Source organism: Nelumbo nucifera, chromosome 2, assembly GCF_055504915.1.
Source record: "Nelumbo nucifera cultivar China Antique chromosome 2, China Antique-T2T, whole genome shotgun sequence".
NCBI lineage: Eukaryota > Viridiplantae > Streptophyta > Magnoliopsida > Proteales > Nelumbonaceae > Nelumbo > Nelumbo nucifera.
The window spans coordinates 19,435,340-19,568,730 of NC_142650.1; the positions used below are offsets into that span (position 1 = coordinate 19,435,340).

Consider the following 133,391-nt stretch of genomic DNA (forward strand, 5'->3'; position numbering starts at 1 on the left):
GGAAAAACCGGGAACCGGTCAGGTGACCAGTTTCGGTTTTCCCCAAAACCGTTGATTTTGGTCAGCAAACCACTAACCCGGGGTGGTTAATCGTTCGAATGATTTTGACCGTTTTTTATTTTTTTATTAAAATGGGCCGACCATTCGACCCATAACCGGACCCCTGACCGATTTGGTCTCCAGGTCGTTTTTAAAAACCATGCATCTACCCTTCGACTCGGCATTGGCAGGAGCCTCGGCCCAATACATAGATTGCAAAAAATTAACTAAAATAAATAAAAAAATCACCCCAATCAAACAACGTACTGCAAAGTTATGTTTAAAAAAAAAATCCAGAAAACTAGGAGACTTTGAAATTGGGATTGGTTCTTTTTTGCTTGAACTAACCGGTTGATGATTTTGGCTGATTTTTAACACATTCTGGTTTGAGGGATATTACTGAATCGGGCCATGGGCCTGAATCATGGCTCGATCAGTTTGACTAATTGCTCCCTCCAGTCCAGTTTTCTAAACATTGCTAGAAACAATTCAAAACTGGGTCTGTCAATGGGTCGGTTTTACCTGATCAACTGAATCGAACTGATTTCCTTAGTTCTGGTTCTAAGATTTTTTCCCAACTAATAATTATTATTTTAATGTCACTTTTATTAAGCTAATATTATGAAAAACAAAATTTTAATTTATCATTTATATAATAAATATATGCATCAATAGAATCAGGTCTATTGGGCCAGAGCCAATTATCCCAATTATTGAAGTGAATGGATTGTCCCAATTAATATTGGGCCGCTCAGGTTCTATCATGTTCTGAACTGATTCAGACCCGGACTAATTATTTTGTTAGTAATATATATAGAGGTTTTCCTAGTTTTTTATAATTTTTATTATATTTTGTCTAATAAAAAAATTTGATAGATGATATATAAATTAATATTTAGTTAAGAACACTTGATTTATTAACATATAAATAATTTACCATTTACTGTCATTTTACTAAAATTTATATTATGAAAAATCAAATTTTAATTTATTATCTATCGTTCAGACCCTATTTATTAATGGGAACGTTCTGGGTAACTGACTGAGAAACCCTACTCAAACAATTCCAATTTGAATTTCCACCTAAAAAACTTTTTTGTTTTTTGTAAAAAAACAGAAAAGGCCTTTTCCCTTAATTAACCACGGCGCATTGAATTATCAAATTGATGAAAAGAGTGTTATTAAATTAATTAAAACCAAAGAACCAAAAAAAAAAAAAAACCAAAACAAAACAAAAGAGAGGCACTGCTCCTTTAGTCCTTTCTACTTTTCCCTGTTTTACCTTACAATGTCAGTCTGTTGTATTGGCATGATCCCATTCATCCTTGCTCTCTCTCAACATGCCGCTCCTATCTCTCCAAGCCTTCTTTTATAGACGTTTCCTCTGACGTACCCATCTTCACTGGTGCCATCCGATCATCAGCTAACATATTAATGTTATTTGCATCAACCAAACATCAAACCCAATTGAGAATATAATTAAATGAGCAGAACATATTTGACCCCAGCAATTTCAAGGCGATCTTCCTCTATGAACCTAGTCATCCTCCAAAATTATGAATCATCTGACCTCCAAAATGTCTCTTTAGATGACGTTCCTCTTGCTGCTGCAGCTGCTGCTGTGCGCCATCAACACTGTGTCTCAGACCTAGGGTGAGAGAGACAGCTCCAAGGCCCCCCATGTCTAATAACCCGCTTTGATGGTATGGCACAAAACCTATCAACCCATTGTCCATGCCCGCCGGAAGCTGGCAATGCATTCTCGATTGCTTCCCTTGATTCCAGTTTTGAAGATTCCTGCCATCGTCGGTGTTCAGCACAGGACCTATTCCCAAGCAATCTGGTCGTTTTTCAGACATGAGCTCAACCATGAGCTTATTGTTGGGTTGATCCCCTGGAGGGGCGCTATCATCATTGCTGAAGGCAGCCCAGCTTTCGTTCTTGCTAGTATTCAGGTCCATTTCAGCAGAACCTTTGGTTTCAAGCATGTGGATCTCTTCAACCATAGGCTTCCACACTCTTACCCGAGCATTGATGAACCAGTTTGATACCTGAATACATAAATCAAATGGCGAGTGTCACTTAATGTCAGCCCTTGGGGAAAAAAACAAAAGCAAACAAAATGAACCAATTTGTATCACTCTTGGTGTCAGTTGAAATGCACGAATGCACATACTAACCAGCAGATGCAGCAAGGACCAAGACTAAGAGCAGCACCTAGGGATTGGAAAATACTAACAGCAACCATAATAGTACAAACTACAAAGGCCATCACAATTTATAGTTTTATAATATGTGATTTAATATTTTGCTGATGGTCCGACTACAGACTACACAATCACGATTGCACCACATCATACAGGCACACAGCAGGGAACCACAGAATCTCAGTACTAGACTGCTGGTAGCAAATGTGCACAGTTTGAAGAAACTAGGCCTGGAAAGAGAGGGCTTTAAGACCAGGCACAACAGGGAACCACAGCATCTCAGTATTAGTAGCAAATGAACAGTTTGCAGAAACTAGGCCTGGAAAGAAAGGACTACTTCAAGATCAGGTACAATAGGGAACTACAGCAACTCAGGAATAGTAGCAAATGCACAGTTGGAATAAACTAGTCCTGAGAAGAAAGGACTTCAGTGGAAATACGCAACCAGGACTACTAAGGATACACGGTCTGCAGATTCAGCCAGGACTACCAAGGATACTCGGAAGAAAGGAATTCTGAGTTACACCGAGTTCTATTTTTTTTTTTTTTTTCTAATGAAATGAAATGGGACATGTAGAACAAATGTGGGGCCAACCTGATTTCGAGTCAACCCAGTCTGAGTAGCCAACGTTTGTTTATCTGCATCAGTTGGATACCTGAGAAAGTGAAAACTCCCAAAATTATTTTTATTAGATGAATGTGTGCATGTGTATGTGTGTGTGTGTGAGAGAGAGAGAGGGGGAGAGAGAGAGAGAGCTTACGGGTGAAGGAAATGTTCAAATAACCATGCTCTGAGAATAGCAACTGAACGTTCTGGAAGGCCCCTTTGTGGTCTCCAGACATGCTGCTGGGGTTCAAGGAAGCCTAGACTATCCCCATTTAACTTCTGCTTCCGAAAGTATTGATCGACAAACTTCAGCCTTGGGGTCATTGTATCACCTTTACTACTACTTGTACCAGTTGTGGCAGATGACATATCTTCTCCTAGGATCTTTGTAATGTGTTTCAGCTGATCTGAGATGGCAATCTTCAGGCACCGGAAGTGTTTCGACATAGTCTTCAAAGCCAATGAGGTATAGGGTGTAGCAGCACTGAGACCAGCTACCGATTCAAACGATGATACCACCATTTGCATCTGCTGCTGGTATTGTTTGTACCTTCTGCTAACCTTTCAATACCATGGGAGAAGAAATCCATTACCAAATGGTGTTTAAGACATACAAATCTAACATAAATGTAGCTAAAAAATGTGAATTAACCCATTCATTAAAAAAAATGTGAATTAACCAGGGAAAGAATGATTTTTTTTTTCACCAGTGAACATTCTTTTAACACTAAAAATTCTTCCAACTATACTGATCCAGAGATCAAACCACCCCAACATTCACCAATTATAGACATAGCTCATAGTATATGGGTAGCAATGGTGACTGGAACAACATTCACTTGCAATGGTTCTGAAAATGAAGGATAGATAAAGTAAAATGATAAAGCAATCACTTGCCATAGTTTTGCAATTTATGAGGTAATATATACAGTAAAATGATCATCTAAATTGAGTCATACAAAGGAGAATAATAAGGAGGTGTTTGACAACATGGTTTTGTTTTTGAAAAAAAAAACTGCAACATTGTTTTTGTTTTCAAAAACAAAATTAACCATGTTGTTGAACACCCCCTAAGATGTTCTAGTCAAGAGTGACATGACAAGAAAAAGTGCAGTTGCCATCCACTGAATGATCACAAACTAAGCAAGACCATCGGTGGTATTTTTAATGGTTCTAGAGGACTACTAAATGAAATTTGACACTTGATTTGGAAAGGTGGGTAAAAGTCTGGTGAATGATGATAATAAATGTTAACTCAAACTGGGATGTCCACACGTTTGGACAGCCTCTTCAATGTCTTTCATATTTATTTACTATCAAATAATTCCTTTCCCTTGATTTTTTTTTTTTTTATTTTAAATAGCAGTTTGGAAATAAAGGAAGGCACCATGTGAAAATCCAGAAAGAAGATGAAGCCTTCTTTAAGGTAAAAACAATGAAGATAACTGGAAACATCTTGGCACCATCAAAAAATTATCTCCAAAACTTCCAACAACCCCAGGGATATATATGAGAATGATCTTCAACCTCTCAATTGGATGACCTTGAAATTTTCCTCCGAAAATAAAATAAAGAGACAACATCTTAATATGTAATGAAGGGGATTCAATTTATGTAATAGTTGTATTTTGGGTGTCAAAGAACTATGAAAGAAAGCAAAGTCATCCATCCCACTTGGCTTGCATTTTAATTGAATTGCTTTGGGATGCATCATTATTCTCATGCACTTCACTACCTCTTCATCTATTAAATTAGTGTCTGCTTCTGGGATATTTTTGTGAGATACTTCTTTATGTGATACATGAAGACAATGATACTATCTTTTGAACATTATAATGTCACAGAGGGATCAAATGAATGGAATTGCTTGCCAGAACAGCAAGAATATGACAGACAATTAACTTAGGTTGTTATTCATTCATCCCAATACAATCTTGTTCCACCTTTCAACCAAAATTTGTGCAATGCAAAAAGGGTACTGAATTCACCAAAAACCACAATGGCTATTTCACAAATTTCCTGAGAAACCACATAGATATTAACTATTTGTTTATTGGTAAACATAAATATTAACTATTAAAAGGGGAAAAGCTTCAACAAGAATTTGACCTGGTGCATTAATTAAACATCAGAAACAAGAATTTGCCCACAAAATTCTCCTTTTGTTCTTAACTCAAAAATCTTAATTTCCAAGGTAAAGCTTCAACAAGATAGTGGTTCTACGTCTTGCTCCTTTAAGTTCGGACTTCCTCATGCTAAAGTAAACTGAAAGAATACACAAGAATAATACCATGAAGTCCTAAAAGAGATCATTACTCTTCTACAGTTTCAAAGTGGTAGAACCAACTAGACATACTGAAGTCAATACCAACCAAACAACCACGAGTACTTCTATACCAAGGTAATGGTGCAAAAGATGCACCCTTACAAAAAATAGGAACCATATCAACGTTTAAATAATATCCTGTTGAAAGATGCACAGAATTTGTTTGGATAAGAACTAGAAAAAAATGATTCTTACTAATTAGAAAAATGTCACATGACGACCATTTGGCTACAGAAGATTTTGTAAACATATAAATGGAATTCCTCTTATAAATCCATATTGTAGTAGAGATTTATACAAGAACTAACCTAGTAAAAGGATCATGATGAATAATAAATTCATACTTAAAGATATAATGGTACCTATATTGTGGAATATGTACAATGAGCCCTACATCACAATATAATGAAATATTAAAATACATTTTTTTCAGCACGATCAAGGGCTTGAAGATAAGGGTGAACAAGAGATAATGGAAAATCGAGATGAAGACCTCCAGGCGGCACAAGAGAACAAATGATGCTTACAATGAGGATTCTCAATCTGAGGTGGAGAGAGTAGATCTCATGGAGTTAAAAAAAAATCAGTACCATGATTAAAAAGCATCTTGATGCTAAACGTACTACTACAGTGAAGCAACAAAAATGGGGGAACTTAGACGGTTATGGTGGTCATGGAGGCTCATAATGTAGAGGAGGATGCTTATTCCGGGGTCATACATCCAAAAAAGGATCAGGATCCTCCAGTTTGTAAACCTTCAAGATCAAATAAAAGCAATCATCCTTTATATGCTTCTTTAATTTACATTTCTTTGTTTATTTTAGAGAAGTTTTTTGTTCTTTGGTACTAGTTTTAAGGGGTAAGGTTCATGCCTCCCTCGGTTGTTTTTATTAATAAATTCTTTGCTCTTTTTTCTTAAAAGTATACATTTTTTCAGAACTCCGATAATGACACATTTAACAATAACATATGATGGTACACCAATGTATAGGCACTAACAAGAAGTCTTTGAATAAATTCAAGTTAATTATTTGAAATCCATCCCATAAATTTAAATTCCCAAATCAACAGCTACATGCTAGGTCATGGAAACAAAAAATATCATCTACAGCCTTAATCCTGAATTGGTTACTGGTATCCCTCTATCTATGTACCAAAAATCAAGGATTTTCCTCTATTGAAGCCTTACAATTAAAAGAAAACTCCCACCACTCCACAATGCACTGTAGATCTCTGTACATAAACTGAGTTGAGAAGCAGAACACCCCCACTCCAGAAAAGAAAGCCAAAGGAAATAATAAGATACCTTACTCATTCAATGCTAGTGGTGATAGAAGTTTCACCAAATAAATCCCCAATCGAATGAACTTGTACAACATGCAATCCAATAACCAAATCATGCAAAATGATAGTAAGGTTTCTAGTCTTTGAAAGAATAATAGGTTTCCTTTGTTCTAATCAATACTTCAGGTGGATCTTGTCAAGAATATAAAGGATTTTCCAATAGCAGCAAATTTTCCTAAAGGCTTGTGGATATACTTTTGTGCTTTTACATAGCAAGACGGCAAAAAGGTAAATACTTGGAAAAGCAACATCTTGCTTTGTAAAAGAATTGAAAAAACATCTTTATGTTATCTAAAAGTTCTTTTTATGTGACCGTGCAACTGATCATCTCTTACTTTTATCTTTTCCCTCCAATAAAAGCACTCTCAAAAAGTTTCTCCAAACATCATGCCCCATAAATAGAGTGACCTGAGGCAGCATCGAGCATGGGGCAAGGCAGTGAAGAACTAAATATGGAAAATATTTAAAAAAAAGGAGAAGAAATTAAAAAAAAAAGAAAGAAAACCAAAACCCATCATGGGTTGACGGTTTTCAACTTGAACCCAACCCCTATCCCAATTAAGGGCGTACCAAATCCATCCCAATAAGGATTGGACGGGTAACCCAATTAACCTGCTCCACCACATTATCAATTATCATCAGCTTCAATAATTGAATGTAAACGTTATGAAGAAAAAACATTTAAAAAATACAACTTTTAAGAGGCAAGTTAATGACCTGAACCTTGACATGCACATAAAGTTAATAAATTCGCATATTCATTGAGATCATTTTTTTTATTGAATTTGTTTGTTTAGAACCATAAAACAATACTTCACGGGACATGTAACTTATAAATTAGAAAGAAATGAACAGAGCTAGATAGCTAGCTATATCAAAAATATCAGTCTGAAAAGAACATCACTAACCTCCTCCTGCATGTATAAGAGCTTTGCTTTCCTTTGCTGGAACTCAGGGTGATGTGACTGGTCATAAGATCCATTTCCAACTCCACCTTCACCACTCGCCTCAGTAGAACCATAAAATGAGGTGGAGGCACCAGAATTACCACCCCTCACACTAACCTCGTTTCCAGCATTCCCAGTATCACATGAAGTGCTTACGTCTCCCAATCTCTTCTCAGACATCTCACAAATCTTGTTGAGCGTTGGACCAGTTACACTGCAAAATTCATCCAGTAACTGTTGGGCAGGCTTCAGGAACTTTGAATTCTTCAAAATTGTTGCATACCCAGTGAAGGGCCCAAGGGGACCCGTACTTCGGCGTTCATGGGTAGACAAGCTCACAACGCCTCCCATTGAATCTCTATAATAACCTTTATTACCAATTGATGACTTGAAACTTGAGCATAAATAACCAGGGTTGTTACTTTTGAAATCCTGAGAACCACTGGAAATGCCAGTCCTCGATTGTGAAATTCCAGACCCAAATCTTTCCCCAAACTGAGCTGCATGCAGCTCAGAATATCGGTGGGAGGACAGTGACAAGGATAGAGCCTGATGAGATGAAGAATCACTCGCAACAGTCCTCAAGTCTCCTCCAATTTTGTTTTCCGCAAAGCCCAAATTGGAATTCCACTGATTACTACCATCCAATGGCCTCTGTGCCGCCCAAGCACCAGCGCTGTTAAGTCTAGAAGGATTGGCCTGGTTTTCATAGACTGGCAAAAGAACCAGCTCATTTGCTCCATCCATCCATGAACTAGTTTCTCTATTAATGTTTTGCTGTACAAGAGAAGCCATTTCAGAACCTTGGCTCTGAACATTGGAGGAAGGTGCAACAACCTCATGAAGGGTATTTTGGTAAAATGAAGAACTGCACTGCATTGATTCATACTGTTTATGGCAATCTTTACTAGATAATTCACTGGATGGGTTGGTCAAAGATGATTGAACATCTTGGTACCCACTGAAACCGGGCTTCGGATAGTGGGCATAAGCAGAAGATTTGTTTTCATTCACCGTGCCAGATAAAACTCCCCCAGTTTGTGAAGGGCTCTGAGTACTGCATGCATTAATTGCCGGTCCATTCACATAATTCACTATCCAATCACAGATTTGCTGAGACCCAAAACCCTTCCAAATCATGGGGTTGTGGGTATCACCGGCTTTAACCAAAGGGTTAGAGTTGGATGGATTTGGATACGATGAATTAGCAAAAGAAGAAACCTCAGCTCCTACTGGCTTACCAGGCCGATCTGGCCCGGATTCTTCATGCAGCATTCCATGTTTGTGAGCTAAGGAGGAATGGGTGTTCGTCGTTGAGAAGTTGAGCATCTCTGAGGAGAAGATAGTAGGGTCATACAGAAGGTCGCCGCAGTTCCTAACATTCCGAACTTGAACCAGATCTGGGTTCAATCCGCCGGTATCTCTGGGTACTTGCACCAGATGCTGGGAGAAATCTTGCGTATGGTGGCGACCTTGACTTGAGCTTTGCTGAACTCTCAACTTGTCGCGACGGCTTTGCTGTGCAACATGAGAATCGGGCCTACAGTTGCTAATGCCCAAAAGCGAATTCTCCAAACTCGTCGTTGCGGAGTTGAAACATTCTGAATTAAATCGGTCAGACATGGATTCTTCTGATTACGATCACGCCCTCAAATTATCTGTCGCCTTCAAAGCTCCCCAAGCAACGTCTTGCTCAGAATTCAGATGAAAAGAACTGTGAACTGGTTCCAACCATTCCAAATCCATACCACCATACAATTGCCAGCATTCCTGCAGTCCAAACCAGTCTATAGAATAATAAAAATAATTAAGCAACAAAATCAAAATCAGCACAGAAATTAAGACTTTCCATACAATATTTAGCCATGTAAACATAAAAAACATCAAGGGGAAAAAAGTGATTGTTTTTTGTAGAATGGAAGAATATTAGCGAACAAGCAAACGCAAGAGAGAGATAGAGAGGGAAGAAAAGCAAGTTAATATCCATTAATGGAGTAGACAGCATTCAACCATGATAGTAACTGAAGCAGACGGGAAGATACTATACAGGCGGAAGAATTCGAGGATATCACATGGATTGCGAAAGACGAAAAATAAAACAACAAAAGCGTGAAAGCCATGTCTACTCAAGCAAACATCACATGACTTGGTGAAAAAGGACCAAGAGAAAGATCTCTCTCTCTCTCTCTCTCTCTCTCTCTCTCTCTCTCTCTCTCTCTGTTTCATTTCTCGATCGTCGCTTTCTTTCTTTAAGAATCTTTTGCGTTTTAAGCCAAACACCTTCTCCCCCTCTCTCTCTCTGTAGCAACCACAAACAGTGCAATTTTACTACTATGGGTAACCTCAACACGGAAAACTCAGAAACACGAAAAAACATCATAAGTTTCAGAGAACACGAAAAAGGAGGAACTATGTTACTGCAACCACAAACAGTAAGCTCTGGTGAAACCCTAACTTCGGAAGAGACACTAGCGTATCGTGCTCGCAAGAGCTCAAAAAAAAGCCACTCATCGAATTCCGCCTGCTTAGTGAAAAATCTCGAGAATCTCAACTCAACACTCACTGGATCCAGCTCAAAAATGTTAAAGAAACTGCCAAAGTCAATCGACCGTGAACTTTACAGTTTTCACTCACTACTCGTAACTGCTGTTCGTAGGATAATTACTGAAACTTAGAAACTCTCTCTCTCTCTCTCTCTCACTCTCTCTCTCTATCTTTTTCTCCTTCAAGTGAGAAAAACATGAAGAACAGTATCATTTCTCCTATAATCAACCGAACCTGATCATTAGTAATTATCGAGATGAACATTAGATCTACGCTCGTCGATGAAAAAAAGAAAGAAAGAAAGATACAGTTCGTTTAATGAAGGAAGACGGAATTTTTATTACCTCCCACTGAAACCTTCATCATCAGAACTAAGTTCAGAGAGAGTCTCCATTAAATCCAGACTTCAAGCTTTTCACCGACGAGGCTTCGCCGGAAATCCAACAGAAACCAGACCGGACTTCCAGGTTCAGTCGAGCTGGAGAACGAGAATGGCAAAGCGACAACCGCCGTTACCTTTAACGTCCATCACAGTCGGCTTTAACGTCATATCGCCGTCATCTTTAACGTCGAAAAACTCGCCCCCGTGACGGTGAACACTCAACACAGGAGGATCGCGGCAGCCCCTTCCCTCCACCAGAAAGATTTTTGCTCCTTCTTTCCTTCCTCGTTATAAAGGCAAAGAAATGAAAGAATGAGTCGCAATGACCAAACTAACCCTTCATTAATCCCAAATCACGAAAGCACTACTCCTCAAAAGGGTGGCGAGTGGCGAGTGAAGTACTGGGTATAGTAGCCGAACAAAAGAATTTTCCGACGTGGTAAAAAAAAAATACATGGAAGGCCATCAAAAGACTAGACTGTCCTCGTAAAGATACCATAATGACGAAACGACCAGCGTGCCAGAATATGACACGTGTCAATCAATTATTGGTATAGTAGGCTGGTAGCCCGTACTCCGCTGGCGACGGAAGACATGTTAATGACGTCAAGCGACGGCCGTACCTGGTCCGATCACTGCGGGGCCGCTTCGTATGTCGACGGCCAGATCTTTTGCTTGGCGAGGTCGGTTTTACCGATTTCCGAGAAAATACAAAAAAATTTAAAATAAAAAACAGAAAAATGCGTCAGTCACGTACGGCCAGGGTCTGTTGTTCCCTGCTGTCTTCCGCTCGGAAACTTTCACTCTCGGTTATGCTTATGGTATAAAGAATTACGAGAAAACCGATTTTTTTTTTTTTACATTTTCTTTTCTATTTTCTCATGGAGAGTGATTCAGTAGAACTCACTCACTGTAAGATTCAACGAAAACCGTCAGCAGGGATTAATAAATTAATAATACAAGTTCCACACTAAGGCTGTCAGATCGTGAGAACCAAACTTTTTAGGAACCCTAAGAATCCACGGAAACCGACGCTTGATATCCCCCAACCATCCATTTCATGGTCTTTGTTTCATGATATGCCACGTGTCAACTTTCTTTGTCTACAGCATACGATATGAAGGACAGTATGTGTGCCACGTGGCTAAGCTGGTACGCTGAGACTCTTAGTGGAATATTCTTGAGGCACGTGCGGCGAAGCTGGTACGCTGCTTTTTTGTCACGATGGTTTTTCTTTTTTCTCTTTCACAATTAATTGAAAAAGACTGGAGAATCAGTCGTTGGTGGTGGTAGGAAAGTGAAATTTATGAGAAAATTGTGGTAATTAATTAAGGAATAAGATGGGGAAAATCGGGAAGAAAATCTTCTCCGGAAGACGGTAGCAGAGAGTGGAGAAGATGGCCAATTAATCGGAAGGAACAACGATCAATCCCACCACTCGACGACAAGCCCAATCTTCTGACGTCACCTTTTCACATCACTGCAGGAAGCCTACACAAACCTATATAGTCCCTATATTTACTCTTTTTACTTTTTTAAGAAAAAAAAAAGATTTTAAGGGGTATATAGTTATAGGCGAAATAACTCTGAATGCCATTTTATCTTTCTTAGACGAAACTACCCTCCGGGTCAGGAAAAAAATGTCCCACAGGCCACATCCCACATCCACTCGTTCCTCTTTGTTGGGAATTTCACACGGTTCATGTTTGGTTGTCAATTTGCCTTTGTCCGGCTTGTTTGTATGCCGGGTTGGTGTACTTCATTCAGGCTCAGATGAAGCGAGACAAACAAGTTTCTAATTATAATCTTGGGTGATCTTAACTTCGTTGCCAAACGTCTACATAAATTATTTAGGCCACGTTTTTCAGCTGTGGAACAAAAACGCGCCAATCCAAGGACGACTGGACGAGAGTGCAAATGCAAAATCCGGCCTAGTTTTTATACAGGAGGTGTTTGGCATAGTGGCATTGAGCTGCATTTTGGGTTAATCAATACATACTTGTGAGATTGCTAGAGGTGTTAATTGTACTGAATTTGGATCAATGGTTTAATATGAATTCATTATAAATGGACCAAGTTCAGTTCACTCTGATGAATACTTTCTACTATTTTAGACCGGTCCAATATCTAATTATCTATTCAAAATTTTAAATTGGTTTAAATGTAAATTGATTCTAACCCAAACTTGGTTCATTGACACCTAATTTTTTTTTAATGGACAAAAATATTGATTCAATCAGACCCAATCCAATCAAAATTTATTATGAATGGAGCAGATCCAATCCAATCCAATCCAATAAATACTTTCAATTGTTCCAATTCAATGCATAGCATTACATTATTGACCGTACAAATGCCATTTCCATGCATAGCACTAGTACAAATAAAATCATATTGCAAGCAAATAAAGCCTTACATTCTTATTACAAGTACAGAACCACCAATCAAATAGGCAAGTGAATCCAATAACGATATGGACCCATTTGAAATTGTAACCTACCTTCTCATGGGTCCCTTTTGAACACAGAGTTACAGAAAGTATTTATTATGGGCCATTTGGAAAACCTATGACAATAACTAATGTATGCAATATAGGCTGATAATTGTATAGGATATATAGATAGGTATTAAATTGAATATGGGTTCCTTCTGTCTCCAATTATTATGTCCCCACTAGTACTATGGACCAATTAAGATGACACAAGTCTCCCATTTGGTGGACTTAATGCTCATTTACTAATATTGCATGCAAAGATCAACTACTCCTACTTAAAATATTAAATGTTGGACAAACTTGGTCTTTATAGGTTCTTGCATAATATAGAAAAAACTCTATTTAATAATAATAATAATAAAATCCTTTAATTAGAAAGAGAAAAGAAGGAAAGAATCTGTGAGATCTATATACCTTTAATACAAAATGAATGAATATAGTGCACTAATGGGGAGTAGATCCAAATCTGGGTCAACTTGTGTTCGGATTAAGTGGAAATGGGTATTGAGGGGCAGAATTAGAGGCAGCTGATTCTACAAGCTCCTAAATAGTTTGTGTTTTTTTACTTTTTTTTCTCATGGCATAGTGGAGTTAAGTAACAGATTTTAAACGTAGGTTCTTTATTTCTTATTTTTTTAGCTTATTATTTGAAACCCATAGAACTGAGTCCACAGTGGAATTCAGTTATATTAATTTTCACACAACATTAAGGCTATGCTTAGTTTGAAGGAAAATGTAGGGAAAGGTAGGGAAATCTATACAGGGTTTGTAAAGGTTTTTCTACCTTTCCCTTCCTATCCCTATTTTTTCCTCCAAACAAAACACAGTCTAAAGAAAAACAAAAAGAAAATGCTTTATTCCCACTGTTATGTTCTAATTTCATTCAATATTTTCACAAAATTGTATAATTGTCCAACTACATGGAATTACTATGACATCTATGCAAGGCTCAAAAGTATCGATACGTATTAGTCCGTATTAGTCAATACATATCGTATCGATAGCTTCCCAATACACCCCTATAGAGGTTGTATCGGGTCAGACCACGGTCTAAAAAATAACTGAGACTTAAACTGATCCTTCTGAACCAATTTAAAAAAAATAATAATAAAACATAAAAAAAAGTATCGATACTGGCCGATATGCCCTATACTTTGAACCGTACATCTATGGAAACAACTAACAAAAAATAATATCCTTTCATCATCATCATCAAGGAAGTCTAAACTAATATCCTCTCAAGTCTCAACAATGTCCATCATTAATTATATCTTTCACCTATTGCTTTCTTATTTAATGCCATCGTTAATTATATTTGTCAAATTAGATACAAATATAATTTTACAATAAAACACTAAAATAAAGTAAAATTTTGATAGTGAGTCACCATGAAAGATGAAAGTTGACAATTGTCAAGTGAATTGATTATCTTTACACTGTATCTGGAGTATAGAGTTTAAAAGAATTTCTAGAAGCCAGTTTGATGATTTTGAGTATTTGATTGACAACTCTTAAAGTTTACATCAAATCCACTAGCCAGTAGCCACTACTAAATTTAGGTTATAGAAATAAAGTTAATTCATAAGCAAAAAATAATAAATAATTAAGAATAAATATTTGGAAAATATTTACAAACAAAGAGTAATTCTAATAATGAATAAAAACGACAATTAATAATGGAGTTCGAATCAATGTAAATTATGTAAAACATGATCTGGGGGTGATGAATTCCTACTGAAAGACTGTAATAGGAAATAGGAGTGTCGATGGATTGGTTTTGGGTTGCATCCATCTAAATCAAAATCAATTTGAATGGATTAGACGGAACAACAAGATATATTGAGTTGGGCCAATTCAGTCCAAAGCATTTATTGGATTGGATCTGGTCCATCCGTAATGGATTTATATTAGATTAGGTTGGATCGAATCAATATTCGATTCATTGATAGAAGATAACAATACAGGCATTGTCAATGGACTAGGTTTGAGTTAAAACCAATTTGAACAAATTGGACGATTCAGACATTATATTGGACTGGTCCAAGATGGTCCACAGTATTCATTGGATTGGATTAGACCTGATCCATCTGTAATGGACTCCTATTGGACCGATTGGATTGGATCAAATCTGGTCTAATTCACACCCCTATTAAGAAATACAGTGTGAACAGTTTACATTTGAATAAAATGAAGCATACCACAACAAGGATTTCTTTATGGTTTACAGTGAATTCAAATCCTTGACAACATTTCTGACGACCATAAGAAAAAGTCTGAATTACAAACAAATAGTGCGCGAGGCAATAGTATCTAATATCTTTGGATGTATTGATCCTGAAACAATGTAAAAACCATATAAGTGATTTGCAATCTTAATAAGACACCCATATAAATACTACAAATTAAAAGTGTTTGATCAGGCAAGGCAATAGAGCTATATTGAAAACCTAGAGGCTACAAGAGGAAGCTCTTAGGGTCACCTCAACACTGAATGGGTTTCCTTATCTCTCCTCCATTAATTGTTGCTTGATATGTTATATAGGCACTTGGGTCGATTTTTTTCCATCTAATTAATCCACCCATGTGCTAGCTTTTTAACTTCTCATTCTTTTGTTTGTCTGTTTCTTCTTCTTTCGTGATGGAATTCTCTTAACCAAAAAAAAAAAATCAATGGTCTACATTGTTTTACTGTTAGACTACAAATTTTGGAGAATGCAAATGACTGATAGTACTTGGACTGCATATATAGATATGTATTTGACAAACTACAGAATAGTATGGCACGTGGGCATTCATTATATATGGAATTTGCCATGAGATTTAAACAAAAAGAACTGATAAACAAGGACTAAATTAAAAGAATTGTTAGTTGGTTCACGTGGGCTTTTTCATCCATGACTTTTTTTTTGCCACGTGGAAAGATGATGTACGTGCATGGCCACTCCAACTTGCCCATCATATATATAATTATATATGTCTAGTAATCCCTAATTCAGCAGGAGGGAATATTTACTTCTTATGGCTAGCATTGATCGATGGTGTAACTGTAGCCACATCTGGGTTCTATATAAAATATGTGAAGTACTGACGATTTACATCAAAACAATTGATTCTTTAGAGCCCTTACGTGGTTATTATCTGTGATAAGCCTTGAACAGTGTGGCCACTGGATCATTTTTGTTGGAGCTCTCTGTGACTGAAACTTGGGTGATGAAAAGAAAGAGAAGACAGGAACATATGGAGACCATACGTTCGGTCATTTGAAGAGACAGGCTCTCCCGAGTCCTGACCACTGGACTAGTCATGGTACGCTATTCACTTGAAATCTTGCAAGAAGCCAGCATAAAAGCCCAAGACAAGTGATACCCATTACTGTCCAGGAGGATTCTTGTTGTATGGCCCAAGTTTGAAACAGTGTAGTAAGAGAGAGAAACTTCTAGCTAGAGAGAGAGGTAACAGATGGAGTCGTAAAACCCATGAACTCAAAGCCAAGAGTATCAAATCAGAGGACCACTGAATTAGCCATACATGTAGTGTCTTTGTCCATTCTTATTTGGACACATCACTGAGAGTTGCACCCTTCAGCTTTAAGTGATAGTCCTTGAGCCTCCTCTCCTGTATGTTCACGAAAGGAGGAAAAGAAAAGGCTCTCTTCTCTGGCACATGCAAAGATATGAAAAGTGAACAACTCACTTGGTCATTACCTCCTTGTAACCATTATGGGGAGAAAAAAAGTGCAGGGAGAAATCTAAGCCTGTTTGGTCCAAACTGTATAATACTCCTCAACATTCGTGACCATATGTTTTCTATTTATAGACCATAAATTTTTCACATTTTTATGATATCAAAAGAGGAGCTTTTTTTTTTTTTTCATGCATTCTTAGGCTAGGCTAGGCTAGGCTGTGTTTGGTTTGACACAAGAAAGTTGAGGTAAAGTTCTTATTATTGAATTTGTTAGCAACTTAAATGGTGTTTAGTATCATGTAGCTTTTGGAAGAAATGGTGCCAGTTCAGCATTGGAGATGCGTTTAACAAAAACAACGCCTAAAAAGTTATTTGGATGAGCTGTTTATCTGATAAACGGCTTTCTCAAAAATCGTGTGAACCGATTATTAAAAAACACCAATTTTGGCGTTTTTCATTTTCAAGACCGATTTTTCACTGCTTGGCTTATATGACGCTGAGGTGTAAAAAAATCGTACATAACATTTCTCTTATTTTCTATCAAGCCAAGTATAGTCTAAAAGATTTTAGTTTACAAGGTCTTGATTAATTAGGGTGCCCCAAAACCATTCTCCTATATATCATGGTGGTTTTGTTGGTTAATTGGGTCATTTGGTTAGTAAGGTTTTGTTTAATTACTAGAATTCTGCTCTAAATAATCACTATTTCATGAATGTGTATTTCTGAGACAAAAATTGATTTAAGCTATTTTTTTTTTTTTTTTTGTGTGTTCAAAGAATCAATTCTTAGAATGATCAGCTTTGAACCCATGAAAAGAATTATTAATTCCAACAATTTTTAGAAATCTAAACTACTCTTAAAATTCAACAGAGTTGTTATTTCTCCAATCCAAGGTGGGCCACATATATAACAGAAAAAGAGTGTAGGACTGAAGGTGAGCTGTGACCAATAAGGTGGGTCCACTATATGATGGATTGCCACACTGCAGAAATATAGGGTAGGGTGGTCTAGTGTAGGGCTCCCTGCTTAACCGGATTAGGGAACCCTTTTCCCTTCTTTTATTCCACTATGTGATTCCCATGTTTCCCCCTCTAAAACCAAACCAAAAAAAGTGAAACCTCACGTGCCGGCACCCTGAAAGAATAACTGCCTTCCCTCTGATTCTGATCTTCTCAAATTGAAAACCATTATGCAGAATTATCTAGAGGGACTGTTTGGATCCTTTTATGACAATTCACATGCAAACAAAAAGATGTAATATCATTGATTTTGAAGCTTGTATCATATGACCCTTCATGTGCTTGATGAAATAAAAGCATCTTTGATGTGGGTCCCCTCAAAGTTTCCGTTTGGACGCCGCCGAGCTCCACTGATTGGATTGGTGACTGAGATAAGGTGATCCACCACTTCCATAAAGTGGGTTTTATTAATAATTTATATAATTTTTTCTATTAGGTTGATTCATAAAGTTTTTTTTTTTTGTATATATTAATTGTATGAAGTTTGAATGGTGGTTAAGTTTAATTTCCATTATATTTAGAGTGTGTTTGGCGATTCCCAGTGCTTCCATCACTTCTAGTTTGTTTGGAATTTTGGATAAGCAAGAGAATTGAAAATATAATCCAATCAACCTGAGGAAATTTCTTGTCGATCGATTATTTCACGTTGAAATTAATTGAAAGAAACACAGGCTTAGGCCTTAGCTATAATTTAACACGGCACCAATTTGTATAGGAGTCTAAGCTAAGAGCTGGATATATAGGGTTTGGTCCGGTGCTGTCAAGTCATCAACAAGGAACGACGGCCACGTGGTACAATCGTGAATTGAATAAGTATATATATATTGGTTGGTTTCAAAAAAGCCACGTGGCATCATTAAATCAGATGATGGTGATAATGGTGGTGATGGTAACGATGATAGCGATAGTAATAATGAAAACAAAGATGGAATATTTGATAATTGAGAATCAGAAACATGGCTTAGTTCAATTACTGCCTAACATGTCAATTTATGAAAGACCAACCTGACTCACTGGCTCCCTTATAGTAGTAATGGTGGTGGTGATATCACTGGCTCTCTCAATATACTTGATATGCTGACCATTCAGCTGAACCGCTAATCATTGATCAAATTTTCGGGTTGATCGATGGACGATCCAGGGTTTAGAACACCGGTTGATTTGGGAAGAATGATGAAGCCAGCTTAGGGCTATTAGTCTCGGACAGCTGTTCAATTTGAAGAATTTTGATTATATCATGCTCAAATTCAAGCCTGAACTATTCAATTTGTATATATAAAGCCTGAACTATTCAATTAGAGCTTGGTTTGTTTGCAGCCCTATATTTACAATATTGTTACCGTTGTTTTCATGAAATTATAGACTAGCATATATAATAGAAAATCTATGATACCAAAGAGGTTTGGTTGTGATCAATTTGACGAATACCACATGATTGATCACCTCTTTTATGACACCGGTTGTTTGGCCGTAAGTTTTTCCGGTATCATCAGGTGGAACCCTAGGCTTCATGTGTATGAAACACTGGTGTGTGTATACAGTATATATACTTCCTTCTTTTTCTCCATTTCTTGTTGAATAAGTATACGTCTGAACTCTGAACTCCTTTATTATGTAAACAAAACCGATCAATGGTTCTAAAATGCGCACATCATTACGTTAATTGCAAAAGACTATCCAATAATATTTGTATTGTTGAAACTCCCCTTCGTAATTAAGTGCAAGGCTTGATGAAGGATATATTTGCATTTGTACTCCTTTCGCCTTTTCAAACTGAATCGAATAGAATCAGTGGAGTTATGAAGGATTATTGTTAAGAGGCCTTTTTACTCAGCCTTTCTTTATTGGTTTTCAGTTTTTCGCCTAGACAACTCAATTGATATCCTACGATCATTAATCAAGTCCAAACCTTCAATATTTAAGCTCAGTTGGTTTAATTCGCTTTGTATTTGACTTTGTTTGATTTGTTTGTGAGAAGTAAAATAATATGGTTTCTCAACAATAGAGGTAGGAGGAGGGTTCTGTCTGAGAGGCTATTAACAAGCAAGATGACTGAGTCTCCACTTAATATGAGAGAGAATTGATGTAGGAGGAAAACTATTTGTTTGAGGAGAGTGAGATAAAAAGCGGCATGTGAGGGAGAATTGATGTAGGAGGAAAGTGGTGCAAATTTTGCACATTTTTTTGGGATGCAAAATTTGAACTTCCAGTGAGCGCAAATGAAATGAAAAATAAAATTAATTTTGTGAGGCGGGAGTGTAAATCATAATAATTTACAAATAGATGCAAAACTGAACTTGGAACAAAATTTGTATCTGGTTCAGATTTGCAGTACCATATATCCGGAATATGGTGTGAAAATGGAAAATAAATTTTCAATTCTGCTTCCTACAATAAGCTGTATTTGATTTGAGGTAAACAAGAGAGAAAGAGGAAGTTTAGTTTCTATCAAAACAAAACAGTGGGTTTAGTCTGATTACTCCTTTAGCCTATGTTTGGTTGCAGTGCAATTTTATTTGTTCTAGTATAAATGCATGGCAGCATGGGAGTGCAAATGAAAAGAATGCAAATTTTGGTTTAATTTTGTTTTGGGTTTTACTTTATTTTGCTTCAGGTCTCATTTTACTTCATTTGTACTGCAATTAAACAAAATAAGGTAAATTTTGAAATAAAAATAAAACATATTTTGCACCAAAATCATTTACACTATCATCGTTTTGCATCAATACAAATAAATTCACATTGGGTATGTATATATATATATATACAAAATTTTGTATTCTACATACATATTTATATTTGTACTCCTTCCAATATATATGCGCGCATCAAATGGACTATCCAATCTGTTCAAATTTGTTTTAATTTAGATTAGTTCTAAATCAAACCTGGTCTATTGCCACCTATATTCTTAGCTTCTATCAATAGACTAGATATTGGCTCAATCCAACCCAATCCAATCCAATAAATACTTTAGACCATTAAGTCGAGACTGGTCTAATTTAATATATCTTGTTGGTCTGTCCAATCCATCCAAATTGATTTTGATTTGGATGGGGTCCAATCCAAAATCGGTCCATTGGGACCCCTAATCAGGGCTTCGATCCTTTTGTGGATGAATATCTTTTAAAGTAATCCAATCAATTGAACACAAAAGTCCATTCTTTCGTAGACCTTCTGATGGATCCACATTCCACAGCTAATAGGAGGAAAATTTTCTACCAGTGATGGATGGTCTACAAACACTTTAATTACAAGGAAATTACTGATATGGGTGTCTCGGTTTTCATTTACAATAAAAGAATCTGGATCAAAATCTTTACAAAAAAAAGTTCCTATTAAAAATTAATTGTTCTCGATAATATTACATCCTCTAGCATGGTAGAAGCTTAACAAAGGGAGAGTGAAAATGAACTCTAACAAGCTAAGGAATATGTCAAAAAATTGAAAATTTTGGTTCACTAGTTCATTCTTATTAGGTCATGTTTGGGAATGTTTAAGTTAAAAATAAGTGCTTATTCAAATAAGTACTTATTTGCATTTGGCACCCAACTTTTTCAAGTGCTTATTTTTTAAAATAAGCACTTAATTTATATTGGGTGTTTGGTAGTCTTTTTCTCTAATAAGCATTTGTGACTATTTTGTCTTTCATTTTCTTTTAAAATTTCAAAATATACCCTTTAAAAACAATTTTAAGTACATATATGAAAGCATTTTTACAAAAGTGCTTTTGTAAAAGTATTTTCATAAAAGTGATGTCATAAAAGTACTTTCATAAAAGTGATTTCATAAAAGTACTTTTATAAAAGTACTTTCCTAAAAGTGCTTTCATAAAAGTGCATTCATAAAGGTGCTTTCGTAAAAGTGCTTTTGTAAAAAGTGCTCACAAAAATGTTTATAAAAGTACTTTTTGTAAAAGTGCTTTCATAAAAGTACTTTCTTAAAAGTGCTTTCATAAAAGTAATTTCTTAAAAGTGCTTTCATAAAAGTAATTTTATAAAAGTGCTTTCATAAAAGCACTTTTATAAAATTCAACTAGAGATAATTTTATAAGTGGTATTTTAAAATCAACTACGGATCATTTTAGAAGAAAAAATTGAATAAGTGTTTATTGTATAAACACTTAAAAAAAGCTAGAAATTTAGGCTTAAAAATAAGCTCTTATTTTTTTAAATAAGCACTTATTTTGAGCTTATTTATCAAAAACCATTAAGTGCTTAATGACCCAAATAAAAATTTATTTTAAATAAGCACTTATTTTTAAGCACTCCCCAACATACATGGACTTAGTCAATTTTAAGGACAATTAAATAAAGCAATCGAATTATTTAGACATTATTTAATTATTTCCCACCACTGAAGAGTCTGAAACAAGATAAAGGGGAGAGAACAGAGCTGACCATTAATAGTCTCATCTTAGACCAAAGACCAAGTTACATCCACCTCCCCAACATCTATGTCAAGTCCTAAAGCATTCCACACCGTATTCGAAGAGCCCTCTATGTAGTTATGGCACGAAGGCTGCTCGGCATGCTCCGAATCACACCCATACACTGAGTTAGACTCATCCACCACTTTGGTCGTCATACTCTCTTTCCGTTATTGGATGTTATGCGGATCATCCGCCCACACTGGTGGCAATCGGTGTACCATCCAGTGGATAGCGCCACCACACATTCGTTATCGGGATGGTATTCCACAACAAGTGCAATAGACAGAAGTACCCTACCTACACTTGCTCCCCGCCAGTAACCTCTGCCACTTCTTCCTTACTCACCAACAACAATTTCAGTGAAGGTGGAGACGGTGGAGCACCATTAGAGTGTGACGAGAAATAAATACCTGTCGGTCGCTCGACAAATGCTGCCTGGAGAGCAAATGCGCGTTCCACATCTAGGTTGTCATTGCACTTGCTGTTGATGTAGATTAGCTGACCTTCACAGTCATTCAAAGTTCAACATGAGCCTTCGCAGGAGGAGAGGGCGCTTATAAGAGCAGGAAGGAAGAGAAGAAGATAGAGAGAAGCCAACATTTTGGACGCCATGGCAACCAACAATGGAAAACAGCTTGGTTATTATTTTTTTTTTCAAAAGAACTCAGAAAGCTAGCATTGATCAAGGAACTTCATTAAAAGAGGGTCTTGGGCTGCTCTCATTTTCTACTACTATGTTATATTTACATGCATTATATGCTAGTTCATGAGCAGCCCTATTCATTCCTCAATTTACATGGTTTACACAAACTATATCAAAAAACGACAACAGATACAGAGTTTTCTGCTTTATAGGTTGGATGATCCAGTCATCTTCATCGTTCCTGTAGATGTTGTTGACTAAGCTTTCTGAGTAGAAAAGATGGATAGAGATTTTAAACTCAGATGTTGGGCATATTGTATGCCATATAGGAGGGCCCACCATTCAGCTTGGAGTGATTTGGATGCAGCAGCTCTTCTACTTCCTAAGAATATTGCAGCATCATCTGCTGAGAGAATTTCTGCTCCTGTTCCTGCCATTACAGATGTTGATTGATCGAACCATCAATGAATAGCCTGTATTTTGTTGATGAGTTTATATGAGAATGCATGAAACATGGGTGAGAGTTCTATATAATAACTGAGCACACTGGTAAGAAACGATGCATAGTTTCTATCAACTAGAGTGGATTCAAAATAGGTTTTTTATGCAAAGCTGCATTCCTCACATCCCAAATAAGTCTGAAGAGGACAAAGAACTTGGTAATGAAGGCAACTTGGATTCTATCCATTCAGAAATGAAGACATGTAGAGCTTTGTTCTGAATTTTATCTAGATTTATGCCCAGAGAAGTTGGTATTCAAACAACACGAGAATAAGCACATTCAAAGAAAACATGCTGCCATGTCTCTGTGGTTGTTTGACAACAAGGGACATTTCTTCCCTTCTTCATTTAGAAAGTGCAGTTTGTCATAAGTCTTGATGCCATTCCACCATGCCTTCCACATAAAAATTTAAAATCTCATAGGGACTTTGCACTTCCATATGAGACTCCAAAGGGCAAGATGCCTGTATTGCCATGAAAAAATCTGTCACCCATCTTTGCATCATACTCACCAGACTTGGAGTTTTTCCAGATGAGCTTGTCTGAAGAGAGATGATGCAAGATCAGAGTTTGCAAGATAAGCAATCTTCTATCTTCGGTGAATAAATATTCAATTTTCTGTTGCTCCCATGCACCAGAACTGGAAATGAGATCATTTACAATCAGGCCAATACATTGGGATTGGGCTTCTGGTCGAATTTTAGGAATCCCATTTGGAAATAGCGAAACTCACTGATCAAATATATAAATTGAGGATTCATCCTTGATTTGCCAAATGGTATTTTGCTTTAACTTTTCCCATAGTGCTAATGCTTGTTTCCACCAACTGGAATCAGACTGTCTTTTCTTTTATTGCTTCCCTTCATAAGCCATTTTCTCCAGAAAATAATCTTCAAATTTGTTTTGAAAATAGAGCTTGATTAAACTCTTTCATCTTTCTGAACCCTAAACCACCCATATTTTTTGGTTGACATAAGGTGTTCCAGGCTATGGTATGTACAGATCTGTTTTCCATCAATCCATCCCACCAGAAATTCCTATGGGTTTGTTCTAACCTTTTTAGAGTGGAGCATGAAAGGATAGATGAGCCCATGATGTAATTGGGCACAGCCTAAGGTGTGGATTTTATCATGGTGGTTCTTCCCGCTTGAGACAACAATTTTGCTTTCCATAAACCTAACCTTGTGTTTATTTTGTCCAATAATTCTGTTTGATTTCTTCTGTTTGCATTTCCTAGGGAAATCTGAACTCCCAAATATTTCTCCACTTGTTTTAGTTGTTTCATGTGAAGAATAGACAATAATTTTTATTTATTTATTTTTTGGTCTTCTATGAACCACAAGACTAAAGTGTACACCAGATTTCACTTTGTTTATTCTTTGGCCAAACATCTCCTCAAACTCCTTCAATACATTTAGTAGCTTTTGTACTTGGTTGATGTCCACTTTGCATATTAGAACACAATCATCAACAAAGAAAAGGTATGAAATTTGGGGTCCACCCCTACTAAGTTTTATCCCTTGAATTTTGTTATGTGATTCTTCTTTTGAAAGCAAAGACGAGAGGATCTGCATCCCTATAACGAATAGGTAAGGGGACAATGCGTCCCCTTGCCTTAGCCCATTCTTAAGAGAGAAAAACTCCTTTTGTGTCTCATTTATTTTGACTGAGAATCTTGGAGTTTCAATGCACCATTTGATCATCCCACACCACTTATCAGGAAACCCCATATCCTTTAGGAATTGGACAACAAAGTCTCTTCTCATTCTGTCATATGCATTTGACATATCAATTTTCAATAGGACCCATCCTTTTCATTTTTTCTGTTTTTTCATTTTATGAACAATTTCCTGAGCTAGAATCACATTGTCATCCTTTTATGAATGTCGCTTGGTTTGGAGCAATAAGTCTATCTAAATATTTTTGCATCCTTAGGACCAAACACTTGGACAAAATCTTGTAGATTACATTGCAGACAGTAGTTAGACTAAATTGACTTACTGCTTCTACAGATTTGTCGAATTTATCTCATGTGGGAATTGTGCCCACAATGACTTAACCACTTGTTCAACTTCCTTGTTTGTAAGGGGATACAAAATTTCTTGTGCTTCAACCTCAGTAAATTTTTCAAAGATTAAATTTTGGATTTTAGGGATCGGTGTAAACAGTATTACTAATATTCTTTGCCCGACTTTTAAAAGCTTATGTTGCTTCTTCTAATGACATCAAGTCCCCGTTTGAGGTTTTCATAAACTCTTAAGGCATTCCTTCTTCTATTAAAGTTGGTGACTTGATGGAAATATTTGGTGTTATGACCACCTTCTTTAAGCCGGGACTTCACTCTCCACAATTTTTCTTCTCTCATTAACCATTTTTCATATTCTCTCATCAACAATAATTTTCTCTGTTGGCAGTTTGGGTTCTCCTCCTCTTCTAATTTTGACAATTGAAGCTCTATTTCTCAAAGTTTGGAATCATTTTTTCCAAATATTAGAGAGTTCCAATCCTGTAGATCTTGGTGGTGGCCAACCGACGACTGGAGTCACTGGATGATCAAAAATTTCCACCAAGGAATTAAATGGCATTTAATATTTTCTGACTTTTTCATCAACTACGGCGACGTGATTCGCCAGCCGTTGACGTGAAAGACAAAGGGTAGCCAATAGCCACGTATGTATCCTCTTGCCAAGGCTGTTAATGGAATTTTTCAACCATGGGAACCTTGTGTGTCATCCATGCATTTTAGTTGTGTCCTCTGATTCTAGTGGTGGTCTGGTGGAGCTCATACGTCCCATATTGCTCTTATATAATAACTAGTAAAATAATAAGACCCTGTTTGTTTTGCAGGAATAGGGACTGTAATCGGAATCGGAATGAGTTAATTTCGGTTCCAACTGTTTGGTTGAGCGGAATTGGAATCCCATTCTTATTCCTGCTGGAATGGTATTCCCATATTTGAGAGTATGACCATTCTCTACCCCTCACTTAGTAATGAAATCTCATTTTTATTGATTCTAATTCTCAGTCTCATTCTTATTTAAATCAAATAGCTATGAAAATAAATCATTTCAAATTCCAATTCTAAAAGATTCCGATTCTGATTCTAACTACTAACCAAACAGACCCTAAATGTATTTAGATATAATTGACCATTGATGAAGATAACTAGATAAGATTAGATCTGACCATCACAATCGTTATCCAGAATTTGACATGGGCTTCCAACGAGGAGACAATGACAATTACAACGACCAGAAAACAAGAAAACAAGAGAAAGAAATTCCAAGGATTTTCACTTAATTAACAATTGTAATTAAGAGTATAAAGCCAAAGTATAGTAAAATACATATTTCAATTGGGGGTGTAGGGGTAGAGAGAGAAGGGGTGTTTGTGACTTTGCATTCAACGGCTGATGTTGCTGAACTGAACTGAAAGACTTGTTCCTTTATCTTTTAGTTGTTAAAATAATATTAAATAAATAAAATTTTTTAAGACTCAGTTTGGTAGAGTATAAATACAAATATATACTGTATAAATACATCCAAAATACAAAGTTTTGCATTCTACAAATTTGTATTTATACTCCTTTCAAACTGAGCCTAATAAGGTACAGTAATCTACCCACCTTCAACTTGAGACATTAAGTAACCCACAGACACTCCTTGAAAACTTATTCACTAAAAAAGATAAAGCAGTTAACCATTTTTCAGCTGTTACCAAATGGCCCCTAATTCAGATTAACTAAACGCAATGGTTGTATACCATTAAAATAAGGTTTAATTGACCCATGATTAATCTTCTTTAATAATATCTTGTTTGCATAAATAGATCTCCAAATTGCACTGTTAATGGCTTAAAAGCGAAACCCCCAAGAAGTCATTCTTGAGAAGGTTTGCTTCCAGTGTTGTCAAAACTGAAAAAAAAAAAAAAAAAGAAAGTCAAATTCTACAAATTAAATTCGTCCATTTTCAGATTTCAGAGCGGAAACTGTTTCAAAATCCTCTTAATTGTTGATTAATTTTGGACTTTCTTTTAAACCCAGAAGCTAAAAAACTTGATTAAATAATGCTCAGAGTACAGCTAAGATAACAACAAAAGGAACAGACCACCAGAAGACCAAGCAAGAACAATAAAGGGGACCCGTTTTTATTACTCGCTAGTCTTTTCTTTTGCATTACAAAAGTTTGTATAAGAACAGGAAATAGAAAAACAGATTATGAGATTTTAACATGCGAAGATGCACATGCAACAGCAATCTCAGCGAGTTATGAAACATTGTATCAGCATCCACTTATCTCTACCTTTAACATATTCTTGCTGTTAACCTTTTTAGTTCTACTACATATTTCTGTATTAAATCCATTCAAATAAAACTAGGTTAAGGATGCCTGATGCCTGAAAGTTGAACCCAAAAATTGGGTGGGTGTTTTTCCAACCTTTATCCAGACCATGAAACCAATTGCATAGCAATTTAACCTAAACCGCAATAACTATTAAGCATGGTTTTTAAAAACAATCCAGAGACTGAAACGGTCAGGGGTCCGGTTACTAGGTCGAACGGTCGGTCTGATCTAACAAAAAAATGAAAATTAAAAAAAATAAAAAATGGTTAAAACGATTCCAATGGTTAACCGTCCAGGTCAGTGGTTTGCTGGCCAAAATTAACAGTTTTGGGCAAATTTCCGGTTTTGGGAACCAAAACCGGTCACCTGATCGATTCCCAATTTTTTTGATCCACCATCCGGTCCGATCCGGTTTTGAAAACCATGGTATGAAGTAGTATGCAATAGCTGACAGGGCTAAGATGGGCTGAGCGAGTGGGAACAAGCAGACAAGTCTGATTTGAGAGCAGTCAAGGGCCTTGGTTTTCACCACAGCCCAACATATTATACCCAATTACCAGTTGTGGCAGTAACTCTGCATTTTGTTGAGGCCCAATTAGATTTTTACCATAGATTCCTTACTTAAATCGGCCCTGTTATCCCATTTAACAGTGTAATAGTCTTCCTCTCCTATATTTTTGCATCGTAGTTTGTTCCTGTAAAATTCAAATAAAGACCACATTAAGCTCTGCTATTGTTGAATTCACTTGGCTCCTTTTCAGAAGGAATAAAAGTTCTTTTCTTTGCTATTTAAATGATTCTCCTTGTAAATTTTGTAGTACAATTTTGCCAGTCAAATAAGTAGTATAGGATGTATTTGGTTGCAGTACAATTTTATTTCCACTGGTACAAATGCATGGGAGTGCAAATGAAAAAAAATGCAAATTTTCATTCAATTTTGTTTTGGGTTTTACTTTATTATGTTTTATATATTAATTTACTTCATTCGTAATGCAATCAAATAAAATAAGCTAAATTTTGAAATAAAATAGGTCAGAATTTACACTCAAACCATTTGCACTGTCACAGTTTCACATCAGTGCAAATTTATTTGCATTGCAACCAAATACAGCCATACTTTCAAATTTATTTGCATTGCAACCAAATACAGCCATACTTTCAAATTTATTTGCATTGCAACCAAACACAGCCATACTTTGATACATTCTTCTATTAGTTTATGGATTTGGGTCAATAGATAAATTATCATTAAAAAAAGAAAAACTCAGGAGCCCCTCTACATCTTGTCAATCTCCTTGAATATATCATTCCATCCTTAAATTCTTATTGAGTCCAAATCTCCCACACTTTAGGCTGGGTTAGATTTTAAAGAAAAGGTAGAAAAATCCATACAAGGTTTGTACAGGTTTCTCTAGCTTTTCTTTCAAACCAAACACAGCATTAAGAAACACAAAAACTCTTGATCATTTACGTCAAGGACTATTTTTGCATTAAGACAAAAATAGATATCTTCTAAGTTCTCTAAATAATAAAATATATAATTTTGCCTCTAAAATGTATATTCAACTAAGATACCGAGAAAACTGATAACCAACCAGGTGGTATTAATCAAAATTGAAGGGTAAGGGGGTCTGATTGGTCAAAGGTCTTCCGGTGTCATACCTTTTTTAGCACTATAGATTTTTCCATTTTAAAATTGAAAAAATACCCTCATTTATAAACATTAAATACAGTTTAATCGTCTTAATAATTTATTATTTTGTCAAACATGTGTTCAAAATTTTCAATTGTTTAATAATAAATTACAGATTTTTTAGCACTATAGATTTTTTCTATTTTAAAATTGAAAAAATACCTTCATTTATAAACATTAAATACAGTTTTATCATCTTAATAATTTATTATTTTGTCAAACATGTGTTCAAAATTTTCAATTGTTTAATAAATAAAGGGTAAATAACAAAGATCCCCCTTGTACTATGGGGTCTGTGACAAAACCCCCATATACTTTGTTTTACGACAAAGACCACCCTTTACTATGACCGTGAGACAAAGACCCTCTTCCATTGAAATCCGTTGTTGTAATATTTTTTAATTCCCATACTACCCTTCTAATACCTATTCAGACAAAAGGACTGTTCATCTTCCCGATCTCACAATACACGAATAACAGCGGCCACGGACTTCCAAAGTCCTCCCTCTCTCTCTCTCACCCAGCACAAGAAGGGTTTGTTTCTTTGCACACAAGCCTGAAGAGCTACGCCCTGTATATGCCTCAACTGGCTCAACTGTTCCAATCTCTCCACCCAGTCCAGTTGGACCTTGGCCACTGTTGCAGCCCTTGCTTCCTCATCTGGTGGTCGAACAGGGGAATACAGTCAGCTTGGTTATTATCATATTTTCACAGCAAACAAAGGTATAAAAGTGAAGCAATGGTCTTGTTCGGTGAGATTTTTTTTCTTTCTTCAGCTTCCCTTCCACTCGGTCATTCAATGAAATTTCAGGACACCTTGGAACATCAATTGTTGTGCAAACCCTAGATTATGTTAACAGGATTTTGTTTACATATCTAAGCATTTTTAAGAGCGGGTTCAGCTTTACTGGCTTTTAAATTCAGACTACTTAATCTCCTATTTGCTTTGATTTAAATATTCTCTGGTTCATTGAGGATAAGCTCTTAAATTGTAATGCGGTAGTGGTTTAACAGAGGAAGAGTAGGTTAGCTTTGAAACTCGTTTTCTCCTTGTAAATTTAAGACTCTTTGGTTTCCTACTGGATTAGTGATTCTGTGCCGTGACGCTTGATATGTATTTCTTCGTGTTTGTGGATTAGGAAACTCTAATGACTTAGGGGGTTTCGAATTCGTCGACACGAACTGCTATAGACGGTTTCTTGGAGATGTTAGTGATTCTGTGCCGTAAAGCTTGATATGTATTTCTTCGTTTTCTCCTTGCTTCCCGGGTAGAGATCTCCTTGCTTCCCGTGATTCTGTGCCGTCGACGCCGGTTGTTTGAACACCAAACACAGTACTTGTAATGGTGGTTGTCGGTGCTACCCTTCTAGTACTAGCCTAAGATCGGCTCCGACCGACGACGAACGATGGCGGAACCACCACGGCTGTAGTCGATGCTGCTACCTCGATCACTTCTCTATTATCTTCTTCAGATTTCTTCTTTTGTTACCGTTGGCGCTACCGTTGTTTAGTTCTTCGTCAACCAACAAAGTTTCTCGCATTTTCGATTTTCACAAGGTCCAACAATGTGAAGGAGGATACGCTTCCTCATCTGACTCAGATCATTCACCTGCAAGGAAAGGAAAACAGAGGAAATCGGAAAGAAGAAAGGGCAGAAGAGAAAGGGGAAGGAGAGGAAGAGAGATCGGGGGAGAGAGAGAGGACTTTGGAAATCCGTTGCCGCCGCTAGTCGTGTATCGTGAGGTCGGAGAAGATCAACAGTGTCTTTCTCCGAATAATCATTTAAGGGGAGTATGGGTGGATTTTAATGGAAAGCTAACCGAAGGGAGTCTTTGTCTCACAGTCTGTCTTTGTCACAAAATAAAGTATAGGGGTCTTTATCACTGACCCCATAATATAAGGGGAGTTTTTATAATTTACCCATAAATAAATTATAGATTTTCAATTGCACCCCCACCATTCCATCCCTTCAAGTATTTTTGTCCCACTATGATGCCTGAAAAACATGGTAACAAAAAAAATTTATAACCAATCAACCAATATCCTAAAAGTTATAACCAATCACATAAATTATCATTAAAATTTTCAGTATCATGTCTTTTCTAACATCATAAATTTTTCCATAAAGTCTGATTGATTACCACTTTTATCTGCTTTGATGCGGGTTGGTTGGTTAGTTATAAGTTTTTCCAATATTATGTTTTTGTTGTATCGTAATATCATAGCCTAATACATGGTTCAACCACTGACCTACAGTGAGAACTTTGTTATAAAGCTAAATTACAAAGACCCTCCTATATTATGGGGTTAGTGACAAATACCCCCCTCCCCACTTTGTGATAAATACCTCCTTCTATTAGAATTATATAAATTGATTTTAAAAAAGATTTTCATTCAGCTATTTACAATTTTTTAAATTCTCAAATTATCCTTTTCTTAGTTATTTTATTGATTTATAATTCAATTAGTTTTCTAATTTTTTTCGCCTTGTGCCCCAATAGGGGCTGTAAATCATTCTTTTTTTTATATAGTACAACACTTTTTCAGCAACTATTTAATTACTCTTCTCCAAATGGTGGCCGGGAATTGAAACCACATATATTCTATGACTACCCAGTTTACGTTGAGCCATCACTCAATTGATTTCTAATATAAAATTCTAGCCCTCTCGAATTGCTCTAATAAACCCTTGAAGATTTTTGGCTAGAAACGGTAGAGGTTTTTTTCAAATAGATACAAATGTATGGTTTTATTTGGTTTTTCTTGATTTATTGAAGAAATGAGTGGATATTTTTTTATATTTTAAAATGAATAGAGAAATTCATGTGAGTAAAATGAATAAAAAAATAAAAATATTTTTCTATATGCCAATAAAATGATTGTTGTTATTTTAGCTAAATTCGTTTTGAGAAAATGGAGGTATTTTGGTCAATTAAAGTTTAAAAGAAGGGTGGGAAAAGGAAGAAGTGGGTAATTTTTGGCCAATTAAGAGGTATTTATGGCAAAGTAAATGTTGGGGTCTTTGTCACAAATGAAAGTTAAAAAAGGATATTTGTGAGTGACTCCCTAGTAGAAGAGGGTCTGTGTAATTTATCCAAAATTAAAATGCTTTTCTTAGGGAAGAGGAAGATCTCTGCTTTACGCAACTGTCAGGTTGGGCCGATCTGGTCGAACATTGATAAGCCGGTATCGATGTTGATTTGTTTCAAGAAGGATCTGGGTTTGACCGTTCGAGAATTTCAGCATTTCTAAACAGCAATCGAGATCACACCGGTCCGTTCGTTGTGATCCCTTCCTACATTTCAGGCTATAAATTGCATCGTTAACTCTAGAACTTACTCCCATCAAAAGCAAAAGCCTCGTCGCCACTGAAACAATGGCCGCCGCCGCTCCTCCACCACCTCCCGCCCCAACTCCAGAACCTCCTATCTCCGCCGCATTGCCGGAAAGTCCACTTGGAAACCCAATTTTCGTCAGAATTCGACTAGCCAACAGGGACGACGTCCCATACATACACAAGCTCATCCACCAAATGGCGGTATTCGAACGCCTCACTCATCCCTTTTCCGCCACCGAAGCCTCCCTTTTTGCCACCCTCTTCAACTCCCCTCCCTTCCAATCCTTCACCGTGTTCATCCTCGACGTCCCATAATTGAGGTTGGTTTATTCTTTGTAGCTTCATTATTGATAAAAAAAAAAAAAAAAAAAAAAAATTGCTTTTTAGTTATATTGGTTTGTTTTAAACTTTTAATTGGAGCTATATAGTCCATTAAGAAGTTATTTGGATGAAGTAAGTTAGGGGTCAATTGATAATAGCTGAATATGCTGAATCGAAAAGACTTATTGTTTTGTCTTTTAGTAAATAAGTTCTTAAGGCTCAGTTTGGAAGGAGTACAAATGCAAATATGTACGGTACAAATACAAGCAAAATAATACAAAATTCAAGGTTTTGCACTCTACATATTTGCATTTATACTCTTTCCAAACTGAGCCTTATATGTATAGTACAAATACATTCAAAATACAAGGTTTTGTTTTCTACATATTTGTATTTGTACTCTTTCCAAATGGAGGTTAAGGAGGTTGTGGATTCCTTAATGGCACAAACTGAAGTTGGATAGATTATTATACCTTTGAAAATTTTATCATTTAATTATTTTAACAACTAAAATATTTCAAAAAAATTAATAGTAACTCCCATTAACAATATTTCCAAAAAAAATATCCTTATTTATGCCTTAAGCCTTGCACATGACAAGGCTAAAGGCTTAAAGGCATAGGCCTCTAACAGCTCAAGGCCTAAGCCTTGGCAATGGAGAGAAGGGCTATTGAGGCCAGGCTTTTTTTGGTCATCCTTGCCTTGAAGCTCAAGCCTTTGGCCTCGCCTCAATAGCCTGTTAAAATCAGTCTGGCATAGATCTATCAACCGAGTGGTGGTTCAATTGGTACGTTCACTTTTATTGGGTAGTCCCTTTGTGTTGCACTAAATATCAAAAGGAAAAGGTCTGGCCTAAACCTGGATTCAAATTTTACACTATTTTAGGTTCGTTCTTTGGACCATTTTGATAAAAACTCAGTCTGAACAGGCCACCAAGAAAATGGCGAATATGATAAATGTATACGTGCAAATAAAGAATAAAGATATATAAATTGACATTATATAATCAAAATGTTATGAATTTTGTCATTCCCCACGTCACAACTATAGTTGCTGAATTCAGTATTACTACAGCCACTGCACCACAACGAATACAACACAGTGGTGTCTTTGAAAATTTCAAGTTTTTCTTCTCCACGTTTATTAAGCAGATATGTCTCCAGTGTTAGCCGTGCCGCCCTACCACACCAACAGGAGCCAAATGGGAGATTAATTTTAGACGGAGATTGCCAACTGTCAACGAAAGCTGCCAATGACGTTTTATGTTTGTTGTGGTTGGACGCTTTATATATATAACGTGTAATTTAGCCCAAATACACACTCATAATAGCCCACCAACACAGAACATAAATAATTCAAATAAACTGTATTGACATAGAGTGATCGAGTCACTTGTTTCTCTTTCTCCCACGACACAAAAAAGAAAATAGGATAGACGAGATACACCTGATGATCACCATCGTTTCTTGACTTTTGATGGCTGCTTCTTGACGCTAGCTTTTAACGACAAATGAGAGAGAGAGGACCAATTTCCAGGTTTGGGGTCTCATCTGTTTAAAATTTCCACCTAAATGCATGGCTGGCTAGTTGTCGAATAGGTCTATCATTGGGTCGGATTCAGATCGAACCCAGTTACATTTTGAGATTCCGATTAAATCCGGATACATTTTATTCTATCTAAAAGAAAAAATAAATAAATAAATTTTTAAATTAATTATCTTTCTAAGTTAATTATATAATAAAATCACATGAATATAAAATGTTGAATTTATTAATTATAAATTTTATATTATTACATATAATATCTATATCTATATCCATTTCAGGCTTTTACAGCTTTTGGGCTTTGGCAGAAAGCTGTTGGATTGGTGAATGGAGATTTTAATATGATTTTCAAAATGGAAGATAAATGTGGAGACAAGCAGGTTAGTAGAGCCACAATTGCAAAGAATAGAAAGTTTTTGAGAAGTCTAGGTCTAAAGGTCCTTGTCAGTCATGGGCCCAAATATCAAATATACTTGGACTAATAAAAGAGAGTGTTCAGAGAAACTGGATATGTTTGTGGCAAATGAAGACTGGTTGGATGTTTTTGAGGAAGGTAGAGTTATGCCCCTAGGCCCTAACCACGAGAACGAGGGGCTTAAATCATATTCCTATTTTGCTTGAATCATCCCCAAACCTAGGTAATCATAGGAGACATTATTTAGATTTGAAAATATTTGGGAATCTCATTAAGACTATGTAAATGTGATAAAACCTTGTTGGTCTCAACACCTTAGAAACGGAGGGTCAAGACGTCAAGTTGGTGTGATAAAAAATTTGCAAGAAGTTAAAGTCTGGGCTCTTAAAGTGGGAATAGAAAAGGTTCTTGGCAAAGTTCAGGACAAGATCACAGCCCTACAAGCATATCTTAAGCCCCGTTTGGTTTGTAAGAATAGGGGTCTGGAATCAGAATCAAAATGAGCTATTCTAATTCCAACTATTTGGTTGGATGGAATCAGAAGGTATTCCCCCTATTTGAGGGAATGGTCATTCCCTGCCTCTACATCATTCCTACTAATTTCAATTCTCATTCCCATTCCTGTCTGAGCCAAACAGACTATGGGAATGGACCATTCTAATTTTGATTACAGAGGATCTTGATTCCGATTTCAATTTTGACTGTGAACCAAATGGACCCTTAATTTTGAAAGGAATTAGTCTGAAAGCTCCTACAACCACCAATCAAGGGTTCAGGAGCTTCAAAATTGATTAGATTTGGAACTGGAGGGAATAAGCTTTATGGGACAGTGATGTGGCACTAGATAATGGGTACCAGTGCTGAAAACATTTCTTGAAGCAATGGTACCAAATAGAAAAAATTGTTGTTGTTCCAGGAAACGTCCTACCTAGCAGCAACAATTCCAAACAAAAATAAAGTCATCGTTTTCTAAGAAAACAGTACTCCAAACCACACATCAGTCGATGCCAAACATATACATAGTTAAACAAATCAAAACCCCATATGAATCCTTTTATCCACAAATCAGATTTTCCGATTGTTTGGTGTAAAACAACAAAAGCTCATTGATAATCCTAATCATCTAACATATGGCCGACCAATACACAAGGATATCTTCAATTCCATTTTTCAAAAAAAAAAAACATTTTAGAACAATTGATCATATACTTTTGTAGTTTTAACCAAGAACACCTCATACTAGAACATGTATTGCAATTTCTTTCGGGGTCATTAGCTTTATTTTATTCTAATTTTCAAGAACAAGTAGGACTAATAATCCCCTTTTGACACTTCCGATTTGTTGCATCTCCAATAGGACTAATAACCACATACAGGTACGTACAGGAGATGTTCCTGTCGTGATGAAGGGAGGATAGGGTTCTTGTGGGTAAGAGATTTGAACGCATTTGAGTTGAGGGGGAAAATGTCCAATGTGAAAGGGAGACATCTACATCTCCTACTCCATTCATCCATTGCTACCTGTTTCTCTTTGTCCATCGTAGCTTATCCTTCCTTCACATGTCTTTAGCATTCATACATTAGACTCCATGTGAAAACTATGAAACAAGGGATCCCCATGACCTGACCTTGACCATGTGTCCAATCAAAGTAGACTCTCTGTCTTTCCAATTTGCAGGTCTTAAGTCTTAACGAAAGAGATTTTCTTTGTGCCCAATCCCACTCCCTCTCCATTCTTTCCAACAGAAAACAAAAAACAAAAAAAAAAAAAAAAAAACAGAAGAAGAACTAAGAGGATTTAGGGGAGAAAAAGAAGTCCAAAGGGTTTACACAAGCCACCAGAGTATGATTTTTCCTTTGGTTACTCTCTCTCTCGAGGCGCAGATTAGCAAAAGGCCAACAATTAGCGCATGTTAGCAAGTATATAAAACAAAAACAAGTAGACAACTTCGATATTTTATTAGAATCCCGACCGTCTTCAGGTAATGGCTGAATGACTTTTCAAAAATTCCAATAGCTTGCCCCACTGTGATTGTACTTGCCACGTGTCAATCTAAAATATATAAATTAATGAAAAGAGACTTGTCAATTTGTCATGGCTTTCGTTTTTTTTCTTTGCACTTTGTGCAGTAGGAGCGGTTTTCCCAGCAGCAGCAGAAGGAACAAGGAAGAGAGAATGCCTCCAGATCTCTATGATACGCCTCTTCACATGCGCATTTTAGCAAAAAGTTGAGTCACATTTCTGCTCCGCCATCTTCTTTCTCCTTCTCTGCTCTGACCCTAACCGGAGGAACAAAAAACCAATCTCTCTATCTGCTAAAACCCCATTGACGAATTCTTTGAACCCCTTCTCAATCTACAAATCTCTCTCTTCTCTCCTCTGGCAGTCTGGTCGTCCGCATGTGCAAATCCAAAACAGATATCGATGCAGCGGAACCGGCCAGAAACTCGCGAACCTCCCGGACCCCTCGAACGCCCAGAACCCCTCGGCGACCTTTCGACAGCCCTAGAACTGCGAGATCCTCATTCACGAATCCTTCAAGCAGCTATAACACTAGCGGCAATTACACGATCGGTTCCAGCTACAAAGCTTCATCGGCAACTTCGATTTCCAGCAGAACTTCCCTCTCAGGCCTCCGACATACCTTACCTGAGAAACCTCAGTTCTACGACTTGTCAGAAATCTGCTCCGCCACCAACAATTTTTCCAAGCGCCTCTCCAACGCCACCTGGAGATGCAACCTGCAAGGCAAAGACGCCATCATCTTCCAACGCAAGTTCCGCCGCCCAATCGAACCACTGCAGCTCCGCGAACGGCTTGCCTCCATATGCAGAGGCCATCATGTCACAATCATCAAGCTTCTCGGAATTTCCATCTCCGGCGACCACATCTACCTCGTCTACGAATACGTCGAAGGCGCTAGCCTCGCCGATTGCCTCCGGAACCCTAAAAACCCTAATTACACGGTACTCTCTACCTGGATCTCGCGAATGCAGATCGCAACGGATCTCGCTGACGGTCTCGAGTACATTCACAGCAGCACAGGCTTAAATGTGCGTTTCGTCCACAACCACATCAAGAGTAGTAATGTAATCGTCACGGAGCCTTCACTCAACGCCAGAATCTGCCACTTCGGTACCGCTGAACTGTGCGGAGAAATCCCCGAAGACGAGCCAAAAGAACAGAGCGGGGAGATTACGGAGGAGAAACCATCGTCAAAATACAAAAGATCAAACAGCCGGGTGATGAAAATCGAAGGTACGAGAGGGTACATGGCGCCGGAATTCCAAACGACGGGGATCCCGACGCAGAAATCCGACGTGTTCGCGTTCGGAGTGGTGTTGCTGGAGCTTCTATCGGGAGCAGAACCTCTCAAGTACATGGTGGATAGGGAGAGGGGTGATTACAAGAGAATCTCCGTGATCGAGACGGCAACGGAAGCGGTGGCGATGGAATCAGGCACCGACGGGGAGGGAAGAATACGGAGATGGATCGATAAAAAACTTAACGATTCGTTCCCGGTGGACGTGGCGGAGAAGATTACACGCATCGCCGTAGACTGCGTACAGGTGGAACCCGATAAACGACCCGACATGAATATAGTGGCCGGCAAGATCTCGAAGCTTTATTTAGATTCGAAGACTTGGTCGGAGAAGATGAAAATTCCGACCAACATCACGTTTTCGTTGGCTCCTCGATAACCATTCAAGACTTCTGGTCCATTAAAATTAAAAAATTGATTCGTTTTTTTTTATAATTCCGACTAGATTTTATTAATTTTTGGTTCTTTAAAACAAAATTGATTGAGATATATGATTAAATAAACAGTCTTGCTGTACATTCTGTAAATTTACACGAGATTCGAAATTCTTTTTTGGGTACTAAATGAATTCATTCATTAAACTCAGAAAATCTGTTGTTAACAACTGTTCCTCTTATTTCAATAAAATTGTTCTCAATTTATCTAGGTTAAATTAAAAAGACCCCCCGTACTATGGGGTCTGAGACAAAGACTCCCTTTACTTTGTTTTGCAACAAAACCCCCCCGTATTATCACCGTGAGAGAAAGACTCCCTTCCGTTCCGTTAGCTTTCTATCTAAAAAAAGCCGTTACAATATTTTTTAATCTCCATACTACCCTTATAACAATTAGATGAGAAAAACACTGTTCATCTTTCCTGACATTCCAATACTATCGTTCCATTCCTTCACATTTCTCTATCTCCCTCTCTCTCCTCTCTCCCCCGATCTTATAGGGTTCGAGTTGCAGATACAATCGAGTCTATGTCGATTGGTTATGGTGGGTTAGCTAGTGCAGAGCACATCAGGAGCGTTAATGGGGTTGATGGCCAGGGACGACTGTGGAGTGGTCAGAGCCTTGTAATTCTGTTGCCATGCACATGCTTCAATAACACTAGTAATGGCATTACGACAGTTTATTTTTCGTATTTAGTGCACATAGGGGAGAGCTTAAGCCGCACCGGAGCAACGTATGGTACGACTGTAGCAGAGTTGGTGGCCATTAATGGGTTAACACATCCATCCTTCAAACTTCAAATCTTCAACACACCCATTGTTGAATTTAAGACGGCAAACGAGCAGTAGCGCAGAACATCAACAGTTTGGTCGGATTAGAGGATGTGCAGGTGGTGGAGCATTACTTCCTATCGATAAATGCATCGTTTTGCAACCGGAGAGCGAATTCATTAAGATAAGTACCCTGCCACCATCATTTCCAATACGTAGACATGCTCTAGTGCTTTAGTTTGAGATAAATTTTTGTTGCTATTTGGTTCATGAAAAGGTAAAAAAAAAATCAACTCTTTGTATTCTTGCCTTTTTTTTTGAAATTATATTGTTTCTGCTATTCCAAATCCAAAACCCAAAATGAGTTTGTTGGAAATCTTGGTAACTCCTCTTACGGAAGTGGTAAAGTGAATACTAATGTCTGTCAGGAGCCCTAGAAGAACCAGGTAGGTCTCACTGCGCCATGGGTTGCTCCTCCTCCCTTCCAGAAAACATGTCTTCTAGACGGTTGGATGGTTTTACTTCTGAGAATGTTGAAGCAACTGACTCAAAAAATTTACGAGTGAAATTGGTGCTTTTAGGGGACTCTAGTGTTGGCAAAAGCTGTATTGTTCTTCGTTTTGTTCGTGGACAGTTTGATCCATCATCCAAAGTGACTGTTGGAGCTTCATTTTTATCACAGACAGTAGCATTACAAGATTCTACAACAGTCAAGTTTGAAATATGAGAGACTGTAGGGCAAGAAAGATATGCTGCACTGGCCCCGCTTTACTTCCGAGGAGCTGCAATTGCAGTAGTTGTGTATGACATAACAAATCCACAGTCATTCATCAATACTCAGTACTGGGTTTAAGGAGCTACAAAAACATGGGAGCCCCGATATTGTCTTGGCTTTGGTAGGGAACAAAGCTGATCTCCAAGAAAAACGAGAAGTATCCATTGACAATGGTATGAACCATGCGGAGAAGAATGGGATGTTTTTTATTGAGACATCTGCAAAGACAATAGATAATATTAATCAGCTGTTTGAGGAAATTGCTAAAAGGTTGCCTCATGCTCCCTCTTCATGATTGTAGAAAGGACATCGATTGCACTACAGATTACAGAATTCCAATACCTCTCTTTCTTTTGCACTATACTTCTGAATTTGTTTATATCGTGAATTACCCTATTATCTTTTATCTATTTATAATGGGTTTTCGGTATGATTCAAAAAAAAAATGTTTATCGGGAAGCAGATTGGTTATATTTTTCATTATAGAAAGAACATCAACAACCTTAATGAACTCACAGAAATCTTAATTTCGAGGAGAGATCATACACAACAACTATTGAGTGCAGCTCAAACGAGAGGAGAGGAAGCCAACCGGTCGATAATGCAAACCTGGGTAGAAAGAATAGATTCCATATTAACACAAGTTCATAGTTGGTTTGCTAACCCTAAAAATGCATAGAGCAATAACACTAAATGTTTTATTGGATATTGTCCTACTCGTTATGTTTTGAGTAAAAGAACAGAGTTGAAGATAGTAGAGATCAATTCTCTAATTGGCGAAGCAAAACTGTTTATGAATGAGAGTTGAAGATAGTGGAGATCAATTCCTCCGTCCTTTCATTTCGGAGAGTTGGGAGAGAGAAAGAATGAGAGAGGACCGTGAAGGAGGGGAGGGAGGGGAAAAGAAGATAAAAAAGGAAAAACCATAGGTTAAATAGGTTTTAAGAGAAAAGGGGCAAAAAAAGAAAATAGAAAAAGTTTAATAGGGTATTTTGATAATTTAACGCATTCCGTCATCTGACTTAACGGTCAAGGGGGTCTTTGTTGCAAAACAAAATACAGGGGGTCTTTGTCACAGACCCCATAGTACAGAGAGGGTCTTTATAATTTACCCTAAAAAATAATAAAATAAAATATTCCTAACCTTTGTTTAACTAATTAATTTACTCTTAATCCTTCTTTAATTAATTAAATTAGAAGTATTCTTTTATGTTCTACCACGCCATCAGTGATGAAATCCACCACCGGGCGGCGGGGACTAAAGGATTATGAACAACCGGGTCGGGTTAGATTCGGGTCAAGACATTCTTTGGTTCATTTTAGGTAGGGTCGATTTTCAGGTTGGATGAGCAAAGGCTGGATCCTAGCACTCCCTAAATATTCAGATTTGGATTGATCCAAGGTCAAATGGGTCGATCATTCAACTGCCCAGATCAATTGGTCTTTAATTAAATCAATGATTTTTTTATGAAAAATATGGATTTAACCATTCAATTGTTCAGATCAACACCGGTTTGAAAATGGTAGTTTGAAAATATGGATCTGATGGTGACTCAATCCAATCCGAACATATCAGGTCAGACTGCCTTTCTACTTGGGGTCACTAGATTGGGCCATTGGGGACCTTAACCCGTTTTTTTTGGTTGGATCGATTTTTTGCCAGTCATGGAATTGGAGTTGGAGGTGATGATTTTCATTTCTGCCGCGAAATTCCAATTCCATAAAACGAGAGTTTGGCGCTGAAAGTGAAAGCGGAATGAAGCTAAAGATTTGCATATTTGAACGGGAAGAAAACATCAATGAACACACAAGGTGGATAACGTCATATGATGACCTTTTCTTTATATGTATGATGTATGATAATTTGATTATTGAATAAGATAAATTTAAGAAGAAGAAGAAGAATTCATAGCTTCGACTCCATCTCATGGTGGGTTGGTATAATGGGCCTACCTGAAAAAAGTCCAAACAAAAGCTCAGATGGGGCCCAAAAACAGTTTTCATGTGTCCTGCAGTTCATTCCCACTACCCTCTAATCAATAGCTTAGTTTAAACTTTAGCGACCTAACAGTGTACAATGTAAAAAAGGATAGAAATAATAATTGAATTTTAAATAATTGATAGCCTAGAAAACTTTTTACGCCTATCAATCAGAGCCTAAGGCTCAGTTTCGAAGGAGTACAAATATAAATATAAATATGTACAGTATAAAACTTTGTATTTTGTATTATTTTGCATATATTTGTATTGTACATATTTCGATTTGTACTTTTTACAAACTGAGCGTAAAGGTTTTGGAACTATTTATACAAATTGTTGACCAACATGTGTTGTTGTAACCATGAGATTTTCCCAAAGGCCATGTTTGGTTTGAAGGAAAAGATAGGGAAAGGAAGGTGATGAGGGCAGATTTGGCCCTCCAGTGAAATTGCGACACGTGGCACCTTGTGACAACTAGTTAAACACCCAAGCAACAACTTACCAAGTTGGTGTCCCACTCGGGCACCGGTCTGGCCGGCTTGGCACGACCTGCGCGCGACCTGGCGCGGCCTGCGCGTGACTTGGCCGACCTGGATCGGCTTGGCACATGATCCGACCTAGCTGCCCATAAGACGCCCACCGATAAACTCGACATGCATACCCCCCGAGCTCAGTATCTCACCAAGGAGCTCGGTAGCTCACCAGAGCTCGCCAAAGAGCCAGGCAGCTCGGCAGAGCTCGCCACAAGCAGCTCGGCATATCTCCCCCGGGCAGCTCGCCACTTATAGGGTAGCTCGGTACAGGAGTAGTTTGGTGTATCGCAAGAAGATCTCCTGCCTAACAACCTAGCCTAGACTCCAACCTACCGACTGACACAGGCGCCGACCTGACAATCTGGCCTAGACACCGACCCGCCGACTGACACAGACGCCGACTTGACAACCTGGCCCAGACACCAACCTGCCGACTGACGCAGGCGCCGCCCTGACAACCTGGCCCAGGCGCCGACCTGGCCGCCTGACACAAGCATCAGCCTGACGACCTCGAGGAGTTCATCACCGTACCCCGGTTCTGACGAGATGTGACGAGTCTTACTGTTTGGAGGCTTTTCACCCACCTAACCCACGAGGACTCCGGTATATAAAGACCTCACCCCCCAAAGGGGAGGGGGAGGGGAAAAAAGGATGGTAACCCCTACTCTCTAGCTCTCTCATTTCTCTCCAAGCTCTCTGTAATCAGAATGCTAACTTAGGCATCAGAGAGTCCCCGCCGGGAAAATACCCCCGGGTCCTCTGATTCAGTTCTCGCAGGTCCCTTAGCTCCCGCCATCTACTAAGGAGAGGAAATCCCCTCATGCAGAGGGTAGTCGGGTTGCGCTGCACCAGGGAGCTCCACCATCCTCTGAGTTGCAGGCCGCCTAGGAGCAGGTCAAATGACGAGTCCACCAGGGAGCTCGCCACCAGGCAGCTCGCCATCGAGCAGTTCTCCACCAGGGAGTTTGCCACCAAGCAGTTCGTCACCAAGTAGCTCTCCACCAGGGAGCTCGCCACCAGGCAGTTTTCCACCAGGGAGTTCGCCACCAAGTAGCTCATCACCAAGGCACGTCACCACCGGGTCAAATAACGAGGTACTTAGCCAAAAAAATTTATACATCACAAAAAATGGTACATGACCAGAAATGGTTACATCAAAAGGGAAATATAGGAAAACCTTAACAAACCTTGTATAGCTTTCCTTACCTTTTCCTTCAAACCAAAAACAAGCCTAAATGAAACACTTTAAAAGCATGAAAACAGTGTCGTATATTAGAGAACATTTTTCTATGAATTTATCATAAAAGGTAGATGAGATATTCTCAATATATGGCTGGATATTATGTGAGCAGAATTTTTACTTGCAAGATGTCCGAACTCTCGTTGCCTTGTCACATGCATTAGTAAGGTATACCTATTTTGACTATAAATAGCTCTCAAATAACAGTTTGTGTGCCAATTTATAATCAACTTAAAACGTTTTAGGTGGAAAAGGCAATGGCACCACACATACAATTATCATCTAAGAGAAAAAGGAAAACAACCACACATACACTGTGAGGTTATCAACTTATCTTAAAAGTGGGAAAATCTATTATATTGGAAAGACATGACATAGAAAGAGCTTAAAATTTGAAAAATCAAAATAACTGATGAATAACACCTGATTGATCATCTCTTTTATGATATGGCTGTAAATTTTTCAGTCCAATCCAAAAAGTGAATACATGACCAAAGTAAAAGGGTGTTCCTGAAATGGACCACTCCCTCTATGTGGTAGATATGCACTCTTAGAGGGGTAAAGCGGGCTGTGTCACCTGATCCAACATGAATTTAGATTGGGTCGGCACAGCTCAGCACGATGGTCTGCGGATCGTGTCAAGCCTGATACAATTGTGCAGGTCGTGTTAGGTTTGGGGTTTTAGGTCTACGAGCATGACTGAGCGGGTCATGCCACCTGTGGCCCACGCACTGACATGGCCCAACCCACAGCCTAGCCTAGTCCGCGGCACGACCCATATATATTTTATATAAATTATAATTATATAATAATATATAGTATATAATATATTAATAAAATAAATATTTTTAATTTTATTATTCTAATTTATTTAATTATTGTATATATAAGCAATTATATACATCAAAATTCATATAAAATTAAAATTTTTAGTTTTTTTGTCAATTTTTTTAAATAAATAGCTTTGGCTCGATACACGGCCCAACCTGGCCCAATGCTTGGCCCACGGGCTAGCCCGACCCGTGGCATGGCACGGCCCGTTTTACACCCCCTATGCACTCCATTTGTTAAAGTTTAACTAAACGATGACAAGACCAGAAGCAACGACATCGGCTACACTGCAATGAATTCCACCTCTTTGCATTATCTTGTCTTGCGGGTGCTAATGGATTGGATGCGATCCTATTTTGTTGGATTTAGATATTCCTATTTTAGATATTTGGATTGGATCGGATAAAATTGGATATTCCTATTTATATTTTTATTAAAAACCTGTATATATATAATAAAAATAGGTGAAAATACTAGTATTTTTTGTTTCTCTTTATTTAAATTATTGTATTTTCTTTTTTTAATAATTTATAATTTTTTTAAATGAAATCGGATTGGGTCGTATTCGAATATCCGGCATCCTGATCGGATTCAAGTTCATATAAGTATTTATGAGATCCAACCGGACCTTCAGAGACTATTTTATTAAAAATTTAAATAATTCAATAAACAATTATTGCATTATTTAAAACTTTAATAAAAATAGTAGAACTTGTGCTAAAAAATTAAAAATGTATATCATCAAACTATAGCTTCGGGGGGTGTAATGGTAAAAAAATAATAAAATACTAAGGCACATGATGTATAATATCGCATGCCCCTTTTTTGTCCACTAATAGATAAGAACCATCCACGAAAAATAAGCATGGACGAGAAATTGATCTAGAATGGTCCTTGTCCACGAGTTATTGGAGATGGGGATCATCCCCAACAAATCGAACACCAATTATTATCATGAATGAGGCCAAACCATCCACGATACAAACATAATATCAAACACTACCTAAGCCCCAAAGTCCAATGAGTCTTACTAAAAAATAGGGGTGCTCATAGTTCGATTAACTAAACCATGGGCCTTTTTTATAAACCGACCCAATCCTTTTCTAAAAACTGAACTAAAAGCAATTGGCTAATCAGTTGAACGATTCAATTTTTGGCCACTTCAATTCTTTGAATTTATAATATATATATATATATATATTAAATATAGATATAATATATATTGAAAACATATATATTATACATGAAACTGAACCGGTTCATTTAATCGGATTTTTCCATTCAGCTTTTCAGTTTTTTATGAACAATCCTACTTAGAAGATAACCGGGCCTATTTTCCTATCTAGAATTTGGGTTTTTGAGCAAATATTATGGTCATAAATTCTGCATCTCTTTGAAAACTCTACAAATGATGCTTGATCAGGTAGTCCAAAAGGCATATAATTATATAGATTCTTCAGGGTCTGAACCGTGCAGACGTTGCACTCATGATATAAACAAACGGGACACTAGAGCGTACAGCCACACATCAGGAACATTTTTTGTATTTATATGTTATCATTCATAAAAGGTATTTGTATAATATTATCTATCATTCATGAGAAGATATTCCCGATATATGATTATAATATCTTGTTCATAGCATTTACACTATATCTTTTGTGCAGCAGATTCACACACAATTAGGAATGCAAACGGATAGGATTAGACTCGAATTAGGGTAGATCCGAATATTATTCAATAATACAAATCACTAATTCGATCAGATCTCACAAATTCCAATTCAAACTCCAATCCGTTAAAGATCCAATCCGGTTTAATTTCTAAAAAATTAATAATTATTAAAAATATAATAATTTATATAAATAAAAATAAAAAAATACAAGTAAAACTTCAACTATTTCCATTATATATAAATTATTATTTGCACGTCTTTTTATAAAAATATACAAAAATGCAATATATCCGAATCCAACAAATTAAAATAGGATAGGATCGGACCATGATCCATCCATTTGCACGCCTACATACAATTATCCATGTAAGGGGACCCACCCACTTATTTGAATTTTGAATAAAAGAACAAGAAAACACTAGTAATTCATGAGGGCTCAGACTACATCTTAGCCATATCCCCAAACCCAAAACCAATCTCAATTCTCTAAAGCCAAATATGCTTAAATTGGATAGAACAAAAGGAGACTAAGGAGGGAGTTCGAATCTGCCCCCACAGACTTGCGCCTCAAAAACGTCCCACGCCATTACAAGATGCCACGTGTCCTCTTATACGCTCTCTAACGGGATGGCTATTAGTTCGTCCTGTTAGCTCCCATTTCACCCAAAAAGTGAGTGAACTTCCCTCTTTACTCCGAGTTCGAATTTCAGTCTTTCACTCCTCTCTCTCGACCTACGCTCTCTAAAACTCAGACCGTCCCCATTTCCTCCTCTACCGGGTCTTGCCGAGTTCGAATTCCCTCTTTCAACACCGACGATCGTTCCGGCAGATACACCAGAGGTACGTACTCCCCGTCCCTCTCATCTCAGACACTCTCGAATCTGTTTTTCTCAGTTTTTCTAACTTTTTTTTTGGCAATAGAGAAAACACAAAACCAAGATTCTATCGGCTTCTGTAGTATAACTAGAAGCTAATGCACTCGTTGTATGCACCGTAATTCCAGTTCCAAGCCCTTAGATGCATTCCAGGTTTCAGGTATTAAAATTGTATTGTGATATAATGCAACAAGCAACTAAAATAGGGCTGAAAAAATTCAATGTGAACGGTAAAATCCTAATGTTGTATGCTTTGCAACATAGAACAGGGGAGTGGGAAAGTAAAGTACAAATAGAAGAAACATAAAGAGGAAGAAAACCGCACTTGTATCTGTCGGAACGGGGAGTACGCACCTTCTGCGTTTTTTCTATTGAATAAAAAAACAAGTTAAAAAAAACTGAAAAAAACATATTCGAGAATGTCTGAGATGAGAGGGACGGAGAGTACACATCTCTAGTGTATCTGTCGGAACGATCGTCGGCGTCGAACAAGGGAACTTGAACTCGGCAAGATCCGGCGGGGGAGGAGATGGGGCGGTCTGAGTTTCAGAGAGCGCAGGTCAAGAGAGAGGAGTGAGAGATTGAGATTTGAACTCGGAGTAAAGGAGGAGTGAGAAACTGAGATTCGAACTCGGAGTAAAGAGGGAAGCTCACTCACTTTTTGGGTGAAATGGGAGCTAACAGGACGATCTAACGGCCGTCCCATTAGCGACACACGAGGCTGAGGCGCTTGCGTGTGGGAGGACACGCGGCATCTTGTAAGGGCATGGGACGTTTTTGGGGTGCAAATCTGTGGGTAGACGTGTAAATCGGGCTAGGCCGCCCGTGGCCCGGCTCGACGGCTAACAGGCCGTGGCAGGCCCGGCACGGAAGTCTGTGTCGTGTTGGGCCGGGGGTTCAAGGCCCATGGGTTGGCACGGCACGACACGATAGCACGTGTTGTTTTGCCAGTAGCCCGCATGCTAGTACGGCTCAGCCCTCGGCACGACACGAAGCATGGCCCGTAACGGGCCGCGCTTGGCCTGCCAAGGAATATAGCCGTTGAGCCCCCTTCTCAAAGGGGCCCAACGGCTATTTTCAGCTTTGTGGGGGGATTATAGAAATACCCCCCGGGTATTTCTGTATTTTGCTTATGGGGGTTTGAAAAAATGACATAATTGCCCCCAACAGCTATATAACAACTAGTTTATGGGGCATTTTGGGTAAAGTTATAAGTAACTTTACAATAACCAAAATACCCCTCCCAACAACTAAATAATAGATAGTTTTATGGGTATTTTGGGCAATTGAATTATGTTCAATTCTTATAAATAGCCCCATCCTCCACCATTCTCGTCACACAAATTCAACAATTCTCTTAATTCTCTCTCTCTCTCTCATACTTATACATTCTCAATTATCTACAATCTAAGAAATTCTGATTAACTGATTGTTTGATTCTGCATTTTCCAATTCAAGTCTCGACTTTATCGAAGTTTCGACTTTCAATAAGAAGGCTTGCTCAACCAGCTCAAGTATATCAATTCATGAGGCTTAGATGTTGAAAGACTTCAACCGTTGAAATCAAGTTGGGATTTTGAACCGGCAATCTGGGTAAGTCGAATTAGATTAATTTTTATCTTTTTAGAATTAAAAAAAAATGGCAAGCCCTTCTCAAAACCAATTCCCCAACATATTCACCACAGATGACATTCAATCGCATCACGATAGTATTAGTGTTAGCACTGATGCCGATGTATTTGATGTCGATGGAAGTGGAACTTTAACCCCTGGTAGTAGTGATACTAGGGGAAAAAGGAAGACTTCTAAGCTGAGTAGCCCGATTTGGAAAGTTTTCACAGTAGAGGATATTGAGGGGAAGGGGAAAAGGGCCATTTGCCAAAAATATAGGAAAGACTTTAGTTATTGTAGCACGGGTGGTACGGGTCATTTAAGCAGACATCTGCTCACATATGAGCGAGAGGAAGATGAAGGGAGAGAAACAACCCAAACACAGATTGGGAGGGGGACTAGTTTTGGTACTTTTAGATATTCACAAGAAAAAATGAAATAAGAACTTGCTAAATATATTATACATGCAAAACAATCATTTATGTTAGTTGAAGATCCAAAGCTAGAAAAATGGTTGCATAGTTCTGTAAACCCACAATATGAAAAAGCTTCTAAGAATACTATAAGAACTTATGCTTTAAATTTTTTTTATTCATAAAATTTAATTTCTTTGTTAGCAAATCTTAAATCTAAAGTTGCAATTACTTCGGATGTTTGGACATCCAAATTTAATATTAGTTATATTTGTGTTATCGGCCATTTCATTGATGAAAATTGGCTTTTGAATAAAAGCAATTTAAGTTTTACTAGGCTTGAATGGCCACGATAAATATTTTAAAATCTCAATTAAAACCATGTTTAAATGGTAAATTATTTCATATTAGATGTGCATGTCACATTTTAAATTTATGTATTAAAGATGCCTTGAATATTATTTCAAATCATATTTCAAAAATTAGAAATTGTACTTATATATAATAAAGTTCAGGAGCAAAAAACAAGAATTTAAATATTTATGCCAAAATTATGGTTTAAAATATAAACATTTTATATTAAATGTAAAGCATAGGTGGAATTCTACTTATGCTATGCTAGAAAGTTGTATATCTCATAAACAAATTCTTTTTTATTTTTATAATTTAAAAATGCCTAATGATATGATATTTGAGGAAGACTAGGAAATGACAGTCTGTATAAGAGATTTTTTAAAACATTTTTATGATGCAACAAATGAATTATTTGGAATTTATTATCCAACTAGTTGTAATTTACCGTATCAATTAATGGTAATTAGTGATTGTTTTGCCAAATATAGAAATAATACACAATTTCAATGTATTGTTGAAATTATGGAAAATAAATTTAAAAATATTGGGAGAACATTTCTCCCCTTTATTGTTTAGCTACAAAATTAGATCCTGGGATTAGGAAAGATGGTTTAGATATTTTACTTGAAAATATGAATATTGATATAAGAAATAAAAAAGAAGAAATTAATAATTTGTTATTTGAAATGTACAGTTTGTATGAATCTGTATTCCTACAACTTGTTCATCTTTTTCTTCTTCTCCTTCTGACTTTGAGCCCAGTAGTAGAAGAGAAAAGTTTTTTTTATTTAATAAGTAGAAGGCAAAATTCTGCTAGTTCTACAACAAGTTCATTTACTGAACTTAATTTTTATTTACAAATAAATTTTTCTAATTTAGATGAAGTATCAAATAATTTTGATATTTTAGCCCGGTGGAGTGAACACTCAAAAAATTATCCGGTTCTTGCCGCCATGGCATGTGATCTACTAACCCCTCTGATGTCTATAGTTCCATCGGAGTCTTGTTTTAATGCATGTACGAGGGTGTTGGATGACAAAAGAAGTTGCATGAAGGATGAGAGCATAGAGATGCACATCTGCTTCAAGGATTGGCTAAATGCAGAAGATAGATTACAAGACAAGGGAGGGCATGATACAACACCGGACATTTCACCTAAAGCAGATGATGAAAGTCATGAATGATGATTCATGAATTTGACAATTGTAGAATTTTTCATTTTTTTAAATTATTGTAAAATTTTTAGATTTTATTTAATTTATTTGATATATTTTTTTTAACAATGTCATTTTGTATTTTCAATTTGTAACCATATTGTATTTTTTATATTTTATTAATTTATTCCATTTTTATATTTCATTCATCCAAGACTCCAAGTATACAATGATCCAATCAGTGTATTTGCAATTCACTAATTTGTACCATTCAAATTTAAATGAAATAAAATTCCTATTTTTCTTCCAATTTGTTATTCCATCATTCTTATTTCAATTTGGTTAAGTATTTTTTTTTCATTTATGTATTAAATAACTTAGATTTCTCATTTCTTAATTTTTTAAATAATTCTTAATTCCCAAAGTTCATAGGAAAGTTAATATTTTAGTTATACAATTTTACTTAGAAAATAAATCAAAATTTTCAAAAATAAATAAAAACAATACGTCCAGTTTGGCCTAGGCCCAAGGCCTGCCCTGTGGCCTAATCTGGCACGGTCCAAGCCCACGGCACGGCCTGTAGCCCGGCCCGACTCAGGCCCGCATGTCGGCATGGCACAACACAGGCCCGCATGGGCCTAGGCAGTTCACTGTGCCGGACCAACCCCCAAATTTTTCACCAAGGAGGATGGCACGATTCACTTTACACCTCTATCTGTGGGGGCAGATTCGAACTCCTAAGGAGGAGAATGATGAGTTCACATCAGCATCCCATAAGTGACCCACAAAACATCCCAAACATGTATTGAAAATATCTCCCGTACTTATTATTAGAAGATGTTTCAAATACACGGTTAAGATGTGTTGTGCGACACTTGTAGGACATTCTTATTGGGGCGTAGATGTGAGCTCCAGACTGATATGCCCTTAAATGTTTCGTGTATATTAAAAGTTTAAAATTAGAAGTAGCTGAAGGAATTCACATCTCAGCCCTACAGTACATTCCCATCATGTAATGAGAATATTTCCCGATGATAATACCAGTCTTGTTGAAGACATCGAGGCTCGAGCTCAGTATGGGGCCCAGTTACTCGCTAAATGTTAAATGGAACATCGGAGAAAAGTTACCCACTCCCACCCATGGTCACACATTCACACCATTTTAGGCCACTTACATTTAAACTACCTGGTCTTTTATAATATTGTCAATTATCGTTTGGCTAGAATTAATCAGCGGGGGTGTCAAATGTCAATTGGACTGGATTTGATTCAATCCGTACCAGTTTAATGTGAATTTATTACAAATGGATCAGGTTCAATTTAATTCAATAAATATATTTATTTGGACCATTTTGGATAAATCCAATTCAATGTCCAATCTGTTTAAATTTGTTTTAATTTAGATTAGTTCTAATTTAAATTTAGTTTATTGACATTTAAGTTCTTATCTTCTATCAATGGTTGGTTTACTTTAATCCAATCCAATATAGATTCATTATGGATGAATCAGGCCCAATCGGATAAATATCTTAGAACATAAAATCTGAATTAATCCAATTCAATATATCTTATTAAACTGTCCAATCTGACCAAATTAATTTTGATTTGGATAGAGCCCAATCCAAAACAGTCTATTGATACTCCTTTTGACCAGTGTCATTATAATTCATGATAGACTTCCATGGATGCCAAAGACGATTACTACCCATGTGGCCATGTTGCATCTAATACTGTCAATGGTTTGGGTCGAGTTTGGATTTCCTATCCACAAATCTCTACCCACAGGACACTAAGCACTGCCGTGTGTATCGGAAACATCTCTTTTGTCATTATTTAAGAAAGAAATGTTCCCGATAAACACGGTTATGTTTCACCGATAGAGACGTGAGAAGAATTTGTGGTTGGGCCTGGTCCCAATAGATAAATAAATATGAAGAACCAATCTGAACCCAGATTCTTTTTCTTTTTTTATTTGGGACTACTGGGTCTCACCTAATAAGACCAGATTATAATTGATAGCTTTGCTATTAAGTTATTCATTTGTTAAATTGACATATTTGGTACAAACATGCTATGAGAAAGATAAGTATCAGATTAGGGGTAGCTTTGTAATACAAATATTGGTCTGGATCTTAATTGGTGTGAAACAATAAAAATCAAGCCCAACGCAAAAATGTAATGCAGACGTAGAGCCAATATAATATTGTGGGTTCAGTGCAACTCCACCAAGTCTATCTAATCCTTTGACAACCCTGGTTTTCATGCATTTAGGGCTGCAAATGGATGATATCAAATTGGGAATTGAAAATGCTTAAATCCAAATTTCATTCATTGCTATTCAAATTCAGTTATTTATCTATTACTCACTTTGGTTGAATCTGAGCCCTTTTTTCCCTTTAATCAAATGAACCTTTATATTCAAAATTCAGTTACTAATTAGGATTAATAAAATAAATTAAAAATGACTGATATTTATTTCTCAAAAATAAAACCATAGTTTCTATGGTTTGGAAAGTAGTATAAATGTAAATATGTAGAATGCAAAATTTTATATTTTGTATGTATTTGTACTGTATATATTTGTATTTATATTCCTTCCAAATTGTGTTTATGGCTCCATTTAGAAGGAATATAAATACAAATATATAGAGTGCAAAACCTTGTTTTTTGTACTATTTTATATCTATTTGTATTGTACATATTTGTATTTGTACTCTTTCCAAACTGAACTTATGAGACTATTTTTTCGCTGCAATTCTATGAGACCTAGAATATATCTCTTTAAAAAGCATTCGACATTCAAACAGAATTTACCAACAGGAACGTATGAATTTTATGTGAACTAATATTATTATATGGGACCATTGCAGATTCTGTTGCGATGGATCCATATTCAATCCAATTATAAATGGGTTGAGTTTAGATTGGTTTAATTGGATCAGATTCGAAATTGAATTTGGACTAATGAATATTATTAGTATTCCAACATCACGTGAAAGTGTTAGAAAGACTTTACCAAACAGCCTGGGCTGTGAGATTGGCCTCAGTGCTCATAAGACGATGCTCATACCGTTTACATAGCTTTTTAAGGCCGTGCATTGAGAATATCTTTATACTTGTATGTTTTTTCGTGAAGAGATGATTTCTAATGCAAGACTGTAAGGGATTATGTGAATGGTATAAATACGGTCTTGTGAGGACTAAATCCGATTTTCTGGGCTATTTGTTTTTTGGTAAAAAAATAAACATTGATTGCAAAAACCCCTTTACCCCAAATACATATAATATGTCAGTGTTCAGAGCTCTTACCCACATTATCACTATAGCCGTATATTGAGAACATCTTATGTATTTACATGTTATCATTCATGGAGAGATGTTTTCAATGTACAGAAATAGTTTCCTGTGAAGAGATCTGGATTGAATATGCCATGCATATAAAACTCTCAAACAGCCAAAGTTTTAACCAAAATCTCTATGTGAAAATTCCAAATTTCCAATCCGGCACGTCTGAGATTTGAAAAGACATGAAACCCTGTGGGGTTTGTCTATTTTTAGTTGAATTTGAAAATATTATTCAACACTTCTTTATTATAAAATACAGGATGTGCCCTAAGATTCTATGACTTATAATTCCAATTTGGACAATATAAAAATCCATTGTCCAAGTCCAAGTGGTTGGATAGTGTGACTGATTGGGTTGCTCTTAATTGGAAAGTTGGACATAAAAATGAGCTTCCTTCAAACTTGACCAAAGGGATGGAAAATGTAGTAAATCAGAAACTTCTATTTAAAAAGACAAGGTCCCAAAGATGGTGCCCACTAACTTCGAGGCCGTTTGTTAAGTCTTTTTTAAAAGATCTTTTATAAGTTCTAACAGTTAAAAAATATAGTGAGTTTTTGCATTAAGATCTTAATAGTCTGAAGACCGTTTGGTTAAGGCATGTGAAGACGAGTTGAAAAAATCGGAAACCTTCAATTTGAAGCTTTTAGAAAATCGTTTAAAATGACTTTTTGCATTTTTTCGGTGCAACATTTTTGACGACTAGATCTTTTCTCGACTAAATGGGAAAAGGCAAAAACATGGACTTCTAAGCTTCTAAAAAGCCAACAGTTCATGCAAAAAGACATGCCAAACGGAGCCTTAGTTGGTAAGGTCTCCAACTAGTTGCAGTGAAGGCTTGGGAAATTCATGGGTAAACCTTTCTGACTCACATCATCATCCATGGAAAAAAATTAGGAGAGAGAGAGAGAGCAGACCCAGCCAAATATTCATTCCTTGTTTTTTTTCAAGAGAATCCACTCGTGTCTAGTGAAATTTAGGCTGCATTTGATTGCAGGGCAAATAAATTTGTACTGATGCAAAACTATAGTGGTGAAAATGATTTGGGTGTAATTTTTTATTTCAAATCTTTACCTTATTTTGTTCGATTTCAGTACAAATAAAGTAAAATAAGACCCTAAGAAGAATATGGTAAAACCCAAAACAAAATTAAATCAGAAGTTGCATTCTTTTCATTTGCACTCATGTACATTCATACTATTGCAAATGAAAATGCACTGCAACCAAAATGCAGCCTTTGGGGTATTTTTCTCTTTTTTTTTTCAAGGAAATACATTAAGCCAAAGGCCCAAAACAGAGAACAATCCAGTCCAAGAACAAACAAGCAAGCTGAACCAATAAAGCAGCAAAGACTAACAACAGAAACAAAGCAAACCGAAACGAAACAAACTTAAAAAAAAAAGGAAGAAGAAGAAACCAAACAAACTTATTACACCTAACGAACTAGCAAAGCAGAAACTACACTAATAAAGTCTCTAGCATCTAGAATTAGGGGTGTCAATGGACCGGTTTTGGGTTGGGCTCCGTCCAAATCAAAATCCATTTGGATGGATTGAACGGACCAATAAGACATATTGAATTTGGATGGACTGGACGGACCAATATGACATATTAGATTGGACCTGGTCCGTCCATAATGAATTTATATTGGATTGAGCCAATATCTCTGGTCCATTGATAGAAGATAAAAACATAGGTGTCAATAGACCAGATTTGAGTTGAAACCAATCTAAATTAACAGGAATTTGAACAGATTGGACAGTCCCTGGACCAGTCCAAAATATTCATTGAACTGGATTGGACCAGGCCCATTTGTAATGAACTCACATTGGACTGGACTGGATTGAACCAAATCCAGTCCAATTGACACCCCTATCCAGAATGATACTATGTGCCCACCCACCCACCCACATCTTCTCGCAAAGCCATGAGCAACTTTGTTACAGTCTCTGGCATATCCAGAATGATACTATGTGCCCACCCACCCAGCCACGTCTTCTAGCAAAGCCATGAGCAACTTTGTTAGTCTCTGGCTTGATTTTGAAAATCAGACCAGATCAAACAGTTGAATTGGTTGACCCAGGAGCCATCCAGGTAACTGGATCCATTTTATTTTAAAATCGCTCATGACCAAAAATCGTTGATTTGGTCAATGACTGGTTGACCCAGGTGCTTGAATCTATCAACCTGTTGACCCAAACAATAGCTTTTGACTGTTTTTTATTTTTAATTTTTTTTAATCTAAATGGTCCATCTATTTGAACCAGATGGTTGGACCATTCAACCCAAGAACTAGAGGTGTAAAATGGGTTGTGCTAGATCGGCATGGCACGGCCCGTGAGTCGTCCCAGGTTGTGCCCCCCTCTCGTGGGATATTTGGGGGGTTAGCCCGGCATGGCCCACGGCCCGAGCCCACATGGGCTGATCCATGGGCCGAGCCTTGGGCTAGGTCGAGCCATGGACCAGGCCAAAGTTATTTATTTAAAAAAAATGAAAAAAAAGCTTAAATTTTTAATGTATATGAATTTTGATGTATACAATTGCTTATATATACAATAATTAAATAAATTACTATAATAAAATTGAAAAAAAAATATTTTTTATTAATATATTATATACTATATATTATTATATAATTATAATTTATATAATATTATATAAATATATATAGTATGTATCGGTCAGGCCAATCCAGCCCGCTGACCTGAAACCCTAAGCCTGCCACAGCCCACTGACTCATACAATCGTGCTGGGCCGCAGTACGGCCCGTGAACCATAGGGTTGGGCTGCCTCAAAATCGTACTAAGCTGTAGGCAACACAACCCGAATTACACATCTACCAAGAACTAGTGCCAAAAGCAGTTTCGTATCTGGTCCAGTTTTTAAAATGTTGGTCTCTGAAAACTAGGGGTGTTCACAGGTCAAGTTAGGTTAGTTTGAGTCATTTTCTTCAACCGACCCAATCTAGTCAGTTTACTTATTGACTAAACCAAAACCAACTGGTCCTGAAGCAAAACCAACCCAAACATGAATGGTCGGTTTATCGGTTTAGTCAGTTTTTATATATATTTTAAACTAAAATATATATTTATATTTAAGTTTACTTCTTTTTAGTTTTTATGCAAAATCAAAATATATATTTAAATCGATTAGTTTTTTTATGCAAAACTGGTTTTTTTTGTCAATATATATTTAAATATATTACAAAACTGAATTAAATATTGTACTTTTACTTTTTAGTTTTTATCATAAATAACCAATTTTTTTTAAAGTTCAAACAAAGCAAAAATAAAATATATCAACATTTAACATATAGGGTAAGAACTAATTAATAATTACTTAAACATATAAGATCGGTTTAATTTGGTTCGATTTTAATATAAAAATCAAAATCAAACCGAATTATCGATTTATTTTTCATACAAACCAAAACCGACCGATGATTTTAAAAAACTCACCAACTCGAATTGAATTGGGCCGGTCTGATCAATTTGACATTTAATGCAAACGCCCCTACTGAAAACAATAGCAACTTTACAACCAGCGCCAAGCGTCTTTTATCAAAAAGAGGATTTCCGAAGGAACATACTCTTATCCTCTTATGGGTGTAGGGTGTCAATAAATAGGTTTCTGCGGTCACTACCAAAAGAACCTGAGATACATTTAACCTCTTGACCAACTTCATACCCTCCATCATATTCAACTTAACTTCTTTTGATGATTCATAAAAGGATTGGCAGCCTTCTACCCTGTTACTTAATCTCGGGGAAAGGAAGTTTTTTGGGGCTCCCAAACTAGGTATTTGGCATTGATGTTAGTAACACCGCGAGTTCAAATCAGCCCCCAATAAGATTGTCCCCACCGTGTATTGGGAATATCTATACAAGGCGGGGATGAGCGGTAATCTTGTGGGGGGCTGATTTGTTCTCTAACACCGCACCGTTTTTTTCATATGTGAGTTGTAAGAAAATGGTGCATATTTTTTATTTGGAAGTGGTTTTGTCATATAGGTTGTTTTATAGTAAACAGCACTGGTTTTATTTAGTATTATTACATCGTTGGCAGCAATAAGCTGTTTTCTGAGAAAACGTTAAATTTGATGTTGGTTCAAGTCACACTTTCCTGATTTTTAAGACATGGTCTGAAATAACGGTTTTTTATTAAAAAAAAAAAAAAACGATATCAAATAAGATGTTTTCTAAAACATCGATTTTTCTGATGTGACACCTACATGACACCGTTTTTCTGAGAAAACGGTATGAATACCAAATACCCACAAAAACAATGCTCTAAATATTAATCTGGATGACAGTTTTAGCAAAGCAGGTCCGGAATCATTTGGGTTCTGCAGTAGCTGCTTCTTTTGGGGCAGCCCAAGTTTCATCTCCATTTCAAGCTGAAGCCTTGGCATTCCTAAAAAGGTTTGGATCTTTTGAGTAGTTAAATCCAGCTGAAGCAATAGTTGAAAGTAACTGTGCCAACATCATTCACTCACTGAAAATTGGGGACAGCAACATGCACTATTTCGTTTCAAAGATATTTTGGATGGTAGTAAAAATTTAAATGTCTCTTTTAATTTTGTAAAAGGTCTTTAAACTGTTATGGTTCCACGCGTAGGATCCTGTCACGGGTCGGTTCACGGTGAGAAAGCCCTACTTTTCCTTGTGCTTTCCCTTGCGTGCAGACCCTATTGCGGAAACTGAATGGGTGATTTGTTCAAGAGACCACCCGAACTCTCCTCACTCTTTTCTTGACTGCGAAAAACTGAATGTTTTATTTCAATTCGTAGCTCCTTAAATAGGAGATTACAGAAGGAAATTCCTAATTAAACTCAAACTCCTAATTACCTACTCCTAATGGTAACTCACTCTTACTTAAGATAAGATAAGGATAAGATAAGATGAGGGATAAGGGATAAGGGATAAGATAAGGATAAGGTAAGTTGGCGGCGGGTTGGCTTGACGTGTCCAAATAAGGGTGGGCCCACCCCTATGAGCTGTCGTGTGGGCCCCGCTCTGCTGCTGCTTTCAGGTGCGTGCACACGGCTCATGGTATTGCTGCCGCACGGTGCGTGCGCGCCTCATGGTGCCGCTGCCGTGCGGTGCCAAGCGTGTGCGCGGTGCGTGCTGCCTTGCAGTGCGTGCGGTGCGCGCTGCTGCCTGGCAGTGCGTGCTGCGCGCCATGGTGTTGCTGCCGTGCGGTGCCAGCCGTGTGCGCGGTGCGTGCTGCCGTGCGGTGCGCGCTGCTGCCTGGCGGTGCATGTTGCGCGCTATCGGCGGTGCGTGCTGCTGTGCAGTGCTGCCAGCCGGTGCTTGCTGTTGTGCGTGCTGCTGCCTATGACTGCGCTGCAGTGCGCTGCCAGATGGTGTGACCACAACATTACACCCCTCTTGGACTACGAGCTTGTCCTCAAGCTTGTGTTCCGGATACATGGCTTGGGATTCTACGAATGGCTCAAATGGCTGCACACTATTTCTCAGTCCACCAACAATATGAACAACAGGGACTGCCCCGTCTCTCAGTGCATAACGCTGGACTATTTGATGTAGACCCCAACCACCTTCTTTAGTTTCCAGCACCCAGGCGTAACCATGGCTTACAGTGACTACATGCTCTGCTGCACTCAGGCCAGCCGCAAGGACATTAAAGTGTTCCCTACCTCCTGGGTCATATAGTTTGAAGTAGTTTTGTGGGAGATCCACATAACAGAAATCACGTACTGGACCCCGACCCCAGTGTGCTATGTTGTGGATCATAAGAATGCACCGGGTATGCTTACAGTAGAGGACCTCAAGAGCGGCCTTACCGAAGAGGAACATGCGTTTTGAAATATCCTCTCGACCTTCCCCATATATATTTTCCTCGATATTACGAAACATAGGGTTGTCCATGAACATAAAATCTATGCCATCAATATAAGCTTGGAATAAAGTTACCTTTATATCCTGCCCCTCCACCTTACATCTCTTGCGCACTCCTGTTTCTTGGATTTCTGTATAGTTACCATACGGTGGTGCCGCAACCATAACTTTATGTCCACACCAAGCCAAGGCCTTCCAGCAACATTGCCAAGCCCACCTGCCTTCGTCAAAGGAGCGCATTCTACAGGTTCTACTATAATGTTCGTGACATTGTCCCCGGCCAAAGGAGGAGACTTTACAGTTTCATCCTCCGTGCGTTGATCCTTGGAAATAACTGCGGCTGTAGGGGCAACGATCTGTTGTTCGCTGCATGCTTCTGCCCAGTCTGGACGGCGTCTGTTGGTGTTGGCGATTCCCTTCGAACTCATTTCTTTGTTGGAGAGGAATGCTTCCAGCAGGCGTCGCATCTCCCGGACGTCTTCCCTGACTTCACGAACCTCCATGCTGGTTTCTGCAAGTTGGTGTTCTAGTTCGTGGACCTTGGAAGACAGCTGCTCCATATCGCCCATGACGTTTGGCTCTGATACCAATTTGTTATGGTCCCGCGCGTAGGATTCCGTCACGGGTCGATCCACGGTGAGAAAGCCCTGCTTTCCCTTGTGCCTTCCCTTGCGTGCAGACCCTATTGCGGAAACTGAATGGGTGATTTGTCCAAGAGACCACCCGAACTCTCATCACTCTTTTCTTGACTGCGAAAAACAATGTTTTATTTCAATTCGTAGCTCCTTAAATAGGAGATTACAGAAGGAAATTCCTAATTAAACTCAAATTCCTAATTACCTACTCCTAATGGTAACTCACTCTTACTTAAGATAAGATAAAGATAAGGATAAGATAAGATGAGGGATAAGGGATAAGATAAGGATAAGGTAAGTTGGCGGCGAGTTGGCTTGACGTGTCCAGATAAGGGTGGGCCCACCCCTATGAGCTGTCGTGTGGACCCCGCTCTGCTGCTGCTGCCGGGTGCTTGCACGCGGCTCATGGTGCCGCTGTCGCGCGGTGCGTGCGCGCAGTGCTGCTACTGCGTAGTGCATGCGCGCCTCATGGTGCCGCTATCGTGCGGTGCCAGGCGTGTGCGCAGTGCGTGTTGCCGTGCAGTGCGCGCTGCTGCCTAGCGGTGCGTGCTGCGCGCCATGGTGCTGCTGTCGTGCGGTGTCGGCCGTGCTGCGCGGCATGGTGCTGCTGCCGTGCGGTGCCGACCGTGTGCGCGGTGCGTGCTGCCGTGCGGTGTCGGCCGTGTGCGCGGTGCGTGCTGCCATGCGGTGCGCGTTGCTGCCTGGCGGTGCATGCTGCGCGCTATCGGCGGTGCGTGCTGCTGTACAGCGCTGCCAGCCGGTGCCTGCTGCTGTGCGGCCTGCTGTGCATGCTACTGCCTATGACTGCGCCGCAGTGCGCTGCCAGATGGTGTGACCACAACATAAACTCTGTTGCCCATGAGTTGGCAAAGAAAGGGCTAGTGGAGTCGGGTTTATTTGTTAGGAATTGCCCTCATAGCCTCCTTGGATTATAGAGCTGGCTAAGGACTCCACTAGACCTACTAAAAGCAAATGAAATACAAACACAACCACTTTCTGTTAAAAATGCCAGAAGTTAAGGCCTCTATCCCTTTCAATTAGGGGTGCAACTTGGGCAAGCCCAACCCTAGCCTGAATCGGCTCAGCCCAAAGTTTTGTACAAGCTGGGCTTGGGTTCAAGAATTTGGCTTTTTTTATTTATTTATTTTTTTTTGTGGGTTGGATGCAAGCTTAGCCCTTAGGTAGTTCAAACTTAGGTCGAGCCTAACCTGACTATGTACATTCATGCATGCATATATAAATATGTATTTACATATATACATACATATATGTCTATATACTTGCATATATATTTATAATTATAGAATGGGTTCATTAACAAACCTGAACCTGCCCCAGGCCCAATCCCAACCAAAATACATCAAATTACAATGTGAGTTGAACTCAGATTGAGAAAATTAAACTTAACCTTGAGCTCGGTCCTGACTCGGGCTTTAAGCCCAAATCTTAGGGTTGGGCCTGGGTTGACTTTATACCCGGTGCACCCTTACTCTCAATATCCGTCTTCTTAATGAGTTTTAAGTATGAATGATTTGATTTACATGTGACCATCCATTTGGTCTTATCAAACACTGAGTGGCTCACCTAGATAGATCAATTATGGCTCAATAAGTATCCATAACTGAAGTAGCAAGGGATGGCGGATCTGGATCCTGGTTTTTGGACTCGTAAGAATTCAATTACATAAATCTTGAAATTTAGAGGAAATTTTGTAAACCCAATTTTTAAGTTTAAACAATGTTTTAAATAATATTTTGTCCATTTCCACAAACCCTAGTTCCGATTATTTCTCTTTTCAAAAAAGTTCCAATCATTTCATGGGCCCAGATCTGACAGACCGGCCCAGATCTGACAGACCGGAACCCAGTAATACCTTTTCTCAAAAGAAAAATAACAGTAATACCAGGAACCAATGCATAGGCCAGAATCTGAATGGGTATGGATTCGGATCTTTCCCGACCCGCATACAGCCTTACTGAGTACTGGCAAACGCATGAATCGGTGACCATCAAGCAACCGTTCGATCTACAACTTCCCTCTGGCCAAATGGCTAATGGTCTGGAAACTGCAATCAAAGACATTATTAAAAGTCCGACAATCAGAGGGTTAGGATTTCAAACCGGTATGACGGCATTGCATCAACGGCTATCATCGTACCAATCCTAATTTAACCAACTCGCTGTTGCTCTGAGACAGAGCCAGGGGCCCAGAGCTTCTTGCTCTTGTGCAAAAACCAAGCATTGATCGATCCTCATGGCGGCTCGGTTGTTGCAGAGGCGGCTGTCTTCCATCTTTCGCAACAAACAACCTCACGTCGCCCTCCTAAACGGTAATTGGCATTCCCCTTCTCTCTCTCTCATACATACATACAGAAATTTCCATTTTGATTGAAACCCTAACGGAATCAAAATAAAAACGGAGAAGGCTCCATCCAACTGATAAGTAGAAGCCTTTATTGTCATGTGTGCTTTATCGAATACCTAGAGTTCAGTTATTGTTAAAACACTGGATTCGGCATATGTATTATAATCTCTTATTCTCAGTGTTTCCTTGTTTTCGTGTCGTCTCCGAGGGCGTATGTTGGAGTGTGAGCTTCAGCCAAAGCATTGCAGCATTCTTAGAGCTCTAATTAAATCTCATAAGCTACCGAACTTTGCTTCGATTTTGTGTCCTTGGTTTCCCTTATTTCCTTTGCTAAAATGAACGCAGAGAAACAGTCCATTGGTAAAGAGGAATTACAGAAGCGTCAGACTGGACTGCAAAAGATTATTAAGTTTATGTCTAATATGCTTAATAATATGTGCTTTGTTGGGTACGATGACCTGTTATGTAATTACGTTCTTTAGTTCTTTGTTTAGTGTACGAAATCATTTCAAGGAATTCGTTTGTTTCATTTTCCAGACATGCAATATCTTTTTACTAGTTTGGTTTTCAGTTCAACTTTTCAGAGGTTATCACTTGCTTAACCCTTCTTTCTCCTCTTGCTATGTATCAGTTCTTATTATTAAGTATTAACTTTGTAACCTTGCAGTACTTTGGATTGACCCATTTTATTTTGATCAATGAAAAAAGTTAGAAAACTATAGACCTTAAAGAGATTATGAGAACAAATGTATAGAGACTAGAGAGGAATATTAACAATTTTGTGTTTTATACTTTTGTCAGCTTCCACATAGTTCCAACTTCTCATGTAATTGGTCCCTTTTATATCAAATTATCAATTAAGAATTTTATTTCAAATTCTACTTTCTTTGTTTTCTTTATGTCTTCTGTTATTTTGCATTTCATATTTTATCATTACTTCATTTGGTCATATGGACTCCAATTTATGAATTATTAATTCTGTTTTCATGTCTGGTTTATTTTTTATAATGTGATATTGGCTTGTAAATTATCTTCTTAAGTGTTTTTGAAATCATCGATCCATTTTTATTTACCCATTGTATCATTAGAATTCAACCATTTATCCCTTCTATAATTTATGCAAGTAATATGCACAATAAATATCTCATGCTCCATTAGAAACCCTGCATGACTTAAAAGTGTTGAAGTAATGTATTGAAGCAACTCAAGGGAATCTGTATATAAAATTTCTTATATTGTTGCCTATAGGTGAAATCATACTAATGACTGCTGCCAACTTGAAACTGTAAGAATCTTCTTGTTTTCTCAAAAAAGAGTCTTCTTGTTTTTTCCTTGGGACCCTTTAGTCATTTCAAATTGGGAAATTATGGATTCAGTCAATTGAGGGAAGCTGAGGCATTGTATTAGCCTTGACCGGTGAAAAGTGTTAAGAGCCATTGTCCCTTCACAAGACTGAAGAGGAACAAAGGTTTTAACTAGGCAAGTTGAGTCAATAGAGGGGACCTGTTGTGCATTATTCTAGAGAAAGATTATTGGTAAAGTCCCTAGAGAGATAATATGGCAGATCTTGAAAAAGAAAGGAGCTCCAAATACATATATGGACCTAATTAAGGATAGGTATGAAGGTACAACAACCAATGCTAGAATACCTGTGGGAGAGACATCAGATTTTACAATTAAAATGGGTCTTCACCCTTACACTTAGTCTTATTTATTTGCACTAATCATAAATGAATTGACTAAACATATATAGGAGATCCCAAGGTGCGTGTTATTTGCTGATGATATCACTTTAATTGATGAAACTACTGAAGGATTTAAATTAAGTTTATGGACAAATACCTTAGAAACAAAAGGCTTTAAAATTATTAGGGCTAAGTTAGAATATATGATATATGAGTTTAATAATAATAGGAGTGCAAATTTATTATATAAATTTAATAAGTCGCATTATATGGTGACGATGAAAATCTGTATGTATCGTACAATGCGGTCCAATACTTGAGATATTTTGAACATTGTACGAGTGGTATTCTTTCTAGAGACTCTGCATTTAATATTTATGTTTATGTTCATTTAGTTTTGTTTGATTCAAGTTGTTTTTAACTCATTATGAACATGAGAACTCATTGATAATCAGGACATCATACTGAATGGCATATAAATGGTAAGAATCAACTGAGAGAACGTGTGCATCTCAGACCAGCGACTTACCACCAAGAATGTGTCATATGGTGAGATTTGACAGCTCTAGATGGACAAGAGAAAGGCCAGTAGCAACATGGCTTATGATGGTTAGAAATCTCTAGACGAAAATGTAATGTAGTGATGATTGGTGAAGCAAGAGTCATGTGGCTGTTTTTCTGATAAATGGGCTAAACCTTAGGACAGTTCAATTGTATTCTAGGATAGGCAGTGGCATATTAATGCCCTACTCTTTCCCCAAAGCACCTATTTAAATTAGTAATCATAGTTTCTCTGGTTCTGTATCATTGTGAGTTGCCTTTCCTTTTTTTTTGAAAAATAAGTTTCGTTTATTGATTTCATTAGTTTTGTGGGCGTGTGGCTCCAGTATGGATTTTCCACATGAGACCTTAACATAGTCACCGTATTTCTCAACAGGACCACCATGGCAGTGTCTCCCCTCAACAGAGGCTTTATTTGCTACAAATGGACAAGCTGAGGTGGCTATTGATAAAAGAAGAATCCAAACACAGGCAGAACCAAATAAGGTGGATGAAGCAGCAGAGGAACATGAACCTTATTCCCAGTCCTCCCACAGTTTGAGCCCCACAACCAGCAGTGCTGTTAATTACACAGCATTGTCTAACCTGAAAACATCCAAGCGACATGACCTTGCAATGATATTCACATGCAAAGTCTGTGAGACGAGGTCCATCAAGACAGTGTGTCGCGAATCATATGAGAAGGGTGTGGTCGTGGTACGCTGTGGAGGCTGCAATAATCTACACCTAATTGCTGATCGGCTTGGGTGGTTTGGAGAACCAGGCAGTGTTGAGGACCTCTTGGCCGCCCGTGGGGAAGAAGTGAAAAAGGGTTGTATTGATACTCTAAATCTGACACTAGAAGACTTGGCTGGAACAAAATCTACAGGTTAAAAGTTAAACATCTATTTGTAATTTTAACATTTGTGTTCTAGAGATTGGCACTAAATGCTCTCCAAGAGTATTACGATCAATTGAATGGATAAATTAGCCAAGCGACCCAGGCCTATTTTTCTTGAATGAATCAACTGTTACATTTTAGCTTATGTCCATCACAGCCAGAGGTGCCCATATAGAACTTAAGAGTTAAGACATCCATATCAAAGAAACCTTTTGGTCAGCAGGGAAGGAGCTTATTCGTTTATGACAATGTCATGATTGTTTCAGAAAAGAAACGATTAGTTGGTGCCTTGGGTCAATGCTAGATTACCAGTTAATGACGTAGGCAATTGCTATTTGCCAATTTGAGCCGAATACTTCCGTCACATCCAATTGACGGTTCTCCTTTACTGGTATAGTAGCATTTACTCGCTTCCGTTTTTTCATTGGAAAATTCATAAAACGCTCTGCTGACCTTGGCCTTATTCCTTGTGCATTCTATATGCCATGGTCGTTGCCACCATCCCAACCCAAAGACCCTGGTCCCTGCCCCCTGGCCTTGTTGACTCGATAATAAGCAGTTAAGCATCCAATAGTTGAGATGACCGCAAATTGCTAAATTCAATAGATCGGGGGAACCGAATCCTTTTGGAATTGAGGGACAATGTATGACATCTAGCAAAGCACGGTAATTAGCTAGAGTGGAAATGCATAACAGATGACACTTCATGGAATTACGGATGAACTCAACCATGGACAGACGGACCAAATCCTGTATGGGGATAGACCTGGGTCAATATTAGTGAAGACTGAATTGAATTTTTAAAAAACGCCCTTTCACATCGACCAAGCATGCCAAATCAGAAGCAAATTCAGCTTTTCCCTGCTTTGGATTAAAAACTAGGTGCCATTTATTTGTACAACATTCACCTCATTCTGATTTCTGCAACCACTATTGTCGGCAAATTAGAGAAGTGAGCACATGTTAGAAATTAGAAATCTGTACATGAAAGAGAACAGAGTGGAAGCTTTCCAGATGGAACCCCGGCGTATTTGATTTGACCCTTTCATTGTGGCCAACACGAGGGTGTTCTGACTACTTCAAGATAAAACCTTTCCTGGGTACGATCTTCCCACTGATGACTTGGTTTTACGCTCCCTAGGGTATGGATAGATGATAGCAAGTTCACTAACACGCCGCAGAACAGATGGGGGTATGGAACGATAAGCATGCTTTCGCCCATGCTCAACCTGCATAATAATCATCTGGCTTAAGCATTCACATTTAAGTAAAACTACCAACAACAGGAGTTAAATAACATGACGACGTGCTGCCAAGTACATGACTGATACAAAAAAGATTTTAACAGGACCAATTAATTTCCCATAAATGAACCTTTATTTTCCACCAACAGAACCTTTACTAGATGTATTTTGACTATGCTGCCAACTATGCTCAATCAGACAATCACATTCATCACAGGTAAAGAAGAGATACGAAATCATTAAATGCAAGTTTTAATATGTACTCGTTTTTTTCAGAACATTAAGCCGCGATGGAAAAGATCCATACACCTTGTAATCACAAACTCATAGCATTCGTGTTAGATGTACCCACAACCTAAAATTCTATTTACTGAACATCGATTTGGGGTCTCTAAGGTAGCAGGCAAACAGAAAAATATAAGAGCTAATGTCCAGTTAAATTAATTAAAATACCAGTGTAGATACACAATTTCTCAAGGGGCAGCCTATATATGGTTTTCCTCCTTCCTCTTATTCAACATAAATGAATACCAAGCTCTCAGACATAAATGAATAACAAACGTACAAAGTTCTATCCATTCACAAAATGTTCATGGGTAACAGCGACTTCAATATTAAGTCATCTAGGCTCAGTTTGGAAAGAGTACAAATACAAATATGTACAGTGCAAACACATACAAAATAACACAAAATATAAGGTTTTGCACTCTACAAATTTGTATTTGTACTCTTTCCAAACTAAGCCCTATGGATAAAAGAATGTATGAAAGAATTCACAAATCAAAGAACTCTCTTTAAATATAATTACTAATTTTGGATGTGTCCCCAGTTCAATGCCCATCAAGAATATCAGCATAAATATTCGACACCTAGTTACTATGGGTTAACAGAACTTAACTAATATTTCTTTCAAGGTAACAACGATACCAATAAATTGATTCCAAGAATTTCCTACCAATATGGGGTCTGGAGAGGGATAGATGTGGCAGCCTTACCCCTGCACATACAGAGAAGCTGTTTCCAAGATTTGAACCCCCAGGTCACAATGGAGCAACCTAACCATTGTGTCAAGGCCCACTTTCAATTTCCCACTGAAAGTAACATTCTAACTATCCAATTAACCCCGCTGACAGAGGTCCCTAAGGTGTGAATCCAAACTGAACGGATGGCCAAAGAACCCTTTTAGCTGGGGTTTGTCAATTATATCGGTCAAAATCCAGAAGAGTTTGCCATAACTGCAAACTTTAGTAGAAGTAGCAATGGTACCCACAGATGCTATACATGCAGCCCATGGTGAGTGTGATACATCAAAGGATAAACTTAAGGTTTTTCTCAGACAACATACAGCATAGACAATTTAATACTTTAGCAAATGGAACAATCACAGCCAGAAAACTATGAAATTCTGGTTGCTCCAAAAAAATGAGAAATCATAATGTGTTTCCCATACATGAAGTTGAATCCTGATTCCTGAACATACAAAAAAGATAAAGAACAAAATTTTAAGGAACTTGTAGAAACCTACCATGTGGGTAGATAACTACTCAAAAGCTGAGATGATCACTCAGCGTTCCTCCTATGGGGGCACAGGATCAAAATCACATAACTGCAGACTCTACGTGATAAGGACAGTGGACCTCACAAGAACCTTGCTCTGTCCCCAACCCTTTAATCCCCCAGTAATGGGTATGTTGAGTTGTGCCTAGAATTCTTGTCATGGCCCACTCCATATGACCTAACTCGTATTTGTGGAGAAAAACCCAAAGGAAAAATTTCAGTGGTCTGTGGTGGAGGCAGAGTGCAGTATGGACCTGTTACATTTTTAGCTTATAGGTCTGACCAGAACATGTTATGCTATGTTCTTAGGGCTTTCTCTATTATGTAATCTTTGGCGTGTATGAGAACATAGATAGCAAGTTAAAGAATGATAGCTTGGGAGTAATAGAGTTTAGGGTCTTCTGAGAAGAGAAGAGCTGAAGAGGTTGCTCAACTATCATATCCTCCAATGCTGTTTTTCTATAGTGGATTTCTGCTCCATCACCAATGGACATAGGCTATAAGCCGAACCATGTAAATCTGGGTGTGCTCTGTTTTGCTTCTATTTATATCTGTTTTACTTCATTTTCTTTGCACCATTCAAATTTGTATTTCTGGGTTTTTTCACAATAGTGTAATATGTAATACCAAAAAAATAAGGTAAGAACATAGAATTAGAAAAGCTTTAAGTATGCAATTTCCATTGCCTTCTGTTGGGGAATCCCGTATCATGAAGATAAGGGGCTGCCACTTGGGCAAAAAGAGACAAGGTATGTGTATTGGCTTAGTTTCTGGGGCAAGCCAAACAAATTGTTAGATTCTTTATAGTCAGCCTCTTGACCAAGAGAAGAAAGAGAGGTTCTGGTAATGATGAGGTTGTTTTGCTCTCCAAAGTATTGAGAGGAGATAAGTTTGAAAGAGAAGGTTTTGTAGAAGAGGAAAAAAGTATCTTCTGAGTATGTTCTTCACACTCTTCTTGTTGGATGCACAAGGATTTCATTTCTTTCAGTCATCCAAGGGTATTTTAGAGGTTTTTTCACCCATTTGGCTAGAGTTTCTACCCTATCTCTTTATTGAAAATTGTAATCCACTATTTTTTTGGTGAGGGGTTGGTATTTTAATCTAAGAGGTTTTTTGCTCTTGATGTTGTAGTCTCTAGTTGAGACTAAAATATGTTAACTTCCATTGTCCTTACATGGTAGAGATTTTGGAGAATGTCCCATGTTTTTCCCTTTAATGTAAGGGGATTTTCTATGTAAACTTGCATGACTCTAGCCATCATTGTGCTTGAATTATTTCCACAAATAGTTCTATTAAAATGACCATTCTCAATATCATTCAGAAAAAAAGGAAAACTTTCAAATTTATAATTCTTTTGACAAATTCAGGTGATGGGTTTGCTTTGCAGTAATCTATACTAGAACATGCTTTATTTTTTTTTTTTGGATCAATTACTAGAACATGCTTTATCAATCATTCATTAGGCATTTAGTACAATCTAATAACCAAACTTTTGAAATATGGAGATCATTGATGAAACTCCAGTTAATAATAAATAATCAAAGGATCCTTTAGTGAGAGGTATGTTCAACTTAATCATGTAATGGATGAGAATGCATCATTATCATGGGACCACTGAACTCCAATTGACAGAAAACATGTTTCGTAGCTCAGTAAACTTTTTTCCTTCACAATAGTTTGACGTGCATCACCTTTTTGTTTAAGATTATTTTCAAGGTAAATAAGCTAAATCTCCAACTTTTGTTTTCTAAAACCTATAAATTTATTTATTGTATTTTATAGTAATTATTTTCCTTAAAGTAGGCCATCATTTTGCACAAAACACATAAACATCAAATACAACCATTTCATACAAACATCATTTCCTCACTCTTAATCATTTTATTCTTGGGCCATCTATCTTCCAAGCCAAGCCTTCCCTATTTAGAAACCACACCTTATTGCAAACAAAAATCCTGTTATTTTATTTAAACCTCAAACCCTTCTTCCACGCATATGTTTCCTGATGAACCAAACAGCATTTTGAGAAAACATATCCAATGAATTTTCTTTTCTCACTCATCATCCTAGGGACCAAATTCTTGAATAGTCTTTAAAATCTAACTTCCAACAGAATAAAACAAACCTTGTATAGAACTTTAGCATCAAACTTCCAACAAAATCGAATTGTGATTTTGTCCTCACAACACATGCAGTCGTGCATTGGGAACGTCTTCCCATGAATGAAGGGAAAACATACAAGTGTGGAGATGTTCCCAATGGATGGCTGCAAGTGTTGTGAGGACAGTAAGGACCAACTTTGTGATTACAAATTCCGATCTCAACAAAATCACAAAGACCTTAGAAGTCTTTAGCATTTCATTTTCAAGTTCTAATTCAGGATTGAATACACGCCAATAAGCCAGATAACACATCTTTGAAAACATCAAGGAGCACAAGATGCTAAAAAAAACATGGATCCAAATCACTAAATTCCAATCAAAATAAACAGGTAGACCTGTGTGTATATTTATAGAAAAAAGACACCTCTCAATGAAAAAAAAATAGCACTTAATAGCTATCCTAGATAACTTAAATAACTAATTCCAGTGCCAGTCAACCCTGCTTGCATTAAGCTCAGCACAAATTGTAGGTTGTAGGCCTCAGTAAAGGAGGGGGTTTGTGAAGGATAGTATCCAAAACAAAAATTTTTTATAAGCCCCCATGATCATGAATTAGGAATAGAATATAAAGGAGGATTTATATAGCTGATGTATAATTTGGTAAGGCATTCTTTAAGTATGCTAGAAGTCCGGATCTGCCTACGTACAAGACACTACATACTCACATCAGGAACATCTCAGTTGCCATTCATGGGAAGATGCTACCAATGCACGCCTGTAGTGTCTGGTGGGTATGTGTGGGTAGTGTCCTTGTGGTAGCAGATACAAGCTCATATGTTAGTCAACTTAGAAATGGAAACTTATGTTCACCATGTACTCAAATTCCTAGACCACCAACTGCATGTAACAAACATAAGATTATTTTCATTATTTCATGTTGTCTTATACATTTCCTTAACTCAATAATATAATGGTTTAAAAATTACGTAACAGTAAAGCCATCATGTTTAAGTAGTACTTACACACATATCACAACCTTCATCACCCAAAACCAAGGTTCAAACTTCAAAGTCAACCAATACTGAAAATACTCAGTATTTTTTGAACCTTGCTCAAAACCACCACAACGTCTCTTCTGAAGAAAGAGAATAAACCAAAAGAAAACCAACCAGAATACTAACCTCTCTCTTACTCTGCATCTGAGCACAGCTAGCCCGTAAAAGGTTTCGCCATTTGTCCTGTATAGTGCTCAAGTCATGAACACTTAATGAAGGAAATATAAATAAATAAATATATAGGACCCGTTTGTTTGCAGGATTAGAGGTCTGGAATCGGAATTGGAATGGGTCAATCTGATTCCTACTGTTTGGTTGGGAGGAATAGGAATCCCATTCCCATTCCTGGTGGAATGGCATTCCCCCATTTGAGGGAATGGTCATTCCCTCCCCCTTCCTTGGGAACGAAATCCCATTCCAGCTTACTCCAATTCCTGTCTGAACCAAACAGAATACGGGAACAGACAATTCCGAGGGATTTTGATTCCGATTCCAATTGTGAACCAAACGGACCCATAGTATTTAAACTACCTTGAGATCAACAGATGTGCGATAAGCAGATGAAGAGAACAAGAGCCTCTTTATTTCTGTCCATCTTCCAACTCCATACTGGGAAACTCCATCAATCAATTTCATCACCTCAGAAAGAGTCCATAGCCTATGATGTTTTCTCCGAACCCCAGCTTTTCCACTTCTATTTGTAGTGACATTATCATCTGACATATCATCTTGTGATTCAGAGGGAGAAGTTTCAATGTAAGAATTCCTGTTAGGAACTGAGGGCAGCCTGTCCTGCATCTCATTCTCAGATTCACATCCCTGAGAAATGTATTGATGATTAAAGATTTCTAAGTGGAACAACTGAAAAATCAATTTGACACAATATACATAAAAAAGTGATTATGGAAAAGGTGCATCTATAAGCAAAAAAGTATTAACAGTTAAACTTTCGGCAACATATAGATCTTTCTACTGATCAAATATTTAAGATTTTTTAGGATACTTGATTTACTGTTTGATAAGATTAAGCACTCAACTGCTTTGAAGTGCTGCATGGAACCTTTTCGAGGATGAAGTTTCAGACTTTTAGTGTCAGATACACATCAGATTCCAAAACCCAATGGATTTAAAGGACACCTTCATGTAACGTTTCCCTTTCTTTCCTTGCTTATATGACATAATTGAGCAGCTAATGTACATAATGAACGACACTTTTTTTATAAAATATTATTAACTAACAACAATTAACTTTAAACCTTTTAACTATAGGTAATATAATGTTAAAAAATGGCTATTTTAATAGTTATTTAGACATGTCTAAGACCTGTTGTCTTTTCATCTTGTTAAGTCAGATTCCAAGACACCTTGAAATCTGAATATCATATCCATATCCATGCAGTACTATTTGCTTGGCCCACCCACCAGTCCACCACCAATATTGTGAAAACTCCTATTTGGACTCATCAACCAACCAAACCCCATCCCAGCCTCAACCCAAAAGCTTAGCTCTGATTGTTGCTCACTGCAGAATCCTGGACCTTGGAAGGGCCAAAACATGAAATAAGAGACGGTGCTCTCAGACTCCTTGTCCTTAGATAACTTGTAGCTGTATTATAGAATATCCACTTCAGATTGGTTGAACCAGATTTATTGATACTATAAAATTTTGAGGATGAGATGCTGTTAGAAATGAGATGAACAAGGACCAAAAAATAGACCAATGTGCGTAAGGGAAATGGTGCAAAGCCAGATTAAACAACAAAATCAACACAGCTCAGCCTTAATCCCAATTATTTGAGGTCAGCAGGTCAAACAACAAATTCCAGAGAAAAATGGAGAATACCGGCCCAATATCAGAGACAAATATTTTCAGCACTAATGATGAAAATGTTTTTTTTTTTTGATAAATAATGATGCAAATGTTTGCTCTGCCTCCAAAGGCAGATCAACAAGTGCAAATAGAGACCAACATTTTTTTGTCCTAACGGATGAAATGAGATTAGAACATTGAGATGGTTGCAGTGGCAAAAGCTTAAAACAATCAGCACCAAGAAGCAAGAGGATGTCAAAGATGACGACAGATCCAAATCCGAATCACAGGACTACCCACCATAGGACCATTGAATGCAAAAAGGACAAACCTAATTTCATATAAGCCCTCTGTTAAGAAATAATAAAAAATAAAACTGTTCATGTTTTTTTTTCATTTTGTTATTTGAAGATTCTATGACAGTCTGAGACAAGGTTCATGATGCTATTGCCCTATACTGAAAGAATATGGACTTCCACCACTCATTCCTGCTTGAATCAGGGAAGAGAAAGGATGTGCATACTTGGTCTCACTTATTTAGATAGAAAGAAAAGGGTGTATGTGTATGCATTCCCCCTTGGCGGGGTTCCACCAGGATTCTAGAGCCATAGCTCTTCCATTTCCAGCACTCACCCAATTACTGGACTTGGAAGATTGAAGATATCAGTTTCAAAGGGTAAGGGGGTAAAAATTGAGCTCTACTAGTGAACATCTCTCCCAGACTTGTTTCAGCTTCATTTTACCATAATTGTTTGCTTTCCAACACCAGAGGCTTTTCCCCTGGTCTTTTTTTTCCTCTTGGGACAAGCCTACATTTTTTTACTCGCTACTTTTTTTTATTAATAAAATCATTTTGATTATGTTATTGATCCAAAAAGAATTCAGTTCACCATCTCCAATTGCCATGCTAATATATCAAAACCCTAGTCCCCTAACAATTATGCTTGGATCCAAAAGATTGAATCTAATCAATAAGAGGACTCAACACCCACTGCTTAATGACTGAGGATGCATTATGTTCACGGAGTAAGCATTCAACAAATGCACAAGCGTACACAATTTGAAATTTATTAAAGGTAAATGGTTAAATTTATCATTAACCTGTTTTTATGCCTTTTTAATTTAACTATCAGTTACCATGACCCTGATAATGATGCATATAATAGGGTGCAGCATATGTGAATATATCTGCCAATTCAGACCTCACATGTTGACATCTCTAACAAGTAACTCAGGCAAGAGACCCTCTCAGCATCAAAAGGCTGCTTGATTGGACTGATTGAATTATAAATAAACAGCATTTCCAGAAGCAATGCATGGAAGTTCCCTAAACTATTGCTACAAGAATGTAAAAAGGTTCACCAGCCATTTGAAAACAGTTGAATTGGCTGAACTGAACAACTAGTTACTTTGTCTTTTGGTGAATAAGTTGTTCAGGAGGTTACACACTCCTTAACGGCTGAAACTGAAGTTGGGTTGATTGTTATACCCTCAATTATTGTATTTTAATTATATTATCCACATAAAGCCAAAGCAACAAGTCATTCAGTTCACCCATTTCAGCTGTTACCAAATGGACCCTTATTACATCAGATTGACCAAAATGCTAAAGGACCAACCTAGTAGCATCTTCAATCTTCATAACAACAAGATGTAAGGTAGAGGAGATCTCCAACAAGCAAATAACATGAAAATTTTCCTTACCAAAAATGTATTCTTCTTTGGTCGTCCCTTCCGCACCCGAAGACCAAATGGAACTTGAATACCTGTTCCCCCAAGATAATCCTGCCTACATACCAATGACATTGTTCCAAATCGTTTCTGGTTATTCTGGTTATGGGATTTAGCTCGCAAAATCTTATCCCTAGAACCTGTAGGAGCTTCTAATCTTCCATTAGAATACCTTGGTTCAAGGTCTGATGATTCTTCAATGTACCTCCGAGTAGGCTTGCGTAATCTCTTTGGGGTTACAAGCAGACCTCTATCACCCAAACCCAATCCCACTTTTCCAGCCTCAGGAGTAACAGTCATCAAATCATTCTCAGTAGCCAGATTTTTCCTTTCCACATCTTGGCGTAGGGGTTTAGCCATGTTTCCCAGCATACTCGTGCAAAGACTTGGCATTTTTCCACACGAATCATTACTAGATGTTACAATCATGTCAACTTCATTCTCATTGGAAGATGTTCCACTTTCCAGTAGGCTTGATACATTCTCAAATTCAACAAGATTCTCTAAACCAAATGAGATACGGCGCTTAAGCCACTGCTTGTCCTTTACAGATGTTTCCCGTCCAAATGTAGTCCTAAAAGCTTCCTGAAGTTCACGAATTGTCATCCTGTCAAGTAATGATTCATTTTGATCAGATGTCGATTCTTGGACTGGTAATGTCACTGTTGAAGACTCTGATATCTGACTACCCCTCTTCTTCTCACTCAAGCATGAGGGTTGACTTTCCAGCCCCAAGTTTACAACATTAGCTCCTTTGCATGAACCATAGTCCAGATCAGGAATTTCGTCATCATATTCAGTATCTGTACAAAGTAAAAAAGGAAAAATATTTATGACGATAAAATAACAATGTAGATCATAGAATAAGCAGATCCTAACAGAAATTGAACTATAATCAATTTTCAATCCATATGTATATGATCACAACAACACTTACCCAAAAGGAAATCATCACACGGGGTAGAGAGGCTATTTGGTATATGAAGATCTCCCTCTTCAATGCCATGCAACATTCCATCAAGAAACTACAAATACATCAACCTTATCAAGACAACATCAATATATAGTGAAATATGACCTCAGATAAGTGTTTTCTCCCAAATTAAAAGTAGGGCCTGAAACAGGAGCTGATCAACCAAAGGACAAAGATGTAATAGAGCGATGCATTCGAACAACAAGACTAAGAGGATGGGTGTGCATGCATGTAATGTTTCCATGTGTAACAAGTAAAGTTCCAAAAACAAAATTGCAACTTCCAAGTCTGAAGAACATTTATAAATAAAAATAAAATAAACACTAAGTGCATCCAAATGACATCCAATATTTGATTTGGAATACAAAAATGCATGACAGCACCTTAACATGCATTAACATTTTCTTAATCATTAAAATAAAAAGAAAGAAAGAAAATACAAGAATAGGTGATAAGACATCACCGAAAACAGACAAACACCCTAACCATCCTCCTCAATAGCAACAACCCCAACATAATCAAATCCATAACTCCCAATTGAATATAACAAACAAAAAGGTTACATTCTGCACTTCTAATTTCTAAACTCTTTTTTTACAGTCTGCACTTTAAAGCTCTTCAAAAGGAAACACTGACATTACTAAAATTCTTGAACTTATGGCCCTATCCTAGAGGCTACATATCTTCAAATTTTCATCACTTCTAACTTTTTCTTGAAAATATAATTCACTCGTTGACCATCTAGCCTACTCAGCATCAAACTACTCTTTTCTCAATCTCTCCCTTTGTTCTAACTTCAAAAATGTTTTTCTTGCATCCCCCCCCTAAATTTAAATATAAGACCCCAGCGCCTTTCCCATCCGGATTTCTCAATCACCCTGTTTAAATATACTTTCTTGTCATACATTAACATTTTAATGAAAGGCAACAAACCAACCAAGCAATGGTGTACATAGTTGAACTCAAACATCAAACAAAGGCTAGTGCCCTCATTATAGATGAACACAAGAACATTCACCTCACAGAAAAAAACTCCACCCTTAGGAATTCATTTGTGCAAGTAGCAATGTTCATCCTTGAAAAGAAAACTCCGTTCCTAGCAAATGTTTAATGAGGTTACTCTAACACTTTCAACAAGAATAATAGTTCAAAGAGGATACATTCAAAAGGAAATTGAACTCCAAAATACCATCTAATTGGTAAGTGTGCAACAATTTAAAAATACCATCTACAGACTATAAAGGACATAATTGGGGGGAGGGGGTCTAAACAAGCAAAGCACTAGTCATGACCAAAAAGTGAAGATGAGGGAGCAGAAAGGTTTTAACTATGATATTGTTCCACTGCTTGAAACCCCAATTTGCAGGGTTATGGACCTTATGGTAAAGACACGGTGGTTCCAGTAATGGTAACCCCAAGCATTACATTGAACATCTATTTTCTACAACACCATAAAGACACTACAAATCAACCCATAGTTTCAGCATGTACCAAGTATTACATATTTTTTATCAGTATTTAAATATTACATATTTTCTTAGAAGCAATTACCAATTAGCTAATGGTAACAGCATGAATCCACTTTCTTTTCAATATCAACAAAATTATGTTGATCATGTTATTGATAGAAAAACAAATGACCAACCATGGAAAGTCATGAGACTGCAATGTATAAAACCAGGATATAAATGCATGTTTTGTTAACCTTGGGGGGTAAGCACAACAGCAATAGATGAATAACAAGACAAAAGGTCAAGTGCAGATGTTTTAGTCACATACATCAACAACCAGTGGACGCCCTAGTACAATGGGAAAAAAAAATTGGTGCAGGTTTAGACAACAAAGACAGAATCAGAAGGGCAATGATTGTAATAAAGAAAACTCTTCTAGACTTAACAGAAACAGAAGATATGTTCCTAGGCAGGTGAAATGGCAAAATATGAACCATGCAACAGACTTTAAGCAATTGATATGACTCTTAGTTGAGTTGACTTTAGTTTGTGACTTTGTGTTAATATAGCATCCTCAGACTTTCTTTTTGAACTTTTAAAAATTTAATTTATGAATTCTTAAATTTTATGGGTTAGAAATTTGGTAAGCTAAATATAACTCAATTGTGACCTTTGTTGATGAGATGATACCCGTAAAATTAGAGCAAGATTGGCAAATTGGACAGGTGCATCAGGAGTTTTATGTGATAGGCGAGTACCACTTAGATTAAAAGGAAAAATCTATAAAATAGTTGTAAGGCCAGCGGTGCTGTATGGCAGAGAGTTAGAGCAATCAAGAAAAAAAAAAAAAAAAAACATATCCAAAATATCTATCAAAAAAACATATCCAAAAAAACTGAGTGGCAGAAATGTGTATGCTGAGACGGATGATTGCAAAAACTAGAGGGGATAGGATAAAAAATGAAGTCATTCAAAGGAACCTAGGAGTAGTTACAATAGGTGATAAAATGAGAGTATGAGACAGTGTAGACTAAGATGGTTCGCCCATGTGCATAGAAGACCATCAACAACATCTGTAAGAAGTGATTTGTTGCAAGTTAAATGGGCTAGAAGGGCTAGGAATAGGTTTAAAAGGACATGGGTAGTAGTACAAAATGATTTTAGCACCAATAATTTAACAATGGATATGGCATTAAATAGGAAAGAATGGCAAAATAGAATTAATGTAGTCGACCCCATATAGTTGGAATAAGGCTTGGAGGAGGATGAGAAATTTTGGTAAAAGAAAATCCTTTTGCATGTATAGATAAAATTCACAGCACCGAGTGGCAGGGCTAGTGTTTGTGTATTCATGTGTTACTATGGTTTGTAGTCCCAAGAAGTGCTAATGTAGCTGCAACAGTTTAGCAAAATAAGGAACTTCTTTCTCTGATTTAGTTTGGAGCTGTCCAGAACTAGGGTCTATGTTGTAACTACTCTGATAAAATATCCAATACTTGAACCGGTCACAATGGTCACACTCGTGGTCAACATTTTTTTCTTGATGAGGAATGAAACTTAGTACTGTTTTTTTTTGATAAATGAGTATAAGTTTTATTAAACCAACAGATAAAAGTTATAGGCAACCCAAGGAAAGGCACAAGATGCAACCTTTCCTTTAAGATTGATTGTTGATCACAGAATTACAAATTCAAATGAACATAAGTTACACGGTAGCCCAAAATAAAGAATCCCAATTAGCAAGTGAGTCAGCCATCGAGTTTGCTGATCTGCCTACCCATTAACTGTCATATTCTTTGTTAGCCACTTATCTTTTTTAAGAAGATCTCTATAGCCCCAGATCACAAAATCCAGATTCAGCAACCATCCCACAACCACATGAGAGTCCCCTTCAATAAGCAAATTCTCTATCTCTAGCTGGTTTGTAAGCTGGATTCCTTGTACAGTAGCAAGCAGTTCAGCCCTTATAAAGTCTCCCAGACCCACAGGACCTGAATATAAAGAGATGATACTACTATCTTTATTTCTCAAAAACTCCTATGCCCGAAGGTCCAGGGTTACCTCGGCCACTCCCATCAAAGTTCAGCTTAATAAACCCCTCCCCAAGTGGCATCCATTCTACCACAAATCTGTTCTTCCTGGTGGAAGTATTAACCACTACTAACCAACTGCTCCATAGGTCATCAAAGGAATAGGTATCGAAAAGGTTTAATATTTTCATCCACTGACTTGCCCTTGTCAAAACACAATCTTTAACTTCTGAAAAGCTTCTTTCCTTTTCAGAAAAAAATTCTGGTGTTCCTTTCTTCCCAAACAATCCACAAGATAGTTGCTCTAATGCACTTCCACATAATTTTCCCCCTCTTTGCGTGCCATCCAATAGTAGACAAACTAAACAACAAACTAATAGGTTCACCTACACTCAAACAACACAAAAATCCAAATCCATAAAGTTGCAACAAAGGAACAAGAGTCAGTAAGTGGTAACAATCCTCATTCGGTGCTTTACAAGGAACACACCAATTTGGTCTCTTCCTTTGCAGGTTTTTGAAAGCATTAATCTTACCATAGTAGACTTCCCAACCAAAAAAAAAAAAACAATCTTTGGGGGAATGGATCTAGTCCAGATTTTTTAACTGGGAAACCCCAGATAAAAGTAGAGCAATTGCTTTGTAATCACTTCATGTGCAATTGCTTTGTTTTTCCCACCTTTAGCCTTCTAACCCATAGGATCAGGTAAAGCAACATGGTTGATCATTAGCTTCAATCAAGCTTCAGCCAATCCTATAACAGCAATTAGGTTGGCACACAAACAGTGCAGTTGCAAACTTTTCTTACCTCAAATTGACTTCCCAAAGACAGAAATTTGACAAATTCAACTTTTCAACTTAAAAGTGACTGATGAATTACCAATAGTGCCAGAATAATAGATCTAACAATATTTTAGCTCATAATATAAAAAAGTAATATGATAAGCGTACTTCAAACTTTGACTCATCTCTCTGCTCCTCGGAAGCATATTTGTCCAGCATACCTGAAAATTAATCACATAAAAATACCGTACCTAAATTAATGAAGCAATTAAAAAACAAATACCAATGTCATTATACACAAAAGAAAAACCTAAATATCATAAGCAAGACAAATAGTGGAGAAGTAGACACCACAGTTGCTGAGGCACTATGGCAAAAGCTAGGTAACAAATGACAAGATGTCTTTGCCTACTTGATCACCACTTAGACAATCATTTTCTTACTTAAACACTAGTTAACCATACTTTTTACCAAAGTTTTATATGACAAAATCTGTTTTAATAGTTGAAGTGGCAACTAGGATAACCCTAATTCTGCCAGAGAGAGATCATGCTATGAGAGAGAGGCAGAGATTCCATGTTTGAATGAGCTGCAGGAAAAAAGACAAAAAATGAAGAGGCACTATTCTGGTTCAATTAGAAAGACAAGAGAATTAAAACAGGAAAAGAAACAGAGATCATGCTCTGTATTTCAGTATTCACCAAAACTGGAAGAGAAGGAAAAGGCCTTTCCATGGCAAAGCCTACTCGCTGCTGTGGTTTGCCCTACAAACATTTTATGGCTCTCTGAATGAAAACTGTTAACTAATGATTCTCTTTTAATCACTTGTGGCAAGGACATGGCCATACAAGCTGCTTGATATAGAATATACACTAAAAATTTGAAGTATCCATAACAATACTGTGCAAGTATCAGGATACCATAGGTGAATTACACCTAAATTTGTGGCAAGCTCACGAGGAAAAAACTACAACAAGGTACAAGGCACCCCCCCCCACCAAAAAAGAGTCCTTATTGTCAAAATGCATTGACAACTATGGTAGCCATTAATTCATCTTGGCAACATAGTTCAAGAAATGTAATTAATACCAACCAAGCCTCATTTCATAATGAGTGAAAAATTCTAGAGTGTTAAGAGAACCTAGTATGAAGTTTCTTGAACATAAAGCAAAGCACCCATTAATAATGCAACATCTGCACCATCCATCTGACAATTGTGGCAGTATTATGACAAAATTCATTGGAATATCCCTCTTTACTGATTTATCCCCAAACAAAATGATTAGCAACTCTCTAAAGGTTCTATAACATTGCAATACAAGAGGGGAAACATAGACAGAAAACAAAAATCCTCTACTTTCAAATGGGTCCAAAAATCAGCAAATAACTTGGGTTATGCAATGGCCAAAACAAAGGGTGAATAGCTAACACAAAGGGGTGCTCAACACATTGATGTATTTAATTCGTTCTTCGCATCACAACCAATAAAAACTTGACCATTAACAATAAAAAAAAAACAGTATAAAGGATATACATAGTGAAAATAGCTAAAAATATGCAAAAGAAAAATGTGGATTATAGCACAAACCAAGTGAGAATAAAAAATGGGGTTCTGTGAAAAGGGAACATCACAAATATGGAAAATCTTCAATTGATAAGACTACTACCAGTATCAGTTTTCATATGACCAAAATCAGCAGCACATGGAAAATCATCAATTGCTAAGCACTCCACTGGACTCCCTGAGTTGAAGCATAAGATGCCATCCACTAAAATTTTATCATTTCTTGGCTCTGCTAATAAATGCTCAACCTCCAGCTCCTCTTCTGTGGCAGCAAAATAGGATCCATCTCCTTCCACCTAGAACGTCAGAAGCACAATGAAAAAGTCGTTCAAAAGGAAAGAAAATAAAGAGTATATTAATAACAAGCAGAAAAATTGAAAGCTAAAGCAACATCAAAGGTGTAAACATAGTACAGGAGCATCTTCATTAATCTCCAAAAGAGAACAGGTAATATATACAAAACAGGTTATGCCAAGCACCCCATAGTTTGGTTTTGTCAGTGCAGTTCATACTAGAGAAAGGATAGCAGATTTGGGGTGTGTCTAATAAGTCAACCACACCAAGAAAGGGCTCTTTATATTAATGAAATGTATAAGGACACTTCTGTTTTTATAGTACAATAAGTATGTACAGAGTAAAATAATAGAAAATGAATGGTACAATAAGAAAGTAAAATTACAATTCAACCCTCAAACTGATGTAGAGGCACTACCATCAGTTTGCCAATGAGAAAGGAATGCCGAGCCCTAGTCATAGCCTTTGTAAAAATATATGCCAATTGAAGAGTATAAGAGACATGAGGCAATGAAATGTTGCCAGCAATAAGGAGATTTATTATGAAGTGACAATCCACTTCAATGTGCTTCATCCTTTCATGGAAGACAAGATTAGAAGCAGTCTTGATGGCACTTAGATTGTCAGCCGGTAGAAGAACAAGAGAAGACTGAGCAATATTAAGATCATGTAGGAGCAACTGGAGCCAAATAGTCTCACTACAGCGCCTTTTGCACCCAGGCACAAAAAAGGCGCAAGGGCCAATTTGCACCCGAGGCATGCACCTTTTTGAAGCAAGGCATAAAATACAAAAAAAAGGTAAAAAAATAATAAAAAAAAAGAGGTCAGAAAATTCAAAAAAGATGCCAAAAAATCAAAAAAATATATTATAACATAATATTAATAAAAAATATAAAACTTACATTTTAAAACTAAAACTAAAATGCATAAACATAACATGTAAAGCATATTCAAATGAAAATTTAAAAATAAAATCAAACATATAAAACATTTTCAAGTATGTAAAACCCACAATCTGTTTTTTTCCTCAATTGCATTACTTAAAGTAGCTAATGTGATGTAAAGTATATGACATTCCTGATTCTACGAGCTGCCTTTTGTGCCACACCCCTCGAGGCAAGCCCAAACAAGCCCATGTTAGGGTCATAAATTCTTAATTTCCATACAAAAATAATGATTTTATAATTTTAAGTGCCTTTTAAGAAGATATTTTATTAAGATGAACGAATGAACAACATTAGAAAATAGGGGGTTCACCGACCTAGCTGCTAGGTCCAAAAAAAAGCAAAAAGGCATAAAATTTTCAAAAGGTGCACGCCTGAGCTAAGGCGCAAGGTGCATCAGCGCCTTTTAAAAGTGATGTGCCTAGGACCTAGGTGAGGCACCTACTCTAAAATGTGCCTCGCTTGTGCGCTTAGGCATGCCTCGAGAACGCCTTTGAAATCACTATAAGAGAGTCACCAAGAAATATGCACCACCCAATGGTAGATATCCTAGTATACGAACAACCAACCTAATTGACATCAACATAAGAAGATAACTCAAGTGATGAGGTGGAGGAGAAGAACACACCATAGGAAACAATCCCCCTGACATATTTGATAGTACGGTGTATAGTTGTCATGTGAGGTTGATGCGGGTTAGAGACAAATTGACTTACAATCTAGACTGCATATGAGATGTTTGGGTGTGTCATTGTGAGGTAGATAAGACTGCCCACAAGCTGACGATACAAGGTGGCATCTTCTAAGAGAGGACCATCATCCTTACTCAACTTCAAATTGACTTCCAATAGGGTATCAACTATCTTCGTGTCCATGAGGTGAGCAAGGTTGACTAGGTTTGTGGCATATTTCTACTCACCAAGGAAGTAGCCACTGGAATTGTGATAAACTTCCAACCCAAGAATTATGTAATTGGTCCTAGACCTTTCATCTTAAAGGATTGGCTGAGAAGATTCTTGAGCTAATGTATACCATCCTAATCATCTCCAGTTATAAGAATGACATCAACATAAAAGCAACAATGTGATACCCTGAGAACGCTGAGATGTAAAGAGAGAATAATCTAAAGAACTAGATTATGCTCATCACAATTCTCAAATTCTAGAGCAAATAGACATCCTAGTCTATGCCCCCTTCCCCTTCACCTCCCCAATGCACTTGTCCCATATCAAACAACCACCAGGTGAGAAGGTGATTGTATGACCATGTTCAACAACTATTAAATTGATGGTAAGTCTAGGAATAAATAAGGTTTGTGGTAAATTGAAGGGGGAAAAGCAAGAGGTAGATAAGGTGAGATCATTACAACCTACAATATCAAGTTTCTCACCATTAGCTATAACAATGTGATTGTTAGAAGGGAGAGAATAAGATGACAGACCACATGTATCTCCCATCATGTGATTGGAAGCACCAGAATCTATGATCCATAGATGACTAAGAGAAGAACAATAGTAGGTACACTTACCAGACAAGCCGAAAGCAAAGAATGCAAAGGAAATTGCCAAGGACATCAGCTGCCAAATTTTCTCTTCAGTCATAACATTTGTAGTATCATTCTTGATCTAAGATGTGGAAGATGAAGCATCATCTAATCCCTCAACCAAAGTCTAGTAAACCTTGTGATGATTCTTTCTCCCACCAAATTGATTTCCTTTAGGTGGTCTTGTGGGGCATTTAATGATAATGTGCCCAAATTTCTTGCAGTAAGTATACGTATTCTTCTTCCTACAATGGGATATCACATGTCCAAACTCTTTGCATTCGTAACACTGCACCTTGGATAAGTCCTTTGGTTTGAACTTATAAGTAATTCACCCAAAATAGTATCAAGAGATGGTACGTGTCTCTACATAGAATCCTTGATCTTATTACCCCATACTTAGGTCGAAGATGCATCAAAAAATGCATTACTTTCCTTTTGTCAAAATGTTCATTCAGAGTCTTGATTCAACAAGATGAGGACATTTCACCCATGTGAATAAGCTCATATTCTGTCAAAGATTTGACGAACCCTACATAGTATTCCTGAATTTTTCCTATCACCCTAGCTGTAGGAAAATATCTAAGTTTCAATCTGATATTGTCGTGAGATGTTAGACTATTGATAAACCTTCTTCTAGGTATTCATACATCTCCTTGGCTGTCCAAAGAGTCGGAGACCCCTCATAGGGATAGTACATCTATAGTGACTGAGCTCAAGATCCAAGATGCAATCTGGGCATTGTTATTCTTCCAAGTCTGCAGACCTACATCAGTTACTTCAGGCATAGTGGTGGTTCCATCGATATAGCCCCACAACCCCCCTTTCCCTCAACATAAAACTGAAAATGGAACTGCCTTAGTTGGTTCCATCAAACTCAATAGGAAGAACATCACCTCTTTTAGATGCCATAATAAGAAATAGGAGGAAGAAAACAGTCCTCCCTAACAGGCTGAAAACCAGCAAAAATCTGTTCACAGTCCAAAAAAGGAAGGTTCACAAATGAACCAAACAAAGGGAGGGATCAAAACCCTAGCAAATCAATTCCAATCTTCACCAAATTTTTAGGACTCAAGGAACAGCCTAAGGCGACACCAGATCTAGATTTTTAGAGCAAATAAATCGACCACTTGAAAGAAAACCCCAAACTACTAACCTGAGTGGCATACCAGCCCAGGAAATCCAGATTTCTTGTCTTGATCAGAACAGTCAGAAAGAAGCATATGCCAGTTCGAAAAAGGTAGAGAGATAGACCCAAACTGATGCTGAATATAGGAGAATAAAGTCTGAAATTAAAAACCATGAGAATTAAACCTGCTCTGATACCATGTCAGTGCAGTTCGTACTAGACAAAGGACAGTAGATTTAGGGTGTGTCTAATAAGTTGACCACACCAAGAAAGGGATATTTATAGTAATGAAATGTAAAAGGACACTTATGTCCTTATAGTACAACAAGTATGTACAGAGTAAAATAATAAAAAATGAATGGTACAACAAGAAAGCAAAATTACAATCCAGCCCTCACTATCCCTGTCTCTAAAGATTTAAGCTAGCCTAGCTACCTAACCCATCTTCTTTGACTACATGCATCATTCAGCTTCCCTGTGAATGACATGACCCCTCGATACACAAATCCCTGGTAACATTGTCTCTTGCTAATGTGTATGCCATACCATTTGCTAATCTTTACATCCAAATGAAAGTGGTTTTCAGTTCCCTTGCAAGATGTCTTATTTTTCTCAAGGTATGCTTGTACTTCCAGGGTCCTGGATTGTTTTTTTATGGTTAAAGAATATTCATTAAAATGGAAAAAAAAAGAAGAGTACACAAGGGCTATACGCGCCTTGCAGCCCAAGCACCCCATAGTGACACCTCCTACATTTAGAATAAAAAGAGTAAAAGACACAATGTATAACAACCATTTATCCAACAACAAATGCAAGAAACCTCCACCAAATAATTATATTACCAAAAACACCCACAAAACAAAACAAACTTCATCAAGGACCTCTATATTCACAGCAAGCTTCTATATTCATAATTCATCCCAACTCTTCATTAATGATTTCAGGGAGCAAAGAACTGTCCTCTCCTAGAGAAAGAGAACTCTCGGCACTTTATATAGTTTAAAGTTCAAAAAAAGCTCCTCACAAATTCTTCTCCACCCATTGGACATTGTTTCTTAGACAATGGTTGCACAATTTCTTTTTTATTGATTTTAATAAGCAGGAATGAAATTCATCTTTCCACTAGGGATGTAACCGGTTTAGGGCATACCCAAATCAGCCCCCATAAAAGTTCAATTTAGAAAGAGACTAAAAAAAGAATCTAGAAAATGAAATTGGCCATTGGCCCCATGCTAGTTGTCAATATTCTATATTTAAAGATGGGCCAATTGTGATGGGTCTCATCTATGGGCTTAAGATAAGGTCCATACACTTGTTCATGGGCAAGATGTAGTAGCTCTCCTCCAAGTTTCAGCTTAACAGCAACCTAAGAAATCCAAAAGTCAAACAGTGGTACATTTATACAACTCTTGCCAACACAGTTGACTTGATTTGGAAATGAAAATTAATTATAAGGCCAAAAGCAAACCAACTTTTGATCTAAAGGTAAATGAATAATGACTTATGAAGCTAAATATTGACAAACTTTTTATGTAGAGATGTAGAACAATAATGTGGTCCCCACTGCTGTATGTCTGTTTATGTTGCTTAGTTGGTAGTTGGTAGTTATTTTCTGTTATCTTTTAGCTTATGTAAGCAGTATGGGTAATTCTGGTTTTTACCCTGTTTTAAACCATTAATATAAATAGTTGAGTGGGGCGCCAATCTTAGTTATGACCTACACTCTTCTTTGATTGTCTCCTCTTCATATTCTCTCTTTTTTTTTATAGAAAACGGTAACTTTCATTAGATAAAACCAAAAGAAACAACTGTCACCTTGCAAAGTAAAAGGTGACCTCTTCATATTCTCTCTTCTCCTTCCCATCTTCTTCTCTTCTTCTTCTTCTTTTATTCTCAGCTTTCTTTCTTGTTTATTTTACATTAAAACTAGGACTGATTGCAGTCTTACTAGACAAGTTTTTACTTGCTGAAAGAGGGCACCCTACATGAGCTAGATGGATAGTGAAGAAAAAACAAAAGAAGCCATTGAGTATATTGCCCAGAATATCTCATATAATGGCCCGGCCTTTAACACGTGTTACCCACCACATTGAATCAAATCAAGCCTTGGAAAAAGGTTCCATTAGCAGAGCATTAGAAAATATAGATTCTTTTCTAAGATTTAAGGAAAAGAAATCTAAAACATAAAAGAAAATGGACAAAAAAGGATGAGGTTAGAAAAGAATCTTGAACACTAACAGCACAATTTTTATCACACACTATTCCACAATATTTCATTAGGTCATAAAATACTAACTTGATTGAGTACCATTCAACATTATAAACAAAAAAAGCTAAAAGAAATGTTGGAAGCTTCTGAAAAGAAACAAAGAAATATTTTTCATAAAATAGATATGATGTGGTCCAAATAGCCTAGTCAAACACTGAAAACCAGATGAAGTTTGTATCCGCATACTAATTCAGAGAAGAGATTTTTCGCCCTTATGTAAGAGACTTCATACCTGAACAACTCCACTTGGAGTCATGAAGCTGTCTCCCGGTACATCCACCATGCTCCCAGATCCACAATTCTTTTGCCAACTTCCCAACATTTCTTCTAAACGTCAGTCACGTTGGTGATTACAAAACAGAACCACAATGAAGGGGAATGCATCAACATTCAACATCCATAAAAAGGAATTTCTGCCATGTGCATCAAAAGAACTCCACTGCAACAGCAAGTAATTATGCATTTGATTATCATACACTAATAAAAAGCTAATGATACAAAAGAAGTTCATTGATAAATGAAATATAAGAATTCAAACTGATCATAGACAAGCAAATGATAAGCAACTCATTAATGACATCCGATATTAATATATCCTTCTATTTTCCAGCTTAAATCGTTTCCATGTGGAAAGAGCTTGTTCTTCTCTCCAACAATGCAACACACCCAAAACCAAAAGGGGAAAAGGACAGCTCTACTCTCATTACACATACTTGAAGGTTTTCTTTCAGTAAACCATTACACCTACATTCATTTACAGAACTACCTGGCAAGGGCTGTAAAGTTATAGTAAACACAAAAGAAATCATGGAAGGAGGTGATAACTTCCAAGTGTGGAAAGGCAACCTTCAACCAAGAGCCACTGCCACTTCATACATCAAGACTCTTTCTCTTCTTTTTTCTTTTGAAGGGAAATGAAAAATATCAAAAGAACAAAGAAAACATTACGTGATAAGCAAACCTGACAAGTTCCATCCCAAAGTCAACATCCCCAGGTAGCCCACTTTTTTTTATGGATACCCAGGTATCCAGGTATCCCACTTACAAACTGAAACCAAGACACTTCAACCAAATTAACTTACACCACTACCCAACCATAACATTTCACAGAAAAACATGTATTCCAACTAAGCCCCTGGCGTTTCCTTCAACCCCAAAGCACACCAAAAGACATCCACACAGACTTTGAACAAGTGAACAGTGCAGCCCTACAGCCCTACTTTGAAGATTTAGTTGCTTGATTGATGTCTTCTTTACTTCTTTTAGTTCAACTCTTGGAATTTTTCACCACTTTGTTGGGACCCACCCCAAACAAGCCCCCTTTCAGCTTGGCAAACACCTTCGAAACCAGAACCTGGTTCCAACACTTTTGACTAATAAAACATCTAACTGAGTTGGGAACTTTCTCCACTTCCTTAATGAATATAAGAGAGGATTCCAGCTCTTTCCAATTTTGTGGGTTAGACATTGTTCCAGAAATTAGAATCTGTAGTATTGCCTTAAATTTCTGGAATAAGATATTTGTCCCTGGAATTTTTGGCAAGTTAATTAAAATACAGCTTACCATTCAGTGCTCCATCTCTTCCTCTTTCTCCCCCCCTCTAGCAGTCTAGCTGCTATGCTCCTAATCTCTCTTTCTCTCTCATCCATGGAGAATAGAATAAGGTCTTAGCCCGTTTTCTGCCCCCCAATTTGTATGGAATAACAGAGAAGAAAAGTTGTTCTTTCTTCTTTTCTCCCAGAAATAGCATTAGAAATTAAAACAGGGGCTCCTCGCCAAGTTTTGCTTGCTTGCTGAAGTTTTATACCTCTAGAAAACTAATGCTCTTTTATGTTTGATTTGTTGGTATTATTCATGTAAAATTTTGTACTTCTTGGACCTTTTCTGCAAATAGTAATATAACATTGTAACACCTAAAAAGAGGATTTTAAGGAATACAATATTAGTATATTACCATACATTCAAAAGGCACCAGCTATAGTTGTTTTCCCAATTTTTCAAGACAAAGGTAGGACATTTTTCTGAGAGGTTGTTTACATTTTTTGTATCATTCAACACCTATTTCATGCATATAACTGTTGCTTGCTCTAAAGTCTCCACCCATGCACAAACCACATGCAACAGTTCACATCTAAGGGGACAGTAACCGTGGCATCCAATTCCAACAGTTGCATGCATCTGATGACAAATTGACAATAACACATCATGAAATATACGAGATTAGTGATGATAATGATTATCAATGTAATTATCAGTTTATATACATACATCATTGCAGCCGTCATTTTCATCATCAGCAAGAATAACATTTCGGCAGCTATTATAGGTAATATCAGATATCCACCATCTTTTGCTTTTTTGGGTGGGAAGGGCTAGAGCAGACAGTTGTCAAACGCAAGTCCGGGCTCCAAAACCAGGTCTGAAAATACCATGGCAACGCTGGAACATAAGCATCCCACTGTCCAAGGTGGGATTGTGCATGATGAGCCCTGCCATGTAGATCCCACTTCAACGTAGGCTATGTATGTTATGGTTACATCTGCATAGCTTAAGTGCTACCAATTTAGGAACACCACATACTTCACCAAATAAACAAGCAGGGCAAAATTCAATTTAAGACCACACACTATGGTCATTCTCACCATCATCGCCATGACTATTACTCTATGTACCAAAACTGCACCCATTACAAAGGAAACATCTGAACACACGCATGCTACAACACCAGATAAATCTAAAAAACTAAATAATTACGAGGATGCATAAATACAATCCGAAGTAAAGAAGGAAACGAACACTCAGAATCTAATCACAACAATGTAAACACAAAGACAAATTAAATTCCACGTGCTATAAGTTGCGCAAATCGGGTTGCCGGATTTTAAAATTGTTAATTAAATGAGGCTCAGACTGAAGTCCGGGCCCCTTCAAAATTGGAATGCCCAACACGACGACCAAGTTGCACTCCAAGAAAGCAAGTACTGCAAACTGAAAATTCTCCATTAATTCAAGCAACGAACTGAAATTATGCAACCACAATATTATGGTGCAATCATCCAAGTTTACATAAAGTGAGTATCCAGGATGAAGAGCCTCAAGAATCGTAAATGAAAATCGGAAAGAAGAAGAAGAAGAAACAAACAACAATAGTATATTAAAAAAATAAAAAAGGGTAACAAACAGACTCGACTCAATAATCAAAGAAGCAAAACGAGGTCAAAGAAACGGTGTTGCATGCTGAAACGCTTACTCCAAAGAGAATATCAGCTCGAAGAAATTAGAGTAAAAAAGAAGAAATCTTACCTCATCTTGTCAACGAGATCTCGAGCGAATGTTCGAAACGGAAGACCAAAATCCTCAAGTGAAAGCAAGCGAGAGAGACAGCGAATGCGAGTGAAAGAGAAACTGGACGAGAAAGAGAGAGAAAAAGAGAGGGAAAATAAAAAAGCAAGGAGGGAAGCTAATGTGCTTTACCTTTTCCAGAGACGGACTCCAAATATTTTTTCCAAAATCGAATTAAAATCCTTCCTTCGAGTCCGTCGCGACGACACGCGTCAAGTGAAAGAACGGTTGTTGTCCTTCCGGTCCACGGTCGTGACTACGTTAGTCCTTATCCCTGACGTTTGAAACGGTGCCGTTAACGTGGTGAAGAAGAAATGCGGCGCTCGGTTTAAGAATCTTAATTAAGAACTTAATCATGTATTAATCAAACCTTAAACCACGCTGATGTGACTAAACGAATCTCCTTTTCTTAGCGTTGTTTGGTAGTGGACTAAAGTCGTTGGTCGCGTGTGGCTTACCTGCTCCTAAGCAGCATGGATTAGTCTAATGCTTCTCACTATTAGCTTTCTGATTTGGGCCCATCTGATGGCCAGACCACGTGAATTGGTTATGGTCCAAAAAGAAATATTGGGATCTAATCAATCTCAAAGGAACAAGGGTGCGGCCCATCAGATGGCCCTGACTTTTTACTCTAATGAGCTTTTTGGTGGGCCCATCAACTTTTAGTCAATGGGTTATGGAGAATTTGATGTTATCAGTCATACATAGTATATATTATTTGGGTGGTAAATTTTATTTTGTTATTGTGATGGATTATTTTATGTTATATAAGTAATGGAGTTAATTTTAGAGATTATTAAGAATTATAATCATGGTCTTTTCATTCTCGCATCTTCTTGGGTAATTTGGAAATGGATTTGTCCTAATGGCTCCATTTGGAAGAGCACAAGTGCAATTATGTAATGTGCAAAATCTTGTATTTTATATTATTTTATTTATATTTATACTGTATAAATTTGCATTTGTACTTTTTTTAAATTGAGTCAATAAGGCAACAGTTGGAAAAAAAAAGAACTGGGCCCACCTTAAATATCCATGGCTCTTTTTTTTCTTTAAGGGGATTTGTTATAAAATTTTTAACTTTCCCTCAACTTTTGGTTTTTCTCCTATTTTTCCGATAAAACGAATATATCTACATACATGACTTCAAGCACCTAAATATGTGAGTTAATTTGGTTGATTAGTAAAAAATATCATTGAAAGCAATGTTTTTGAACCATCGTTGACCCGGACGGTCAGCCCGTTTGGCCCAAAAACCATCCAGACAATTAGTTCCATATTACCCCAAACCCAGTCCCTATCAAAAATCTATTGAATCGGTCAATAACCCATTTGACCTGGGTGGTCGAATCATCAATCCGTTTAACAGTTTTTTTGCCAATTCTTTATTTTTTGTCACAACGGGTCATCTATTCAAATCAGATAATCAAACCGATGGCCAAAACGGTCCCAATCCTTAGTCAGTATTTTAAACATTAATTAAAAGTTCTGCAAACTTCTCAAGTTTTTTTTTTTTTGGAAATTTGATGATAGGTTTACATTTCAAATAAATGTGCCCACCAAAACAGAATGTCAAAATGTAAAGATCAGATAACAATTACATGAAATGTCAGCCTGCACCTATATATGAATCATTCATTATCCAATATGGTATGACTCCCAATCGAAGTATGGTCTTTGACAACATGGTTGGTTTTGCTATTGAAAACAAAAGCAACTGCCATGTTGTCGAACAAGTATGGTCTTATAAAGGAATGATAACAAGCAACACTGTATTCATGAACAATACATGAAAGTTGTTTTTTTGTTTTCCAAAGTAAAAAATAACTGTGTTGTCCAATACTATCTAAAGTTGATTTGGTTTGAAAAAAAAAAAAACAGTAGAAAAAAATGATAAGAATAGTAGGAAAAACCCATACGAAATTCTTTACCTTTTCTTTCCTTTCTTTTCCCTATCTTTTTTTTTTCTTTCAAACCAAACACAGCCTAAATTCCCACTCTTCTCTTCTAAAATAAAATAAACAGTGCTACAGAGGAACAATTTCAAGTAGCACTGTATTCATGATGCTTTTTTTTTTCTATTTTTAATCTTATCATCCTATCTAAAATAACACGCATGAATGTGATATTTGTTGTGTCCGTTGATCTATAAAAGTATCAAGGTCCCTCTTGTTTGCATTGCCAATAGGTCAAATTTATGATAATTTTGGTAATTATACAGATAGCTGATGTTTTTGTAGCAGACACAAATCCATTATGCGCATGGATCTCATAGTCAAATCAGTTAATGAGCTTCCCTAAATATTCCACAACTTTTCAACATGCCAAATTAGGTTGTGTTTGGCATTATTATATTTTTCTACTTCAAATGTTTTGAGTTTGATAAATACAAATTTGCAAAAAATATTTTTTTTTCCACCTCAAACATTTTGGTTTGATCAACACACACGGTTGTTTCTAGTTGAAAGGTCAGAGATCAAATCATCCCCCCACAAGATTGTCCCCACAATGTCACACAGCACATCTCCATTGTGTATTGGGAACATCTCCCAATAATAATATTATAAATACACGGCAGGGATGTGGTATGGGACGTTGTGGGAGGCAATCTTGTGAACGGCTGATTTGAACTCGAAATGTCTATGATCAAATCCATTCATTCATTTTTTATGGTCAAAATGGCTTTCATATGTAATGTGACAACATATGTTTTTATGAATTTGTGTTGATTAACTTAAAATGTTTAAAGTATAAATAGTAATGATACCAAACACAATTTTGGTTTGGGGTTCAAAATAGGTCCCTATTATTCTTATTATCACCCAAATTTCAAGGAAAAGATTTTGACCCAAAAATCAATTTTCACATGCCCAAATAAAACATGTTTAAGGGCAACTTTTACATTATATTGTAGTAGTTAAGAGGCACATGCAAATGTACATGTAAGAGGAGAGGGATGAAGAGAAAGTGATGAATAAAGTGCAAATAAAGAAAAATAAATGGATTAGATTTTTTTTTCATTTGGTGGTCTGAACATGAAACCAATACAATCAGCCTTATGATAAGGATACGTTTGGAATACCATAATTGATTACGCCAAAGGACTACTTAATAAAGGTTGGAGGGGCTGGACTGAAGACTTGCTATTTTCGTCTTTTAGTAGATAAATAATTAAATAATAAATTATTTAAAGACATTAAACCCAACTTCAACCATTAAAAAACACACAACCTCCCTATTAATTCCCTCACTAAAAAACAATGTTTTAAAAATTGACTCAGAGCCCGAACCGTTTTTGCATTCGGGTCATGGGTCACTGGTTCAATCGGCTGGATCGAACGGTCCAGACCATGCCACATCATCATACACACACACACACACACACACATATATATATATATATATATATATATATATATATATATATATATGTGTGTGTGTGTATATATGTATATGTGTATAAATATATATTTTATCAATAAATAATATATAAATATATTTTAGATACGTTATATGTATTTTTATATTTAATTTATATTTTTAACTCAGTTTTTATTTATAAAAATATTAAAAATTATAATTTGAGGCCAAAAAAGTTTTTTTTTGCAAAAATAGTGGGGTAAGGCACATATTGCACCTTGGGATACATAGATCTCGAAAAATTACTCAAAATAAAAAATCACCCCAATCGGATATTAGAGTGCAACGTTATGGCATTTGAAAGTTTGCATGCATTGAATGTGCAACCTTTAACTATAACATATCAACAATTGAACCGGCTGAGTCGAATGGTTCTTGGTAAAGTCAACGTTTTTTTAATATCTGACGGATCTTGATTGAACCATACCCAAAATCTTGACCGGATGACGGTTCAAACGATTTGACTGGCCGAATCAATGACTGGTTGAAAAACACTACTGAAAAACAAAACAATAAGTCATTCAATTTAATCATTTCATCTCTGTCACGATTCACGGAACAGCTCCTAAATCCATTACAAGATTAGGGTATTGGGTTTGGATTTATATATACTAGAGGAATGAATCCACGTGGCCAATTCAATGGGCCCCTGTGTGATGGGTAGTCCAGACCAGCCACATGCTTCCCTCTACGTGATAGAAGAGGGTGGATTTATAGTGAAGCCCTTTAATTTTCTTGGCCCATTTAGATATATTGTCGTGTTTATTAATTAAATTAAATATTTAAAAGATAAGATGTAAGCCAAAACGAAAAAAGAAAAATCAGACTTAGAAGCCGGTTGCCATATTATAATTGAAATAAGGTGCAATTGTTTTTTTAGTTAATTTTTGTTTGGACAAATTTTAAGTACACCCCTACTGTTTGACCATTGTCTAATGTTATCCCTAGCTACTGTTTTGAAAAATACTATTTCCGTTAAAATTTTGATAGAATGGCTGAAATGTTTATTTTATCCTTAAAATATTAATTAAAGAGAAAAATGATAAAACATTATTTAAATCTTAGTCATGGTTAGCCATTGATAGCAGTGAAGATCTGAGTCTTCAATTGCCGTCTTTTCATCATGCTTCTAGAAGCAATCAACGCAAGTCAGTCATCTGTTCTTTTTTTTTCCCACCTTTCCCTGTTTTTTCCTTCAAACCAAACATAGTCTTATGGGATTAATGGGGAGAAGAAGAACATGGTGGTCACACAGTTTCAACTGCAGATGCAAGGCGTACTTTGCAACATTTCTTCAAATTCAGCTCCCTCAACCCCTTGCAGTTCCCTACCATCTCCTTCTCCCCCATCGCTGTCACTTCCAGACAATTTTCCAAAGTCCAAGCACAGTAATCTGCGAAAATTCTAGCTGACCATCGACAACCCTTCATCGTTGATCCCCAATCCAATGGCTCATAGAGACTCCAATTTGGAGAATTTCATGGTCTTATGAGAATCTTATGGTCTTAGGGTTAGGTTAGACAATAATCAAACAGTAAAGATATACTTAATCAATTAGCTAAATTATAAGGGTAATTTAAAAAACTTATCCCCTTTTATACAATGAAAGCAATTAATATTGCAATTTACTTGCACAATTGTTTTAAACTAGGGCAATCATAGGTGGGTAAAGAATGTACCTCGGGCTGTATTTGGTTGCAGTGCAAATAAATTTGCATTGATGCAAAACTATGACAATGCAAATGTTTTGGGTGTAAATATTGATTTACTTTTGTTTCAAGTTTAATCTTATTTTGTTTGGTTGCATAACAAAATTAAACTAAAATTTGCATTTCATTGCACTCCTATACATTTTTACTAATGTAAATAAAATTGCAATGCAATCAAACACAGCCTCATGGGGTATTTTCTAGACAATGGCCTGTTAATGCTTATTTTGTCATTCAATGAAGATACAACCTATATTTCATTTGTACCAAACACTGTCCAAAATTTGTACCGTAGAAATAGACATAAGTTGTTCACTGTCCATGCATCGCAATATTCCTGCAGTTTTCTCCTCAACATAAAGCACATATGTTGAACAATTTCTTAGCCCATTTCATTGAGATTAGACCTTGCCATATGGGTTTCTAAGAAAATAAATATTTTGCATCATAGATGATATAGATTTGTGTTGCTTAGTTTTTCTTGCTTAGGTTGCATTTGGAAACATTCAAATAAGTGTGAATGTAAATATGTACCCTAAAAAAGTTAATATAAATTACAAAATTGAGTTAGTTTTGCATCGACAAATTTACTTTCTTACCAAACAGACTTTTAACTGTAATGGATGCAAACATGAATTTCAATAAAGTATTTGCTTTTTTTTTATCAAAAGCACATTTGAATGCAAATTTTCTTCTTTTTTATTGATGTACTTTTACATCTTATTATCAATGTAAATATGCATTGATCTACCATTTGTCAATGCATAAATGTAATGTTGCCAAACACAGGCAAAAGTGAATCAGAGTACAAATTTACCCTGAATCGGAATTTATACTCCATTTGCATCATTTCCAAACGCAGCCTTAGGAGCGAGAATTTCTTATTTGTTATTTTCATGTATTGTGCAAGGAAAATACAATCTTGGGGCAAATTGTTTTCATTATTTGTTTATCGTTTTCTTCTAGACATACCATATTATCTATATGATCATAAAGTTTTAGCTTCTAATAAATTCAGAAATAAATAAAATGTGTTTAAATGAAATAATCTAGGGAAAATTTCTTAAACTACCCTTATGATTTAGCTAATTGACTAACTCTACCCTTACTGTTTCAAAATTGACTAAGTGTACCCTTACTGTTTGTTTCTGACAATTGACTAAGTGTAACCTTAACCGTTAAATATGGATGAAAAAGGTAAAATGCTCGTTATACTCCTCTCATACAGGCTACCATCGCCATCATCATCGACGATGGTCGCTGCAAATACCGAATGGCGGAGGTCCGGCGGAAGTCGACTCCAGCCGACAACGAACGACGCTAGAAAGCAAGGAAATTTAATAATGAAGATTTCTGGGAGTTTTGTCTGTTTTTGTTTCTTTTTTTACCTTGTTTAGATGGGACGAAGAAAAAGAAGAACAAGAGTCGAAGGTGCATTCGAAATCGATGGTCTGGCTTTCTCCAACAACGGAGATTGCAACAGCTAATGCAATCTCTGATGGCCGAAACTCCAGGAATTCGACGCCTACCCATTCAATGAGAGCAATGGAAACAATATATGAAATATGTCATTTTTAAGATCTCAAGATTGAATATGGAAGGGATAAGAGAAATAGAGGCGTTAGAAACCTTTGGTGGTGATTAAAATCAGCTATGCGGAACGAAAAATCAGAGATTTGGGGTTTGGGTGTTTTGGGTCTTTGAGTTTGCACAAGAAATAGTCTATGAAAGAAAGAGGCGTCACTGCATTTGTTCTCCATGTTGGGGATGAAGAAAAAAAGAGATAAAAGACAAAAAATTAATGGATTGTGTTATCATTCACTCTAACAACAATATAAAAGCTACAGAAAGCAAAAAAATATTGGATTGTGGTGGTTCCAACGCCATTCGTCTTTGGTCGGAGTCGACTTCTGCTGGATCTCCGCCGTTCGGTATTTGTAGTGACCGCCGCCGGTGACGGTGGCGATGGCAGCCTGTTTGAGAGGGATTGAGTTAAGTTAAAAAAGGGATAAAAAATGTAATTTTGCATAGGGGTATAATGGGCATTTTACATTTTCCATCCATATTTAACAGTTAAGGGTACACTTATCATTTATACTCTTTCCAAACCGATTCTAAACGAAAAATAAAATGCGAGCATCTGCATTATATACGTGCTAGCACCCCTTATCTTATATATATATTAAAAGGAAATGGGTGCTATCTGCATCTAGGAAATGGAATCTACTCGTGCGAGCACCCATTTTCTATTGATAATAATAATCTTAATTAGTGTAATAATAATTATTGATTATTACATTAATTTAATAAGTATATAATTAATGATTATAATTAATAATTACTATTATATATTGTTAATAATTAGATATTTACTTCAATTTTACTTTAAATTAAAATTATAAATATTGTTATTAAAAAGTACTGTTAATAAACTTAGTAACCCAGTTTTAATAATTACTGATTATTATAGCAATTTAATAAATATATAATTAGTGATTATAATTAATAATTACTGTTATTATAAATATTGTTAATAAAAAGATATTTACTTTACTTTTATTTTAAATTAAAATCATAAATAATGTTAATAAATTTAGTAATTATTGTTATATTAAAAATCATTAAAAATGTTATTAAAAGTATTGCTATTGATTATTTAATAAAATATTATAATTACTGACTATTACTGATAAATATTGTTAATTTAATTTAGTTTTGGTAATTATTAATTTAATGAATATTATTAATAAATCATATTCATAAATTTAATAATTACTGTTATATTAAAAATAACTAAATAATATTATTAAAACTATCATTAATGATTATTTAATTAAATAGTATAATTACTTACTATTATTGATAAATTTGTTAATAACGTCCTGACAACCGACGGTTTGACCGTCCGGTTCGAACGGATGGCCCGTTCTGACAATAAAAATTATAAGCAAAAAATTACGAAACCATTATGGCCACCGGTTTTTGGGTCAACGGTTCGATCGTCCGGTTCAAATAGATAGTCCATTATGACAACAAAAATTATACGCAAAAAATTGAGTTTGTGAGCTCCATTAAGTAGTATCATACGTGTTATGTCATTCGAGCGTGTGACTCATACGACCAAAAAATGAAACCGTTTTGGCCATCGGTTTTTGGATCGATGGTTTGACCGTTCGGTTCGAATGGGCGGCCCGTTTTGACAACAAAAAAATTATAAGCAAAAATTTACAGAACCGTTCTGGCCACTAGTTTTCAGGTCGACAGTTTGAATGGATGACCCATTCTGACAATAAAAATTACAAGCAAAATATTGAGTGTGTGAGGTCCATTGAGCAGTATCATACATGTTATGTCATTCGAGCATGTGATTCATATGCCCCGTAAATGGAACGGTTATGGCAACCAGTTTTTAGGTCAACGATTCGACCGTCCAGTTTGAACGGACGACTCGTTCTGACAACAAAAAATAAAAAAAAATATAAAAAATAGCCAAAAACCATTGAATGGGTCAATGGATTGACGGTTTAACCACTCAAGTCAATGGGCCATTGACCGATTCAATGGTTTTTTGGCCAAGGATCGGGATTGAGGTAAAATAGAACTGGTTGCTTGGACGGTTCCCAATTAAAAAAAAAAACAGGCAACCCATTATGACAACAAAAATTACAAGCAAAAAATTTAGTGTGTGAGGTCCATTAAGTAGTACCATACGTGTTATGTCATTCGAGCATGTGACATACAACCTGAAAATGGAATCGTTTGGTCACTGGTTTTCGGGTTAACGGTTTGGCTGTTCAGTTCGAACGGATGGCCCGTCCTGACAATAAAAATTAAAAAAAATAAAAAAGGCCAAAAACCATTGAACGGGTCAACGGTTCGATCACCCGAGTCGATGGGTTGTTGACCGATTCAATGATTTTTGACTAGGGACCGAGTTTAAGATAAAACGAAACCAGTTGCCTGGATGGTTATTGATTAGAAAAATAAAATTAAAAAAAAAAAACAGCAAAAAACCATTGAACGAGTCAATAGGTCAATGATTCGACTGCTCAAGTCAATAGATCATTAACCAATTCAATAGTTTTTAGTCAAAGACTGGGTCAATGGGTCAACGGGTCGACAATTCTATTCCAGCCCCTGCGAAGCTGGCCCCCTCCGATGGTACTTTATTATTGTGTTATAGGAGAAGGTTTTCATCATCCATGAACAGATTCAAGATTAGGCACCAACTCAATAAGCACGTTTTTGCAAAGGATAAAACGGTTATCCACATGTCTGCCTCTCCTTCTCAACTTCACATGCAACATTGCACGTGCCATCATATGGAAAAGCACGTGATGGGGCACCTGACAAATGGAAGTGCAAGAGAGAAGGAAAAAAAAGTGTTAGGAGATCCGGAGACCTTTTTGGTTGGTATTATGGTGTGAATAGATTGTTCGAGAAGTGTATTGATTAATATCATTGGAGACCCATTATATATGAGTAAAAGAAAGGGAAAAGAAACAGTAATGTACCATAGCCTGTTCTTGGTTACCAATTAAAGATGGTTTTATTTCAAGTAAGAAAAAAAATGAAAATGTTGGTGTTCATTTTCAACGAACTGATCTTATTCCAATATTTTGTAGGGAGAATGATAATTCAGCGCAGGGTAAGAATTTGTAGACTCAAAGTACATTTGGGGTAGGTGCCAACTTGGAATTGATGCCAATTCATGGGTGGTATGAATGCATAGTGTGAATTTTTTACCTTTTAAATGTTTATAGCTCTGTAGTGGAAATCAGAAATCTACATTGGATCTGTCTGTACTTCTCCATATTTTTTGTAATGAATTTATTTTAAATGACATAGCTTGGATATCAAAAAAAGTGTAAAGAAATTACATTAAAATCTTTTATTTGGATGCGACATGATCATAAAATGCCCTCAATTAATAAATGTGAGTATATGACACAATGGTGTTGTGTTCGGTGGTGGAATCAGGAATTTTCTTTTGGGGGCAAGTTATATAGATTTTTTTTTGTTTTATGGTAATGAAAAAATTATTTTAAATCAATTACATTATATAGTTTTGCAATATAAACAATATAAATATTATTGTAGAAAGTCAGAAATGCATAAATGATATTAAGGGTGAGAGGACTTCCATATATCTGTTGATTATAGGCTTTGTGGACTCCCAAATCCTGTAAGTACTATTTAATTCTCACGTAATTGATTTATTTTTCCTATAGTCTGGGATTTTGGAAAAAACAAAAAAAAATGAGATAGAGAATAAATAGAGTTTAGAAAGAAATAGGATATGGTTACGGGGGTTTTTATGAAAAAAATAAGCAATTTCTTTTTTATACATAAGGGGGCATTAGAGAGTTAGGGAACACTCCTTAACATTTTTGTTTAGCTAGTGGGTTATAGAAAGGTCTATTGGTTTTAACAAAATGCTTTGGGGGGGGGGACTAAGGTGTTCAGTCAGTGGTGGATCTATGTAGAAGCCAATGGTGGGCACAGTTGTCCTCATATTTTTTGTTATTATAATTGCCCCCACTCAAATAAGATAATATGTAGTCAAATAAAATTTAACTTATTAAATGGGGTCCTTTTTTTTCATGGATTTAAAAAGCCCGAGAGGTGAGGCCAAAGGTTGCCCCCACTGATCAAAGGACCTAGATTTGCCACAGTGTTGAGTTTTGAATCGATCAATACAAATTTACATGAAAAATATGTTTCTATTTAAAATGTTCTTAAAACATTTCGAGTCAATCAATACAAATTGTTATTTATACCTAAAATATCATTTTTCATGTTTAAAACAGCAATGGGAATTAGACTTGGCAAAAAGTTGACCCAACCCTTGAACCTGATCCAATTCAACCCGAAAAAACAGGGTTAGGGTCTCATATTTAGCTACTTGAATTTGAGAATGACTCAACCTGGCCCAACTCGGAAAAAACTGGGTTGGGTTGGGTTGAGCCATAGGTCAATCCCAGTGACCCGATTGTTAGGTCTAATTAAGACTATTTATGCATTGCTAGAAGTTTCCACTCTTTAATTTTTACTATTTAGTCTTTACTCTTTATTGTTTACTCATTGAATTGTTAAATGTTCAAGTTTTTTTTTTATTTTATATTTGAAATTTTAAGGTTAATTCCTTTAATTTTGGTATTTTTCGTGTACTTTTTCTTTATTTTTTAAATTTCAATTATTTTGTTGGGATGACCCAAATTGACCCATGGGTCAACCTTAACCCGAACATTTTAGGGTTAGGGTCCACAACTCAACCTGAAAATTCTACTAGAAGTGTTTTGACCCAACCCAAACCCAACACACCCAACCCAATTGCCAATAAGGCTATAACTTGGGCCGGCTTGACCCGAACCCAACCTAAAAAATTTGGGATGGGTTGGGTTGGGCCAGGTTAATGCTCGGATTAGGATTGAAATTTATGAACCCAACTTTACTTCGGGTTGGGTTAGGGTTGACTCCTCGTACAACCCGATCCCGACTCTATAGCACATATCATATATAAATATATTATATATATGATATATCACACATTGATTTGTTTAAATGCATGATAGTTGTATAGCCCCCACCACATACTATCATTTATTTATTTTAAGATAATCACTTCACTTAATCTTAAATGGAAATACTAAAACCTTAATAACATATTTTATGTTTTTTGAATATTTTATTCTTTATCTCCCCTCAATTGTTTATCACCCATAGCTTGATGCCCATAAAAGATATATTATAAGTCATAAGTCATAATAAATTATATTAATTTCAAGCACTTCTTTTCCTAATTTTTGTACTTAAAAGAACCAATAAAAACATCAACAAACAAATACTATAATAAAACATAGGATTAATATATGTAGTGAAAGTTGAGTTAAGATATGAGATTAAGAAGTTCTATGAGATTATAAGGGATGGGAAGAAGGTTGGGTTGGGCCCAACTTGAGCCCAGTCCAATCTGAAGTTGGCTTCGGATTGGGTTAGCGTTGAAGGAATTTAGTTAGGGACTTAGGGTTAGGGTTAGGGTTGAGTTAGGGTTAGAGTTGGGAGTTTAGAATTTAAAATTTAGGACTGGGCTAGGGTTGGCCTCAACCCAACCTAGCTCCGCCGGCTCAACTTATAGCCCTAATGGCCAAGTCTAATGGGAATGCAATGCCACTTTACCAAACATCCCTAAGTTATTCTTACACGTCTCATTTATGTTGATTGGAACTATCAATGAGTGGGTTCATATAAAGGTTTCTCTTTGTCAAGTAAATTTTATAACCATCAGATTTTTATCCATTGTATGTTTTTTTTGGAAGATAAACAAAATATATTAGAGCAAAGAAATATGTACAAACTGCTCAACTCTCAGGATCCCTTCAGGATAGTCATTACATTCAAAATAAGGCAGTGGATGAATTTTTGCCTGTAGGGAAACCTTGTGATGAGGAATATTAAAAGTTTTGTTTACATGTTTGAAAAAAACGTGGAAATTTAAACGAGAAATTAAGTCTTGGTTCTTCGCAAAAGCCAATGGTAGAACCAAGGTAGAGGAGAGTCCTTGTGGAGAGCCTATATAACTTGAAGATTATCCAAGTAGATGCAAATTTCTTTTTGCCTCCAATCTTGTAATTCCAAAAAGACTTGCAAGATCGCAAAGAGTTCTGCTTGATCAATGGCAGAAGGGTGAGAAGTTCTCCCTCCAATAATTTTTAAACATTGAAGGTTTGTATTTAAAATCACAATACCGAAGGTAAAGGAAGAATTAGAAATTTTGCCTGCATCAGGGAAAATGATTAGTTTAGTAGTACAATTGATAGACAAATTTAACATATTACTGTGAGAGGGAGAGTGCAACAAAATTTCCAGTGTATGGTTCTGTGAAGAGTTTTGAGAAATGTTGTCGACTATAGTGAGGATTTGCAAGGGAAGAATTTGTTTATTTTCAAAAATCTTTCCATTCCTTGCATACCAGATATAATAATAGGCAATTGCAAACCAATTTAAAACTTGGAGGAAAAGCTGATTGACAGTAATTTGATTAGATAGATGTATAAAATATGTAGTTCAAGAGTGGTGAGGAGTGATGCTTAAGTCAAGATTCTAAGGATTACCAAATAAGACTGCTTGAGCAAAAGAGCAATGAAGAAATAGATGAGCAATAGTTTCTTCAAATTGGTCACAAAGAATGCATATTTTGTCTTTAGGATCTGAAAAGAGAGAAGTTTTCACAAGAATAAAGTTATTAAGAATTCGCCACAAAAAAATTGATACCTTGGAGCAACCGACAACTTCTAGATTTTAGATAAGCAAAATTTAAAATCATCTGAAAGTTGAGGAATATAATTTCTCTATTTAATTTTATATTCCTCCTTAACTGTATACTTTCCAGACTGATGTTGTATCCAAATCCAATGAAGATCATTATTTGAAGGAAAAATGGGAGTTTGTAAAATTTTCATAGATTCATCCCTTATGAAGTGTTGATGAATTATCAGAGGATTCCACTGACCTTCAGAAATGAGGGAAGAAATATAAAGATTTCTCAGGTGAAGAGAAATGGGAAAGGGAATCCAGTGGAAAGATTGATTTTTTTTGGATCCCGGGATGTTTAGAGATTAGGAAGTCAAAATTTTCATTGACCAGATATCCTAATTTAGATGCTAATTCTCAAAGTTTTGGGCAAATGGATATCCAACAAGCAGAGATATTAGATGAAGTAGTGTAAGGAAATATATTCTCTGATTTGAGATATTTAGATTTCCAATCTTGTGCCCAGTGTTTATGCTATTCATTCAAGAATTTCTGGGCAATTTTCTTGAGGAAGGTATGTTTTACCAGAGTGGGATTTTTGAAGCCCAGACCACCAAAAGCTTTCGGAAAAAACAGAGTATTCCAAGAACACCATCTATAGCGATGTTTTCGAGATTCTGAAGTTGTTTATTTTCGCTAGCAAAATATACCTAATTAATTAGTGGCCGGGTAAATTTTCTGATACCCTATCTACTTGTATGAGATGCTTCAATTGTGTCAAGTAGTAAGAAAACTACATAAAGCAGACGTCTCTTCTGTTTCTTTGTCCATTACCAATACCACATGCAATGCACATAACTTCCTTCTTTTCTTTCAAATGAAAATAGAAAATTTAAGTTCCAAGTTTTATGTTAGTTTCTTTTTCATATCATCCTGGTAAGTCACAAAATTTATGATTCAAAGATATATCATCAGCCCCAGGACTAATATTAGCATAGTCGAACCTAGACCCTTTTGATCCTTAAAAGTTAAAATTGGGGAGTTAAACAACATTAGACCAAGTCCCCGATACCTTTTTTTTTTTTTTTCATGATAATGGGCTACATTAAGGCTGTTCACAAAAATCATTAAACCGACTAAACGGTCCAACTCGATCTAAAAGTTGTTGGATTGGTTTTGGTTCATCAGTATATATAACCTGAATGGTCGGTTCGTTTTCAGTTTCTAAATTTGTAAGCCGAAATAACTGACCCAAACCGAACTATGTGCTGGCCGGGTTGGTTTCAGCTTGTAAGTTTGGAAGACAAATTTTCAGTTCATGAAGGCAAGATGTACACTTTGAACAAAAATCAACTATTGATGGCTGCACATGAAGTGCAGCTAATAATACTAAGGATCTATACTGTTATAAAATGGATATTTGCCTTATAGTTAAAATTATAACGATATAATGTTAAATTATATTTTATCTCTATATGGCATGTGCATTTACACTAGTAAAAACTGAGAAATATGAAATAATTAATTGTAGATAAAAGGAAAACGTAGAGCTAGAGCAAAAAAAAAAAAAAAATCGTAGAAATGAAAAGTTGAAGGTAAAAAATTAATGGATGAGTCAAATAAGGCTGTATTTGGTTACTTAGAAAACAAACAAGAAGCGGGAAATTGTTAAGGAATTTTGTAAAATGCCTTTAGGGCTTTCCACAAGTTTCATTTTTCTCACTAATTCTCTGATAAGCCAAATACAGCCTGTAAATAAAGAAATTTGAACCCAATTGTTTACAACTTGTTAATGCACGTGTTATCTTTAATCGTTCTACATCTGTGAACAGCTTCACTCTAATTTATTTCACCTATATCTCCATCACTACAAAATCTCATTCTCATAACTTTTTCTTTCTCAAATATTTTCCAAAACCAAACACAGCTTTACATTAAAATAGGCATACCTTAAACGAAATAAAATAATATAATATAATACAAAATGGTTGCTTGAGAATATATATATATATATATATATATATATATATATATTATATGGACAACAGATACTGAAACTCAAAATCATACGGCATCTTGTCAACAATGTCTGATACTTTCCCACTATTATGAAACCTGAGGCATTCTACTATTGATTTTCTTAGGGACCCAGATGTTGGTAACTGGTGGCAAATCCACTCAACCAATGACTCCACATCTCCTGCAAAATCAAGCATGTTTTGAAGAAGAAGCTCTGGAATGAAAAGTCTTCGGGAGGTTGTCACTACGAGTGAAGCTTGTAGGTACTCTACTTTTGATTTCTCCAACTCAGTTGAGACACTTTGAGCTGTATATATCCTCACCTACACATATGATATCACATTTGATACTTTTATATATGCTTCATTACTCAAAGGACACAAGAAAATTAAATGAGAATTAAACAAAAGACAGAAGGATTAAGATTTAAATGGGATACAAATTTTACAATTTTAGGGATCTTTTTCCTCTTTTTGATTTGCTTTGCCATACATATATACATATATGTAGCACATAGCAAGGTGTTGGTACAACCATGCCATTTAATTTAATGCTTGAAACATGGGAAGATCACTAAAGTAGGGTCTCAATTGGATTGGATTTGGTCCAATCTGATCCAGTTCAATGTGAGTCTATTACAAATGTACCAGGTCCAATCCAATCTGATGAATATTTTGGACCAGTCCAATTTAATGTTTGGGTCGTCCAATCTGTTCGATTTTTGTTTTTAATTTAGATTAATCACCTATATTCCTATCTTCTATCAATGGACTAGATATTGGCTCAATCCAACCTAATCCAATATAAATTCATTACGATGGCCCAGCTCCAATCCATTCCAATACATACTTTGGACCATTAAGTCTGAAATCCATTCCAATAAATACTTTGGACCACTAAGTCTGGACTGGTCCAATTCAATATGTCTTGTTGGTCTGTCCAAATCGATTTTGATTTGGACGGGTCCAATCCAAAACCGGTCCATTGACACCCCTACACTCAACTATTCAGATGATCATGAACATTTGATCCATGATTTTCTTTTAAATGTGGGCAAAGTTTGGCAATAATTTCAAGAACTTCATGCACTTACAGCTGGGGAAGATCGTGTCCCACAACACAGAGCAAATGTTACATTTGGCTCAGGAGAATCAAGTCCATAAATACTGCGTACAGTGGCTTCTTTGTCATCCTTCTCGACCTTCCAGTTTATCTGTGAAATATATCATATCAGGACGATTATTTCTTAGTTTACCACATGTCATTTCAAAATTCCAGTTTACCCTTCAAGGAAGAAGTTTCAAGTTTGGTGTCCTCACATCTTTTAACTTATAACTTGATTGTTGCCTTAGAATGAAATGTTCTATTGCTTGAGCATTTATTTTGTTGCCTCCTATGTTAAGGGTTGCCTGAATCAAAACCAAAACAACAAAGAACGACAAGATCGAATAAGGTAAATATCCTTACTTATTAATTCATTCATAATCCCTATTTGTTTGGATTACTTGTCAGTTGTCACCATTTGAATTGGTAATTAATGCCACAGTTCCACACCAAGGTTTAGAAGCTACACCCCTCTCCCACGTCCCACCCCAGAAATTGAAGCTCTGAGCATAACTTACGACCCAATCCATAAACCTAATCAGGCCTATACTATTTCAGCCCATTATGGACCAACACCAACCAACCAAGGCCATGGCTTGAGGTTGGGTACTTTGATCCAAGAGACAGAAATTGGCCTTTGATCCAAATAGCAGCTTAATTAATTACCTAGCCATATATGCACCAAAGTCTATACTTTATAGGTTTGAGTCTTTGGGGGTGGGAGGAGGAACAACATTGTTCCAACAGCACAAAAGTGTTTTTGTTAAAGAATAACATGAAGCATACCTTGTTCATTAATGAAAGCAATTTTTCAGGACTAGAAGGTACTCCATACTGGAGAAATCCCTGAAATGGTGAAGTAGGAATTAATATGATGTTCAAGAGAAAATGTCTACAAAAATGGAAAACAAAAAAGAAAACTGGATTTAGTCATATATACTATACATGCATGATACAAGCATTATACATGTTGATCCAGAAAGCTAGTTTCTGTTGGTCAGTCAAGAACCTCAAATCCACATCATGGAGTTTTTTCATCAATACCCTGTAACACAAAGGCAGAAAGAAGATCTACTTAACCATTCATTTTATGCACATACAGTACTATATTAATTATGAAAACCATTAATTTGCAACCAACCTTAGTTTTTGTAGAAGAGGAACAGAGCTAGAACTAGATATGCTTCGCGGGTCCAGCGAATTTGCTGCGAACCTAACCAAATTCTTATAAGGGCCAATATCCCTTGGAATAGAATCTTCATTGTCGAAGATACCATAGGGATCTTGTTGCTTTGATTCCTTCTGTGACGAAAGGCTCGCTTTTGGGCTTAAGATGCTTTCCATCCTAAAGCTTCTCAAGCTTAAAGATGAGTGGTTAGATCTAGAAACTGTGCTTGACTTTTCCAGTTCCATGGCTCTTGATGTTCTAATTAGCCTCACAAAGATAAAGATCAAACACTTCATTATGCTCTCAGATATCTTGTTGGGTTGCCATTTTTGACTGCTTTCTTCTGACAGATCTGTATTGGACAAAGATTTTGATGGAGGACCTGAGGAAACATCTGGGTAGTGCTCTCCTGGCTGAAAGAAGATGGTTTGGAACTTTTCATTAGAAGACATTATTCACATTCTTTATAATGATCACAGTATGAGTAGGTATCAATGATAATTCAAACCAGAGGATAGGGCTTATACCTTGCTTATTGGGTGCCTTGGCTGTAGACTGGGTGAGGATGGCTTCTGTAATAAACCACTTCTCTTCATCAAGACCTCTTGAGATATAACCTCTTCATGGTTATGATTTTCTTTCTGATCCATGGTTGTTGAAGTCTTCATTTTCTCATGGGTGTTGAAGTGGTTAAGTGTGTAATCACCTTTTATAGCCTTGCTTATGAAATGCAAAGCCTTGGTCTCTAATGCTAGCCTCTCATGGAATAAGGCATTGTTGGGTAGGGCCATTGAGTAATTTGGGAGTGAGGTGGACAGTCTATTATTGTTGCTTAGAGTTGTTTGCGCCCCTTGTTTGGATCTTGGTTCCACAGAAACTTCCTGCTCTCGACTCAAATCACGTTTGAGATGGCTTATTTCACCTTCTAGCCTTGCTATCTCATTCTCAACCATAGCCAGTTCTGCTAATAGCTCCTTCATCTATAAAATTCATTTTGTTGTTAAATATAACATATGACCATTTGAATGCTGCTGTATATATATTTATATGCATGAAGAAGAAGAAGAAGAAGAAGTACCTTTGGTGGAAGGAAGCTTGGGATATGAATGGTGGAACAATCATGTCGATTATTTGCAGACTCCAGAATCTGGTGAACTTTTTCTTCATGTTCTAACATTTTATGAAGCATGGAGACCTAATACAAATATGGAAGTAGCTAGTCATTCAGTCCCACCATGCATTATGTTAAAATATAATTCATTAAACAGAAGCCCACATGGGCAAGAGAGATTAACTGAAACAAAAAACAGAACTATTTTCATTACCTTCTTTGATTTTCATGTAAGTGAGATAATACATTAATACCCAAGTTAGTTTCCATCTTATTTCAATCAAAATAAGACCAAATTGTTTTGCTTGAAGGTTTTAGAACTTGAAATTTTTGGCGTAAACTATTCACCATAAGAACTTTGAAGAACATATATATATATATAACGCCCTAATTAAAAGCTTTGAGTAATATAACAAGAGGTTCTATTGCGTCAATATCACTTACATTCCTATTTTAAATAATGGAACCACAAACACTCTCATGGAATAGAATGGTGCTCTATCAAACTACCAGTACTGTACTTCTGACATTATGCATTTGCAGTTCAATTCATAGCTTGTTGAACTACGTATTCATGGAGTTTTGACTCTCCAATGTACTATTATATTTTCATTTTCTTGATGATCAACCAGATAAAGAAGTTATTCAAGCACCATGAAATCGATTGGCTACCACACTCATCTTCATTAGATCTACACAATATATATATACATGCATATATAGTATTCCGAATTCTTAATTAATTACAAGATCATTAACTCAAACCTTTTGAGGGATTCAAACTGTTTCTCTTCTGGGATGTAAGGAGGAATCATGCATGGATCATGCAGCACCAGTACTGTGACATTAGGCCTTCTTTTATTGCTATCCTTTTGCAGGAAAGAACTGAAGACGAGGGTCTTGTGGCTGTTAGTTGCTAGAAGCTAAAGATGGGATTCTGTACTGTTCTTCTTGGTAATAACATTTGACTTTGGAGCATGCATGAAAACGTGAATCTTAAAGAGAAGAGTAAATAACACCAGAAGACATGTCATGCAGAAGGAAAAATGAATAGGTATTGCATGTCTATGGTGTGTAGTTCTCGCCTCTGCAACATACCATCATCTGATCATCGTGGTCAGAAATTGGACCATAGGAGAGTAGATATATAGATCAGATCAGAGGTCCATCTCTACATGTGAAAGATCAACGTACGTATACCCACTTCCGATGCTTTTAATTCAATTACATTGTGGAAACTGGTTAAAGTTATTGTTGAATAATTCCAATTTCCACCCAAGTTTTCAGTTCCACGTTTCTGGAGAGATTAATTCCGCAAGAAATCATACACACATAAACACACAGAGATAGATAGCCAGAGAGGGAGGGAGGGAGGGAGAGAGAGAGAGAGAGAGAGAGAGAGAGAGAGAGAGAGAGAGAGAGAATGTAAAAGCTGTCTCAAGTTATTAGCTAGCTACCTCTTGTTCAAGCTCCTCTATTCTCTGTTGCCCACTGAGCTGCTTCTTTATCTGCAGTGGAAGAGAAAGCAAAAAAGAAAACTAAGAAACTAAAGAACACAGAAAGAAAGAAAAGAGACACACGCTTTGAAAATCACCAACATCGATCAAAATTTATTTCAAACGTGGGTCTAGCTGCTCTCCTAAATCGCCCACAGAGATCTAACAGCTATATGCATTTAATCATAGCGATCAAGAATTAATCGACATTGCAAGAAATCATATCAGTAGCCTACGCCAAGTGAGGGGATCAAACTTGAGACCAAAACGTAGAGATCCCGTCTCAAACCCATTAACAATTAACCCACCAGAATCTCTAGCAATTAACCCGCCATGAAGGAATTAACTGGAGATGATCAGTTTGCGTGAAACTAATTAATAAACTTACTCTTGGAGATGGAACACGGACTTGACTCGCCATTACGGAGATCGAACTGCAACTGATGAGCTTCCACCCAGTCCAATCTCCAGAGCAAACATTGAAACAGCTCGGGACGGTTTCCTCTTGGTTTAAGACGGAACATGGTCGACGCTTAGAACTCAAGAAATCCTTCTTATCAATTGCTGTTGGGTTTGAACGGACAAGTATTTGCTGCGAGTCGTAAGATAGGAAGTAGTTTTCGCAGTCGGCTTTGGTGTCCTGATGAGGCTCAGCTAACCGTCTCGGTTGTGGGTGGGACATCATGTAAGTGGTGGTTTGGTTTGGTTTTGGTTTGGCGTAGCTTGCAATTGCAGCTTTTGATGGTTTTCGGTTATTATGCTCTTTTTCAGGGAAAGCCTAAACATACGCTGTCTCATGTTAAATTACTATTTACTAAAAACTTGCCCAAAAAGACTAATGTGTCCCGGGTCTTTCATTGATCAAACTCAAAGTTTTACTGTAAATGGGTCTTCGAATCCGACCCGTTTTGGGGGCTGGCACCGACAGGTTTTCCAAGAAATTAATCCCTGTTTATGTTGGATTCAATCGGGCATCTCCTAACCCGATCTAGAAAAAAGCCAAGCGTTAATTTGTGGTAAATAAAAATTAAGTTGTTGGTTAATATATATGGCATGTTTGTTGTATAAGCCAATGTACTGATGTCAAGATTTTCACAAGTTTTCCTTGGAAAACATCATGTTGAAATGTTTTTTTTTTCTCCGTCCTTGAAATGTTGGTACGAGGGAAATTGTCAAAGAAATTAAAAGTAATTAATGTGGTTGTGGTTGGATTTAGAAACCGAGACATGAGTTGTGAAATAACATATCTCTATCAAGTGGTTGATTAAAGTAACATAAATCTCTAGAAACATTAGGATTCAAGCTTAAGCAAAACCAAGTCGGCCAACCCTGAAGTATTATTAGCTAAGCTAATATCACCCACCCACATCGATCCACATTAGTGAGGACCCATCACGATTCAAGAATCAATTTTCTTTTTGTTTTTTTTTTCTTCGTTTCTGCCCATGTTACAAACCTTGTTTTACTGGAGTTTTGGTGTCCTGAAATCTACGATACTGGAAAAACATGGTATCGGAAGAGTTTTTGACCAATCAAAATTCATCAATGAATTTTCATAAATTCCACTTGATTGGTTAAGATGTTTATGATGATACTGGTTGATTGATCACAATTTTTTGGGATATTATGTCTTTCTGATATTATCATGGTTTTTAAAAACGAACCGGTGATTGAATCGGTCAGGGGTCCGGTTACAAGTTCGAATGGTCCGATCGTTTGATTTAAACGGCCGGCTCGTTTTGACAAAAAAATAAAAAATTTAAAAAATTGTAAAACGGTCAAAACCGTTCGAACGATTAACCGGCCGGTTCAACGGTTTGCTAACCAAAATCAACGATTTTGAGAGAAAAAATGGTTTTGGAGGAAAAGGGAACCGGTCAAGTGATCGTTCCCAGTTTTTCTGGTCCGGTCCAGTTTTGAAAACAGTAGATATTATAGTCGAACCTGTTGAGCAAATTTATATAAATAATAGGAAATCTATTAATAACTTAAAATATTTATAACGAAAAAAAATCATGAAGTAACCTATATTTATATAGAGTTGTCAATGGATAAAGTCCACCTAATTGAACCAAACCGACCAAACTGATTATGAGTTTTAGTTCTGTGATTTGTGTGTTGATTGAAAATTGGGTTACGACTGGTTCTTGCTGTTCGGAAGTCGGAACTGATTGAGACCCAAACCCAGGTCTCCTGATTTTCTTGTAACGTTTGCTATATTTTATTGATTTATTCTATAATCAGCCAGTGAACAAATATGATTATTTTGTTCTATATCTAAATGGTATATAAACATAGAGCTGTCAATGGGGCCGCGTCCGGTTCAGGACGTGATGGAATTATTAATTTATAAAATAGATCCAGAATTGAATTATTTATTAACAATTTAAAACTTCATTTTTGATAATATAATTTTAATAAAAATAACAGTAGGAAATACCTAAATGGTAAATTGTTCATATGATGAAGTTGATAATTTTTTTTTAAGAATGTTGAAGTTGATAAATGAATGCCCATTAGAACTTAGTATTAAAATAATGAACAAATATGACATATCCATTGAATACCATATCCGCACTTATGTCATTTATGTTTGACACAAATTAAATTGAAAGGTTAAAGACCAGTTGGCGATCCAAGCAAATATGTTTTTATTATCATTTTGCAATATTTTTTGTTTTAGAAAATAAATAAATGTACCTTTCATTCTTGACAGTAAGGTTTAAAGTATCGAGACGTATCGGTCCGTATTGGTCGATACATATCATGCCGATGGTTTTTCGATATGCCCCTCCAAGGATTGTATTAGATCAGGCCATGGTTCAGAGAGTAATCGAGCCTTAAACTGACTCCTCTAAATCGGTCTTAAAAAAATAAATAAATAATACTTAAAAAAATATTGATACAGACTGATACGTCATCGATACTTTAAACCTTGCTTGACAGGTGTATAGATGATAAACCTTAAGTGCCAACTTATCAAAGTTAGCAAGGAGAAGGCAAAAAACTTTGGGCCCCTTAGAGAACCTCAAGGACACGGGTAAAAGCTTGAAGGATAAAAACTTTTTCGGTTCTCTTCTTTAGCTGCAAATAAGACAGTCAAAGGAATGGCGGGTCATCATCTTCAACTACACAATGGGCCCAGCTGTTGAGATGGTCACTTGGCAGCCCTCCAAGAGGAGGTGAGGGATCAAATCCATGGAACTGCAGGCTTCCTTGATATGGTTAATGGGTCTCATATGCCCACTCTGCCCCACCCCATTCCCTTGTAAGTTGTAACGTAGAAATCGGACTCAATCCTTACAAAACTTTCCTCAGACCGTATTCACAGCCACTAATTATGCATCTCTCCATGAATAAAAACAAGAGATGTTTCTGATGCACGATTGGAAAAGGCTGTAAACACATTGTGAGAATGGTGTTTGAGGACTGAATTCTGTCTCTGTAGTGTATACTATGTAATACCCAAAAGAAATGCATCTTCAATTACAGGAAGTTTCTCTTGTAGATAGTTTGTCTCAGACAACAATTTAGGGAACTAGACATGATTATTGGGGGCTATATGCCCAACATTTGCAATCTTTGCAAGCAATAAATTTGAGATTGAATGAGACTTTGAATGCAACTATGACTCTATGAGTAATAATACCATAGGATATATTTGCTTTTGGGTAGCAGTAGGGATGGCAACGAGCCGAGATTTTCACGAGTTGTTCGAGCTCGAGCTCGAGTCCAATTTAGTGGCTCGATTATTAAACGAGCCGAGTTTGAGCCTACTAGAGCTCGGCTTGCGAGCCGGTTCGAATATATATATATATATATATATATATATATATATATATTTGATATTTAATATATATAATATATAATAAAATTGTAGAAAATAATATATATAATAAAAATATTATAATTATTAATTATTATAATTCTTAATTTTTAAATATAAAATATTTGTTTGATATATAATTTTTATTTTTATAAAATATAAAACGAGTCGAGCCGAGTTGAGCACGAGCTTATGAGCTTTTGACTCGAGTCGAGCTCGAGCTCGAGCCTTGTAGAATAGTCTCGAGTTGAGCTCGAGCCTTGTACTATTCGGCTCGGCTCAGCTCAAATCCACCCCTAGGTGGGAGAAATGTCATATCGAGTATGACAACTTGTGTGGGGAAGTTTATATTCTCATGTTTCAGTCGGCAAGCTTGTAAGAATTCTCTCCCATTGTTGTCATAGATCGTACATCATAGAATATGGATTCTCTCTCTCTTCTCTAATATAGGTCCTTATAAGGTGTTAAATAGTTGGTTGTAGTCTTCTTCATATAGAGACTTGGAACACACATGACACACTGGTGGTGCCATTAAGAATAAACATAATGCTTTAATTTCGATTTGGAATACTACTAATTAAAGAAAGTAAGAGGCCTATTAAAGATATGAATTGAGGATTCAACACAAAACTTTGAAAAGACTTGAAAGCATGGAATTCAACTCATTAATGGCATTTAGTTTTTGGGTTGTTTATGCAATTTGATGAGGGGTAATTTGGTCCTCCGAATTAGATCGCGATACGTAGCTTCCAACTGACATCTCGGTGTTGAGTAAGCAGATCACCTCAGCTAGCACCTCACTAGGGGCTGACCTAAGGTACCTCGGCCTGGCTGACCTAAAGGACCTTCGAGCAAGGAGCGACCTACCTCAGAGATCGACTGAGCCAAGAAAGATACTATCGGTGACTAGACCTATTCACGGGCCGGGCCGGGTCGGGTCGGGTCGGGTTTAGGTTGGGCTTTGCCTCTTCGCTAACAAAATATGTTCAGGCTTGAGCCCGAGCTTGACCCGACCATTGGGCCTAGGTCTTGAGCCCGAGCCCGACTCTCATATAAAGCCTAAAGTCCGGTTAGAAATTTGGAAAAAAAAAAGATTTTTTTCTTTGTAATTCAATTAAAAGTTGTTTTATTTATACTAAAATACCTCAAAACCTAAAAAAATGAAAAGTCTCATTATTACTTGAAAAAAAGAGAAGAAAAATATCTTATATATATGCTTTTTTATTATATAAAATATATTTTTATTAATATAATACATTATCAAGTTGGGCTCAGGCTCAGGCCGAGATTTTTTTAGAAAGCCCGAGCCCGAGCCCACTGGCCTAAAATCTTGTCCAAGCCCGACTTAGATTGAGCCGGGTCGAGCCAGCCTGTCAGGCTACCTGGCCCATGAACAAGTCTATCGAAAACCTAAAAGGCATGCTCGCTGACTTGTCACATAGATCCATTGCCAAAACAAGTTCTCATGAATATTAACGAGTCGACCGTTAGTTTAACCCACCTACCCGCATCACACGCATTAAAGTCAATTGGACGGACCTTAACCCTTTGCGCAGATTACATAACCGACGTCATTATTCTCTCCCAACTTAATGGAAAAAGTTTTACAAGAGTCTGGGACCCATTACAGAAGGTCTCTAATCACTCACACCTATATAAAGCCACCATTCCTCTCAGAGAATGTACGAGTGATTAAGCTCTTGCATTCTCTAAACTTTTATGTCTCTCAAAGAGATCTTTGGGTAAAAGTAGGCCGGACACTCTAACTCTCTCTCTCTTGCAGATCCATCTAGCTCGGTCGAACTTAGCTGATGATGCGCAATCCGGTCGATCCTAACTGCCGGTTACCTCGCCTCTGATGGAATTGGAGGTGCCTGAAACAAGGAAGAACTTGGAGACTTTTGGGGAGGAACCCGGTTGGAACACTCCGAAGCTCAAGTTAGTGCTCTTGAGAAGGCAAGGGAAATGAAGAATTTCAAGACTACAAAGCGCAAGAATCACATACCTCTTTCTTTGAGAGGCGGGGGCCTTTTATAGTCACCATGTACATTTACTTCCATCTCTGCCAGTTCGGGTATCATTACCTCTCCTAGATCAGGTGTCACTTCCTCTGCCAGATCGGGTGTCATTACCTGCCAGATCGGGTGTCACTTCCTCTGCCAGATCGGGTGTCATAACCTCCACTGCTAGTTGTCAGTTCGGGTGTCATAACCTCCACTGCCAATTGCCAGGGCCGTCTCTGCCCCGTCTGAGATGGCGGTGGCAGGTGGTCGTTGGAGGGTGGCTGTTATGTGTCGGACCCCTAATCAGTCAGGTGCGCCGCCTCCGTGTACGGGTTTCCTGGGTGTCAGGTACGGTTGTTCAGTCAGGCGACTCGGAGCCGAAGTGATGTGTGAGGTGAAGTCTTGAGTTCGAATAGAAGTGTGGCCCGAACTGCCCCTGGGTGGGCAGTTCGGGTTTTTGCCTTTTGTGTTCCTTGTAAGGCTTAGGACCTTGAAGGGAGTGCTCGGGTTTCTCCTTGGGGAGCTCGAGTTGTAGGTTCCTTTTTTGGGGGAGCTCGGGACTCTTTAGCTCGGGGCCCGGGCTGTAGGTTCCTTTTTTGTGGGAGCTCGGGACTCTTTAGCCCAGGGCCCGGGTTGTGGGCCCGCTGTCGTGCCGAGCTGACGCTTCTGCCAGGTCACTCTCGGTTGCTTCCACGTGTCGCATGGCCAAGGGGTCGGGTCAAATCTTCCTCCATCAATTGCCCCCCACTCCCCATGCTCGGGGTCTTGACCCGACGTGGGGAGTTCACGGGATGATAGGTGGATTTGCCTCGGGACACTTTGGCCTTGGTTTGGGACTTCTCCGGTCTAACCTACTTGTGTTCTCGGCTCAACCAGGGTCGGCTTGGTTCGACCAGGGGTCAATCCCGGGCTGCGTGTAGCTCACGCGCGTAAACGATTTCAAATTTTTGAACATAAACAATGCGCGCCAAAGTGTCTTTTCCTCGGGGGGTGCGCAACTGATTTCGTGGGGAGCCGTTGGATGGTTTCGATCTTGGTCGTTGATGTGCGGGTACAGTGGCTATAAATAGTGGGGGGCCCCTGGTCACTTTCCTTCGTCATCCTTCAACATTTGTTCCTTGAGCTCACGTCCAAGCCTGTCAGCTCGCGTCACTTGTTCGTAGTCCGGTAGCTTTTCCCGGTGAGTCCTCAACCTTCTCTTTGCTTCGATGTCTAGTTTGAGTAGTTCAGATAGTCCTCTGGGGGGGTCAGACGCTGGTTCTACGAACCGAGCTCCCGCCCCCGACAGCCATAGTGAGTCTGAGGCGGGGCAGAGGTAGAGCTTGAGGAAGAGCTCGAGTTCGAGCTCGTAGGCCGGGTCACCTCGAGTAGCTTGGCATCCACCTCCCGTTGAGTTCGGGTGCCAGATAAGTTCGGGCCTTCCACTATGACGCCCAAGAGGCTTTGGTCCTTCATCACCCAGTTCAACCCGCCCGGGGAGTATGCCTATAGCTTACCCTCGGACGACTTTCCTTGGGAGCACAGTCCAGACGAGATCGTGATATTCCGGGAGCAGCTTGTTGCCGGGTTGCGCCTTCCCTTCCATCCCCTTATCGTCGAGGTCATGAACCACTTCGGCGTCACTGTAGGTCAGCTTCACTCGAATTCTATCCGTAACCTTGTCGGGACCATCTCCCTGTGCTGTGAACACTACCTTCCTTTGGACCTAGAAGTTTTTTCTGCTATTCTCATGCTTAAGAAACAAGCGGGTCCCCTACCCAGGCGTAGGAGGACGTACTACTTGTCGCCTCGCCCGAGCTTCAAGCTTTTACACGATCTTCCAAATAAGGTCCCGGCATGGAAGCGGGACTACTTCGTGGTTCGAAGTGCTACGGGGTGGCCGTTTCCTACTGAGTGGGGGTTGGCCGTTCCTGACCCCGGTGTCGCTTTAGACGAAGATACGGTGAAGGGCCTCCAGGACTGGGCCCGGCTTGGGCTAAAATGCGAAGTATACCTGACGGAGGATAAACTCATTCAGGCCGGTCTGAGTTCGGGTAGGTTTCTTGCTCAGATAAAGGTACTTTTGCTTTTGTTTTTATTCTCGTCTTTTGACGCCGAGCTCCTTTTTGCAGGTGTTATGGAGGCAGAGAAGACTCGAGGTGCGAGTCTGTTCAATGGCATGAAAAGGAAGAAGCGAGCTGCTAAGTGGGTCCGCGCCGATCCTTCCTGGGTTACGATGCCCGAGGCACCGAGAATGGAGCCTCCTGGGGAGCCCGAGGTGGCCCCTTCAATTCAGGAAGTGGCAGGGGCTCCCTATGCCGACACTGCCTATACCCGGGCTGTGCCTTCGGGCTCGGGAAGCCACGAGGAGGTTGGGAGCGTGCTGACACCGAGCTACGCTCTCCGAAAAAGAAAGAAGGCTACTTGCCTTGAGGAGGTCGCGGTGTGGGCCGATCTTCCTACAAATCTCATAGGCGCTCATGTTGCAACTCACGCCATGGTGGTCAGTCGGAGTTGTGTGTGTGTGTGTGTGTTTTACCGAGCTGATTTGTCTTCGTTCTGGCAGGTGAACTCCTCTATCCATGCTTTGGCAATTCAGGTGGAGAGGGGCTTGAAGCAAGCAGAAGCTGCCGAAGCGACTTCCCGTGCTGCGCGGGCCGAGCTATCAAGGTCTCGGAGGGACAAAGAGGCCTTAGGAATGGTGGTGAGACATATGGCCGACCTGAAGTTGGACCTGGAGCATCAGGTCGAGTACCTTCAGGAAGATATTAGGGAGAAGACTCAGATCTTTTCTCAGGCCGTCGAGGAGGCGAAGGTGAAAGCCGTCGAGGATTACATCTCTTCGCCGCACTTTGACGATATGATGGTGGGCTCGTACAGACGGGGTTTCAAGTTGAGCCGATGGATGATAAGGAACACGTACCCCGAGCTCGATATTAGTGCCATAACCACTTCGCGCATCACTCAGGAGATGGCTGCCGCAGCTGATGACGACCCGGATTCCGAAGACGAAGCGGGATCTTTGGGTATTATCGAAGTCCCTTCTGAAGGCGAGGAAGATGTACCTCCGGGCTTGTGAGCTCATTTGTGTTTTTGTTTTTTGTTTGTTTTTCTGTTTTTTTTAAACACTGTAAAGCGAACATTTAGCAATTAAGTACATTTTTTGTTCATGTGTTGTGCAAATATTCTCCTTTTGCCGAAGTGACTATATTGCCGAGATGACTATATGCCCGAAGTGACTATGTGCCCGATCTGTACCCTGGGTTTCATACCCGTGCTACCTGCTCGGTAGCTTATAGGTGTTTTGGCCCTGTAGTGTCGAGGTCTTTGTTACCTCAGTGTTCTGGCCCTTAGGCTTTGGGAGCGGCTCACAGTTCGCCCAGTTCGGTAGCTTATAGGTAATATTGCCTTAGGTTGACGATGTTCCAAGCTCGGGGTACTTGTTTACCCTCCAGGGTCTCGAGCTCATATGCTCCTCCAAGTGCTCTCTTTACTTAGTAGGGTCCTTCCCAGTTCGGCCCAAGTTTGCCAACGCCGAGCTCGGGTACCATGACCTTGCGGAGAACTAGGTCTCCGACGCGGAAGTTTCGTTTCTTAACTTTGGCATTGTAGTACCGAGCTACCCTTTGCTGGTACGCTGCGGTTCTGATGTATGCGAGGTCCCTTACTTCGTCAAGTAGGTCGCGGTTGGTACGCAGCTCGTCGTTATTAGTATTGTCGTTGTATGCTTCCAACCGAAGTGAGGGGATTTCGATTTCGGCTGGGATGACTGCCTCCGTGCCATAGGTGAGGTTGATGGGAGTTTCTCCGGTGGCGGTTTTCTTTGTAGTTCGGTACGCCCATAGGACGCTGGGCAGCTCGTCTGCCCATAATCCTTTAGCTCGGTCTAGCCTGGCTTTTAGTCCGCGGAGGATAGCTCTGTTCGTGACTTTTGCTTGACCGTTTGCTTGTGGGTGCGCAATCGACGTGAAGTTTTGCCGAATCCCCATGTCATGGCACCACTCTTGGAATTTGATGTCCTCGAACTGCTTGCCATTGTCGGAGATCAAAACCCGAGGTAGCCCGAAGCGGCACACTATGTTCTTCTAGAAGAAGTTATGAACGTTTCGAGCTGTGATGGTTACGAGAGTTTCAGCTTCAACCCACTTAGTGAAGTAGTCTATTGCTACTACTAGGAACTTCTTTCCTCCTGTTGCTGGCGAGTGGCCCGAGTAGGTCGATACCCCATTGTGCAAAGGGCCACGGGCTGGTGAGGTACTTGAGGTCGGCAGCGGGCTGGTGGTGAATGTTGGCGTGCTTTTGGCACTTCTCGCACTTCCTGACTAGCCCGACGGCGTCTGCCTTCATCGTTGGCCAATAGTACCACTGTTGTAGTGCTTTCTAAGTGAGGGCCCTGCCCCCAGGTGTCCGCCACATAGGTCTTCATGAATGTCATGGAGTACGAGCTCGGCTTCAGGAGGTCGCAAGCAGCGTAGGTAGGGGAGCGTGTAGGATCTTCAGTACAGTCGTCCGTCTATCATGACGTACTTGGCTGCCTGGCGCTCTACCCTCCTCTGCCCCCCCCAAGAATGCTAGGCCGAGGTAAGTCCTCTATGTACACAGTTCTCATGGTGTTGTCACTGGTGCTGGCTAGCCGGGACAGGGCATCGGCCTCAGTGTTCTCTGATCTCGGGATTTGCCTGATGAAGTGTCACTGGAAGCTAAGTAGAGCCTCTTTTACCTTTGCCAAGTAGGTGATCATAGTTGGCTCGCCGGCTTCGTATTCCCCTGTAACTTGGTTGACCACGAGTTGAGAATCGCTGCAGATAACTATGTGTTTTTCCTTTACCTCTTGCGCCAGAGCTAGCCCTGCTATCAACGCTTCGTATTCTACCTCATTGTTGGATGCCGCAAACTCGAAGCGTAGTGCGTACTCCAATTTCGTGCCACTCGGACCGCGGAGAACTACACCGGCTCCACTGCCTTGCTGGTTTGAGGAGCCATCTACGTGAAGGATCCATGGCTCTTCACCGCAGTTCGCGCTCGGCCTAACCAGGAGAGATACCGAACTAGGTGCGACCTCACGGGGCTCGAACTCAGCCGACCTGGGAGCACCGAGCTCACCCGAACTGGGAGCCTTGTGCTCAATCGGGCTAAGGTCCTTGGAGCTGAACGTGCATTATGCGACAAAATCCGCCAAGGCTTGGGCTTTGATGGCGGTTCGGGGCTTGTACTGGAGGTCGTACTCACTGAGTTCGATGGTCCACTTCGTCAATCGTCCAGAGACCTCAGACCTGAGTAATACTTGCCTCAGGGGTTTGTCGGTGAGGACGGTGATGGTATGAGCTTGGAAATACGGGCGGAGTTTGCGGGCCGCAATGACCAGCGCATATGCTATCTTTTCTATTTTTGGATATCTTGTTTCTGCTCTCTGTAATATTTTACTAACATAGTAGATGGGTCGTTGGACCCGATCTGCTTCCTTTAACCAGCACCGAACTGACCACTTCGTCGCTTACCTAGAGGTACAGTTCTAAAACATCGCCCTCTTCGGGTTGGGTCAACACTGGGATACTGGCGAGGTATCTCTTGAGCTCGTCAAATGAGAGCTGGCATTTCGGGTTCCAATCAAACCCTTTGCCTTTTATTGCCTTGAAGAAGGGCAAACAACGGTCTGCTGACTTAGACATGAAACGACTCAAAGCGGCTATTCTGCCATTCAGCCTCTGAACCTCTTTCACTTTCCGGGGTGGTCTCATATCTAGTATAGCTTTTATCTTGTCCGGATTGGCCTCAATACTGTGCCGGTTGACGATGTATCCTAGGAACTTACCCGAGGTGACACCAAAGACACACTTGTTTGGGTTTAGTTTCATGCTAAATTGACGCAGAATTTGAAAGACAGAATGCAAGTCTTGTATTAATTGATGTGAAAGCTGTGTTTTGACGACCATGTCGTCTACGTAACATTCTATCTTTGTGCCAATTAAGGGCTGAAACAGCTTATTCACAAACCTTTGAAAGGTTGCCCTAGCATTTTTCTGTCCGAAGGGCATAACCTTGTAGCAGTAGAGGCCGAACTCGGTTATGAAAGTGATTTTTTCCTCGTCGGACGGGTCCATCCTGATTTGGTTGTAGCCTGAGTAGGCATCCAGGAAGCTTAGCAACTCGTGTCCTGAGGTCGCGTCCACTAGGCAGTCAATCCTAGGGAGGGGGAAACAATCTTTTGGGCAAGCTCGGTTCAGGTCGGTGTAGTCGACGCACATGCGCCACTTGCCGTTTGCCTTTTTTACCAGAACGGGGTTGACTACCCAGCTCGGGTAATGAACTTCCCTTATGAAGTCTGCTGCGAGGATCTTCTCAACCTCCTCATCGACCGCCCTCCAGCGTTCTGGGGCTAAGTTGCGTTTCTTCTGTCTAATGAGTCTGACTATAGGGTCAGTATTGAGCTTGTGAGTTATGAGCATAGGGTCTATGCCGGGCATTTCTACCGCGGACCAAGCGAAAATATCTAAGTTACTGAGTAAAAAGCGTACCAGTTCGGATCGCAAGGGTTCTTCCAGGGATGCTCTGACCTGGAGTAATCTGGTGGGGTCTTCTGCCGAGACAGAGACAAGAACAGTTTCCTCTGGTTACCTTGGCTTTTCCCTTGAGGGCGGCAACGTAGCACTTGCGGGACTCGAGCTGGTCACCCCGCACTACCCCGATGGCGAAGTTCGTTGGGAACTTCATGGCCAAATAGTAAGTGGACACCACGGCTTTTAAAGCATGGGTGATCGGCCAACCTACTATGGCATTGTAGGGGGAGGGGGGCGCGACCACCAAGAAATCGTGACTGAGTCTTACCGTGCTAGGCCACATGCCGACTTTCACAGGTACTATGACCTTTCCCAGGGGTCTGACCTCTTCTCCGCTGAAGCCGACCAACGGGGTGTTCGTGGGCTTTAAGTCACTCTCTCGGAACTGGAGCTTGTTGAAGGCTGCTTTAAAAAGGATGTCTGCCAAACTGCCGGAGTCAATGAGTACCCGCTGGACTTCGAAGTTGTTGATCTTCATCTTTATGACAAGTGTGTCGTCGTGGGGGTAGTGGACCCCGCACGCATCATCTTCGGTGAAGAATATGGGGTTTTCCGTCCTAGGCCGCTTTGGGGGATTTTGTTCTTCTCTGGAGACCTCCCGAGCCGATGCTCGAGCTGCTGCCGAGGTGCAACCTACTACGATTGATCCTCCAACGATCACGTGGATTGTTCCCCGAACTGGTATTTCCTCTGGGGGCTGGTTCTGCAGTTCTGCTGGCCGACTGCTGGACTCGGGAGCGTCTCTGCTACGCTCTCCCTACCGACCTGACTTATTACTATTATTTTTATGCTGTACAAAATTTCGTAGGTGCTATGACCGTGGTTCCTATGGAAGCTGCAGTATAAGTTTTTATTCCTCTCGTTCGGGTTTCCCTTCAGACGAGGTCGCCACTTCACATACGAGGCATCTTTGATCGTCATTAAGATCTCGGCCCGCTTCGCGTTTAAGGGCATGTAGTCTGTCCGACCTGCTAAGGGAGCTCGGAACGACTGGCTTGGCTTCGGGCCCCAAGTTGGGTCTTTCTTTCTCCTGTCATCTAAGTTGGAGGGCTTGCCTTCCCTCTTCATTTTTTCGATCCCGCCTTGGTTGATCTCCTCTGTTCTTATGAATTTGTTTGCGAGCTTGAGGAATTCAGCCACGGTTGCGGGCTGGTTAACTACCATGTGCCACTTGAACTCCTTATGTGTCACTCCCCTCTTGGTTGCCACGAGCTGCACCGCGGGGTTTAGGCGCGGTATCTATAAGCATGCGTCATTGAACCGCTTGATATAGCCCCGGATGAACTCTCCTTCCCTCTGGACTATTCCGAGGAGGCTCTCCTCGGTGCGGGAGCACCGCTTGCTGATAATAAAGTGCGCGGTGAAGACCTGCACAAACTGGGTCCAACTTCTTATCGACCCGGGGGCCAGGTTCCTGTACCAGGTGCGGGCTACTCCCCTTAAGGTTGTAGTGAATGCCACACACATACAAGACTCACTGGCCCTTGCCAAGTGCATTTGAGACTGGAAAGCATCGACATGGTCATTGGGGTCAAGACCCATCATACTTGTCTAGAGGAGGGAGTTTGAAATCCTTGGGCATGGGGACTACAAGGAGTTCTGATGACAGGGGGGAGGGACTGAGAGAATAGGGGCAACTTTTACCTCGTCCGAGTTCGTTTCTTCTTTACCTTGGAGCTCGGGCAGGATGGGGGTGGTAGTTCGGTGATTTCGCCGGCGTCTTCGTTGCTGCTTAAAGGGCCTGGTATTGGCGCTACTTGCCTCGGTGTTGCCGAGGTCGATCGGCCCGGACTGCTGGTAGTCCGCTGCCAGGACACCGAATCGGTTCTCTGTGAGCGGGAGCTCGAACTTAGAGTGCCAGGTGCTGACTTGACTGGTAAGGAGGTTCCTGATTCGCCGGCGAGCTACGAGGCGGGGGTGATTAGTCTTTCCCTCCTGCCTGGGGATGAGGCCTGGCTCTTGGAGGGGTTCTGGAGTTGGGAGGCTTCTCCTCGGTGAAGGCGCCCACCCTGAGGGGAGGGTTTGACCGGCTTCGGAGTGGGGTGCCGAGGTGGGAGCTGTGGTTGGTTCAGAGGCAGTTGGGGGAACTGCTGTTGATAGTGATACTGAGAAATGTGGTGCAGTACTTGTTGCTGATGGAGCTGATGTTGCTGGAACTGCTGCATTTGGTTTTGCATTGCCTGCATGCACTACATCAAGTCATCAAACTGGTTTTGGCTAGTTTCCAGAGGGACAGCAGTTGGTTCGGCGAAAGTTGTCTCGATAGGGAGGGGAAGGGAAACATTCACAAGTGCCACCATGCTTGGTGCATTGAGGCTAGGGATTCCGTCCGTTGAAAGGGGGACGGTGAACTGTCCGATGCATACGGTGGCAGGCTGAGGGTGTTCCCCTATAGCATTCAAGTTGGCGTTGTGCCTGTTGCTGCTAGAGGAAGCCATGGAAGCTAAATTTTCTTTGAGAGAGAGAGAGTTAGAGGATTGGAGAGGCTTTTTGAAAGTTTCCCATAGACGGCGCCAAATGATGATGTGCAATCCGGTCGATCCTAACTGCCGGTTAGCTCGCCTCTAATGGAATTGGAGGTGCCTGAAACAAGGAAGAACTTGGAGACTTCCGGGGAGGAACTCGGTTGGAATACTCCGAAGCTCAAGTTAGTGCTCTTGAGAAGGCAAGGGAAATGAAGAATTTCAAGACTAGAAAGCGCAAGAATCACATACCTCTTTCTTTGAGAGGCGGGGGCCTTTTATAGTCACCCTGTACATTTACTTCCATCTCTGCCAGTTTGGGTATCATTACCTCTGCTAGATCGGGTGTCACTTCCTCTGGCAGATCGGGTGTCATAACCTCCACTACCAGTTGCCAGTTCGGGTGTCATAACCTCCACTACCAGTTGCCATGGCCGTCTCTGCCCTATCTGAGATGGCGGTGGCAGGTGGCCGTTGGAGGGTGGTTGTTATGTGTCGGACCCCCAATCAGTCAGGTGCGCCGCCTCCGTGTACGGGTTTCCTGGGCGTCAGGTACGGTTGTTCAGTCAGGCGACTCGGAGCTGAAGTGATGTGTGAGGTGAAGTCTTGAGTTCGGATAGAAGTGTGGCCCGAACTGCCCCTGGGTGGGTAGTTCGGGTTTTTGCCTTTTGTGTTCCTTGTAAGGCTTAGGACCTTGAAGGGAGAGCTCGGGTTGTAGGTTCCTTTTTTGGGGGAGCTCGAGGCCCGGGCTGTTGGTTTCCTTTTTTGGGGGAGCTCGGGACTCTTTAGCCCGGGGCCCGGGTTGTGGGCCCGTTGCCATGCCGAGCTGACGCTTTTGCCAGGTCACTCTCGGTTGGTTCCACGTGTCGCATGGCCAAGGGGTCGGGTCAAATCTTCCTCCATCATTAGCTTTACCACCAACCAAGGAAACTTCCATCTCGGTGTCTGAGTCACCTGCCAAGCGAGAGCCGTCAGATAGTACAAAATCACAATTCTCGACGGAGAACCTCTACCTCCAAGTTCATTAATGGAAAAAACACTTAATCAAAAACAAAACAAGCAAAGACTGCATGCTGATAAAAGGATGATGCAAGAAGCTAATAAGGAGATGCTTAGAAACATATGGTGGGGTGCAGAATCAACCGTGCATATGAATGATTTGGGAAACCAAATCTAAGTTAGGTAGAGATTAAGTGAGGAGAAATAGAGGGGAGTTGGAGATCATTTAGAAGTTATAAGTCATGAGTGTAAAATAATTGGGTCTCTGTGAAGAAAAAAACAAGGATGCTGAGGTGGCAAGTTGAGAGTGTTAAAAATGGTATTTTGAAGAGAGAGAGGCAACGAAGGAGAAGCCTCGATAGGGTAAGGGGAGAAAATGAGAGTCCATCTGACTGGCCTATCTTTTAGTAAATAAATTGGATTATAATTCCAATATAATCCTAAACAAAAATGAAATTTAAATTCAATACCATCATTGAGTCACTAATTAATCATCCCAATCTGATATATATATATATATATATATATATATTAAGCTATTACTTCACTGCCATGCCACAATTATCTCATCTTAACAGTAGTTAAGGCTCATTTTTATGTTAGAGTGTAAAACCTTATATTTTGTATTGTTTTGTATATATTTGTATTGTATATATTTATATTTGTATTTTTTTCCAAACTGAGTCTAAGGGAAGCATTGCAGAAGATAACCACACCATCAAGCTCATTTACTTTTAAAGAAACCTATCATGATTATACTCCCCCTTCCAGATCTACAATTTAATAGTTGTCACACGCAAGAAATTGGATGAGGAAATTTATAATGCATTTCTTTTAGTTATTTATTTAGGGTCTGTTTGATTCATAGTCGGAATTGGAATGGTCCATTCCTATAGTCTGTTTGGTTTAGACAGGAATGGAATGAGAATTAAAATCAGCAGGAATGGGATTTCATTCCTAAGGGAGGGGCGAGGAATGGCCATTCCCTCAAATGGGGGAATGCCATTCCAACAGGAATGGAAATGAGATTCTGATTCTGCCCAACTAAACAGTTGAAATGGTAATAGCCCATTCCGATTCCGATTCCAGACCCCTATTCCTGCAAATCAAACAAACCCTTAATTTTTATTTTTACTGCTCATTTTATTAGGTTTCGTATGGGACTTCTTTTAGATGTCCTTAACATCACAGCTGAATCAAGATCAGTGATTTTTTTATAAAATATTTTCTTGTTTTTTCACAAAGTTTTATATATGTTAGTATACGTGGCCATTACGTGACCTGTTCTTGACCAGTAGAGACCTATTTGATGTTAATAATTTAATGAAGGACGTAGTTAAAAGTAAGCAAAAAAATGGAAAAGAAATCATCCATGAAGAAGAGTGAAATTTAATTGGGCCTTGAGACTCTCACATCCTAGTTTTGTATCTTCTTGTAATGCTCTGCAGAGATGAAATAGGTATAATATCGTCCATGTTCCACAGTGTTGATCCTTAATTTCTTGTGGGCTGTATTGATCTGAACCAGGAAATTGGGTTTTTCTTCAACTGGAAAGCCTGCTTGGTATATGCTTGGGTTTCAATATTAAGTCCATGAGAAGTGAAGGCAGTAAACCTCAGCTCAACCCGACTGCCTTAGCACCACATTTGTACTATCACAGGCCAAAATCTTCTACACTCTTTATATGATATACAGAATGGGCCAAGTCCATTAACCTTGTTTGTGTTCATCCACTCTTTTTCTTTTGCTGCAAGAATGTGTTCCACTTGATAGAGTTAAATAGGCTCTGACTGAGGTGCTGTTTAGTATCGTGGCTGTTTATTTTGAAAAATGTTTTGTATTTTTTTATTTCAAAAAACGAGAAAATGGATGATAAACGTTTATCTAGTGTTGTTTGACAATTAGATGCCATTAGATGCCACATAAGTTTAATGGTAAAAGGCTGGGTGTTGGAGAAAATATTAAAATGGTGTTTCATCCAACAGTTGCCTCTCATACAAACCAAGAAAATGTTTCTTTAATAAGAAATCTTACCAAATAATGGTGTTTCCCCCAATGTTTTATCTGGTGATGACCTGACACCATTTTTTTTTCAAATAAATGGCCACAAAACCAAACACAATCCGAGAATAATCTTAAGCTATAAAAGCTCTAGGCTCTGGTCTATCGATCAACTTAGCCACACCTCAATTATTCTTCAACAACATCAGTCTTTGTAGAAAAAGAAAAAGAATGCATGCTACATGCTAGAAAAAAATTAATTTATACAACTCTTTGGATGCTTCTCCCTACGGACAAAATGGAGGTTGATCTTTCATGGGCCCCATACTTTTGTAAGCCAGTGAAGGATTGATCAAAGGGTTGCATGGATTTGTTATTTATAGACGTGGCAATTGGGTTGGGTCAAGATACTTCAGTTTCATTTTGGGCCGGGATGAATGGGTTGGGTGAACAAATGATAGACTCTAACCCTAAATGTTCAGGTTAGGGTTGACCCACGGGTCGATTGTGTCATTCCTAAAAATGTATGAAAATTTAAAAAGATAAAGAAAAAATACATGAAAATGCCAAACTTAAAGGAATTAACCTTAAAATTCCAAATATAAAATAAAATTCTTGAACATTCAATAATTCAAAGAGTAAATGATAAAAAGTAAAGTAAAGATTAAAGAATGGAAACTTCTAACAATATATAAATAATTGCAATTCGACTTGACAAATCAGATTAGCGAGTTGACCCATGATCCAACACGACCCAATCAGCCAATTTTTCCGAATTGAATCAGGTTGGGTCATTCTCAAATTTAGGTAACTAGATATGAGACCCTAACCCTGTTTTTTTTTTTTTCGGGTTGTGTCAACCTTTTGCAAGGTCTAGCTATTTATTAAAATTCCTCAAGAAAAAAGAGTGGGATACACATAAAAGGGATTAGAATTCATTTCGTGTAGCTTACCCACGTATAGTTGGGACAAGACTTAATAGAGCACATGAGCTATGTATGAGAGATGCGAGAGATGTGATGAATACAGTGGGGAGAGGAGGAAAAAATAATTCAAAATTTGAGAGTGACTTCATTGAGGGGAGACCATGGCAAGTTGGCTTTCAGCTTTCAGCTTTCAGCTTCTCTCCATTCTCTATCAAACCAAATAGATTGGGCTAGGGTTGATTTTTCATAAAAATAATCCAACTAAGCCAACGCGACCCAGCTTTCTCTCGTGTTCCCTATCAAGCCAAATACAGCCGTTGGATTGGGTTAGGGTTGATTTTTCATTAATCCAACTAAGTCAACGCGGCCGGCGGCCCAGCCTGCATCTCTCTCTCCAAATGACAATTTTTTTATTATTTTTTTCGTTTAGAAATTTTGTATCAGAAGAAACACTTGGGCCTTTTGAGGAATGCCACGTGGATTTAACAACAGGATTCTTATTTGGGATTTCCTTCTAACAAACTGTCCCAAGTCCCAACCAACACTCTTCCACCGTGATCCATGTCGGGACATCTTCCTATAAAATTGAGACCCACCATATATCATATATGATATGTGCGAACAAGATTATTTTTGATAGAATGTGTGGACACAGATCCGAAAGGTTTTATGGGTAAATTGTCAAAACATCACTGAAGTTTTTAATTGTTACTTTCCTGAAGTTTGATAATTGCAGTCTTTTATTTTATTTGAATTTTTTGATATAGTTGCATGTGGTAGGGGTAAGTACTATTCGGTTAAAATTGAAAAATTGAATTCGAAATTTCAGTTTTATTTTTTTTTGGTTTTAGGTTAAATTAGTTTAATTAATTCAATTTTTTGTTTCAATTTTTTGAATTAGAAATTCAGTTAGCCAAATGAATCAAATTTTCTATTATAATATATAATATATAATATATTTATATATTAATAAATAGTAAAAAGAAATTCGATTTTATAATATATATATATTTTATAATATGTAATATATGTTATATGTTATAATATATATAATAGAGTATATATTATTCAAATTCGGTTTTAACTGAAATAAGCGAAAACCAAACTGAAAAATTTGGTTTTGGTTATTTTGATTTTTTTATAATTTGGTTTTGGTTTCGACTTTTATTTTTTAAAATTTTGATTTGTTCAGTTCAATTTTTAACTGAATAAATTGGATGTTCACCCCTAGCAAATATATCAAATTTCTTAAAATACCTATATAGTTACTTTTGACTATAGTGCTTATTTTTCCAATTTCTCTTCATATAAATCGTTAGTCCAAATCTGTTCAATCTCTTTTTGAAATTGATTTATTTTTCAAATTTATCTTTTATATCAATGAAATGTAAAACTTGCAACTAAATTTTCTATTTTTTTGTTTTTAATAAAGTTTGTATTGTTTTTTTCTAGAAATGAACCTCAAGAGTAATTGCAGATGTCTTCATAGAGGATTCTAAAGGAGGAGTCTACTTGCAAATTGCAATCATCAAAGGGAGGTTTCAGCAGTGGTTAAAAACTTTAGAGAGATTTCAGTAATTTACCCTTTTTTTTTTTGTGTGTTGGGAGGAGATCCAAACTGCCGCACTCCTCTGTTTTACAACGGCCCGGATGACCGATCTCGCGAATGAGAGAATAAAAGGGTAAATCTTTGGCCGAGGAGCGAAAAATCGGTGTTCATCGAAACCCAGAAAAACAAAAGAAAATGGCACTTCAGTGTGTTCCCTCTGTTTCATCAGCTTCCCTTATTCATCGACTCCCTGCAACCCGTTCTTCCATGGCTATAGCGGGTTTTCTCTCTCGCCTATCCAAATACCAAACCCCATTCTCTCTTTTGAAACTAAGCAGAAGCTTTGGTTTCATCTCAGTTCCTGAAACGAGGAAGCCATACAATAATTTATTTCAAGGTATGCATTCCATTATAATTCATTCCTCAATTTATCATTTACAAGTTTATTTTTTCCCTTGTGGTATATCTTTTACTGGGATTTGTGGTGGAGCATAATTGCAGCAGTGGCTGTTCTAGTAGTTCAACAAGTAATTATCTTTTCATTTTTCAGTGGGTCTTATTTATTTTTCGGATTAAGAAGTTGGGATACTTTAACACAGTAGTTTTTATACTGGGGCAATGGAAAAAGAGCAAAATACGAACACCGAAGTAGAAAAAAAAGAACCACTCGGATACTTTGGGAGCAATACATTCATTAATTTTCTACTATTTACAATGGAGACAGCTAGCAGATGAGGATATAATTGATTGAATATCAAGTGAAGATTAAACGGAGAGATATTTCAAGTTTCTGCAGGGATTTTTAATTCCAGCCTTTTGTAAAAGGAAAAAAAAGTTTTGAGAGATAAGCTACGCTATGCTTTGCC

The 133,391-nt window shown here is 38.0% G+C and overlaps 5 protein-coding genes, 1 non-coding gene and 2 pseudogenes across 10 annotated transcripts in view; 4 read left to right on the forward strand and 4 right to left on the reverse strand.

Moving 5' to 3' along the window:
- Positions 1–1,194: 1,194 nt before the first annotated feature.
- Positions 1,195–10,668, reverse strand: LOC104595059 (uncharacterized). 2 transcript variants are annotated; one of them, XM_010255625.3, is made up of 5 exons: positions 10,359–10,668; positions 7,432–9,240; positions 3,008–3,414; positions 2,842–2,902; positions 1,195–2,090 (listed from the first exon to the last, which is right to left on the reverse strand). In XM_010255625.3, exons 2-5 carry the CDS (start codon positions 9,091–9,093, stop codon positions 1,581–1,583), a joined length of 2,640 nt encoding a protein of 879 aa, XP_010253927.1. In that variant the 5' UTR covers positions 9,094–9,240; positions 10,359–10,668; the 3' UTR covers positions 1,195–1,580. The 2 variants fall into 2 exon arrangements, with proteins under 2 accessions (XP_010253927.1, XP_010253926.1); XM_010255624.3 differs by having other exon boundaries at positions 7,432–9,257.
- An 11,341-nt stretch (positions 10,669–22,009) lies between these two features.
- Positions 22,010–22,637, reverse strand: LOC148801973 (ripening-related protein grip22-like; annotated as a pseudogene).
- A 13,983-nt stretch (positions 22,638–36,620) lies between these two features.
- Positions 36,621–38,662, forward strand: LOC104595060 (protein CYTOSOLIC ABA RECEPTOR KINASE 2-like). Its single transcript, XM_010255626.3, has one exon. The coding sequence runs from the start codon at positions 37,224–37,226 to the stop codon at positions 38,523–38,525; it is 1,302 nt and encodes a 433-aa protein (XP_010253928.1). The 5' UTR covers positions 36,621–37,223; the 3' UTR covers positions 38,526–38,662.
- A 142-nt stretch (positions 38,663–38,804) lies between these two features.
- LOC104595061 (ras-related protein RABF1 pseudogene) lies at positions 38,805–40,449 on the forward strand (annotated as a pseudogene).
- A 22,154-nt stretch (positions 40,450–62,603) lies between these two features.
- Positions 62,604–65,698, forward strand: LOC104595063 (uncharacterized). Its single transcript, XR_016082220.1, has 2 exons — positions 62,604–62,960; positions 65,136–65,698. It is a non-coding gene; the product is annotated as an uncharacterized LOC104595063 (transcript).
- Positions 65,699–66,961: 1,263 nt separating this feature from the next.
- On the reverse strand, positions 66,962–92,063 carry LOC104595064 (uncharacterized). 4 transcript variants are annotated; one of them, XR_734825.3, is made up of 10 exons: positions 91,905–92,063; positions 88,833–89,039; positions 82,525–82,717; positions 81,026–81,078; positions 76,558–76,645; positions 75,594–76,423; positions 72,611–72,898; positions 72,206–72,262; positions 71,750–71,921; positions 67,210–67,350 (listed from the first exon to the last, which is right to left on the reverse strand). XR_734825.3 is itself a non-coding variant. In XM_010255628.3 (9 exons), the coding sequence occupies exons 2-9, from the start codon at positions 88,920–88,922 to the stop codon at positions 67,201–67,203; spliced, it is 1,749 nt and encodes a 582-aa protein (XP_010253930.1). In that variant the 5' UTR covers positions 88,923–89,039; positions 91,905–92,063; the 3' UTR covers positions 66,962–67,200. The 4 variants fall into 4 exon arrangements, 3 of the variants coding, with proteins under 3 accessions (XP_010253930.1, XP_088754510.1, XP_019052927.1); XM_010255628.3 differs by lacking the exon at positions 71,750–71,921 and having other exon boundaries at positions 66,962–67,350; XM_088898384.1 differs by lacking the exons at positions 71,750–71,921; positions 91,905–92,063 and adding an exon at positions 90,870–91,099 and having other exon boundaries at positions 66,962–67,350.
- A 14,975-nt stretch (positions 92,064–107,038) lies between these two features.
- On the reverse strand, positions 107,039–112,770 carry LOC104595065 (electron transporter, putative (Protein of unknown function, DUF547)). Its single transcript, XM_010255631.3, has 10 exons — positions 112,612–112,770; positions 112,185–112,235; positions 110,695–110,811; positions 110,144–110,596; positions 109,590–110,029; positions 109,394–109,493; positions 109,235–109,294; positions 108,664–108,753; positions 108,438–108,557; positions 107,039–107,667 (listed from the first exon to the last, which is right to left on the reverse strand). The coding sequence occupies exons 1-10, from the start codon at positions 112,642–112,644 to the stop codon at positions 107,359–107,361; spliced, it is 1,773 nt and encodes a 590-aa protein (XP_010253933.1). The 5' UTR covers positions 112,645–112,770; the 3' UTR covers positions 107,039–107,358.
- A 19,789-nt stretch (positions 112,771–132,559) lies between these two features.
- Positions 132,560–133,391, forward strand: part of LOC104595067 (ATPase GET3B) — a 9,781-nt gene continuing 8,949 nt past the window's right edge. Inside the window, exon 1 of the mRNA XM_010255633.3 lies at positions 132,560–132,922. Coding sequence (XP_010253935.1) covers positions 132,721–132,922 — 202 coding nt within the window. The 5' untranslated portion in view covers positions 132,560–132,720. The remainder of the gene's footprint in view (positions 132,923–133,391) is intronic.

Coding starts and splice junctions, on each gene's coding strand:
- LOC104595059 (XM_010255625.3), bottom strand. CDS start 9,093: ATGTCTGACCGATTTAATTCAGAATGTTTCAACTCCGCAACGACGAGT. Junction 3,415..7,431: donor TCTTATACATGCAGGAGGAG/GTTAGTGATGTT, acceptor TGGTATTGAAAG/GTTAGCAGAAGGTACAAACA. Junction 2,091..2,841: donor CTGGGTTGACTCGAAATCAG/GTTGGCCCCACA, acceptor TTATGTATTCAG/GTATCAAACTGGTTCATCAA.
- LOC104595060 (XM_010255626.3), top strand. CDS start 37,224: ATGTGCAAATCCAAAACAGATATCGATGCAGCGGAACCGGCCAGAAAC.
- LOC104595064 (XM_010255628.3), bottom strand. CDS start 88,922: ATGTTGGGAAGTTGGCAAAAGAATTGTGGATCTGGGAGCATGGTGGAT. Junction 82,718..88,832: donor CTCCAAGTGGAGTTGTTCAG/GTATGAAGTCTC, acceptor CTGACGTTCTAG/GTGGAAGGAGATGGATCCTA. Junction 76,424..76,557: donor GTGTGATGATTTCCTTTTGG/GTAAGTGTTGTT, acceptor TACTTTGTACAG/ATACTGAATATGATGACGAA.
- LOC104595065 (XM_010255631.3), bottom strand. CDS start 112,644: ATGGCGAGTCAAGTCCGTGTTCCATCTCCAAGA. Junction 110,597..110,694: donor CAAGCTTCCTTCCACCAAAG/GTACTTCTTCTT, acceptor TGAATTTTATAG/ATGAAGGAGCTATTAGCAGA. Junction 109,494..109,589: donor CCTCTTCTACAAAAACTAAG/GTTGGTTGCAAA, acceptor TTTGTGTTACAG/GGTATTGATGAAAAAACTCC.